Raw genomic sequence first — 144,179 nt, forward strand, 5'->3', positions numbered from 1 at the left:
AACACTATAAAATATATAATTTACTTGAAAAGGTAGAAACTTGGTGTAACAGGGTTATTACACAGAAATTGATCCTGACACTGACTGGTGTTAAGTGTGCATCATGGCGACGGCCTGTGAGAAGGAACTGTTCTTGTTGTGTCTGGTTCAAAGAATTTCTAATAAGGGAAGAAGTTCCACTCTCTCGTTACTTCCGGCTTCTGAACTAGTTGCAGTTCCACCAGAGTTCCATATAAGGGGGTGCTCACAGGCCAGTGCAGAATGAATGGGACTCTATGGAGCTATACCCCTCAAAATCCACTTTTCTCAGGATATCATTTTTTGTCTAGTAATTTGAATGTTGCATTCGAAAGGGGAGGCTAAGAAAATACACACTGCTGGGTGTTAGATTTTTTTAAAGTGGCTTTTTTGTTCTAAAAAGCCGTTTAAAATGTCAATGACGTCATACACATATACGGCCAGAGATACTGCTTTACAGCAAGCTCTGAGTCGCTTCCTTTGTTCTCTCGAAGCATCGACAACACAGCTGACAGGTTAGGCTCTCCCTGTTAATACACGTCCTAGAAAGAGGTTTGCTAATGTTTTAAAGACCACGCCGAAATATTCACTCTGACATTCTGGTTCTGTCTAATGTGAAGTGTGTTGTTATATTAAAGGAAAAAAGCACAGAGGAAATTGTGTGCATGTGTGTGTGTGTGTGTGTGTGTGTGTGTGTGTGTGTGTGTGTGTGAGAGAGAGAGAGAGAGAGAGAGAGAGAGAGAGAGAGAGAGAGAGAGAGAGAGAGAGAGAGAGAGAGAGAGAGAGAGCTACAGAGAGAGAGAGAAAGAGAGAGAGAGAGAGAGAGAGAGCTACAGAGAGAGAGAGAGAGAAAGAGAGAGAGAGCGAGAGAGCCAGAGAGAGAGCCAGAGAGAGAGAGAGAGAGAGAGATCTACAGAGAGAGAGAGAGAGAGAGAGAGAGAGAGAGAGAGAGAGAGAGAGAGAGAGAGAGAGAGAGAGAGAGAGAGAGAGAGAGAGAGAGAGAGAGAGAGAGAGAGAGAGAGAGAGAGAGAGAGAGAGAAAGAGAGAGAGAGAGAGAGCCAGAGAGAGAGAGCGCTACAGAGAGAGAGAGAGAGAGAGAGAGCTACAGAGAGAGAGAGAGAGAAAGTAAACTGAACTTGTTTCTTAAGGGCATTGAGAGTTCCCACAGGATCAAACCGGTTACAGCTGGTGATGTCTAAAATGAGCCTCCTCTCATTGTTCTCTGGAGGAAGCATACTGTATATGAACATATTTGGAAGTTAGTTTCTGTCTCAACCATAGACTGTATATAATATTAACAGTCTATGGTCTCAACTGGATTGTGCTGAGACCATTGTTAGTTAGGTAACTGGGCAATTATCTTTTCTTTGCATTACAGAACCCACCAGCTACAGCTTTGTGTGGGGAATCCCATATTTCTCTGAAACAGTAAGGTCTGTTTTGAGAACTTGTGTTGACTAATCAAAGAAATGAAGCTGTAAAAGATTGTTTTCTTCTCTCTCCAATGGAAAACAGAGTCTCTGCAACTACAAACCAAATTGTACACCGTGATGATTTGAAGCTCCTCAAGTGTAGCCACTTTGAATACTGAAATAGATTTAAGATTTGTGTTGAAAATGACTCAGAGAAAGGATTTAATTAGCTGATATGATAGCTGGTGCACCCCAAAGCTCCCCAACTTAAATGCATCTTGCTTTCCAGAAGTAGGAGGGTACAATAACGGAGTATAGTCTCCTGTGAAAGCAGAATTAGTGTGTATGTGTGTGTGTGTGTGTGTGTGTGTGTGTGTGTGTGTGTGTGTGTGTGTGTGTGTGTGTGTGTGTGAGTAATGTTTTACATAGAAATGAGGAAGTGTGCAGCCTTATTCAGCTTAGGCCTACTGCTTCTACTCTTTAAGAAACCAAGCCCTTATCTTTTTCATTTATTTACTTTTGTCATTTCTTTTATTGAAAGAGAGTTAATAACATAAATAGCAACACATCACAAGCCGTGCCGATTTTGAACAGCTCACCCGGAGACTGAAAGCAGGACACATTCAGAAACCGTATCTCACTCAGAACAGCATGGATGGATTTTTTTCAAAGTTTGTATGTGTGTGGAAGCACCAGAGACACAAAAGAACACCCCAGAAAAAGTGTTTTTTTCATAATATGGGCACTTTAAACGTCTCAAGTTCACTGTGTGTGTGTGTGTGTGTTTGAAAAAATAAGATATGCAGTCATCATGATATATATATATATGTCCAATAATGACTGTGGTTTAATGTATTTCCCTATAGTTTTTATGATACTTAGGTTTTTACATTTGAACTTTTCCACGCTTATGAAATCACTGTACCGTTTGTTCACTGAAGCTCAAGTCACTTACAAGTCCCTCAAATAACTGTAACTACACTTTCCTGATAACAGTGTTTATATAGTTAGACCCTGTGTGAGTGAAAAAAATATGCATAATCATCATGACTCCATTTATTTGGAAAATTTCTACACTTCTGGTCCAAAAGCTACTTTAACTTCACATAATCATATTTACGTAGGCCTACACAAGTATTGCATTAATCTTTTAAATTTTGATTTTATCATGCATTATCTTATAATAACCCTTATAGCCTGTTTCTTGTGCTCCTGTAACATTTGATTATTATCCCCGTGTGGCTCAATACAATGTTATCTTATTTTTCCAGTGCTGTATTTCACACTGTGATTGTGTTCATGTATTAAATTCATTTATTAAGGTTCCACGCGCTAAAAAAGTATGGTTATTACCAATAGTGTGCTGCAAAAGACTTAACAATAAGTGTACTGCAAAGGATAGTTTTAGCAACTGATACAAACCTTCACTGTGATGAACTACTACACCCAATCAACCCTTTACAACTCAAAGTTCGCTTGAGTTAAGATTATAGATTATTCTGCCCACCTCTTCCACCCCCATTTACCCGCCCACCCCGCACATTGCTGGACCTCATTTAGGACAGGTCCCACATATACACACACACACACACACACGCACGCACGCACGCACGCACGCACGCACGCACGCACGCACGCACACACACACACACACACACACACGACAATAAAACAAAAACAAAATAATAAGCAAAGAGGCATTATAAAGAGATTTCTCCTTTTTTAAGTGGCTTCCTCACATTCTCCAAACAGTCCTTTACGATTCACAGAAACTCCACACTGCCCCTAAACTATTACAGTAACTCCAATACTAATGAACCGCACCCTCTCAGCCACTAACATGGCTTGAGTTCAAACAAGCCATGATCAGATCAAGAGAATGTAAGACTGCATTGTGGTAGTGAAAATTAAACTTTGTATGCCAGTTAACTACCCCTTCTACTAATAGTTAACTGGAATAACTGAGCAACTAAAAGCACAAAAGAAAAAAAACACAAGAGTCGAAGAGAGAGGGAAAGCATGCTGATTGTATCTGAATTTGTCTTCCACAAGATGTCAGCAAAGCTTCTTTACACTGAAGTCACACACAATGAGGGTTTTATCAACAAATGAGGCCTTCTGCTTCTTCATGTTTGAACATGACTTATAAGATAAACAATTGTACAAATCAGTGGTTAATACAAACAATTTCAGTATGAGCACACATCCTGACGAGGCATTATACATGTGTACATGTTTAAAAGTGAGGCAGTATGGAGAAATCAAAGCAGCCCACACACAAGTGGACATTTTCCATGTTGGAAAGTTGTTGGTCTGACTCACCAGATGGCTGTGCCCTTGGCTGTTCATCACAGTTTCACATTAGTGTGTTAAACAAGCTAAGCTCAGGAATGTGAGCTTAGCATTTAACATGTGTCAAAAGGGCAAACCTTAAATAACTTATTCTTAAACGTGCAATATGTAACTTTCTGCCTCTAGGGGTCTCTCAACCAAAACCATGGTTTGTAAACACAGACGAAGTTGCGTGGAATTATGGGAGTTGCAGTTTTTATTGTTAAACACATCGCTGGTTAGAATGCATCTGTTCACGGGCGAGTGCACCCATTCAAGTTTATTCACGTTACGTTTAGTAACGTTTATTCATGTCATTCTAAGAAAATAGCTGCATTGTCCTCAATATAATTACGTTCTTATTGATTTGATCTGTATTGGTAGCTAGCTGACCAGTTAGCTAGTGAGCCAGCAAGCTAACATTAGCCAGCAGTGCAGCAGCAGAACATCTCCAAGCTGCCCAGAACGATCTCCCTCTTCACATTTCTGTAATCTTAACTATTTGTTTTGGTGCTTAACCCACCTTTTGTCGGGTTAATTTAGCTAACTGTAAAGACAGCTAAACGCGAAGGGGGGAGAAATTCGGCAGGAAGGAGATTTTTGGCACGAACACCGGTAGCGCTAACGGAGACGCAGCTAACGTTGTGGATGGCTGCTGTTGTGACTGGATGCCTGGCTCTCATATGGCTGTATATATATGTATGTATGTTTCCCGATGCTTCATTAAACTGCCGTTAGCATTGTTAGCATCTGGCACTGAAGTTAAGTGCTGGCCAGATAAGGATTGCTGTAATATTGGGTGGCTGTTGGCTGGCTAGGGGCTAACTAGCCAGCTAACTAGCCCCTAACTAAATTAGCATTAGATTAGTTGTCTATCTATACATCTAACGTTAAAGTTACTAGTGAACTTATTCGTGGGTTAGCCCGGCGCTGCTTTTATCTGTAGTCAAAACAATCATACTAAAAATAACTTGTAACCCTATGATGTTACCCACCAAGCATTAGCATTAACTTTAGCTAGCTACTTGTCAACCAACACACTGTAGTAACGTTACGCTTGATTAATATTGATATGTATCAATAAATAAGGTTTCTGTTGCATTACTGTGTTGCAAAGTGGCATGTAGTTAATCACAAAATGATGCCTTGTGGCAGAAAAAGCAGTATCACGGTTACAAGTATTTTTTACTGTGACATTGTACGATTTACAATTACTCCTGAACATATCATCTGGGTGCCATGTTTTGACAGGAGTTACAAGTAACTAGAGGGTGAAAGGTTATATGACACCACTGACGGGCGACTATTTATGAAACGTGACGTGTCTGAAAATAAAATAACATTTCTCTGGGTTTGCCATTTGGTGGAAACATTTGGGATAGTGTAACTCCAAAAAATATATAACATAGATATGGTCGTTTTTAGACATTTTAATGCAGAAATGTTACATATTGTACCTTTAAGCAGACCTTTTTTAATTACTTTTGTAACCAACCTTGAGTGCCTGGTCATGGTTTTTTTTGACTTTCTTGGTCATAATTCTTCTTCCTTTTTGTAACTTCTTCTTCTACTTCTATTGATGTTGTAATAGTTGTTGGTGTTGTAAGTAAGCATGCCAATCTCATTTTCAGCTGGTGATGATGTAATCACTTTCCTTTGTGTGTGAACAAGCCCGATGTAGCTTTAGCTTTATTACTATGTAGGGGATTTTATGGTGGCTTGTTTGTTTGCATGTTACATGACTTGTTCTGAATTGACGCTTATGAATCATTACTTAGCATAAAGCACTGGAAACTCCATATATATATATATATATATATATATATATATATATATATATATATATATATATATATATATATATATATATATATATATAACCATATATGCTCAGTACCATACCTGCACTAATGAAGAGATGTCAGAGTGAGGGTGCTGCAGCTGTCGATGGAAAAGCTCCCTGAGCTGTTTGGGGTTCAGTGCCTTGCTCAAGAGCACCTTGGCAGTGCCCAGGAGGTGAACTGGCACCTCTCCAACTTGAGCCAACGACGCTCCGGTTCCCAACCCAACTCCCTACAGACTGAGCTACTGCCACCACAAAGCAGGGGAAAGTACACAGGACAACCCACTGTTTGACATTGGAGAAGATTAGTTTAATAAACTCTGTTAAGTTGCTGCTGATTGGCAGTCATGTTGTTAGTCTGTAGGCTACATCTCTGAGCGGTGCTCAGCATTCATCTAAGACCCGTCCTGCAGATCTCTCTCACGTTGCACCATCTCCTCCCTGCTACCTGTCAATCACCTCAAGCTCCGGCCGCGGCTCCAGCTATCTGGCCCTCACCGGCCTCGGCTTACGCATCACCTCGCCTCAGGCAGCAAAACCAATTAGTGTCTGATAGTAAAGCAGAGAACTTCTGAGCTCTGTTTTAATTTCCTTCTCCCTGTGACCACAAAACAATCTCCACCATTGACCCACGGCATCTCTGGTCAAGTGGAAAGATTTTAGAGGGATACAATAATGATTTTGTGCTTCACTGTTCATGAAAAGTGAAAAATAAACCGCCTGCCTAATGCTGTTAAAATTCTGTTTGTATTCCTCTGTGTGTTTGGACGTTGAGGTATTTTAATATTTACTTACTCTTTTTTTTTAGGCGTGGACATATTTACATTACAAATATTTGATTTCCAGCCCTCTTAAACTCCGTCATCGAACACCAAACCTGTTATACTTAACAGAAGCACTGCCAGCACGGTGTTCTGGGCAACATATTTTAAAATTATGAACTTTTGTGATCCGTGCTCAATGTTTCAGGTCTGATTTCAAAGCCATAAACCAACAGTTGACTCTGATTTTCTGAACCACCTTTAGGAAACATCAATCGGTGTATCATGCATTGTTGCTTCGCATAGTTTTGTGTTAAGAGAGAGAGAGAGAGAGAGAGAGAGAGAGAGAGAGAGAGAGAGAGAGAGAGAGAGAGAGAGAGAGAGAGAGAGAGAGAGAGAGAGAGAGAGAGAGAGAGAGGGATAGAGAGAGAGAGAGAGAGAGAGAGAGAGAGAGAGAGAGAGAGAGAGAGAGGGGGAAATACGCTTAATGCCATATGGGATTACAGATTGAATTTGGTTGTAGATCAAAGAGATTTTAGAGGGATACAATAATGATTTTGTGCTTCACTGTTCATGAAAAGTGAAAAATAAACCGCCTGCCTAATGCTGTTAAAATTCTGTTTGTATTCCTCTGTGTGTTTGAACGTTGAGGTATTTTAATATTTACTTACTCTTTTTTTAAGGCATGGACATATTTACATTACAAATATGTTATTTCCAGCCCTCTAAATAGAGATGAAACAAATAAAAACGTCCCTTTTGAATCTGTTCGTTTGTTTTATCTGCATTTATTTGTATCCAAAATGTGCTTTATTGTTTCCTGATGAGTCACTGTGTGTTTTTGAATTTGGCTGACAGAACAAGATTAGCTGCTGTGATTGTTTCCATTGAACAAAACCCAACACGGTTAGTAACAAAACAAAACATCATCCTCTGTCTGAGTCATCTCATCAAAAGTTCCCACTCCTATTGTTATTGGTGAAGCTGGCAATTAAGGCCAATCTATCTCGGTGCTTTGTGGGAGTTTTGTTCACCTGCATCGATCATTTTGTCTTTTCTACCTCTGCATTGCTTTCTGTTTGGCTGGCAGTGTTGGGCAAGTTACTTCCAAAATGTAATACATTATTGATTACTAGTTACTGTCATTTGAGAGTAATTAGTTGTATTACAATATTACTGTCTCTGAATTGTAATGCTTTACATTAGTGCTGTCAAATGATTAAAATATTTAATCGCGATTAATCGCATTAATGTCATAGTTAACACGCAATTAATCACAATTAATCGCACATTTTTATCTATTCTAAATGTCCCTAGATTTCTTTTTGTCCAATTATTTTTCTCATTTTAATACTCTTTTCAACATGGAAAAGTGGATGGGCTTGCTTTGTGCTTTTGCCGGCTGGCTTTGACGAGGGGGCGGGGAATTGGCATCAGCTGTGTGGTATTTCAGACTGGACGTGCTGCGATGATAGCTCAGTTCACAACGACAAAACACACAGATCACTTTGGTCTTGTCAATGGAACCATTTGGCAACTTTTTAAAAGTAAACTTTCCATTCAGAATGTTACTGGCATCCATTTCTGCATCTCCTGCTTGCCATCCACTCAAAACGTGACGTTAGCCTACTACTCTTTGTCCGGCTCGCGAGCCCAAACAAGTGTGTGCGGTGTGCCTGTTGTTTTGTTTCCGGTCTAGCTAGATCCGGTGTGGTGTTGTAGTTTTTCTAACGTTACTAGTTGCTGCAACAGCATGTGAAAAAAACTACAAAGTTTGCTTGGCCAAAAAGAACGTTAATCTCGCGATAAAAAAATTGACGTCGTTAAAATGGGTTTGCGATAACGCCGTTAATAACGCGTTTAACTGACAGCACAGCACTACTTTACACTACTTTTGCGTTACTTTTGAGTTTCTTTCACCAAAATAAAAGCGGAAGTATGACTTGGCAGGTAGCTTGTGAATTTCACCACGGGATCAACAAAGTCTCATCTTTATCCACTATGTACATCATAATTTATTCATATTATTTTGTATACAAGTATATCAGCTTGGACACGCTGTGATATCTGTATCATTTGGACAGCTCCGTGGTCATGAGTGGTAAGGAAAGGATCATGGTTATAGTTTGTGATGATGACGTGATCATTTAGTGAGGGAAGTGAGAGGTCAGGCTCAGTACAATGCAGCATCCCTGCAGTTGAAGGAATTCAAAATCATATTTTAACCAGTTAATACAGTTAATACTGTGCTGGCTTTAACCTATGTAACCTGTGTAATTTTACTCACCATGCAATTTCTTATATCCGCAATTTGTGCAATTCCCTTACTATATGTAATTTATTTCATAATAGGGCACGTACAATACCCTACTATATATATATATATATATATATATATACTATATCAGGGCCTGTACAATATCCTCTCAACCAGTGAATGATTTTTATTTTTATTGTCCTAAAGTACATTGTCTTGTTATATGTTGTCATGTACTGTACTGTCTGTGACAAACTATATGATTAATAATTAATGCATGTGTTTGTTTGCAGCTGTTGTCAGCGCTTCCCCCAAAACAAATTTCCTACGGGACAACATTTTTCTAAACTCTGTTGAAACAGGACCAACCAAAAGCAGGAAATAGACGATGGGTGCCCCGTTGTAAACGAACAGAAAACAGAAAAAAAATTGAACTTGGAGGGCTGACTCATGATCACATAAATACTTGATATTCACTTTTGTTGCACCATTTCACTAATCATGAGAAGATAAAGGCAAATATGTTCAGCAAGGACTTAGTTCAGTTCAGTTGTCCCAGGGCCATCAACAAAAATGGTCTGACAAAATGGCAGAGCAAATTGTGCATGTGGCGTAAAGAGTAAACAAAATATATAATTTTTTTAGGCTGTGACAACTCTACGAACAGAACCTCTGAAAATCTGCAGGGTTCTTTTTTGTTTCCCTTCAGAGACAGTGGTGTAGTCTACAAGACATGCAGGTATACACAGTATACCCACTAAGAAAGCTCCAGGATTTCCATATACCCACTTAAAAATGTCCAATGACACGCAACAACATACTTTCCATTATATTTTTGATATATTTTGAATTGTCATTTGTGTTTTTCTTCTTCACATAGGCTAAATAAAGGTATTTTCACCATAAAGTGGTGCATAAAAGTGTATCCGAATGGAGGAAATGAAGTCGTTGATGCTTCCCTAGGGGGAGGACACCCAGACCCCATCCCCCCCACCCCCCACACCAAAGGCAGTACATTAGACTACACCACTGTTCAGAGAAGACTACAACGAGTAAAAATGTTTTAGGATTTGAATAAATGAAGGATGAGGGAAGCCTTGTCACGGTCTATGGGTTTTCCCTGAATAGGAAATGACTGGTAGCCAATGGAGCATGACAAGAGTGTGTACATTTTATAAAAAAAAATGTTGTGGGAAAATGTGTCTGTTGTGCACTCACCAGTAGTCTAAAGGCCTGGACACATAGAGCCGATAATCGGCCATTGGACAGTCTTGCGAGGTCAGTGACTCGAGTCTGTTCGGTGTGTTCCGTGTCGTTGTCTGTCCGAGGGGCCGTCGTCCTTTATTTTGGCTGATTTGACATGTATAATTGGTGGGGCGGGCACTGCCGGCAGTCGGACTCAAATGACCCATTTGATTGGTAGAGTGCTAACCCGGAAACAGAGAGCGGAATGAGCGTGACTAGAGTCTCTCAAAATCTCACGAAAATCTTTTAAACTGACCTTTGTTGATCTGAAATGAAGACAGATTCAGCAACTGCACGGCCTATTTCTCTCTTAAAATGTTTTCAGAAACACGTTTCGGTGAACTATTTTAGTACAATACGAGATCGTATTCTGAACAAGCCGTCATGACGGTCTGTCTTTGAATTTCCAGAGAAACAAGACCCATGTGACGCGTTCATCCAATCAGCTGCCGGTTTTAATTTTTCGGCGACAATACAGATTAGCGCCGCCTGCTGTTATGGAGACGTATTACGTCTCGTTGCTTTGGTGTGTTCGAGGCACTTTTTTGACCAATTTGGGGAGACTGATCAGTCCAACTGCCTTTTCTGCTGACATTTGGCCGTCGGCTCTGTGTGTCTGGGCCTTTACTAATACGATCTCATTGGTCTGTAGTGGTGTTATGTCAATACATTTCAACGTGAGGCTGAGGATCGCTGTTAGTTAACTTTGTTGAACATTTGATTTTAACCGTCACAGAAAAAATTGCATAGTTAGTCTGATGCTCAGTTCTAAATGCACTCTAAGGTCTGTTATTTCTCCATAACTGACCTAATTTACAGGTAATCATATATCACTGTACAATAAGGAACTTTTGAAATTAAATTAACAAATGGCCCCACCCTGTGTCTAAAAGGAGGTATTGTTTTCTGCTTTTGCAAATGAATATTTAGCTAATGTAAGTTAGAATGAAGATTAGCCTGAATCGATTCTGTGAGCACAGAACTTTTAATTATCTTTCATGCATTCTTGTTAAATTAAATTGAATTTGATCATGAGTGGGCCACCAGCCTTGCTGCCGCTCCGGGTGCCACAACTACAGGTCAGGAACAAAGCTGCCACCAAGTCCTCTTCCCACTGGGAAACTGTTGTTGACGACCTTTTGAGTCTCCACCCTGGGCATCAACTTTGAATATTAACTTAAACTCCGTCATCGAACACCAAACCCGTTATACTTAACAGAAGCACTGCAAGCACGGTGTTCTGGGCAACATATTTTAAAATTATGAACTTTTGTGATCCGTGCTCAATGTTTCAGGTCTGATTTAAAAGCCATAAACCAACAGTTAACTCTGATTTTCTGAACCACCTTTAGGAAACATCAATCGGTGTATCATGCAGTTTTGCTTTGCATAGTTTTGTGTTAAGATTAATTCATGCAAAAGAGAAGCAGACTGAAACTTAGAGAGAGAGAGAGAGAGAGAAGGAAATATGCTTAATGCCATATGAGATTACAGATTGAATTTGGTTGGCATGCACACACGCACCCCCCCCCACACACACACACACACACCCACACAAACACACACACACACACACACACACACACACACACACACACACACACACACACACACACACACACACACACGTAAATGGACAGGACAAGGTGAACAAGGGTTTGCATCATGTCCTCAGCTATGAAACAAAAGGCAGGTGATTTAAAGAGAATCAGGATGCTGAATCACCAACGAGGAATCTCTCTGTGGTGAAATGAAAACACGATAAAAGTAACTTAAAAGAGAAAAAGAGGCAGACAGAAGGTGACAGAGAGAGAGGGAGATCAGAGTTGTCAAGATAGACAAAGGAAAGGAAGAACAAACAAACTTTTCTTCTTTCACCTTAACTGTCTTTCTCCGTCCTTTTCATCCCAGCTCCCTTTTTTCCTGAAATCATGAAAAAGGAGAACGCTGTTTTTTTCTTTTAAAGATGCCAGAAATATATTCTGCAACCTTTCAACCTGAGCTCTTCATTAGATATCTGATGTCAACAGGACTTAAGGTCAAAATATGAAAACACTTTATCACATGGGATCATATTTTGATCAATTTGTAAAATGTGTCAGTCGGATAGGGTTCATCTTTTCTACTGGCTCTCCAGCCTGCAGGATGATAGCTGGCTTGACCCTTGAGCATGTTTATAATTAAAAACAGCACCAGCTTTAATCCCAAATCAGATCAGCAAAATAACTCTGCAAAACACTACTAAAGCAACAACTGCAACCTTGACTCCATAAATAGAAATATGTTGTGTGCTATCTATGTTGCATTATACTGGCCACCTATAGGACTTTAACTATCAAACTAAAATGGAAGGAGCCTCTCTGATTTTCTCAACAAGCATTCATCCGATCGACTTCACACTTGGTGGGTGGATTGCTGAGGACCCAAGGAAGTGCAGTGTTGAGTGTGAGCTCTTTAGATCTACAGGAAATATATATTAGTAGTGTGTTACATACACACTTTGTAGTTTATTACAGAACTGTTACACCTCAGAATTGCATGCTGGGTACAGGTCGCTCTCCGTTGCTCACTACAGTACATTCAAGCACAGCATTAGCTTTGTGTGTCTTTGTGCATGGGTGTATAGTGTCAAGTATTTTTTATTTGTTTATGTAACTGTTTATACATAGCAGGAAATATGTTTTCCATGTCCAAATATTCAAAGACACCCTAGAAACGGGAATTTTTTTTTTTATAAAATGTGGTAAAGGTTGAGCTTCACACAGAGAGGAAATTATCGGTTTCCCCAGAGCCTCCCTAACACCACATTATTCCAAACAAATTATCCGTACACTTATAATATCCCCTCTGGAGGAACAGCCTTCAGCTAATTAATGGGATTTATGGGATGCTGCTGTTTAAGCTTGGTGATGTCTTTACGAAGGATAAGATGGAAACAGATGGAAATCAGCGAGAGAGAAAGAGGACCAGCGATCCATTTATCACCATCAATTACACTCATTTATTTTCAATTAGCCTCTCATACGGTCGGTGTTTAGTTCATTATCGCTGCTGTAAACACTTGGAGCAAAATGCAAGAAATATATGCGCATATTGAAACACATTAACATACAAAAGAAATGCAATTAAGCAAGACAGTCAACAAAAAAGCATATTTTTCAGCTTCTACAGGCACAGCTGCTACCTATACTCTTTCGCCATATCCCATGGGTCTATACGGTACATGCGGAGGAATTTTAGATATTTTTTCGAATGAAAAACCATGTGACGCATTCTAGCTGTCGACCACGGATGAAAATAAGAATGTGAAACAGAGCCATGACTATAATCTAAATGGCAGAATATAAAAAGGGGGCAACAAAAGCAGGTTTCACACTGAGATGGAAAAATGAAACCAGGCAAAAATCAAGACAGATTGACAGAAGCCGCAGAATAAAACAAAGTGAGGATGAAGTAGGTGGAGGATGAAGGCTGTTTTTTTTATCTGAACGTGTAACACAACCAGCATTCTTTCTTCTACTTTTGGCAGGAAAACCACTCTCTCCTCCTCTGCGAAAAGAAGCAGCGCATCAACACGATAACATACTGACAGGATCCAACACACACAGTGCCAAGAATTCATAATAGAGAGAAGGTTCAGAAGTATTTATAATGGAGAGACCAGCAGCTCAACTTCAGCTGAGGACAGGAATTTTAAACAGACACTTCTAGTATCTTAAAGCAACCTCACATGCAAACAGCTGCACAGACATCCTTATACCGACAAACAACTTGTTAAATAGGCCATTCAATCTATTGATTAATCAGCGTATGCATAACCATACTACAATCATATACTTGTTGCTTCTATCAGTAAACATCATTAGTACAAACCAGACATCAATTTTCCTCAGTGTAGTGCCAAAAAACCTCCATATTCACAGGCTAATTCTAAATCACATAACATTCATGCCAATAGAATCCCCCCCAAAGCTAATACAAAACTCAAGAAAATCGAGATTAACAATGGCCGAACCTAACCAAAAGTGTTTTTAACCTCAAAATGTTGATGGTATCTGTAATACATCATAATGCTAAACACGAACAAACCCAGGATAGTAAGTGGTTGCAAAGCTACAGATTAAATATGGTATGTTGGCTAAAGAAAAAAATAAGCATGATTAGAAATATGTAAAAGTGTAAATAGGATAGATGTTCTGTCACTCACTTTGAGACTTTTGTTCTGCAATTGCTTAGTTTATCATCTTGATTGACTGTGACAGAGCAGCAATAACAGAAATGTGCGATGATGTGTGAGTTCTTTGTCCAGCCTCCTTAATGTTGTCTTCAACAGTCTCCACCAGCATCAGAAGCTTGTAGGAAAAACACACTCAGCCCATGTTAACATAAGGCCCTTTATCCCATAACTATGAATCCCCCAACAACAGTGTGCATTCAAAATTGGTGGGGAAATGGCGGAAACAAATAAAGAGTCTACAGTCATGCTAGCGGCTCTGTGTGAGGCTGTACAATCAAATCAGGGACATCAGATGGAAGTTAGCCTTCTAGGCTAACTATATAGATTAGTGGATGGCACTGACAAAACTACAGTATGATCTCAGGCTTTCAGTGCAAATCAGTCACTTTCTTATTGAAACCAGCTTCATGAGCTGCTGTTATAAGTTAAAGCGCAGTTTACTGTGTCCTTTCATTGTTCTTTCGGTGTCACACACACACACAGACACACACACAGACACACACACACACCCACACACACACACACACACACACACACACACACACACACACACACACACACACACACACATGCACACACACACACACACACACACACACACACACACACACACACACACACACACACACACACACACACACACACACACACACACACACACACACACACACACACACATTGATGGATAGATATGCACCTGCTTAAGTTAATTTTACTGTTTAGTGCAGTTGACAGTGGTAATTAAAAACTAATTAGAAAGGAGATCAGAGCAATCAGCCGTGTAACACATGTATGGGGAATCCAGCTTATATTAGTTTCTCATGTTGCCAAGCATGAATGCAAATGTATATACCTTCTTATATTCACTTTTTAAACTTCAGCATACAGTAACAGAGGAGACTAAAGAAGGGAAAAGCGAGTTTAGCTGTTGTTTCAAATGGAATGAAACAAGATATTCTTCTGTAATCTTTGAGGGTTGTATTGCACACACACACACACACACACACACACACACACACACACACACACACACACACACACACACACACACACACACACACACACACACACTGTAAAAACATCAAAACAAAGTGAGTCACTTTTCCCTTCTTTAGTCTCCTCTATTACTGTATGTTGAACTTTAAAACGTGAATATAAGAAGGTATATACATTTGCATTCATGCTTGGAAACAAGGAAAAACTAATTTAAGCTGGATTCCCCATACATGTGTTACACGGCTGATTGCTCTGATCTCCTTTCTAATTAGTTTTTAATTACCACTGTCAACTGCACTAAACAGTAAAATTAACTTAAGCAGGTGCATATCTATCTATCCATCAATGTGTGTATGTGTGTGTCTATCTATCCATCAATATCACACATGCACACACACTGTAGAAAATATCAAAACAAAGTGACAACAGCTGTGGAAAATTAAGAGCTTGTCCAACTGTGTGTACCCACGTATGAGTCATCTGTCTGTGTGTGTGTGTGTGTGTGTGTGTGTGTGTGTGTGTGTGTGTGTGTGGATCTAAGCAAGTGTTTCCATCAGGGATTCATAATGTGTTTGATCCCTTTTCTCTCAGAGGGAAGCGAGGCGTGTGAAAATGATAAAGGATGCGAGGAAGCACTGTAGCCGGCTCAAACACTGCCAGCTTTTGACTGACGGCCGCGGCTGCCAAATCTATTGATCAAATCGATGTATCCGTTCCGAGAGTCAGATCTGAGCCACACAGACTTTACACCAACAGCAGCCTTTAGAGGATCCTTCTGAGTACCAGTATGTCTTGTTGTGAAACTCGACCAACTGCATGTTAAAACAACTAATTGCCTCTCACTGGAACTTTTGTTGCAATTGACTCATGGAGACAACTATGCTCATGTCAGCTATTATCTGCAGTAAACTGTTGCTAATTGCAGCATTCTGTATGGCCGATGCTTTGCTCAAATATACTTGGCTAGTTAACGTCAGGCTGCTCAATTTTATTTGCAGTCGGTGCACCGAAGTGACAGCCCCTGCTCCTGCAGCTGGCATAGACATGCTAGGGAAAATGAAAAGCGCAATCTGATCCTCTCGCTAATTGTAAATAATTGCTAGTAATAAATGCTGGTTTTAATATTTGAGAGAATCTGACAGAGATTAGAATGCCAAAAACAGAATTGTGGCCCTTATGGCACCATATGCTTTGTGATTATCCTGTCACAGCCTCAAAGGTCTTCTAATTGGAGCCATGTGCTCCTTTTTTCAGCAAAGCACTCACACTGATTCACTTCACACATTAATGCACGGGAGATGTCAAGTATGACAGCAGTCTAAGTGCCTGGTCACTCCAGATAGTGGCACCACAATATTCAGTCATGCATGCTTGTGAAATGGCTGGTGCTGGAGGGTTGGCAACGTATTGACTTGTAGCGGGTCATGTTGTTGCTTTTGTTTATTGTAAAGCTAATTCATTTCTAACAGCAAGTTTCAAAGCCTCATTGTTCAGCAGAGAAGGGTTAGATAACATTTGGATATATGAAAACTGTTCCAACGAAAGTCAGCACTGTTGATATGCTTTGCAATTGGTTAAATCCATACATTTTCATAAAAATCAAACCCTGGGTTTAATGCTATTTATGGTATTTCTTTAGGAATACCCATTGCATGCATTTAAATTCCATACACGCCTCCACATAGTATTTTTTATTAGGAGTCACCATTTATGCTTTGGATTGGAAATGCCTACATATATGCACAAGGGATTCACAGGAAACAATGCAGCATGTATTCCAGAAAAGTAAATTATTGCTAAAGGAAAATGTCCTACTGCTGCAGCTTCATATTAAAAGTATACTGTAGCTGGCAAAACACAGTGTGGCTTTTATTATGAAGCATGTACTACACAACACTTAATGTTTCCACTAGTAACCACTGGTTTCAATCCGACAGGATTACAATTTAAACAGTATGACATTAACCAAAAGGGAACTCTATCTGAAAGAACTACATGAAGCGAAACCACTGGCCGCGTCAATTCCATTTAAATCAGCTGATGATGTGTTAGAATTGAGACCATAATGCATTTCTCTGCTGTTAATCTATAATGTTCAGCAACTATTATTGCTTTGTCAATAAATCGCTAAATGCATTACTTCCAGCAGAGCTCTGGAGTTACAAGCAGGTGCAAAACAGAAGTGGTCTATTTAGTTCTGTTTTGGATAAATTATGCTATCCTTCATGAGGAAACAATCTACAAATTTTTCAGTGCCATTTTTTTTAAACCTACAGGGATAAGTATGTGACAGTCAAGATAGATGTTTAGTGGAGTATTCCTTTACATGGAAGAAACCCATTTACCTTTTTTAACCATTTAACATTAGGTAAATTATTTCCTCACTAGAATGCTTCATGTCTGGCATCCATCCATCCATCCATCTTCATCCACTTATCCGGGGTCGGGTCGCGGGGGTAGCAGCTCCAGCAGGGGACCCCAAACTTCCCTTTCCCGGGCCAGATTAACCAGCTCCAACTGGGGGATCCCGAGGCGTTCCCAGGCCAGGTTAGAGATATAATCCCTCCACCTAGTCCTGGGTCTCCCCCGAGGCCTCCTCCCAGCTGGACGTGCCTGGAACACCTCCCTAGGGAGGCGCCCAGGGGGCATCCTTACCAGATGCCCGAAACCACCTCAACTGGCTCCTTTCGACGCAAAGGAGCAGCGGCTCTACTCCGAGCTCCTCACGGATAACTGAGCTTCTCACCCTATCTCTAAGGGAGACGCCAGCTACCCTCCTGAGGAAACCCATTTCGGCCGCTTGTACCCTGGATCTTGTTCTTTCGGTCATGACCCAGCCTTCATGACCATAGGTGAGGGTAGGAACAAAAACTGACCGGTAGATTGAGAGCTTTGCCTTCTGGCTCCAGCTCTCTTTTCAGTCTAACGGTGCGATAAATTGAATGTAATACCGCACCTGCTGTGCCGATTCTCCGACCAATCTCCCGCTCCATTGTCCCCTCACTCGCGAACAAGACCCCAAGGTACTTGAACTCCTTCACTTGGGGTAAGGACTCATTCCCTACCTGGAGAAGGCACTCCATCGGTTTCCTGCTGAGAACCATGGCCTCCCGATTTAGAGGTGCTGATCCTCATCCCAGCCGCTTCACACTCGGCTGCGAACCGATCCAGTGAGTGCTGAAGGTCACAGGCCGATGATGCCATCAGGACCACATCATCTGCAAAAAGCAGCGATGAGATCCCCAGCCCACCGAACTGCAACCCCTCTCCACCCGACTACGCCTCGATATCCTGTCCATAAATACTACAAACAGGATTGGTGACAAAGCGCAGCCCTGGCGGAGGCCAACTCTCACCTGAAACGAGTCCGACTTACTGCCGAGAACCCGGACACAGCTCTCGCTTTGGTCGTACAGAGATCGGATGGCCCTGAGAAGGGACCCCTCACCCCGTACTCCCGCAGCACCTCCCACAGTATCTCCCGGGGCACCCGGTCATACGCCTTCTCCAGATCCACAAAACACATGTAGACTGGTTGGGCATACTCCCAGGCTCCCTCCAGGATCCTTGCGAGTAAAGATCTGGTCCGTTGTTCCACGACCAGGGACGGAATCCGCATTGTTCCTCTTCAACCTGAGATTCGACTATCGACCGAACCCTCCTTTCCAGCACCTTGGAGTAGACTTTACCGGGAGGCTGAGAAGTGTGATACCCCTGTAATTGGCACACCCTCTGGTCCCCCCTTTTTTAAAAAGGGGAACCACCACCCCGGTCTGCCACTCCTTAGGCACCGTCCCAGACTTCCACGCAATGTTGAAGAGGCGTGTCAACCAAGACAACCCCTCCACACCCAGAGCTTTAAGCATTTCTGGACGAATCTCATCAATTCCTGGGGCTTTGCCACTGTGGAGTTGTTTAACTACCTCAGCAACCTCCACCAGGGAAATTGATGCCAATCCCCTCATCCTCCAGCTCTGCCTCTACCATAGAGGCGTATTAGTCGGATTTAGGAGTTCCTCAAAGTGCTCCTTCCACCGCCCTATTACCTCCTCAGTTGAGGTCAACAGCGTCCCATCCTTACTGTACACAGCTTGGATGGTTCCCCCTTCCCCCCTCCTGAGGTGGCGAACGGTTTTCCAGAAAGTACCTTGGTGCCGACCGAAAGTCCTTCTCCATGTCTTCTCCGAACTTCTCCCACACACGCTGCTTTGCCTCTTTCACGGCAGAGGCTGCAGCCCTTCGGGCCCTTCGGTACCTTGCAACTGCCTCCGGAGTCGTCTGGGATAACATATCCCGGAAAGACTCCTTCTTCAGTCGGACGGCTTCCCTGACCACCGGTGTCCACCACGGTGTTCGTGGGTTACTGCCCCTTGAGGCACCTAAGACCCTAAGACCACAGCTCCTCACCGCAGCTTCAGCAATGGAAACTTTGAACATTGTCCACTCGGGTTCAATGCCCCCAGCCTCCACAGGGATGCATGAAAAGCTCCGCCGGAGGTGTGAGTTGAAAGTCTGTCGGACAGGGGCCTCCTCCAGACGTTCCCAAAATATCCGCACTACCCGTTTGGGCTTACCAGGTCTGTCCAGAGTCTTCCCCCACCCCCTGACCCAACTCACCACCAGATGGTGATCGGTTGACAGCTCCGCCCCTCTCTTCACCCGAGTGTCCAAAACATATGGCCTCAGATCAGATGAAACGATTATAAAATCGATCATTGACCTTTGGCCTAGGGTGCTCTGGTACCAAGTACACTTATGAGCATCCCTATGTTCGAACATGGTGTTCGTTATAGACAATCCATGACTAGCACAGAAGTCCAACAACAAACAACCACTCTGGTTTAGATCAGGGAGGCCGTTCCTCCCAATCACGCCTCTCCATGTGTCTCCATCATTACCCACGTGCGCGTTGAAGTCCCCCCAGCAGAACTATGGAGTCCCCGACTGGAGCCCCATGCAGGACTCCACTCAAGGTCTCCAAGAAGGCCGAATACTCTGAACTCTTGTTTGGTGCATATGCAACAGTCAGAGTTTTCCCCCCCACAACCCGCAGGCGTAGGGAGGCGACCCTCTCGTCCACCGGGTTAAACTCCAACGTAGCGGCGCTCAGCCGGGGGCTTGTGAGTATCCCCACACCCGCCCGGCGCCTCACACCCTGGGCAACTCCGGAGAAGAAAAGAGTCCAACCCCTATCCAGGAGTATGGTTCCAGAACCAAGACTGTGCGTAGAGGTAAGCCCCACCAGATCTAACCGGTAGCGCTCCACCTCCCGCACAAGTTCCGGCTCCTTCCCCCACAGAGAGGTGACATTCCACGTCCCCAGAGCCAGCCTCTGCTGCCCGGGTCTGGTCCGTCGAGGCCCCTGACCTTCACTGCCACCCATGTGGCAGCGCACCCGACCCCAGCGGTTCCTCCCACAGGTGGTGGGCCCATGGGATGGAGGGATGTCTGCCACGTAGCTTTTTCGGGCTGTGCCCGACCGGGCTCCGTGGCAAACCCGGCCACCAGACGCTCGCTGACGAGCCCTCCATCTGGGCCTGGCTCCAGACGGGGGCCCCGGGCTTCCTCCGGGCAGGGTCACTTCATCCCTTCCTCGATTTTTCATAGGATTTTTTGAACCATTCTTTGTCTGGCCCCTCACCTGAGACCACTTTGCCTTGGGAGACCCTACCAGGAGCACCAAGCTCCAGACAACACAGCCCTCAGGTTCATAGGGACACACAAACCTCTCCACCACGATAAGGTGATGGTTCCCTGTCTGGCATGTGGCTCTTAATATAATTACAATATTAGTACTCATCCAACCCGTTCTCACTCCGAACTCGTAAAATACGGACGTTTGGACAGTGGCTTTAACATACCAGGGAGAGCAGCAGCTACACAGGGTTTAGAGAGTAGTATGTAAGGATGAAATTCCGCATAGGGATGTTGGTTGGGGTGGTGGATGGGTCAAACACAGGACTTTCACCCAGGAGACCGGGTTCGTGTCCCGCCTGGCACATTTCCTAAAGTTGCTTTCTTCTTTAACCGTCCTGTCGCTTTCTTCTTTAACCGTCCTGTTCTTCTTTAACCATCCTGTTATTCCCGCGTGTCACGGAAGCGTAAGCCCACCCACGACCTTTTCCTAAACCCAACAGTCCCATTATTCCCTCGTGTCACGGAACCCTAAGCCCATCCACGACCTTTTCCTTAACATAACTGCGTCAAAAGGGACGCCAATAGTACCGACCAAGCACGTTTAGTTAAAGCGCGTTATATGACGCTAAAGGAGACTTTTAGCGTCAATAACAACAACAAAGGCACCTGACCAAGCGTCTGTATTTTACAAGATGGGAGTGAGAATCTGTTGACTCATCATATACTTTGATTAGAGATATTTTGATTAAATGTAGGGGATAGCGGAGGGGGATGTGTAATCAGAGACAGGCAAGGAACAGAGTTTCGGATGCTGAGGCTGACACATCAAAAGTCAGATCACGACACCTCTGTTTACATGGAGTCAATGTGACTGTGAGACGGACTGGGCCACGCCATGCAGACAGTGTCAGTGGATTTGACAAAGTAGGAAGCTCTGAGTCGGCAGCCCGCAGGGAGCAGGAAGCCACGGCGGACTGACTGCTGAGTGGGTTTCAGAGAACCAGACACACCTCAAACACTGAAGACTGAACTGAACAGATGCTTGAGTAAAGACTGCATGTTGTGTAGCGATTCAGTACATTTGTCCACCTACACACTAATGAAAACAAAACCATCATTGTTTATCCATACTACACATTGTACTGTAATTATTCTTTGAAACTGAATAGAAATGCTGCATTTATGGTTTATTCTAGTTTTTTAGAATAGTCTGTGCCAATCGTTTAATTTGCCTCTCGGCACACATTCAGCTCATATGAGAGATCCTACGGCTTGTTTTCCTCGCTTCAAAAGAAGACATGCCAATCATTTTGTTTAGTGTGGAAAACAACATTCACAGAGCAAGATCATCCATCACAGCAAACATGAAGTGTCTAATTAGTTTTCCTTCAATTTCATTGCCGTCATCTGACACCAACAGAAGTCCTTACCAGGAAATTAACCTCATATCACTTCAGACACAACCATGTTTTCTTTTTTGTACTTTTTATATCTGTGAGACTCAACAGTTTATAGAAAAATATTTTAAAAAGCGAGTAAATGTGTAGGGAAATTCAGACATCAGCAGGAATTACAAATGTAAACTGGATGTAGAGAGAATCAAACATACGTAGGTGACACTGGTATTTGCATTCAGGGAAACTACTTCACTTTGTACTCTATAATAGTTTCTGGGTGAAGTAGTGAAGTACCTTAAGGCTATTTAAGGCCTTCGAAGAAATAGATATAAAGGAATAATTCAACATGTTACTTTCTTTGTGAGAGTTTGATGAAAAGATTGATACACTCTCACGTTTCTGCACTAAGTATGGTACTGGAGCCAGGAGGTGATTAGCTTAGCATAGCATAAAGACTGGGGAACAGCTAGCCTGGCTCAAATTTGAAAAAATCCACCCTCTAAAGCTTACTAATATATAGTAAGCAATGTTATTCCAATATTTTTTTTGTCAAATTCAGAGAATATCTCCTCACGGTCACCTAGCTCTCTGTTTTCTGTGTGCGCTGAAAATGGCTGTGTAAATGCAAAACAAACAGAAAGGTGTGCAAGAGCCAAAAAACACTATTCCAGCCAATCAGCAACAGGTGGAGCTTGCAAGTAAGTGATGGGGGCGGGGGAAGGCAGCGGCCGGGCCAGGAAACAGGAAACAGGAAGAGTTGGCAAATAAACAGCAAAAGACAAAAAGGACTGAAGAATACAAATTTAAAAAGAAGTTGTATGACCGGGAAAGAAGGAAGAGCTATGTCAACATTGGTGAGGCGTTTCAACCATGGATTCAATGCTGCAGAAACCTCCGTGATTTCAAAGGAAAGAAAACCGATGAGTCGTTATGGACAAGTGAGTAATAACGTTACCTTCACTGTTTCACTGTTTGCTGTATTCAACAGGTCAGTTTAACCCCGTACGTTTGCTATTGTTTGTGATGGCTGCTCCCAACTGGCTGGCTTTACAGCAGTAGCGACAGCTTGGTAATCTACCACCTAAAGTGAGCTAAGATTGACAGAAGTGGTCGCTATGGCAATTTGAGTCCATGAATCTGGGGGGCAGAGATTCTGTAGGGGGGGGTTGTCCTTGTTTGGCAGTTGAGTTCAAATATCAACGATCTTCGCGCAGCATCACTTACTGCACCTTTAAGTGTTAAGTTAAGGCAAGTGAATTAGTGACCAGTGGGGATGACAACACGCCTCAGAGCTCACCTGCCTGACAGGCAAAAAGGAAGGAAGCACTCTGTACATCTTGCACTAGTGCACAACTGTCTAAATATGGTCTCCATCTATATCAACATCAAAATATACAATGATGACAGACAAGATGGGACTTGTGCCTGATGTTTGAATGCATTTCTCATCAACAGGTTCGTATGATATCATATGAAAACTTATGCACAACAATTTGTATTATATCTTACAAAATTACAGCCCAATGGTCACTGTTAGGCCTACGTGACAGTTAAGTTTACAGCCTGTGTTTTTCATATTTTAATACATGCAGAAGTTCATGATAAAATATGTCCCGCAGAAATGCTTGACAACATTCCTGAATCTGCACCAAAAACAAATCACTTGTTTCCTGACCCACAGCTGAACTTTCCAACAAATCTAATTAAAATCTGGTCACACTTTTGAGATATCCTGCCGACTAACAAACAGACAAACAGAAACAATTGGGAGTGTTCTTGGGACCGAAAACAAACCCTCCTCAGAGGAAATAATACATTTTCAGTGTGAAACTGAGAAAATGTTTGATGGGATTTTTTGTCTTTCTACCCAAAAGCAGAGGATATCTGAAAATGTGTTGATTTGCTGACTGAGCCAACAGAGGGTATTGTTTGGCCTTTAGCCTCCTGTGTCCTAACACACTGATTAACAAACATGGCAAAACTCATTTCTAACTAAAAATCTGCCCTTTTTGTTTCCAAATTAAGAAAAGCAATGAAATAACTTTTTTAGCATAATGAAAAGCCCCACTCGTCTCTGGATGAGATGGTTGAGAATAAACAAACCCAATTATGCTCACATGAATTGATTCAGATCTCGTTGTAGCTGCAGGTGCCATCTTTCTGTCGAGAGTGAATTTATTCCAACTAATTAGGATGTTGTTGGGATTTTAGTGAGAAATACATGATATATTTAAATTAGGGTTACTTGTTTGGTGAGAATTGGTGTTATTGCTGAATATAAAATGTGGCCATATGGTAGAGGTAAAAATAAAAAGACAAAAGGCAAGGTAATTCATATGTTGGATTGGATGCATATATGTGCTGGCATGGTTGCACAACAGTTGTCTTTGTCACCATGCAAAGACAATGAAGTCCCTTTCTAAAGAGGCTAATAAAAATAAAGAATTCAACATGCAACAGACTTATCAAATCTTCGCTGACTGCAACTTTTCTGCATCTTATCTCTTGATTCTTGTTTTAAAACTAACCTGTTCACTGATAATAATAAAAAAGCAGCCTCTGCCTCTGATATGCAGAACTTTTATATGTTTTGGAAGCCCTGCAGAGTTGTGTTTGGTAAAAACTCTGGAGATTGGAGTAGAATATAAAGGAAATCAAGCCACAGCATGGCTGAGAGATTGTGTGGGATGGCGGTTGTTGAAGTAACACAATCAGTGTGTTCATGTATTCCGACTTAACTGTGAATGAACAAAAACAACTTCCAGCCAAAGTGTTGCTTTCTTCTCGATGTCCATCCAAAGAGATTCCCCCTGCTTTTCAGCCATCATGCTGGAACGGTTTATTATTTAGATGAGGGGGAAAGACAAGCAAGAATCTCAGATGAGATTAAACTAGGCTGTATGAAGGTTAGCATAGTGCAACAACCCTGGATGAGTTGTATTTACTATCTAATATAAGACAGACAAACTGGCAGGAGATGTGGAAGGAATAGGCCCTTTTCACATGTCATTGCAGGGCAAACACAAGTGAAATTGATCAAATCAAATGAATTATGGTCCAGTTCTATTTAGTGTGTCACAGCCATTTCAGTAAGCCAGCACCTGCATAGCTCATACCAGGGCCCTGGCCCCCCTTAATGGAACAGGGCCATAATTAATGTTATTAGTTACACCTGTTTGCCCTGCAACGACATGTCAAAATGGCTGCTGTGAAAAGGGCCTTTTGAATCACTAGTCTTCTATATGTATTCTACAAAGTATATAAATACTCAAATTCAACTGTTACTGAATTCACAAAGTAACATACGTCGAATTTAACACTAAAAATAACTTTGGATTTGGGTCTAAAGGCAGATACACAAAGAGCAAAGTGCTAACGTGTTCACCCCCCTATCAACCTGACCACACACCTGTGTTGGTGTGCAGAACTTTTTTTTTTTTACAGAAAGGCTTATATTTGCTATCTTACCAAAACATACCATCTCATTCTAAGCACTTTGTCTTTAGTTTATTCCTTCTACGATGCAGATTTTATGATTATATGTACCCCCTGTCAATGTAGTCAAATAATAGCATGACAGTCTCTGCTTGACACCAGCTTATCTCTGTGAGTACCTATAGTAAGAACGTCAAGTATGAGAGGCTAAATGTGCTGACAACTTAAAAAACAAACACCTCACTGTAAAAACAATGTAGTTATTATATATGTTAATATAGAGAAACACTAGGGAAAGACAATAGTGCTGAGTACAGGCAGATGTGTTAACGGCAAAGCAACTACCCATTAGATGAAGCGGGGGAGGAGGAAGATGAGGGAGGTTGACTGTGTGGCAGGGAGAGTAAAGTTTTCCTTTTAACAGTGAGGAGATGACTTTCCTCAGCGGGAAGACACTTCATTTATCCTACAGGACAATGAGGGTCCATACACATGCAGGAAAACTCTGAGGCCATTTTTCTTTCAGGCGTTCTGAGGTGTCAATAAAGACTCAGAGGCTCCTTTGGTTGATTTGCTGGAATCTGTCACTGTCCTGCAGAGTTCAAGGATCGAGATCAACAGTAATCCATCTCTGCCTTGGCTCTCTGGACACTCGGCTCTGACCTTGCGCCATAAACAGCATTACTGATGTATTATAGCAACTGAGACTGAATAATTACACAGAAGAGGAGAGGACCTTTAGCACACAGCCTGGCACGCTCACGGATGGCTATAAATATGGATAGAGAGGTGTGATTTCAACCATCGCAAAACTGATTATATGCTAAGAGATAAACACCGTGTGGGTGGCCATTATGACTGAGCTGGAACACCAGCTCGGGTGATTTCCAAGCAGAGCTGTCACTCTGAACCTCATCTGTGTTTAATGAATATGTACATGGCTGCAAATGTGTTATGTAAAATACGCTTGGTCGCGGCTCTCAGCATCAGATACGACGCAAAAAGCACCCTTCAGTGTGTGTGTACAACACACCGCGGCGCGTGAAGATGCTGTCGTATTGAGAGCGACAATGGTAGCGAGTAGTATGAAAGGCCAAGATTCTGCATAGGGAGTGGTTGGGGTTAGCCTGGCTCCACCCTCCTACGTACTTACGCTCAATTTTCATTTTCCTTCAGTACTACATCTGGGTTCGCGGCACAGCCTTGGGTTTTCTCCAGCCAAATTTTTGGCGGTCCAATCAGCGAACAGAGGCCGTGCGAGTTGTGCCATTCGGTCCGTTGTGGCAACGCTGCCGAATAACCAGAAGTTAAAGCCCGAGCAAGAACAATCTTTGCTGAGTTTTGTTGATGGCCATGATGTTGTGGCCCTCCTCCCCACGGGGTTGGGGAAAAGTTAGATTTTCCAGCTCGCTCCGTTAGTGGTGAAGGAGTTGGCTAAGGCGAAAGGTAGCAATGCTAATGCTAAATATAAGCCTTGTCGTTCTCCCCTCTTGTTGCACATGTGCGTGACATACGGCACGACCAGATATTAGCGATTGGTTATGGCAGATCCAGAGTGGCTCTGGGCAGATCCAATAGTTTTAAACTTCAACAGAGTACCCGCCTTCAAGGAAGTTAACACTTGTCAATGGAGAGTGGCCAGACTCTCTGTACAAATGAAATGTACGCGAGTCTGGTAGGACCAGGCTAGGTCGGGGAGGTAAGAATATCATAAATAGCTGTATTTCTGTCACATGGATGTTAGTCTGTTTTGCCAGACCTTCCTCCACAGCGCTGCGGAGGAGGGTCTGGCTAGTCTACACAGCATTCTGGGATGGGAGAAAAACGTGCTCTGGTTTATTGGCATTTCTTTAAACAAATCACAATCGTCTTGGGTGGCGCTAAACGCACAATGGCGGTGCCTATGCAAAATAGCCTCTGGAAGGAACTTGTTTGGGTGGAACACGTGTACGTTCAAAAGTTGTTTTAGTCGTGCAACAGAAAACTCAGATTGGACAGATAGTCTAGCTAGATGTCTGGATTTACCCTGCAGAGATCTGAGGAGCAGTTAACCATAGTCCTCAGAAATCAACCGGAGTTTAGAATGCCCACACAAACAAAGTGGAAGGTGAGGGACATCCAGCGGAAATTTCCGGCGGCACCGGAGCAATCCCGGAAATGAAACATCGTCGATATAGACTACATGGATTTTAACATGTTAAGTTTTTAATCTGCATCTAGATTTGCATCAAAAAACATGTTTTCTCCTTTTCGGAATTGTAAAATTTCAGATTGATGACCATGAGTTACGGTAACCTTAATTCATCATGTTGTTTTATTCTTGTAGGACTGTTAAGCATTGATATGTGCATGTTCTCTAAAGTTGGTTGCAATTGCATTATGCATGTTCTTTCTAAAATAGACCACACTACAAGAATTTTTAAATCAATAAATATCTGTTTGGGGATTATCAAAATAGTGGTGTTTGGTGTTGAAGTTGGTAAAAAGATGATGGTGTAAAAAATAGAAAATAAGATTAATAATAAATGGATGTGTATATACCCTATACCTGGCACATTGAGGCATTATTGTTAGTATAATTTAATATGTGGTTCGTATTTGTGATATGTTGCTGTTGTGCAGCATGCACCATGGGAAATGTGAGATGAGAGGAAAGATGAGGAGGGAGAGGAGGGGGTTGACAGCCATGCTGTGATATCTGGTGTGGTGTAGGTGGGTAACTATCATTGTCACTGCTTTGAATAAAGTTGAAAAACAAAAGCATCCAGTGACAACTAGAACTGTGAAAAGGTTCCTGTGATTTAGGTGTCATGTGGTCGCACTGTGTCTTTCTCAACTGACATCTGCTGCAGCCGAGAAAAAAAAGAAAAGAAAAAAGTTGTCATGAGCTAAATTTGACTCAGTGGGAGTTTCGCTTCAGTAGTCCAACCTGTGGCCTGCATGCTGCTGACCCCTGACGACTGCACTGTCAGTGTCCAAACGTGGGCGGTCCACATGCTGTCAGCACGGCCTTTTTAGCAGCACCGTCCAGCTGACACAAGGGACAGCGGGATCTTGGCTGTGACACGGCCGGCAGCAGCAGCAGCACACAGCTGAGAAGTCTTTCAAAATCAATGAATGTCACATTGATATTCTCGATGCATTTCCTTGCATGATTATGATGGATGCACCGGCGATACAGAGCCAGAGGTCTGTGCTGTCGTTTATAATCAGGTGGTTTTTGAAGCTGTGTCTGTTTGAGCTGCTGCACTCCAATGGGATCTCTAATCAGTTAGCAGGCGGCTGTCAATTATCCAGATCGCATAGTGTTTGTAGAAGAACACAACATCACAAAAGCTCTTCTCTTCTGTTCATCACTTTTTTATTAAATACAGTTTTAGTTATTTTTAGAGCAACTGTATTGACTGAGCAGGATGTAAAAGAAGGATGTGCAATGCATATGTCCACAAACTTCTTAAAGGAAAGTATAAGTTTTTAGTTTCTTAAGTATCTACTTTTAAAAACCTCCATTTAACACAGGATATGTCTGCGCCCTAATGAGACACTTCCACACTTCCACCGCTCCCTGTTCAGATCCTCCAATCAGGGCCAGGGAGGGTGTCTAACTGCGTGTCAATCACTGCTCATGCACACGCAATAAGCTCGTTCGAGAAGAGCCAGGTCTGCGCAGAATTGATCACCGGCGATTGCCGCCCAATTCATGCCGGTTAGATTTGTGTCCGACTTGATCCCGACTTGCTCTGACGTCATGCACACGTGGGCAACGATAACCTCACGAGATCAAGGCGGCCGCAGTTCTGAGATGCAGGCAGCGCAGTTGCTTTTCACCGACTGCAAGACCCAGGGAGACACAGGGCATGCTGATTGGTTCAGAATCGACTCAACATGATTTTAACTGCTACTGTCTGATTTAAAGGCTTATTCTGTACAAAACACGTGTGGCTGATAGTTATGTTTAGAAGTCAGAGAGACTAAATCCGTTCTGATTACGGATCATCTACAGTCTGTTTATTAACATCAGCAACAGATCACATGTAGAGCATTTTATTAAAACAACTGGAGACTGTGTACAAGCTGATATATGGTACAACATTTTATTAAATCGGAATCGGACCACAGTGTTTCTGTCACTTCCTGTTCAGCCTGAAGGCTGCTGGAATCGGCTGGAAACTGTCCGACTTGACAGCGGATTTTTGTCACCGCCCCCTGCTGCTGACGCCTGCTCTCGTCCACTTTACAGGCGAGGCGCAGTTCATCTCGAACGAGCCTATTCATTCTCACTTGTGGGGGGAGGGGCTTAGGAGACCGTTTGGGCTTTAGCAGAAAGGGGGGAGGGACTGAGAAGTTGTTGATGTTCAAATTCTTTGGCTAAGTCCTGGACCGTCACTCACACACAAACAAAAACTTTAAACCTCTCTCCACGGATAAAGCAAACAAATGTAACCCTAAAACAACACTATTTCATGGAACAAAACTGACTCACATCACAGAAAAGTTTTATTTTACCAAGCAGTTGCCTGCTGTTTTTTTGTGATGCCGCAAAGCAGATTCACAAACCTTCTCAGAGTCTTTGCTGAAAGGTTAAATCCAGAACAGAAACTTGACAACCTGAACTTCTGTCTTACTGATTTTACTCTTCATCTTTTCCTGTATGAATGACCATAAAACACACACGTACATATGTTGACGTGTTACCCATATGTTTGTATGTAGGGCTTGGGGTTGGGCAGGGGATGCAGAATGGTGCACGTGTAATGAAGCAAGACAAGGACAAAACCATAGCATTGTAATCAACGTATCATTGTAATATTATCTGGTAACATTTAATGTTTAATAGTCATATTTACACCACATTTTAGCTGAGTCAGTCTGGGAGTATGCCAATGAAAATGGGCCGCAACCCAGCTTGAATTTGTTGCAGAACTCTATTTAAACATAACACAAGCCTGTTTTTTGCCCTGGTCCCTTTCAGAATCTGTTCCCTCCTGTTTCATTGCCATATAATAACTACAGTTTTTCCTAACAAATGAAACTCACATTTGTGGTGTTAGTTTCCCTATCGCAGTCTAATTTTAATAATCAGAATTATGGCATCACATTGTGACATAATTCAGATTTAGTTGGAAAAACATAATGTTCATATAATTGTCCTCACTTGGAATAACTGAGGTGATGATCTTGACTTATGATCTGAATTGGTGCTGCAGCATGTGTCATTACAACACGTCCTCTTGTTGTTCTCCCTAATGAGGTGTTATTAGAAGCATGTAAATAATACCTGCCGACACCACGCAGTCAGAGTCCGTCTGTGTGTGTGTGTGTGTGTGTGTGTGTGTGTGTGTGTGTGCAAATGGTCCGTGTGTTATCATTTCAGCCCCTAGCGAGGCTAGCCTGTGACAAGAATAAGCACGACTTCTCCAGCACATGAATGCTTCACAAAGCAGCAGAAGGTGAAGTTATCTCCTCTCTGCAGACAGATGCATTTTAATATCCATCAGAAATGTGACACTGTGAAGAATAGACCCATCAATAGCAACTTGGGGCATTATATTTTGTGATGAAAAAGTGGCAAAACAAATCTGGTCACAGCACAGCATTTAAGTGGAAATATGGACTTTGGAGTTTTTCAAACTTCAAAATCCAGTCATTTGCTTAAAGCTGGGGTACGCAGTTTTCTGAAAAAGGCAAAACAAATGCCAGAATTTGAACAAAAATTGTCCTCTGCCTGCAGCTCTCTCCTCTGTCCTAAACCCCTCCCTGGCTGTCAATCCTCTCCTCTCCCTCCAGTAACCTGCTCAAGTGTAAAAGGGATTGGTAAAGGGAAAAAGGTAATTGGAAGGTAGTTTTAGGGTTCTTGGTTGGGTGGGGAGCAACAATAGGCAACCGAGGAGACAGACTACTATGCAGAGTTTAACACGTTTATTTGATAAAACACATAAAAGCATTCAAAAACATCTAAAACACAGATACAGTAAAAGTCTTTGAATAAAAAGGGGGATTGAAATGTCCTTGTGTATAAGGGGTTTCACCGCCAGTCGACTCCCGTGTGCTGTAGTCGCTGCCTGTCCTCCCCAACATTGGCCAGCTCTGCCGTAAGCTAAGGAGAGGAGAGATTTGCGGCAGTAACTTCTCCTTAAAACATAAAATGTTTTAGTTGGAATTGTGTTGGGAACAGAAAGTCCACAGTAACTTCATCTGTCTCAATACCTTTACTCTTCAGAACTACATTGAGAGCTGTAGGCAGGAGAGCCACAGAAAGAAAGGAATATAAAGCAAAAGAAATATAAAAGTAATAATTCATCTGAGTTAAGTTTTTCTTGAAGCTGCAATATAATGAAAGAGAATCATGGTGGGTTAAACGTTTTGAGAACATGAGAAATGTGAACGGATACATTTTGCTTTGCCATACTTCATAAAGGAGGTGCAAAAAACAAAACAAAACGAAAAAACATGAAAGCAACTGGAAATTGAAATAACTAGGCTCTCTCACTCAAAACAGCAAACATTCATTATCCATGTTGGAAAATGTATTTAAATCACCTCGGACCCAACAATCCCATGAAAAATACAGTTCCTCATTTAGTCATTTCAAACATTTCAATAGGACAGAGAAAGGACTGATTGGTAGGAAGTGATCGTTTTAAGATTTACGTCATTAAATATTAACAATTCTACTGACAGTATTGATGTATTATAAATTCAACACGTTCCATGTGCATCTATATACAGTATTTACAAACATAAAACCACAGAAGCAAAAACAAAACAAAAGAAGACAGAACATGAATGTATTAGTTCTGTTTGTGTCTTCCTGTTGAGCCTCTGCTCGGGCTCAGTTTGTAGTGTAAAGCACTGAGGCTTGACAAGGCATCGCTGTCTCTCCTCAGCTCCGAATCTCCATCTAAACCTAAATAACATATTCTTTTTGGTTCTCACTCGGACCGTTCTGTGAGCTGGTCTGGCTGCTGAATGCCAACTCCGGGCTGTCTTCTGGCTTTACTGTTTTTACTTCCTGGCTCTGACACGTCCCTTTCCTCCTGTAGAGGACACGGGCCATTATGGCTAATGCAGACACGGTCACAAAGATCACCACTGCTATCACACCTGCAAAGCAGAGGAAATGGCAAGTTATAGCGGCTCAGCAGCGGTTGTCTCGCATTGCCAGACCTTCCTCCACAGCGCTGCGGAGGAGGATCTGGCTAGTCCACACAGCTTTCCGGGATGGGAAAAAAACGTGCTGTGGTTTATTGGCATTTTTTGTCAATAAACGTCGTTGATATAGACTATAGCAGTGGTAGTCTATATCCTCGACGTTCCACTTCCAGGATTGTTCCGTTGCTGACGGAAATACGCCGGATTTCACTCATTTAGGCCGGATATCCGTTGCCTTGGGCTTCCTTTATGTTTGCATTTTAAACTCCGGTCGATTTATGAGGACTATGGTTAACTGCTCCTCAGATCTCTGCAGGGTAAATCCAGACAGCTAGCTAGACCATCTGTCCAATCTGAGTTTTCTGTTGCACGACTAAAACAACTTTTGAACGTACACGTTCCACCAAAACAAGTTCCTTCCCGAGGCTATTTTGCAGAGGCGCCGTTGCTCCGTCTGGCGCTTAGCACCACCCAAGACAATTGTGATTGGTTTAAAGAAATGTCAATAAACCAGAGCACGTAACTTTCTCCCATCCCGGAATGCTGTGTGGACCAGCCGGACCAGCCAGACCCTCCTCCGCAGCGCTGTGGAGGAAGGTCTGACAAACGAGACTATAGCAGTGGTAACGTGGGCTCTCTTTACTCACGTTATAGGTCTGAAATAATGTTGTTTGAGAGTGGACTAATTAGGGACTAATCAACAGAAAAAAAAGACTTTCTTCACAGTGAAAAAATGATCTACAACATTGGACTGTTAGATACAAATACAAAACAACAACTGATTGCACAAGGATTTACCCCTTAAAGTCAATATTTAGAAGAGGCACGCTGTGTAAGTCTTTAAGCTGTGTAAGTCTTTAAGCTTTACACAGCTGGACACCTTTTCTCAATTCTTAATTCTTTCTCAAAACTGCTCAAGGTCTGGCAACTTTCCTGAGGATCATGAGTGAACGTTGATTCTCTAGTCATGTCAACAATTGTGGATTTGGATAAGCTGGAGGTCTGATTTGGATAGATTAAACGTTGCTGTGTTACAGACATTCCTGTGTAGCGTTGGCTTTAGTTTGGCATGCACCTGCAGCAGCTTTTCCTTCAGGGCTTCTCTGTGTTTTGCTGCATTGATTTTACCTGCTAGTTTAAGAAGTTTCATCTAGAAATGTACATGATTTCATTGACCAAAACGATCTTGAGACAGAGCCCTTGACAATTGTGGTTATCCTAAATTTATGATTTAACGTCATTATTGTACAGTGACAGAAGTTAAAAAAAATTGGTTTAACAATGGCAGTAATGATAACGGTGAGGTGAATTAGAGAGGAAAATGTCTTCAAAATAAAAGCCTCCACCTACAAGAAATGTATGTCAAATTTGTAATATGATATCCTTTTAAAAGGGTTCAACTACCTCAAGCAAGAATAAAAAGTAGTAGTTTATTTTGAAAATTGAGTGTTACTTACACAGACAGCTACAGTGGAGTAGATAGTTGCTGTAAAGTCCCTGCTAAATAATGTATGTTTCATACAGTAGCTAATTTGATAACTGTGAGGTTTATCTGAAGTTTATGCATGTACATGATGACAGTTGTCCCTTACATACTGTATACGTTAGGATATTTTAGCATGCAGGTATTATATTATAATTGAATGCTCTGTGACTTTATAAACCTTTTAAAATTGAACAGATTAAATCTGAAGAACCACATTGTAGATGAAACAATACATTAGGATAAAAAACATTAGGTTAGATTGCTTTCGCTCCATCGTTAGTGGTGCAGTCAGCCCATTTACCCCAGGCTCTCAGAGCAATTTCAGCTAATAGAAGGTCTCTGCAACGGTATTAACAAAAAAACAAAAAAGGAAGTACAGTCGCTGTACTCGGAGTATAAAGTAATTTGTATTCCAATTGGTTTCCTTTGTGGCACGGTCACATGGTTTGAGGGACAACCCAGGGCTTTCATTCAAACTAACTAACTGCTACACAGCATGCACATTTCATGAAAACGCTCCAAACCAATACATATTTCAAAACAAAGGAAAAGTCTACACAAAACTTAAATATACACATTGGAATTTGTAATATAACTCTTGAATTGTATCCATCAACTCACTGTCAGGTCTAACTCTATCTAAACTGAGCTCTTGTACATCATGTCATCTCTGCTTGCTTTGCAGACAGTTTCAGTCTCATGATTGAGGATAATGGCAGTATGACAGTGAAAAACGTTGCTGCTGCAGTACCTCCAATCAGAGCTGAGTCACTCCTGATGGCATTCACCAAAGGCTGACCTCTTCCCACTGATCCAGACTGGCCTGCAGCACAGAAACACAGAAGAAAGATAAAGGACAGCTGGAGATGCAGAAGTGAAGTGAGAAAGGAAAGACAAATGCAGAGGAAGCATCGCACGGGAATACAAAGAGTGATGAGAAGGAAAAAGAAGAAATGGTGAGCAGATGAGAAGAAAAGAAGAAAGAGAGAGGAGCAAGAAGGTCATTTGTGAAGTGAAAAATAGAAATGGAGAAAGGTACTGCAGAGAGATGCTCAACAGAGACATAACAGCAATCATTTACAGTCATATACCATCAGTCTGAGCAGATAAGGCATACTGGATACCACAGCACACCTCCACACAATTCTCTGTATGAGTAACCACAAGGGAAAGATATGGTAAAGGAAACTCTTCCCTGGTCTGCATTAATTTCCTCATCTAGTGACCATTAACCCAGTGTCTTTACATCATTAGACACCCAAAGGTCCCGTTGTAAAGTTTGAGAGGCAGCACCCACACAGAAAGTTTACGCCTACGATAACTTCAATACTGTTTATTAATTTAAACCCCTTGAGAAAGAGGATGCTCTAATTGTAGGAATTTACATTCAATATAGGGCTAGAGTGTCAGTGCGGTCAGCCAAAGGTTTCTAAGGAAACATTATGAAGCCTGGGGATTGGGTTTGCTACTTGCTGACCATTATCCTCTCACTTATTAAATCTAAAATACATGCAACACTTAGAACCTTAGTCCAGGAAACACATCTCCAAACACACCCCTTCTTTAACTACAAATCTCTACATTTGACATTATTTTTGTTAGCCATTCTACAAAGAACAACTTTTAGATTTCCTGTTTCCTTTGTTATCCATGATTTCTGTGTTCGCCATTCATTTATCCACTGTGAAAATCAATGTGCAGAGATTCAAAACACAGAAGAACACACACACACACACACACACACACACACACACACGTGTGGCTTTAGATTTGAGTCTGCATTGTACAATTGAGCACTGCATTTATGCTGATATTGAAAATTAAAACCATTTAGCTGATGAGCTAAATTTGCAAATTGACTTGTTCTACTAACAAAGGATAGTTTTCCTCAAGACCTGCATTAAAAAAAAACATATGCTATAGTCAAAAAAAGAAGAAAAAAATTGTTCAATGTACAGGCAAAACTTTAACTTTTCTCTTATAAGTGTTAAAGTTAAAGTTAAACTGAAGTTTAAATTATTGTCACTTTTTGTGGAAGGAAATATAAAGTGAGTAAATATAAAGTGAGTATGCTTCTGCAGCTGCTGTGCAATAATACATTTTAAAAGAGGATAGAAAACGTTTTTGGACATATTTGAGGGCAAAGAGTCAAAGTTTCCTAGTATCCTCTGTGTCAATGTTTTTCCATTGCAGATATTGATATTTGAGAATTGGGATTGCTGAGAGAAGCACTATGAATTTGTTTCTGTTAAATGATTGGTTGTCTGTCCTTTTACACCTTTTAACATTTGGGAAGTTATGTTATTCCAACTACAGTGTAATAAATCAAATCAGGATTTTTTCCACATATCACACACACTTTTTTACGTAATTATGAAATTACGTAATTAAGTACAGATGGAGCCTAAGGTGGTGAAAATGCCAATAAGGAAAACGACAACAATTTCCTCTGACCTGATAGGTGGTGTGTCGTTTCCGCTGCATAGGGATTGGCTGAAGTGGAGCCACAAATGGACTGGACCAGTGGGCCAGTAACGATGACGGGGCTGGGGACTGGGTGGAGCAGAGCAGCTTTCAGAGGGCTGATGGAGTTAAAGAGGACGGCAGACAGACAGCCTGTGAAACCCAAAGAGGCAAGCCGAGACAGCTCTGGATCCAACTCACCAGAGTCTGGAGAGAAAGAGAAAGATATATCATGTATCACGTGAAATATTTAGTACTACTCTGATTTGACCTCAGAAACCCTGACACATATATCAATTGCTGAATCAAAGTATGCCGATAAAGAAAAGCATAACTTTTTATAGTGGGCTTGCAATGGCAGTGCTACACCTGGGTCAGGGAAGTCCCACAGCCTCTCATCTTTTTAACACCCTATTTCTTAGTCGGTCTCTGAAGGCGCTCTTCAGAAAGAGCATAACTAGGTCATGACAAATAAAATTAAGTAAATTACAGTGAGGCTGTGTCTCTGTTACATGTTTGATCTGTCTGAGGCACACCAGGCAAAAGGAAACAAGAGCAGAGGTATTTTGGTAGAAAAGTCTTTCATGTTTAGAGGTTAAACTGTTCAGGCCGACTCCCTAGCTTAGTCGGATTTCATGTAATGCAGTGGCCAAATAATCAGTATCTGCTTTCATCACCTCCAAACTGTGTTCCAACATTTATTGTGACCTGTGTCACATTTTCTTGGCCATCAGCTCTGTAGACGGCCATATCGGTCTGTTTGTTGTTCCCACCACTTTGGTCCCGACTTCAACATCTCAACAACAAGTGGATAGATTACCGTGAACTTTTCTACAGGATGAATCCTACTGACTTTGGTGATCCCCTGACTTTTGCTTTAGCCACCATGAGGTTGACATTTGTGGTCATGAGTGAAATGTCTCAACAACTATTGGATGAGTTGCCATGGAATTTGCACACATTCATGGTCCCTAATGGATCAATTGTAATAACTTTGATCCCCTGATTTTTCATTTAGCACCTTCATCGGGTCAAAGTTTCAGATTGTTCAATACTTTGTTTTATGACCAAATACCTGTAAAACTAGTCTATATCACAACGTTTAATTTCCGGGATTTTTCAGGTGCCGGCGGAAATTCCACCGGATGTCCGTCACCTTCCGCTTTCTCTGTGTTTGCATTTTAAACTCCGGTCGATTTCTGAGGACTGTGGTTAACTGCTCCTCAGATCTCTGCCGGGTAAATCCAGACAGCTAGCTAGACTATCTGTCCAATCTGAGTTTTCTGTTGCACGACTAAAACAACCTTCGAATGCACATGTTCCACCAAAACAAGTTCCTTTCCGTGGCTATTTTGCAGCGGCACCGTCTTTGTGTGCCGTCACCGTGTTTGTATCAGCCCCTGTACTTTGTGATTAGTGCTAATTAGCTAATGTTATATTGTAGCATGCTGAGCCTAACTGGAGCCTCACAGAGCCGCTAGCATGGCTGTAGACTCTTAGATAGGCGCATGTATTGCTCTCTGCCACACAGTGTCTTTTTGATATTACCAAAGTTGTGTATTGTCAATTATACACATTGTGGCTTTAACGTCGACCAAGTAAGTAGCTTGATAACTTTAACCCTGTGTCATTAAACTGCATTGTCATATAAGGTTTTTTATATGACAGCTAACCGGTTTCAGCTGTCATATCAAAAATGTTATTAGTACTTTACCGTTTGCAGTCATCTTCCTGTTGTTTCCTTTTTAATGAATATTATTTGTTGATGATATGTTTGGCTCACACTGACACAGTTAAGGTATAATTTGATGTTTAATTTGATTTTCTCACGTCATAAACATTATGATCTTTCCTTCTGGTCTACCCGTGTCTTATATCAGGAAACACCAATGATTAATAATTAATACACTTATATTTTGTTCAGTTATTCTCTTAGTTAAAAGAGCCTTGTGCTGTTGCATTACTTGTGTTAACGTGGAAAAATATTTCTAGTTACATTCACTTCTGGTAGGTCTAACCTACCACCTATTAAATTGTGATTTGAATAATGTCTACCTTAGTGCCGGGCATTTATATTTATTTCTATGTTTGTTTTACCTGCTATATCGTCTAGACAACAGCTGTTCCGGGGATCCAACCATCACGATGGAAGTTTCCTTGTCTGATGAGGCAGAACCTCTCTGAAATGAGAGTCTGAGTGCTCTGCAGTTTAAAAGGCCTTGTCTGGGTTTGTGTAGCTGTCTCACTTACCGTGCACTCTGCCAAGGACCAGTGACCTGATGGCATTGAATTCTACATCAGATGTCAGGTTGAAGTCCTCTTTATTGTTCTTGTCAATCTGAAAGAAAATTATGATTTCACTTCAAAATAAGTTCAGGAAAAAAAACACCTCAACATCGCAGGTAGGTAAATACTTTAATCCATACGACTGATTACACAACTTAAAATGTTAGTAATTTGATTTGAAATGTACACGTTTCTGCAGATAAAAATGCTTCGTTTTTGTGATTTTCCCCATTATTGCACACCTTTCTACATCTGAGCAAGGATGCAATATACTAAGATGGGTAGAAATTCTGGTTATTGTACTACAGGGACCTAAGATGAGAATTAGTGAGACAGTGAACTAGAGGTCCATAAGTGGTGTTTGTTTGTGAAAACACAGATGAAGGTACAGCTGTGTATCATCAGCATACAGTCTTTTCACTAATCATTAGGCAAAGATTGTCATTGAATAAAGTGCCACAACATTAGTATAATCTATATAAAAAAAGGCAACTAAGCATTTTATAAGCAGGAGGATCTTGTGTCCAAAGCCAGCAGGCCAAGTCTTATTTTGAAGGTAAGACAAAAAGCACTTTGAGAGGTGTTTCCGAGCTGCTAACCACATGTTTTGGTCCACTGTTTCAACTCAGTCTCTATTATCTGCTGAGTGTTTCCTGCAGCTAGTCACTGCTGTTATCTTGTAGCTTTCCCGCTGGCTGCTGAAGGGTGACTCAGGGTTCAGTACCGACTAAGAAACATATTTCAGTGAGTGTTACCTGCACAGAGACAGCGTCTGCCAGTCGGCTGATGGTGACAGCATGTAGCTGTCCGTTGGCGAGGTTCCTCACTTTGCTTCTCAGGATCTCTGCATCTTTGCTGCTGTCCAGTCTGTATCTCACCTCCAGCATATCTGCACACACAAATCAAACACAGGATCCTAAGATCTTTATAATAAAAAAATTATCAAAACCAACCTTTTATTATTTAAGCATATATTGTGTTACATGAACAAAAAACAATGTTTCTGTAGACAATTATAAAGAATATAAAAAATTCAATTCAATTCGTCTTGGACTTCACGAGGTTCTTGGCACACAGCAGTAATATTAACAAATGATGAACAAAATACCATTAGCCAAGCATGGTTCTTCATTTATACGATCACTTTGAATATTTAAGATTTTAACTTATAAAATAAACATATTTTTGTAAATTGCTAAAAGCCACCCAATTACTTGTAGGAAAAACAGAACACTAAAACGTTCAGTTATTTTCTTTGCTGAATCTGTCCTCGTACCAGTCCCATACTTTAATATACATTTCTTTTAGAGTGTTAATATGTATCAAGGGGGATCTGGATGATCCAGTGCAACAGCAGCTGAATAATAAACCGAAAATGAATTCAATATTTAGAAAATAAGGGCCAAGTACTGACAATAATGGTATACAGAATCAAGTACAGTTATATGATTCTATGCCATTCCCATGCACACAATGTTTGCAGCCTGTATGGATGATAAGACATGCAGTATAGGAAAAGACTGGAAAGCTTAATTTCTATTTTACATTGCAAGCGCATAATAACTAGTGCATATTAAAATATTTTAGAAAGTCAAATGAGCATATCTTGGAAAACAATTGTGAATGCATGTAATCCTGATGCCACAGTGTGATATGACGATAGTCAGATAGTCAGAGAAATAGAGGGAGAGAGAGCAGAAGAGAGGATAAGAGAAAGTTTTCCAAGTTTTCAAATCATGCATTATTTATATTTTTCGGCTTGATAATTACTTTTGACATGTAATGTTTGCCTTTTGTACCACACTTATTAGAGGAAAAGAGATAGAGAAAAGTGAGAGGCAGTTGAACAGTTTTTACACTGTGATGACCACGATTAATAAGTCACAGGAGGTGACTACAGAGCTGATAGACCCAGATTGCACCACTGACATGGAGATAGTCAGCAAGCTTGTAAGTGGTGAAAAGTTGGTGATGGCTGAACTTTTTGCCTTTTCAAAAGTTGTTAGCAGATTTCCACATGCCCTTGTTTTCCTGAAGAAAGAGTTACATCTGGTGGGTGTAAATTGCAGGTTAATTTGTTTCTAACAACTGAGAACTGACCAGTTCTCTAGTTCTCTTAAGTGCTTTTAATTATAATGATACTTAAACATGATTTAAAGGAGAATATGGTTAACATAATCTATAATGTTCAGCTTACACTTTGAAAACTGACAAATGATATCCCTGGAATTTGATTGAGCCGCTAAAAAACCTTGAACAGTCATTTTTTTATGAAAAGAAACAATGTAATTACAATATGTTTTATAAAGTATGATAACCACTTCATATTGGTGCTTTGTTTGTCTTCTGGGTTTGATTATCAATAACACACAATGTAGTATAAAAAGACCAAATCCAACAAGTGTGTTAGTCTGCCTCTCAATACTTTCCAAATTGTCTGTGGCACTCAGTCCCAAACCCATTGATCCTTACTGAAGATGTAGTCCACTGAAAAGTCACAAACATTTTATCACCAAAAGAAACCTGTTCCTGGGAGGGGGGGTTTTAAAGTTTGAACTGCTGGCAACCAGCTTCTTTAAAGCAGCCTATTCACAGCTAATCTAGGTTTATTAGACTTCTTTGGCCTTTACAATTCAAATGACCCTACTTGCCACTTGCCTGGCTTAAATCACAATGATGAAACACTGAAGTGAATGGCAGCGGAGGAGAGGAAAACTGGATGGAAGGAGCCATAAGAAGAGCAAAAAGTGAACAGAAAGGAGTTGGAGCAGACAAAGAGGAGGCGACTGACAGGAAGTCTGCTTTCGGGGGAGAAGAGGGGGTTATGGATGATTCCAACAGCCAAAATGTATCGACTCTGAGCATAAAGCACATTATCCGGCAGTTAAGAGGCTTTACATCATCCGTCTCTACAAAGCATCACAACTAAGTAATACAAACTCAGATAAAATCTAAGTTTTCACACGTCAAAACATGTTTCTTTCATGTAAATTCAAAGGATTTACAGAGCCACTAACACATCATATTGTGTCAATTAAAACCCTAATTGTTTAGGCACCATTTATTATAAATACTGATGCCATACTGGAACACTCAGGGTCGCCCAGTGAAATCCAGTGAACAAAAACAACAGGTTACAAGGGTAAAATAGAGGAAGAAACAAGCGCCTCCATTCAGTGGAGAGGCAGATTAGCCCCATGACAATGCTAAAGGCCAAACCCAATGAGTAGATGCAACATAGATTGCATCAACAGAAATAAATAAGTAAGTATACAGGTAAGTGGATCCAAGTGCTCACCATGCTTGTTGAGCAGCAGAGCCAGGTACTCTCTGTGGTAGGAGCTGACGTAGAGGAGCAGAGCGGGACTCTGGCTGGTTCTGAAGCCCAGGGAGACATTTTCTGCTCTCAGGGTCATGTCAGAGGATATGGAGGAGGGCAGGGCGCTGCTGCTGCTGATGCTCCTGTTCAGCTCATTGGACACCGGCTCCTTGATGGTGTAGCTGACAGCTGTTCCCGACTTGAAGCTGGCTGAAACCTCTGCAGGGAGGGAGATAATGTCCGAAAGTTTAATTACAAAGTAAAGTTACTGCAGTTGTCTTTTTTGTTGCAGTATGGTAAACAGCTGTGCTGTACGTGTGGGATGTGCAATTTTTGAATTTGGCTGTTAAAAGTTTGTTTAAGTTTACAGCTTTATTTTGCTTTGCAGACACAGTATAATTTTCATTTAAATTTGTATAAGTACATAGGCTACTGTATGTCTTTGCTCTGCATCAATTAATCTTGCAGGGGAAAGTACCAGTGAATTATAAACTGTTCAGCACCTTAGCAGCACTAACAAGACCTAATTAGTGAGCTCATGCCACAGGAAAGCAGCTGACAGGTGAAAAGAATAATGCAAAAAATGTGACTGCCAATTATAACACTGTCGTGTATCAGAGTTGTGATTTCCATCGCAGATACAGCCGTGGAGCTCCAACAGAAAACAGCTGGGTATATTAATTATTAAACAAATATGAGGCTGTGATACTGCGATGACGTGATGACGTGTGTAGTCTTACTTGAAGGCAACGATCATATGACTGGATGTCTCCATCAGGACTTTTTTTTTAAGACAATAAGACACATCTGTTGGAAATGTTGAGTAAAAAATCTGTATATAGCTCTTGCTTTTCATTTTAGTATCGTACAATTACAATACAGGTGGTCATCGAACTATAACGACCTGATCCACATTGTAGAAATCATTTAAATATTGAGCCATGGCACTGACAATCTTTTAGATAACAGGAGCCTATCATTTCTGTAGCCTACTCCGAAACAACAGACTCCCAGAACGCCTTTTTCTCGACTCACGTTCCACTCTCCACACCACTGTCTTCGGACAAGAAGTCACGACGTGAGATCAATAATGTTGTCACTTTTAGTAACAATCTGAGCCTGTCAGTAGCACAAAAATAAATAAATCTCGCTATTAGACACAAATGCATGGGGAAATTTGGGTCCAGGTTGAAAAAAAAAAACGGTAGTTACCCTTCAAACAGGCCAAAATATTATTAACTCTGTTGTTTTCTGCACTAAATGACAGTGATTTCACTATGTTCCACATTTTCCAAAGATACCAAATGTGTCAGGCTAAATTTCAGGTAATAATTATTTAATGATGCACAGGAATTAGAAGAGGTGGAAGGGATACAGTATGTATACGATATGGAACAGGATGATTTTTTCAACATTAAATGTCATGAAAGGAAACTAGTTTTTCCTATTTTGAACATAAAGGGTTTAAACGGGTACCTGGGTTTGTTACAGCACACAATATGCTCCCAAAATCCCTATCCTTTCCCCTCTTCAGCTGCTGCTGGGAGATAAGTGACAAACCCTGTGTACCTCTTTCGCAGAAGGCTCCAGTGTAAGCAGATGGGCCACAGTCACAGGAAAAGCTGTTTGGCCTCTCCACACAGCGGCCCTGGTTCTGGCAGAGTGAGCCATAGCTGCTGCAGTGGCCTGGACACCCCGCCTGAACCCCGGGGGTGATCTTCGCTCTCTCCTCCAGGTCCAGGGTGACGCCATTCAGCTGCAGAGAGCGAATGCAACCCCGAAAGCCCTTCTGCCTGGACGCCGTGCCTCCTAAAGACACACACAAAGAATAAACTTGAACATGCTGCAATGCATCTTGTCTGTTCTTTTTATTCTTTTACTCTCCTTAAAAATCCTTGTTTTGTCGATCAACAGTCTAAAACTCAAAAGACATTCAAGTCACAATGATAGAAAACACAGAAATGTGGTAAATGTGGTGGTGTAATCCTCACAATTAAGAAGCTGGAACTGGAGAATGTTTGACATATTTTGCTTGATAAAAGATTCGAAGCAATTCATCTATTATCAAAATCGGTGCAGATACATTTTCTCTCAATACATTATCGATGAAATAACTACCATATACTGTGCTGTGTATTTGAATCACCCTTTTTCCTGCTTTTGACCGCAGAGGGTCTCACACATTGCTTATGCATAGGCTGATGCTTCCAGTGCCAAAACATGGGAGAAAATATGCCTATTCAATAGCTCTACTCAATAGATCTACCGTAAATGACAAGTTATGGCCATTTTCAGAAGAAATGAATGGAAAGCAAATTGTATCATTGTTGTGATCAAATTGGGGAGCGACATACCCTGGAAATCCAGAGTTCTTGCGAGAGCACTCTGGCATTGAGTAATGATGCTCATTAACTATGCCCTTGTAGCGAGCTGCACCAATCACATCGGTGTATCTGATAATAGGCGGGCCAGAAGCGACCTAAACAGATGACGACAGTTTAATCTACCAGTTAGTTCCGCTGGTAGCTAAGCGTATGGGGCTCTGGACACGTCACCCCGTGTATTGTTGTGATTGGGCGTAGTGTTATCCAATTGCGTGCAGTGAGATTTTCAAATGCATGCTTGTTGCCACCCCTTGAGTTGGGCCATTTTCATTACTCGATGCCAGACCCTTAATCTTTCAGATTTGGGTCTGGATTTCCAGGCTAGGAGCGACACTGACCGATACCTGATTTTTTGTTATAAACAGCCGAACATACTCTGCACCACCAGAAACAAAGATGTGTCACCACCCTCATACTGAACTTTTGAAATAATCAGCTGATGAAACATCGTGAAACACAAACTGGCAGGTAAAAATATTCAAGGAGTTGACTTTTTACTGGCTGTCTGTCTGCCAGCTGAGCTGGTTATTATACCATATCTGGAAAGTAGGCGAGCTGTCAATCTGTCTGACAGTGTTCCTGTCCTGCCTGCCTGGCTGACTGTGACAGGAAAATATTTTCCCCTTTTCCAGGGCAGAATTTAAACTAATAAAAATTATTGTTTTCTTGCATTACAACCTCCAACTGTCCTCAGAGTTTAGGCTCTGCTACATTATAATTGTCTCAGAGTACTGGCAACCTCAAGACTGTTACAATGAGATAAACAGCTTTTCAGGACTGCAGAGTTGATAAGGTTCATATCAGGGCCCGGAGTTTTATCAGGAGCTGTCCGGAAAGGACTACCTTAACTAATGGACTGGGTTCAAACACTGTACCAAGGTTACTGCAAGAGAACTGACCACTACAAACTGCTTTTCACTGCATCATCCTGATGATATTTCTATAAATTTGTGAGGATTTTCTCTCAGTCTATTAAGTGTACACGTATAAAGGTATTGCTTCCATAACCTTGGCCTGTATACCTTAAATTGCTAAGCTTTAGGAACAAGGATTGTTAACGGCTGATTGATCTCACTTCAATTTGTCAGTTCCAACGTGGATCAATAAATAGAGACAGCACCGCAATGTGATCCCTGTAGAGTGTGAACTAGGATGGGAAGCAGAGCGTTAGTGTGGAGTTTTCCTGAATGCTTTAGTTTCTGTCACTATCTGCTTAGGATACAGAGTAAAAAAAAGAAAGTTAGTGGAAATGTGTCCAAAACTGCTGATTTGTCTTCCAAATAAAAATCTTATGTATGGACAAAAGTATGGTGTGGATACTGTGTTGTTGTTTTTTCTTTGTTAAGGCAGCTTTGAATTGCATTTCAAGCTGTGACACGCACGCACGCACGCACGCACGCACACACGCACACACACACGCACACACACACGCACACACACACACACACACACACACACACACACACACACACACACACACACACACACAGCGTTTCATTATCTTTGTGGGGACCCGTCATTGACATAATGCATTCCCTAGCCCCTTACCCTAACCTTAACCATCACAACTAAATGCCTAACCTTAACCCTTACCCTCACCCTAACCATAACCTAATTCTAACCCTAAAACCAAGTCTTAACCAAAGTTGTGGGGTCCAGCATTTTGGCCGGACCCCACAAGTATACTGTATTCCTGGTTTTTGGACCACACGAATATAGTTAAACAAGAACACACACACACACACACACACACACACACACACACACACACACACACACACACACACACACACACACACACACCTATAAATAACTGGCTGTTCAGCTGCAGGTGGATGTGCCCATCAGCAGGGGCCTCCTGCGTGGCAGTGGGGAGCTCGTCGAGGCGAAGCGATGCCTCTTTAACGTTACGCTCTGCTCGAATGCGATGCCACCTGTTGTCGTTCAGCGGGGAGCCAGCCTTCACACGAACCTCCAACGGACCGTTACCCACATCAAAGGAGAAGAGGACCTCGGTGGACACTGAGTCAGGAAACGAAGAAAATCACGACTTACTGTTACTGAACATATTCATTCAAGTCCCTTCTTTGCATCCAATTATCTTTTCTTCTGTATCACCCTTCACTTATTGTTGTTCTTCAGGGGTTGGCCTGCGCTCCGCTATCAACACACAGACATAGCTATAGTATGCAGCTCCTGTCCCATGATTCAATTGTTGTTGCTGTTGATCATATCATCCCCTAATTTCTGATCTTGTTTATCTATATTTGTAAAATGTCTGTGGAGATTAATTTATGCATCCAGGTAATTGTAGTTTCCAACATAGCTTTAATTTAAAAACACTGGATTCAAAAATATAAAATACAAGACGTTTCAGTGTTCATCCAAACTGATGAAGGTGTTTGGATGAACACTGAAACGTCTTGTATTTTATATTTTTTCAATCCAGTGTTTTTAAATTAAAGCTTTGTTGAAACTATATTTGTAAAGTAAAACCTACAGTATTTCTTTTTTAAACAGAAAAGGAACAAAAGAAAAAAAAGGAGCTGTACCTTCTAGCCAAGTATTTACATGTCAGAAATTATTACCTACAATGCACATTGCCTTGTTTCGAACAAACGGAATCTATGTGGTTTACTCATAGATTTCGAGACTATAAAGGGCCTTTTATCTCCTCCCTCTAAAGACTCTCTTGTTGCTTGTTTTTCTTATGTTAGGTTTTTACCAAAGACCAGATTTTCCCTGAAGCCCTTATTCCCTTTTACAGTTACACCATCTGCGGAGTGTAGAAGATGAAGTGATTTATGTGGTGCTAGTTGACACATTGACACATGAGCTCTACTGGAACTTAGATAAGAAATATATTTTGACGTAATGTAAATATTTAAGAAATGTATAAGTAAAGGGATGAAAACACAAACGCCGTGTTTCCACTGTACGACTGTACCTACTGTGGTACGACTCTGCTTGACTCAACTCACTCTTTGTTTGGTACCAATACTTTTCTCAGGGTTTCTGCAGGCTTCACCAAGTCAAATTTAAGACTTTGTAAGACCTTTTTAAGACCATTACGAATGAAATGTAAGACCTGTATCACAATGGTCTCATTTGTAGTCGTAAAAACAAATTATATTTGGACTAGCGACAGAAAGAACCACAACAAAAAAAATTCAATGAGCATTAGAGGTAGTGTTACATTGACGTAGGAAAATTAAGACCTGTTTAAAATTATTTAAGACCTAGAACACAATACTTAGCGAATTTAAGACAAGGTTCAAGGCTAAAAATGTTGATTTTGAAATGTTATACTTTTTTATACTTTTTAAGACCCTGTGGAAACCCTGTTTTCTCTTTTTCTTTTCCACTGCAGATGGTGTACTATGCTCAGCTGATCGACACAGCGATGCAGCGTGAGACTGCCGTGACATCATCTTCAACGCATCACTCGCTGAATCCTTTCATCGTCCAAACAGAGGAAGGTCTGCACTTTGTCAATTGTACAGCGTAGTGTACGGTGTAGTTTTGTGGGTCTCACACATTGCTTATGCATTGGCTGATGCTTCCAGTGCCAAAATCTGGGAGAAAATATGCCTATTCAATAGCTCTACTCAATAGATCTACTGTAAATGACAATTTATGGCAATTTTCAGATAAAAATTAACGGAAAGCAAATCGTATCATTGTTGTGATCAAATTGGGGAGCGACACTGACCGATATCTGGTTTTTATTATAAACAGCCGAACATACTCTGCACCTCCAGAAACAAAGATGTGTCACCACCCTCATACTGAACTTTTGAAATAATCAGCTGATGAAACATCGTGAAACACAAACTGGCAGGTAAAAAAATTCAAGGGGTTGACTTTTTACTGGCTGTCTGTCTGCCAGCTGAGCGCCATGCTGGTTGTTCATATCTGGAAAGTGGAAGCGGGAAGTAGGCGAGCTGTCAATCTGTCTGACAGTCTTCCTGTCCTGCCTGGCTGGCTGACTGTGACAGGAAAATATTTTCCCCTTTTCCAGGGCAGAATTTAAACTAATAAAAGTTATTGTTTTTCTTGCATTACAACCTCCAACTGTCCTCAGAGTTTAGGCTCTGCTACATTATAATTGTCTCAGAGTGTTGGCAACCTCAAGACTGTTACAATGAGATAAACAGCTTTTCAGGACTGCAGATTTGATGAGGTTCATATCAGGGCCCGGAGTTTTATCAGGAGCTGTCCGGAAGGGATTACACTTCATCAATTGTACAGCGTAGTGTACGGTGTAGTTTTGTGGGCTGACATCTTTTTAAATCTATGTCGAGTGAATACATAAATTGCAGCTGCTATTAATGGTAGCTTGGCTATTGGTTTTTGCAGAATGTCCCGTGTAGCACTAGTGGCGATTCTCTCAGAAAATGCAGGTATATGCACAGAATAAGTACAATCTGTACTCTCACTGCAGAGGCTGTCCTCTTTTTGTCAGTCCAGAAGCTGCAGCTTCATATATTAGAACATAGCACCATTGGCCAGCTGCAGCCTTAAAACCTGATATCTTGCATAACCTAGTTTCCTGTGTGGATATATTACACAGTATTGTATAGTGATCAGAAAGAGTTACCTGTCTACAATGGTAGATTAGGTTTCTTTGGCATATCCATCAAATGAAACACTTTACCAAGAGCAGTTGTCATAATAGACAGCACGTACTTTGTGTACTACCATAAAATGTTACAGTACGATGATTTCAACACCAATGCACTACAGCGATACACAGAACTATAAACTCTGGTGGTTATAAAGGAAAAGTATTGCAGCGCACTAGAAGAATGCCACAGCAGTGATTTCCCAGAGGAGGGGAAAAGTATGTTTTTTTTTTGGAGGGGTTGAGAAGTTCTGAGGGGGAGATCGAGGCAGGATCATTACCACCAGCTGAGTTCAATCCAGGTGAAATTTAAACTCCGAGGATGATCCTTCCTGCTCAGGTTGTACTTGCATCTAAGCAAAGTCCGGATTAAACATCTTACCCGAAATGTTTTACTTACAGCTGAGTTCAATCCGAATGAAGTCTTTGATGCCCAAGTTTTCCAGGAAGATGCCGGAGGATGAAGTGGTTTTAAACAGGAAGGAGATGTCTGCGCTCAGCTCTCCGTGGAATGTGGGAAAGTGGAGGTACGACGTCTCTTTGTCAAAAAATGCAGCGTTCCAGACATTTTCTGCAAATGAATGAAAAACTATTATCTTCATTATTTTCATGGTCTTCAAATTACAATTGTAGAGCACATGTGTGAGTTTGCAATTCGGCTATTACAATTCCATGCCATTCAAATGTCACTAATGCTTGGCCAGTATTGAACTGAGACATGACACACACATTTAAAAACATGTATAAGGTGACACTGAGGCCTCTGAACTTGACTTACCGTCTCCATGACAACGGAGAGGCCCCACTCTGTAGGCACTTTCTGAACCCGGCCTCTGGACATCACCCAGCACCAGAGATCTGACAGGGAGGGTCTCCTTATGGGTCAGCAGGCCCGAGTCATTAGCCCTGGAAAGTAGGGAAAAGGACAAAGTGGAAGAAGAAAAAGTGGAAGAGGAAGACGCTGAATAAAAGAGGACACCAAAGACTAGAGGGAAAAAAAACCCTACCACGAGCAAAAGAATACGGATCAGAAAGAGAAGAGACAGCATAAGAAGTAGTTTGATTATCATTATCATCTGCCTACCAGTCTATTGGTGTGGTAGCTAACGGTATCCTTTTACATTAAATCAGTCAAACTTTTTAAAGCTGCATAATTCACTATTTTGTTGTTGTAAATAATGCCGTACCATTCATTGCGGTCAGCATCACAGTTGCAGTAGTGTTTGGGGTCCACACAGTTCTCCTGCAGGCCGCAGGAACACTGCTGGCTGCCTGGAGGAGCCCCGCCCCAATAAGTCTGCACCTGTCCTGCACCTGGACCCCCCACCCACCAGCTGAGCAGAGGGCCGTCTGCAACACACAAATACACTCATTATTGTCACGTGTCTGGACACTGCACTACACAGCAAGATTCAAGATTTTTATTTGCCATTTGTGCATACACCAAACAGTCCAGTCACAGAGGAATTATTGTGCAGGCTCTTTGAGTCAAGTAAAAACAGTTAAGGGCAAAGAAAAGCACACCGACTGAAATAGATAATACAAGGTAAATAAATGTAAATAAAATAAGACAAAAAAACTTAGATACTGTACAACAGAGTGCAAGAATATAATAAATGATGAATACTGGAACTGGAGGATACAACTATGGGGGATATTGCATTTGTCACGACAATAAAAAAAAAATATTGCACAGTAGTTCACAGTAGAGTGAATTAGTGAGGATTATTGCACATGCTATCACAGTTAATTGTTCAGTGTTTTAGTGAATATATAGCAGCAGCCATATATTTACTTTTGAGGAGTCCCTCCCCAGTTACTCATGTACATGATATCCTAAAACTTCCATTTTTGTATTGACATTTTTTAAATACTCCCTGTGTTGGTGTCAGAGAATACTATAGAATGTTACCCGGTGTGTTTAGGAGGCGTGACTTCCTGCAGTGGTAAGTCAGTTCCTGTTCGCAGTGCTCCGATTGGCCAATGACGGCCGCCAGCTGCTTCTCCTCAGATGTGTATTCAAAGTGAGCCAAGTGCTGATTCTTTCCCGGCGACGGTCGGACTGTCGTCAGATCTGTGTTATTGTGCTGGATCACCATCCACGTTTTGTCCTCTGGTGGAGAGACAAAAGAAAGAAAGACAGAGAAAAAAAATGTCTGCATTTTACTCAGCATGACTGACAGAAAGGATGAAAAAAGACAAAAAAAAACGTGCCCAAAAAACGATCTAAAAATAAGGAAAAGCTGGACATGAGGGTGTGTTTTGATGCGTGCGTGTTTTGATGTGTGTATCAGCTACCTGTCATGTCGCAGTATATTAGCTGTGGTCTGATGTGTCCGCTGCCATCCACATCAATGTAATAATACCCCGACATGTTGCCTTTGTGTTTGTACGCCTCACAGGACTGCTCGAATATCGCTGAGGAGAGAGAAACACAGCATCACCATCATCATAAACATTCCATTCCCAGTCATTCATATGTTTCGCTACTTTTGTATGCAATTGATTAAAAACAAAACTCTTTTCCTAAGCTTCCTTCCCACAACAGATCCTAAAGGCACAAAAATAATTCCATAAGTACAGGGCACTATGCAACATATGTAATCCATAGTTGTAATGCAGTTTATTTATTCATTTTTAAAGCAGAGGTATTTTTTGTATTTTTTTTATTTCTGCTATCAAACTCAAAGATCTTAATTGCTTTTCTATATATATTATGCTGGCAACCCATGGTGCTCAGAAGGACTTCCAGTTGAGACCCCCACACCACATTAGGGAATCTGGACAGGATTCTTAAAGGTTTCTATGGCTGAGATATATATATATATATATATATATATATATATATATATATATATATATATATATATATATTTCAAGGCTCCAGAGCCTTGAAATAAATTACAATATATAGAAATAAATTACAATATATAGAAATAGTGATGAGTCACAAAGATGTTACATTTTTTTCCAATACAATACAAAAGATATATATATATATATATATATATCTTTTGTATTGTATTGGAAAAAATGTAACATCTTTGTGACTCATCACTATTTCTATATATTGTAATTTATTTCAAGGCTCTGGAGCCTAAAAACTGGATGATGGGCCAAAAAAGTTTGGACATCTTGGCTGTAATTTTTATGTTTTGGCAGATGATTGCCAAAGGAGCACTTTGGTCTTCATAAGAAAACAATAAAACTACATTTGAGCACTTCTTTCGCAAAGTCAAAGAAAAACTCATTTACACTTCAATGATACTAAACAAATACATGTAGTCAAAAAACTACTGCAACATCTTTCTCTAAAGAATCTTCTTCACGGCTGAAACCAGAGTATCTTTTTTACAGTAGTCATTTAATGTTCTTTCTTATTTGCCCCTGTTTTTTTTAAACATTTCAAGCTCTCTTGTTCTGCCTCCCTTGTTCCTTCTCTTCTTCTAAATCTCCCTCTTTTCCCTGTGTTGACTGAGACGCTCACACAATGATGATTGCAGGAAAGAGGTTTGATCTCAGCCTGACCTGCCACAGCAACGTCCATAGGGACCTCTCATTACAGACAACATGTGAGCATACAAGTGCAAACATACACGCACACACACGCACACACACACACGCGCACACACGCGCGCGCACACACACACACACACACACACACACACACACACACACACACACAATGATTGCAGGAAAGAGGTTTGATCTCAGCCCGACCTTCTGCCACAACGTCTGCAGGGACTTTCTCATTACAGACAACATGTGAACATACAAGTGCAAACACACACACACACACAAACACACACACACACACACACACACACACACACACACACACACACACACACAGTGTAGCCTTTAAACAACAGTAACCAACAAAGCCTCTTGCCCTTACAGCTGTGACAGGTGGCTCCGCTGTAGCCGGTGCTGGAGCAGTTACAGTGGAAAGTACTCCATGATTGACTGCAGCTGCCTCCGTGTTCACAGTGACTCGGAGAACACCTAAGTGCCAAAGAGAGACACACATTTAGACTTCTTTACCAAACTCTTCTTTACCTTTCCCAGAAGCATTTTGCAGAGTAACACTGCGTTGTGGTAAAATAACTTCTTATGACTTTTTCACATCCTCACAAGCCAACAACAGGAAGAATGTGTGTGACCGGTACTGGAAAGTAACTAAATATTTTTACTCAAGTACTGTACTTGGGTATTTCCATTTTCTGCTACTTTATAGTTGTACAATACAGAAAGAAATATTGTACTTTTACATTCTTTTAAATACATGTCTTTTAAGTTCCCGGGAACAGTTAGTGACTCGTTTTCCATCACGCAGCAGTGGTTGGTCAGCCAGAGAGGGTATGGCGGAGCTAATGCAACAGAGTCGCTCTTTAACCTACTTGTGTGAAAAGCGGCGTACTGATTTTTGTGGTCTCTCTTTGATAGGTCGAAAGAGAGATCTTCAATATTGTAAATTTAAATACAAATTTAAATGTGTGACTTTTAATTGTAACAGAGTATTTCTACACTGTGGTATTGATAGTTTCACTTAGTAAGTAGTATGTCTGAATACGTCTTTTCTACACTATGGATGCCAAGTACAGTTGTGACAACTTTCTGTTTTGAAAGCGAAGGGGAGGACTCAACACATCAGAAGGGGGAAAGTAAACAAGAAACAGCATGTAGCATTAGCGTTAATCAGAGATCAAGACACTCCCAAAATGATCATATTTGTTAAAAGTGCACAAACTGTAAAACAAAGATTGCAAGTTGTGAACAAAAATACAGTCTAAATGACTAAGGTCTAATTCTGTGCTCTTTATATCAAATTAGTTTTTAATTTGATAAAAAGAGCACAGAATTAGACACACTCTCATCAGGTGTACATTGACATTAAAGTTCAGGTTAGTCTTAGATTTTCATGTAACAAAGTAAAACAATTATGTTAAGGTTAGGGTAAGGTTCTCCAAATGATTAAAAAGCAAAAACGTCCACTAAAAGTTTTCCAGACCTGAACCTAGGTCCCTTAAGATAAAAGTAAATGTACTTGTTTATTCGCCACCCTATAACCTAAAAACCTTTAATTTTTACTGCATTCAATATGAAACTACTGCTTCTTTCTGGCTGTGCCGCCTCATTTATCACAGTAATGAAAGCATATGGCACACATTGCAACAGTACGCCTTTTTTTGATGTGTTTTTAATAGTTTTTGGACGACAACAATAATAACAGTAAATGGCACAAAGGCAAAAGCAATATCAAGCTTTAGCTTGCTAGCCTGTTCTTCATTCATTGCTGGTTTTATCTTTCAAAAAATTGTGTTAATAATAATAAAACCTACTTCTAAATGTTTGGTACATTTGACTGACAAGGAAATTGTAGACAGGAGGAGTAAATCAGAAATGCTTTATACCTACATGTGGGTGAAGCAGTTTGAAGGGTAGTGCTCAGAAATGTATCCCAACACCAATAACGATAGAGGCAAAGGCACTCCAAAATGTCCCTGTCATCTGAAGCATCTTTGTGACAACACTGAATGGAGCAAAGCTCTGTCTGACTTTAACATAAACTGTGGCATCCAAAATACACACTCAGTGGAACATGTTTGAGCAAACTCCGCCGCTGTTAACTTGGACTTTTCCTTGGCAATGTCAGCCCTGTGTCAGGACCATAGCTCAGGACTGAGCTGGGTGGCGGCAAGCTAAACAAGGAGGGGGATACAAAAGACATAGACACAGAAAAACAGTGAGAGGAGAGAGGCAAAATGATGGAGATACTGTAAAGAGAGAGGGAGGGAGAAATCCAGGAAAGGGAATTAAGGTTGAGAGAAGGATCTAAGGAGAGGAACGGGGGAGCAACAAAGGGGATGAAAGTTTGGATTAATGGAACTCAGCAGCGACTGGGTGGAACATATTTGGAAGGGGAAATGAGGTCAGCGTGTCTGCAGAGAGACTGAAAGAGAGCGGGAGAGCAGCATGTATTTTTAATATTTTACTTAGTGGGAAATTCACTGTTAGAAAAAGCCTTACTCAGCAGGCTTGTCAGATGGTAAAGTTTGGTTTTTAGCACCATTTTCTTTCATTTTATATTTACTCCACTACTTTGTCTTTCGAATATATGCATCATAAATTCTGGCAGTCCATTGTTGCCTCGATTATCTGCAAATATGCATACGCACATCGTGCAAAACAAGTGTCTCTTTACTGGGTCCACTGATAAATTCTGTGTGCATATGACCAGGCGAGCAGCGCTTATTTCAGTAAAAAAGTACACTGCAGGTTGGAGGTGAGGGGTTGGAGAAGTGTAAATCGATTTTTCAAGTTGACATTTTATTGAAACAAAAGGTGCTCAGAGAATATTACATATGCCATATACCAGTGGGCTCTAATGATTTGGAAAAAAGGTCTAATGTCATATTCTGAGAGCAATGTATTATTGCTCACACACAACACAACATTAAACTGACACAGTGGAGCTTGACTTGACATTTTCTGCAATACAGACATATTAGAGGCCACGGTCTCTCCAGTACATGATGATACAGAAAGGTCTATAATAATGATTCTGTCTAACTGTGGTAATGGATTTTTCACTGTGCAATATCTGTGTTGGTTCAAAAGAGTTTTAGTACTCAACTTTTATGTATACACATATGGGTCTAATATACTTGTTTGTAAAAGTGTAAAAGTATTGTTATATCCATCTAAAGTGAGGCACCATGATTTTTTTAAGCTAAAACTGCCTTTAATTAATGTTTACATCTAAAACGCACACGTTAATTGCTAACAGATGCACAAACACAGTTCAATTATAATTATAATGCACCAGCAGTTTGTTCAAATGTTTTTAATCTAAATACATTAGGACATTTGGTGTTTCTGACTTGAGTTCAGGAGATTCCATCATAATAGTGCTAACTGTTTTTCATAACACTGATTTTCCCCATGGTATAGTCGGCCTCCAAGAGCATTGGAGTACGAACGTAAAAAGAAAATCAACATAAGCAAGATGATAAGAGTGATGATAATCACCTGGGAACACTTTGAACAGCAGAAGCAGAAAGCAAACCAGGCCAACAAGAAATACTTTTTCAAACCTGCCCATACTCTATCTACTGACTAATAATAACTCTAAAACAATATATCCCAGACTTTTTTCAAACTCAATCACACACTGAGGCACAGAGCCAACCAACTGTGTTGCTGCCTCTCAACAAATAAATCACATTTTGAAGAAACAAAGAAAGCAAAACCCCATTTCAGTTCAGAGAAAGGAAGCTGCGCCCCATAGACAAAACAATAACTGGATTGTTTTCTTAGCGGGAAAACATTAGGACTGGGACACTGTTGTCATAATTCCCTCCATATCCAATCCACTGCTGTCTAACAATCCATGTGTAATACCATTTCACAGGAAACCAGTCACAGAGCCTTCAGAGGGGGATTAACATGGGGTTACAAAGGAACTTTATCGCATCCTCTTTTCTGACAATGCTTTCTAACACACACAATTGGTACATACAAAATGGTATTATACATAGTAAAATGTGCCAGACAAACCTTTCCTGAATAAATAAGGTAAGAACAAATGTAGCATTTAGCTTAACATTTGCTTATGTCAACCTCCCCTGGATAAACATTATCAAACAAATGGTGCTTTTAGGTCTGACCTGTCAATGATGCCACACATGTCGATCTGCAGGTTACTGTAGTTTCCCATCAGCCTCTGCTGCACCATGATCAAGTCCACTGACTGGTTGTCCACAGTCAGCAGACGCATGCAGCCCTGGAAAGCCTTGAAGGGGTTCATACAATCCTGGCTGCTCTCTGCAGCAGGGCAACCTGCACAGGAGAGGAAACAACATCAGATAACACAGAGGAAACCATGACGTCCACCCTGAAGTTTAGGGTTTGTTATTGTTTTTTCTGATACCAGTCCTAAAAGAATACTTTTATAACTGTGCTGGTGTCTAAATGGTGCCTGAACCAATACTTAAAAAAATAAGAGCACAAACTGACAGTCTGCAACATTAAAGAATGGCTTAAATGCGAAGGCCATATAGTCAAAATTAATAATTTATTTAAAATGTAATAACAATAACTTATTTCATCAGTCAATTGAAATAACAATTGTTAACCAACAAAAAGAAGAACCACTACAACTTGAGTTTCTCTAGGTGTACTTGAATGCACCATGAGTTTATGAGGTGCAACTGAATGCACCATGAAGTTCCGTCAGTGTTGTTTTTCCAACATCTCTGACTGGGTGTGTCGAAAAGTGCAGCTAGGCTAAACTGTGTTTTTGAAGTAGATTTAAGCATTTTAACTTTGTCAAAGCCAGCTACTAGCTAACGGTAGGGTAACGTTACCTGCTGCCAAGTGTAATATTAACTAGCGTCATGTACAGGGCACAGAAATGAGGCACCAAAATCTGCAAAATCGCCATTCTGTCCGGTAGATACCGGTCGTATAGGGGTTTTGTTATCCAACCCTACATTTATCCTCAAGTTTAAAAGTCTTCAAAACTGATTACATATGCTTGGAACCTCTGAAGATTGTGTGCTTGTTTATGCATGTGTTCATTTATTTATCCCTCTCTTACCGCCAAAGAAAAGTTGACTTCCCGTGGTAACAAGAAACGGGGGACTGGCGTGAGCAGTGGCTCCTTCCCCTGCGTCCACAGAGACAGTCAGATGTCCTTGTCTTGAGATCAGCTCCACAGAGTGCCACTGACCGTCATTTAGAGCCGAACCTTAGGACACACACACACACACACACACACACACACACACACACACACACACACAGGAATATTATAATATCTACCACGATACACATATATTGACTGTCTTGACTTTATTTTCATGAAGGTTATGATTACAATTTCAGTCATTCACTTATTGATCTGTTGAGGGAAATTCTCTGTAATTGCCTTCAGTCACAGGGAGGTCAGAGGTCAAGCTCAGCAACGAATAAATGCTGTTGAAACTGGTAAGGATTCAGTATCTGGCTCAAACACTCCAATATGGAGGACAGATTTTTTCTAGTCTTCAGGCTTGCTAGCATTGACATTGACATATCATAGTTTTTGCTTCTTATCTGGAAAGGTGTGCACATTTGTTTTTGTCTGCTCTGTGTCTTATAATGAATATATATAGGATATTTTGTATTGTGATCAGTTTCCTGCAAAAGGCCACTGACAGAAACAAAAACCAACCAATCCTTAAAAATAAAAGGCATTCCTGTTCATGCTGGGTTACATTACAAAAAACAAATATTTGGACCATGATGTAACTGCACACAAAACGGGGAAACTTGAGCTGAGTAAATTAATGGAGCGGTTCTCGATATTCAGAACATTAATATAGCAGCAAACAAATATTTGCTATGTAAAGATATAGTGGAGTAATGGCATCCTGAGGAGAGAATAAAGTCACACTCCCTCTGTGTGTGTTGTGATCCAAGCTTCTCTGTTCTTTGTTTTGATAGCCGGTCCGGCCGCGCATGCATGTTAAAAAGAAAGAAGAAAGAAAGAACGTAGAGCCGCGTGGAAGCAATCTCAACCCGCTATTTATTTATTTTTGTATTTTGAGTACAGACCCTTTAAGATTTAAGTTGGAGGTTTGGGATCAGACTGACCTGCACTGAGCTCCAGCGGTGCCCTGCCCGACTTGAGGATCTGTAGATGGAGCCTGGCTCTGCTCAGGTACAGCCAGACAACACCCCCTTGCTTTGGGAGATTAAATGTCAGCAGCAGCCCCGCCTTGTTCCATGTCCGAAACTGAAGCCCCACCGACGTGCCCGTTGATGATAGTTCTGTCACTCCTGGCAACCAGAGGAAGCTCTGGGGACTGGTGAACGTCATGGCAACAAAAACGGGTTCAGCACAAGAAAAGGTAACAATGCCCTGAGATAGATGGAGAAGAGGAGAGGAGAAAATATATGGAGAGAGAGAAATTATTACAGCAAAAGAGGGAAAACACGTTGACGCATGAATTTGAATTCATTTCCAGGGCTGCGTGGCGGCGCACTGATGCACAGAGATCTCATCAGCAAGTCTCCTTAAAGAGCATGAGAGTATTACCATAATGATAATAGCCAGGCTTAGAAAAAGCACCAGGAGATAAAACGGAAGTCGCCAATTGTTACCCAACTGCTTCCAAAGGTCAAAGAAGAAGTATGGGGGAGCAGAAGGGGTGAGAGAGCAAAAAAAGAGAAGAGGAGAGAGCAACAAATAAGGGATTGGGAGCAGTTGGTCATCTCTGTATGCAGGCTCATAGTTTTGAGAAGCAGTAATTACAGTAAATCCACTGCCAGGGCAGCAACAGTGATAAGTTACACCGCAGGTTCCCCACTGGGTTTCTATTTTCAGTGGAGTACGCAACACACAGACAATTGATCGAGTCTAAAAGCTCTTTGTGGGATAGTTAAAAGCGATACACAGTCATGGAGACTGACAGGGAGAGTGCCGCAGAGATTCAGCGGTGTTGTGCATTAGCTTAACACAATCTACAAGTACACACACACACACACACACACACACACACACACACACACACACACACACACACACACACACACACACATCCACACGGACACACACACACACACACACACACAGAGGTACAGGGACATGCCTTCTCATTTACAGTAAAAGGTATGTAAGTGAGGGGACATATATTTTCCCTACTTTTTAAAACTTTAATAAGTGCACTTTAAGATAACATTTTTCAACACTTTTCAACCCTTTTTCTGAGATTCCCTTTTTCTAAAGAGTCAGAGATGCTTATTGTGTACTTAACTTTCCACTTTTATTATCATTTTGTTTATTTTGATCATGATACTGCTCAATGACAGCTTTCCAGCAAACACATACATGTTGAGTATATTTCAAAATATTTTTTTCAGTGATTGATACATCTTTATCTTGTTGGTGCACAACATACATTTTGTAAATATCCTGGTATGTACGCAATAATACACATGTGTCCCTATGTCCCTTTACATGGCCCCAAATAGATCAGATAAACCAGTGGATCCAACTGGAGGCCCCTGTGACATCCATCAAACAACAGTGCATATTGTGTCCAGTGTGTCTACGGAGCGTTTGTGGTAATATACAAACATACACAAACACACTTTTTATAAGCACAATGTAAGCCAGTTTACCTTCACAGTGACCCGCTGGTCTTTCTGTTTAGCGAGGTCTACCAGGTTCACGCCATTGTAAACCAGGTTTTCCAAACAGCCGTGGAAATTTCTGTTTGGCCTGATTGACCTCCGAGAGCCAAGGCCCTGCTCTGCTCCCACACTCATCTGTACGGGGGAAAACATAGAGACAAATATTTAAAAAAAATACAACTTGAGCAAGTGTGAATGTAGTGGTATCCCACACCTACTAAGACAAAAACACACCTGGCTATGGTCCCAGTGGGTGAAAGTTGGTGGGATCTGCACCCAAAGTGTGCTTTTGTCCACGGTGAGGTTGAGGTGAGTGCTGTGATGCTCCACTGCGACGTGGTGCCAGTGTTGGTCGTCTAACAGGCTGCCCAGAGACACCAGATGGTGACTGTCAGGAGAAGAACTTCTGCCTGGAGCGCATGAGGAAGACAAAGATAACGGCGAGGAAGAGGAGAAAGTTGATATCTTGAACTTGTTTCATAATACTAAAGTCTTCAAAAATGTTATTATGCAGATGCTTGAAAACTGGCATTGCTATCAAATATTTGAGGTTCATTCTTACAGTTTTTTTTTCTAATGTATTATTCATAGAAAAAGATCTATTTTCATATCTTTGTATTTTCAAGTTGACTCCTCATGAACTGGCAGTAGCTGCTGTTTTCTGGGTCTCTTAACTGGTACATTAGGGTCACAGTTTTCTGTTGGGCAATCACATCTCAGAACCAGAACCAATTCTATATCTACAACTGAGAATGAACCAGAAAATAGAGGTGATAACACATAATTAACACTAAAAGGAGCGGTAGAAAGGCATAAATAAATGAAAGGGAAGGTTCTCTGCCATGTTGGCAGAGCGCAGTTTCTGCTGAGGGAGTGAGGTGAAGACAGCGCTAAATGCACTCGGCCATTAAATATGAATTAGATATTTTTTGAAAGGAGACAACATTGTCTGTGTGGAAAAAGAAGTCAAGAGAAAGAGAAAGGGAGAAAGAGAAATGGAGACATACAGAGACCAAAACTGAGTCATATGTGTCCAGTCATCAATCATCATTGATCTGTCAGACAGATGGCATAGCAGAGGGAGGGACTAGAGAGTGGGAAGGAGACAGACAGAGAGGGAAATAGTGAAGTGTACTTAATCTTCATTGATCAGCAGACTGATGTTAGTACATGTCAGAGAGAGAGAGAGAGAAACTGGGAAATGAAGGCAAAGTCAGGTGTATTTAGTCATTACTGATACATATATGGATCTTTAATTGCAACCCTGTCTCTGAGAAATGATGCCTATATACCGCCAGTTTGCGGCAGCAAATACATTTAGAAAGAAATGTACTGTAATGCTGGTCCGAGCTTAGGAAATATGCAAATTGTTGATATTGAACGTATCAACAAAATGTTCTCACTGTTTCATACAACATTAGCTCTTGCAATTCGATATCTGCTTGTGGCAACTAAAGCATCGTTAAACTTTGTTACGGTTATGCACTTAAGGCATTTGGTTTTGGTTCCAAGATCTTGGTCCTGGTTTATAGTTAAAAAGTCAAGAGTTACGTGTTTCTTTAATATTTAAACCCCTAAACCACAATTTTTTTGTTTGCTAGGATGCAGTTAATTTATGCAGTGATCAACTCTGGTGAACTTTGATCAATTTCAAACTGTCTTGACAGTGCTAATGTTTGAGGAAACACGAAAATCAAAAGGAGAGAAAGTCCCTACTCATATCCATTTTGCCATGGATGAAACTACACAACTGAGTTAAAGGTCCAATATGTAATATATGTACTGTAATGAATCCAAAAATGACACCAATGCCTCATCAGATATTAAGGAAACATGTTAAGCTGAAATACTATCTTTTCTGACAACAATGCTAATGTCAGTATTTTTTCTTTTTGAAATTTACGTTCCGTGACGGAATTTCTGTTTGTGTTTTGGCCTGTGTGTTGTTATCAGCTGCCCAGTTTGACAGCCAGGCCGGGTTGCCAGATATACCTGTAGAAACGTAAACTCAGCGCGCTACAGCTGTAACGTTATTACAGCCATGAAAGCAGCACACAAGCGAACGGAATCAACGGAGATTGATTCTACATGACATAAAAAACGGCATGTTTCTAACAGTTGCGTTGATGTAACAAACCCCGGGTAAATATTGGAGATCTATTTGAAAGATGGAGACAGCTTAGAGCCCAAAATGACGCGGAGTTGGATAATTTACTCCTGAACAGGTAAGCATTAGCTTTGGGCTAATTTATCACGGCTACAAGGGACGGGCATTTTATGTAATTTAAACATTTGTGTACTCACATTGAATTATATAGCTTGAGTAACCGAGTTGGTTACTCGCAAAAACAATTTTGAGACACAGCCAGTAAAGTGATCCTGACTGCTCCTGGTTAACGACGCCATGCTAACCCTGCTAACTGCTAACGTTACCGGAATAAACAGCTGTTTACAACGTGTACAATGGTGAGTTATTTTAAGTCAAGAGAGGGACGCTTTGAATCGGGAAGAGAGGACCGTGAGTTTGCAGTGTGTTTAGCAATTGTTGCCGCAATTCTAAGCCAATGAAGTGTGTTCAGTCGGGTGGAATAGGACGGCAAGGTAGTGCTATTTTTAGCAGTTCCTATCCTGGCTTGTGGAGAGGACGGCGAGGTTGTCGGGTTTTTAGGTTCCTACTGTAATTCTAAGCTGAAAAAGTGTGCCTGTCAGTTGGGTACAGATCTCCGCGTGAGCACGGGCTTTTATGTCTGTCAATATAGCCAGCATCTAACGTTAGCTACTCCGCTGTCTAACATTGTTGGATGCTGCGGTCTCAGCCTGGCAACCAACGTGAACTTCGAGTCTGGGCAGGAGGGGGCGGGGGAGACGACTCTCTCCAGTATTTTGAATTTGTACTGCAGTATCTATTTTAAACACTAGCTGTCAGTATCACATATTGGACCTTTAAGCCACAGCATGTAATTCAACTATGTCACCGAACCTCTGGTTTTTCATTAAAAACATGAATGAGTCAGCTTCTGGTGTGAGCAGGCACTGAGGTGTCTACCAGTCAAGTACCGCCTGACGTTTGTATTATTTTATTGTATTGTGATAGTATTTCTGTTTTGTCTACTATCCATATTGGTCACATTTGAAAATATTACTGTGGAACTATGAAACTGCTATGGAGCAGTGTTTTTATGAGTGAGTTCCCATTTTGTTTGTGCACGCAGGAGACACCGTCCTACCTATGGTTTCACACTATTCCTCTGATCTAGCAGGGAGGAAGAAGACAATGTGGGTTTCAAAATGTTCAAGACATCCACTTTGCAAATGTCTTAAGAGGAAGGAAATACAAAAGACAATGTGTTTTGGTGAAGGACACCTGTATTGCTTGTTTACCAGAAAACTTCACAGGGCACCTTCAAATGTTTCAGAAGGACAAGGTTATAAAAAAATAAGGTTTTAATAAGGTGCAGAACTTTCTTTTATACCGACAGAGTATAAAGTTGAAACCCTTTTAGGTGTATTTTCTGTCCAGGTTTCCAAGTGGCTTTACCAGCATAGAAGATCCTTCACGGTGATAATGTTTACCCGCAAGAGCCCTCATGTCTTCAGCACTTAAAGAATCCTTTGGGAGTTCCCCTGTGTGATTCTGGAGGTCAATGGTTCACTGAGGTCGTCTTAATTTTCAGTGAGTATCCTCAGGATTCATGTTGCATTCATTAAGCGATTTTTTTAAGGGAACTGTCCTGTTTTTATGACCTGAGAAGCTGCTCAAAGTTCATTAAAGCCTTTTTAACAGTGCAGGTTCCTGCGTTACATCATTCCAGACGTGTTCCCCAAGGCAACATCACCTAATCATCTGCTGTCTGCTTCTGCATTACTGCTCTTCGCTGTGACTCCAAATCTCATTTTGTTGGAAGACATTGATGGCTCTTATCAGATGACAGACTACTGTAATTGTTTCAGAATTTTCATTTTATTTTGTTCAGTTTACATGATTGAGACCAATCAGTCAACACGAGCAACCTCTGAACCTGCTCACAACAAGTGTTCCAGGAGAACATTTCACAAATGTTACGCCTTTGAAGACTTTTTAAGAAGTCTGGTCAAATAAGGAACAAATGAGAAAGTTATTACTACATTGATATTCCACTGCTGTTGTGCCTTTTGAGGGTCTTTATAAGATGCATAAAAAACAAGAGTAAAGTTTTGACTTTCTGTCATTGTACGTGAGTTATATTGTCGAAAAAAAGTGTCTGTGCTGCTAGAATCAAGCAGACGCTGTAATTGTTTCCTTTTACTTTTATGTCTGTGGCTGTCCACAAAATCAGTCAACACAATCAGCAATTTGTAAACGTAGCAACATAGCAATACCTCCAGAAAGAAATGTTTAAATGAGGTTTGTTCGAAGAAGCCATGTTTCAAAAACACTTGTTTCAGATAAATGACTAAACGCAGGACCATTTGAGCCTCTCACAGGCTATGCAGCTAATCAGATTGCCATTGTGAGCCAAATATCCTCTCCGTGTTACAGGAATGAGTCAGCTGTGGGCAGTCAAGTTAAGCCCAGCTGGCTTTCTCTGACATGAGCACGCTGCTTCCTGGATGAAGGCTAAGCTGTTTATTTACAACCCTGTAGGGCTGAACACAGCTAAGACACCTCCCTATCAATCACTGCATATAGAGTAGAATAACATGGTAAGTCAATACTGCAGAATCGAACACGACACACAGCCCACCATTCACTGGGACAGCTGAGTTGACAGACTGTATCCAGAATGCGTCATTGTCTGCGTCCACTCAGCATCTGTTCTTTAGCTATATACAGGGACAACAACTGCATGGCAGGAATCATTTTAACATTTTTTTATAGATAACATTTGATCATTACAGCGTATAAGGGCCCTTGTAAGTAACAAATAAATATATATTTGGAGCCAGGGAAGGGGGTAATATTTCAAGAAATAAATCAGAATTTCTAAACTTGAATATTCTAGATTAAAGTCACAAATTAAGGAGAATACAATTTGAAAAAAATGGTGCTTTCTTTCGCCAGGGAAAGCTGTTAAAATAATGTTCAACAGTCTCAGTTTTGTTTTGAGAATAATCATACCAGTGCTTTTGACACATTTCTGCCTTACAGTCCCTTGAGTCCATTATTGCATGATGGAGGGTCCAACAGTAACTAAACCTCCAGCCCAAGCTGTTTTAATACGACCACAAATCAATCTTCTCTATTTCTACAGCTTCTACCTGGAACTCTGAGCATCACAGGCAGCTCGGTCAGCTCCTTAGGGAAGAATTTGAGCCTTTGACTTCAGGTTATAAGTTAACCACATGGATAAACTCAACAGATATCTTACCTGGTCTGCTCTTTCTGTCATTTTGATGTGTCTTTTATGTACACATACAGTATCTTGGGCTGTACACTGCACCTTTATGCAAAACATTTCCCTATGAGAGCAAATTAGTTTTGGATCTTAAAATGTAGTTTAAACTGATTAGCAATTGCGCTTACACCTGCGCTTACAACCTGCAGTGCGATTGTAGTGGTGTGTGCAGTAAGCTTTGCACCCTGTTGGTTCTTGAACGCACCTTAACTAGACCAAATTAGCTCCACCCAGCCCAAACCCCCTCATTAGCTGAGCTTATATAAAGCACCTGTATCATCACGGCTGCCTCTTGGCTTTGTCTCTGCCTGTTGGTTTTTAGTCTGTGACTTTTAGTTCGGTAGGTAATTGTGTTAAGTCGGTTTATGCTTTTAAGGGGTTCTTAAATACTGAGATGTTTATTTTGCAGCAGTCTGCTGCCTGCCTGACTGTTGGGCCTGAAAGGGATTCCAAGCTCCCCTGCCTGGAGTGGTGTGATGAACTCTCCCTTAGCCTACTGAGTACATTTGAGTGAAGGTATGAGTAACTTAAAGCAGCAAGTCTGGTATGATCACTACCGGAGCTAAATGTTATCACGCACTGCTTTTGAACTTGTCATTTAATGTAATCTTCTGTCTGAATTGAAGGTTGTCAGCTGCTGTTTTGCCTTGGTTTAGTTGTTTGGATTTTAATCATTTTAGTACATCTTTGTTAGTGCCCCAGGACACTCTACCTGTTTAGTTTGCTTGTATTTTAGGTTATCAACTGGTTTATTTTCTTTATTTTGCTCTGCAGTGGAGCTAGTAGCCAGCTTGTGGTGGAGACTAGGCACGTTAGTGTGGTTCCCTTCACAGATTGTAGTGATAACGGTACGGTGACACGATTTGCAGTGAACCAGTTTACAGTGAACCCGTTTGCAGTGACTATCAATTGCAGTGGGCACATGTGGTGGATAAGTTGGTATACCCCTGGCACACACCCTTAGTAGACTGTCTCTCCACAGCTGGCCTCTGCCCACTTTCTTCCCCCTCTCGTGTGTGTGTGTGTGTATTGCAATTTGATTTAAACCTCATTTCTAACCATCCCTTTTACAGGCACTTCTGGTCATAAATTATCCCTTAATATTTCTTTTGTAACCACGTCTCTGTCTTACTTCAGTTAGTGAACCTGTTTAGCCTTTTGTATAACTGGGGTGCTTGTTGAAGTAGAAATAAACCTATCTTGGGGTGAGTCCTGAGGTGGCGTTGTCGGTTAGTTAGACTCGGGTGGCGGCTCCTCCCCTAGCGCCACCCGCCTTGCCGCACAAGGAATTCATGATTTATATCTACTGTAGGCAAGCTTTTTCTTACTTTATAGAAAACAAACCAACTTATGTCCCGTCTTCCTTCTACATCCCAAAAAAATTGCCAGAAGCACGAGATCAGTGAACATTGATTCCCGGTGCTGTATATTTACACTCAAAGTATTCCGGTGGCAGAAAAAACTGATCTTAATTATGAGCCAGTGAGCTTCAGAACTATAAACCATCATTTTGAAGAATGCATAGCGGCGAGGAAATGAGATGCTTTTGGAGAGAGCGCGTACATTTTAATAAGCCGGTGTGTTTATTCAAACTGTTTGGATGGCTCTAGGGAAACGGAGTGGAACTAAATGTCTCCTGTTAAGTGCTGCTGAAAGCTGCTTGCGGCACACAGGGAACAAAACTCATAATGGGGAGTTACAGTGGGGGCCAGACCCGCACACACTGAGCAGGATTTAATGCAGGTAAAGGTTGAAATTAGTTAATTATCTCTGTAAACTTTAAAATAGTTTACAAAGAGGTGCACAATGTCCTGAAATTAGAGGCATGCTATGACATTTTTAGTGCTGCTCATGGGGTGCTGTGCTGTGGTTGACTCCTGAGGTATGTGTAAGAAAAGAGAGAACATCCAAAAAGTACATGTTTTAATTGTGTATGCATGTTTAAAATATAGTAATGTTGCCCTCTCTTCTCTGTTCAATTTTCAGTTTTGAAGAAAAAAAGATTGGCTCATACGGTCCTTAACTGCCAGAAAACTCTCTGACCTCTTGATCATGAGAGCCTTTGGGTAATGTTCAAAACGCACTACATCATCGTAGAAGCATGGCAGTTTCTCTCAGTGCCTGACAAACATGTTTTTTTGTCAGCATTTTAATTTTAGCTGATGATCATGAAAACAAACTCCTCGCTTGATCCAAAACTGCCCCTGCTCTAAACAGTGATCAGGGATTGAGGAATAACCAAACTTGGCACTTACAAACTGAAAATCCAAAATCCATTAGTGTGCAAGAAACAAGTTACAGGCTGACCAAAAAAACACGCAGTGACTGTTTCAGGCCACAATTCAGAAGCAAATCAGAAAGGGCTGCTTCTGACAACTCAGAAACCCATGACACAAATTTCTGTGTAGCAGCAATGCAGAAAAAGATGATGCCGCACAAAGAACCTTGTCAGTCTTCAAAGATGGCAACAATGGCTTACAAAACCATAATAAACACTTTAGGCTTCAATTGTGGCAGTTCGTATAAAGCAAAAACATAAATGTTTTTTTTTTTACGACTGGCAAATTTCCCCCCTCAGTTTATTTTCTGTCAATTTTCAGTCTATTTTCTATTGTGCACTTGCCGGGTGTATTAAGTATTTATTAATGAGTGAGTGATTACTAGTTTGTGCTGCTCTTTGGCTGGTTCAGAGCTAATCAGGATCAGCTTCCAATTCACAGTTGCTTATGAAATGATCATTATTGAATTAGGTAACACTTTATAACCATCATTAATAGATGGTAAATTAACAGTTAATTAATCTTTAGTTAATTGTCATTTTACTATTAAACAATTAAATTATGTTTACTAATTATTAGTAGTGCTGTAAATTAAGTTTATTGTTACACACATTATATCCCTCATACTATATTAGGTATTGGGTAATGATTAAAAAATGGTTGTAAACCTTTTTAAGAAACCATTTTTAAAACCTCTATAAACATTACATCGATAGATGGACCAGATATTCCTAACACTTTGAGGGTTACTAGTTGTTTTGTAAACCGTCTATAAACAGTATCTGGATGGTTATTATAAAGTTGCAACATATAAAATTATAATTTTATATGTTGCAACTTTATAATAACATCCAGCCACTGTTTACAGTTTACAAACCAACTAGTAACCATTGACAAAGTATTAACTATCTAAATAATGTTTATAGATGGTTCACAAAGTATTTAACAAAGTATTATAGTCATCTATTGTAACTTTATAATAACCATCCAGAAACTATTTATAGACAGTTTACAAAACAACTAGTAACCCTCAACAAAGTGTTAGGAATATCTGGTCCATCTATCGATGTAATGTTTATAGATGTTTTAAAAATGGTTTCTTAAAGGTTTACAAAATTTTAATCATTAACTGATACCTAATAATATAGTATGAGGGATATGTGTTACAATAAACTGTTAATTTACAGCACTACTAATAATTAGTAAACATTAATTATAATTGTTTGTTAACAGTACAATTACTGTTTGCTAACAGTTAAATGACAATTAACTAAAGATTAATTAACTATCAATTTACCATCTATTAATGATGGTTATTATAAAGTGTTACCTCGAATTATTCATTAATATACTGTAGTAGCTCATGGTATACTCTAGTAACATATAGTCTACTATATAGCCCTTAAATGAAGGTTGTTCAGGAATTTCTCATTAGTGATTGATTAATTAGATGGTCGTTCCTGATTTGTTTCTCAGTAACTACTCACATTTTCGCATTTGGTCATTTAGTAAGTGGAACCCACATGCAATTGGATCAACTCACTGAATAAATTATCAATTTTAAATGCTGCTGTCCTTTTTGTTGTTTTTCATATTTAATTCAAATCTAAATTTGTAGAGGTCCACTAATTTTGGTTCTTATATCATTCTTTTTGATGTTTACGGAAACAAATACAACGTAAACAAAGTAAGCAAGTGCACCCACCACTTCTTGAAGATGCAAGCTTTCACTATTCTACTACTATCTATAATCTCTTTATATTGGGGTCGAAGTAGCTCAGTCTGTAAGGAGTTGAGTGGGGAACCGCCGGTTCAAGTCCCCATATGGACCAAAGTATGGTGGTGGACTGGTAGCTGGAGAGGTGCCAGTTCACCTCCTGGGCACTGCCAAGGTGCTCTTGAGCAAGGCACTGAACCGCCAACTGCTCGGGGTGCCTGTCCATCGACAGCTGCAGTCCCCTCACTCTGACATCTCTTCATTAGTGCATGTATAGGTACTGAGCATGTGTGTAATTCAGGCCTGTGTGTATAGTGTAATAACAGAGTGAAAACATTGTAATTTCCCTTTTTTAATAAAGTATAAATTATGATTAAAGCAGAACCCACTTGACAACATAAAGTTGACTTAGCTTGTTTAATACAAAACAGCAGCGCTAGCGTCTGACCAACAGAAACCACCTGGCTACAAGTACCTCGTGTGTTCGAGGATTTCAGAGTTGTACCTTGTCGGAGGAGCAGGAGAAGCTTTCCTTTCTCTAACTCTAGGGTGAGGCTGTGCGCGCTCTGTCCCTCTGCGTGAAGGAGTATCCCAGAGTTCTTCAGGGTTTTAAATATCAGAGAGATGCTTTCTTTGGTCATCTGTTTTGGCCTGGGACTCAACCTATAGAGAAGGCTGCTTTGGCCATCGAGGCTCACCACATCTGAGTCTGAAAATCAAAACCACACGTTAGAGGACTTTCAACAATACATACAGTATTATGCCTAGACAAAACAATCCTTGCATACACACAAAGTTGAGTATGTGGAAATGGCTTCATTTTGAGAAAGTGCAGCACTAAAGAGTTTGAGACTCTCAAAACAGTCTTCAGTCACATTTTAGTCTATATCCACGACCCTCCACTTCCAGGATTGCTCCGCTGCCACCGGAAATTCCGTTGTAGGTCCTTTTTTTCGGCCAGATTTCCGTTTTCCTTCCGCTTTCTTTGTGTTGGAATTCTTAACTCCAGTGTTTAATGAAGACTACGGTTAACTGCTCCTCAGATCTCTGCAGGGTAAATCCAGACAGCTAGCGAGACTCTTTGCAATCTGAGTTTTCTGTTGCACGACTAAAACAAATAAAATAAAACTTGGCGCCGGCCAAGACGATTGTGATTGGTTTAAAGAAATGCCAATAAACCAGAGCATGTTTTTCTCCCATCCCGAATTGCTGTGTGGACTAGCCAGACCCTCCTCCACAGCGCTGTGAAGGAAGGTCTGGCAATGCAAGACTACATTTTAGTTAATTACAAACAATTGGAATTTACTCCAGCAACAACAACAACCATTTATATGTACAATCAGGGTGTGATTTTTCCGGGGGGGATGCATGGGATTTCCCCCATTTCTAGTCTATATATCTGCTAAATTATTTTTATCCCCAGTGGGGACAAAATGTATCCCCCTCCTCAAAGTGATCAATGCTACTGCACCAATAGACCATTATATACCTAAAATAGAAGTATTTTAAACTAAGTAAAGCGCTGTAACATGGTTGTATTTAGCCGCTACAGAGCTCCGGGATGCTGGCTACCAGCAGCAGTTGTTTAGCCCCCAATAGGTGACTGTGAGCCGGGTACAGGCACCGCCAGATAATGGTCCTTTCAGGGGCCATGTAGTGGAGTTTAGCCAGAAAAAGTTAGCGTTGTGCGGCGATGACAATTAAGTTTAGGCACCAAAACAACCAGTTAAGTTTAGGAAAAAGATTGTGGTTTGGATTAAGACATTCCTGAGGAACGAACAAGCGTTTTCTAGGTGAAAGTATTTTGTTTTTGCAGCGACGTGAACTCCGCGCTCCTGCTTGAAAGCTCTGTATTTTACATCGAATATTGAAGTGCATATTTAAGTGTGGCACTATATCCATGGTATTGCAAGGGGGATTTAACTCTTGCATGTTTTGTTTTGTTGTGCATGATCAAAAAACATCCTCTGCTTTTTTTACAAATCGCACCCTGTGTACAATACTTATAAAAATTACTCTTTGGCAGAATTGAAACCAACACAGATTTCCATTCAATGAAGCGGAAGATAAATGTAAATAATGGAGATGGATAAACCAAAATAAGCCAACAGTAATGCAACATGTGACAAAGGTATTTTTTTAGATTCTCCTTGAAGAGCTGCAGGGCTGTTTCTCAAACCACATCTATTTAAATCTCTCCTTATCCGTCTCTTTCCTGAGGAGTTGGAAGCGTAATGTTTGTAGACGACAGAAATCCAACTAACTGATTTCATCATAAATCATTTCTCTGCATCTTCAACTGATGAACAAACTACACTTCTTTAAAATGATTCTGATCTCTCATTGATTATCATTAACAATATAAGCCTGTCTCTCTATTGTGTGTACAACAATAAATAATGTACACTGAAGTTTAACAGCACCAAGAAACGGTCCATCCTAGGGGACTACCCTTAATTGTTCCTTTGACTTCACTGAACTGATCCTGTTTTCATGCTTATATGATTCAGTAATAACTATTTCAATAAAAACATGTTTAACAAACTAAATGGAGTTCTGAAAAACAGTTTTAACTTAAATGTTTTCATGTTTAAATTATTGTTTAGTCTTCATCTGTGTTATCTGGGTTGTGTATTAAGAATGACAAAACATCTGTTCATTTTGCATTTTTTCTAATATGTCCAGAGCCATGAACTAAATGTAGGTTTTCCTAAAAGAAAGTAGAGAGATAAGGCATAAACAAAATGTTGTCCTTTACAGAAAAAACTAATTGTTTAACTGTCTGCATATGAGAAGCAGATTATGGACCATAGATCATATCACTCTAAAGAAATTGATAAACTAAGATTGCTTATCATTGCTGTGCTACAAATCTCCCGCCTGAAGTATCGCTATCAAAGCATCAAATTAAAAATGTCAGCTGAGATGCATCAATTTAAGCATCCGGTGTATTTTATTGCTGACAGTGATGCTGGAAACAATACAAACCACGAATCTAAATTATTCAAAAGTCAAAGCCTCAAACTTTTTTTTTCTCTTCCTCTTTACCTTTTGGATGAAACAAGGAAGTGTTGCCTGCATCCTCAAAATTAACTAATCAAAGTCCATTTATTCTAGCTGAGAACAACCATTAAATCAAACTAGACCAACTTGCTTTCTTTACCAACCACTCTATTAAAGAGAATTCATTCTTGTACCAGGGTTACAAAAAAACTTTTAATGTTTCATGCATTGAGTTGTTTTAGTCCCTCATGTTTTGATATTACGTAGTTCATTTTATATTTGTCTGGGTTACAAATGTCACAAGGTTCAATGTCCCTCTTTTACCCATGCAGTGTGTGGTTTTCTCATTTTTCATTGCCTTTGTCCACAGGGTTGGATCAGGTTTTTTTCTTTAACTACATATATGGATTTGCATGACAAGTGTGTGGAAATCCTGTGTGGGGGCAAAGAAGCACTGTATAACTTTTCACACTGGCTTTCCTTCTTACAGACAAATTACTTCTGCCTCCATCTAGTAGCATAATGAAACGTTCTCTGCCAAACAGCAGAGAAGGAAGGAAGAGGCCTTCAATTATTATGATGGCCAGAGCTGTTGTGTCCTCTCCTGCCTCATCTGCCCTCACCTCTTCCCTTCCCATGCCATTTCTGTTTTTTCTTCCGAGTTCTCACTTATCCTGCAGGCGTATACAGTGCTTCTCATGTCGCTTAAATTGCCTCCTCGACTCCTCCACTTGCCTCCCATCCTCGCGTCTTAGTCCCTCCCACCGAGGAGGCACGGCAGAGATGCCAGGAAATCAGATCAAATCAAATGAGACGGCCTTCACCGAGGATGGGACAGAAGAATATCCGGTTCGACCGAGGAGCTATCAAATAAGCGACATGAGAACCACCCAAAGGCTCCCGCTGTTTATCACTCCTGTGGCTCATTTCTAAATCAAGCCTGATCTGCTGCCTGCTTCCCATCTGCTCCTCATCTCCAATTAGTGCCATCTAAATATTGTAGCCCTATGGATACTACATATAAGGTGTGTTTGCATTCATTTTTATATGCGCATCTTTAATTTGCACCTGAAGTTTGACATGCTGAAAGTTTGAAAAACGAACAACAAAAAAAGGTTTTAAGTGGAGGATACAAGAAAAGCCCAAACTGACTGTAAGGACATCCATAGGTCTCAAGTCGGAGTCCAATCCGACCATTGGGGTTCCAGTCCAGGGGGATCAGTCGGACGTAGCGGGCGATCACTGGATGCTGGAGCTTGTGCTGGACCACACTGTCTGCGTTACTGTTACCTGGAAAAGCCTGAAAAAAAAAAACATTGACAACAGCAAATTAGCATATGTTCTGGCTTTCCATCAATGCATCTGTCCATCTTTTGATACACCACAAATTTAACTTTAAAATCTCTCCTTCTGGATGTTTATTGTAGTTAACCTTACGGCTAAATAAGTGAACACATTCTTTTATCTTTTTATTGAAGTTGAAGTGCAATCCCCAAGGCTTCTGTGAGAAGTGAAACGTTGGATTTTCCTCTTAATGAAGGGAATAAAGTGGAGATAGGGCCACGTTCCTGGTAAATGGATTCTCAATCAGGTAGAAAATTAGATTTGAGAAGCATTAGCTGCAGTCTTATGTTTCAGACGCCTTGGTAAACACTTGGTCCATGGAGAATCACATTTATTAACCTCTGCTTTTTCTTTTCAGGTATTCTGCTTCTTTTGACAATGACAACGAAGTAAAATAGTCTTTTGTAAGAAAAACAATACTTTTATTGTCATTGTAAGAGAACACAACGAAATTCCATTGCACCAAGTGCGGACGGATCTCAGTTTTAGTAAAAAAATTGAACAATAAAACTATATGAATAACATTTCCACTTCCATGCACACACCAACACTCACACTATCAGCAGGTACACGGCCAACATATTCTGTAAACATAAATGGATACAATTTATTGCACAATCCCAGTAGGCTGGATGATTTCATGGTAGTGTTCAGTGTAGTGATGGCCTTTGGATAAAAACTGTTCAACAATCTAGTGGTGCGTGTTTTAATTTTTTCGTATTGTTATGGAAACGACAGGTCTGGGTACTCCGCATGTCATTGGTCGTCTGTCAAAAAACATGTTGACGAAGGATGTTTTTTTCAGAAAAGTTGAACTTTTTTTAACTTCAAAAAGACGGCATGAGCTGCAGAAAAAAAGTCGCTGGTGGCGTTTAAAAAAACGCTCACGACTTTTTTGAAAACATGGTTTACTCTATAGGATTATAATGTAAAACAGACGCTGGCAGTTTAAAAGAGTGAACCAAGTGTGGACATAGCCTAAAACAGCCGAGCCTGACAGAAAACAGAGGGCTGACCTCCACAAATGCTGAGGACGTCGAGAACAGCTTCTCATTTAGTTGAGGCATTGAGGCATTTTTTTGAAATATGATCCAAGTAGAGGTAGGAAATCCTTCAAACGGAGACTTTCATTACAGACAGAAAGAAGGAAAGTAAAATGGTTTGAAAAAATCTGAAAGGAAAAAGCCCACAAAAAGCTCTGGTAAAATGGGATTTGTGAGCAAAACGGAGATGATGTCAGAAAGTCACAAATGGCAAAAAGTCACAAAAATACTATAAAAATAGGAGAAATATCATTTTAACCCAATTGTACTTCACTCAAACTATCTAATAGACAAACTCAGATGCATTGTTGATGGATATTTTAACCTCCCAGCATCAGATAAAGCAGCTTACCTTCAGCATGGACTACAAAAGGCCAGTTACATTCACTGCATTGATTCAAATGTTGCTAAACTGTGATCAGTGCACAGTAATATGTGACATATTATTCTATCTGAGCCCCGCCTACTACAACTTTGAAAAGAATAGACAAAAAAACGGATAGTACAAAAAGTCTTTCCTCATTGTAAAACATCATATAAGATACAGGTAACTATTGCATTCAGTCCCATGTACACTTCCCTTTTAACATATGTATATGTTGTGTTTGAACCAATCTCGGAACCCATTGGCTGTCGGTCTGACCGTGATTTAGCCTCTGGGGGCAACGGACAATATTTCAGGGGTTCCGAGCCAGCGGCTCTCTGGGCCAAGACTTCCTTTTCCGTGCTCCGGTCTTTGTTTATAGTCCATGCAACTGAAGACTGCTCAAACGTCAATTCTATTCGGACTACAAACAGAAACCAGAATGCTTCCAATACCAAAATCTTGTCCCGTCGCCTACATATTCTGCATTTATATGCACATATCTGTTTATAAGATTATACATGACTCAGCAGCTGTAAGTTGTATACATCATGTCAAATGAAGAATTGACTCTTTAAACAGAGAACATGTAAATGGTAAGCAGATCTGACTGTACTGTGTCTCTGGGACTAGTTGTTGATTCAACTTGATACCTTCTAACTTAGTTGAATATATTTTTTTTTTTTAACCCACATTTTTGAGGCAGACGAGGAACTCATATTTTTTAAGTTGAACCAATACGATTAAAATGGCATTGCCGGTAAACACAACTGTTCTAACTTTGGCAGAAAGTCTTGTGGTCGTCAATTGCTCCGATTGAGAAAAGAGGTTTACAGGACCTTTGACATTTTCACCTCATTTCCTTAAGAAACAAATAGGGAATGAAAACAAATGGTTCATGCAACTAATTTACTAAAAGTAAATGCATCCCACATGAATTATTCAACCTCCACACCTTCACGTTGTACTCCACTTTAATGTTCACCTACAATTTCTAGTTTTTCTCACTATAAGCTCATAAAGTCCATGTTTGCACTTACATGATGACGCTCATTACCAGAATGGCATCTTCAGCTGTCCTATAGGGAAATCTACGATATACTTCAACTTCCTTTTCCTCCATTAACACTTGGGGTGTTAATGCTATATGTCCTGATTAGCAGAGTACATATTCCTAAAAGCGTCAGCTCTTTCACACCTTTGCAGTGGATGTGAAGAGAGAAAGAGGAGAGAAGATGCGAGAGGAAGGAAAATTAGAGAACAGGAGAGCATTACTCAGCCTCACAAACTCTGGCCCCAAAGCTTAAAATGAAAGGGAGGTCCTGGGGGAATTGTGACTGATGAAGCAGCTCAGCAGTCGACTCTGTTCCCCAAAAGCAACACTAAACTAGGCTGACTAATATGTGGAGCTTTAGAAGGACTTTTGAGACATGCTGTGGATTTATCCTGATTTATGCTGAGTGTGAAATCAACAAGCTTTTAAGCCGCAAAAAGCTTTTCTGTTCCTTCATTGAAGGAGTCTTAGCCTGACATTAGTTTTACCCTCGCTGTGAGAGTCTTACCTCTCATCAACTTTAAATTAAAGCTGTTCGTCACAGCATCACTGTAATTGGGAGAATGTTCTGTTCTATACGCGGAGCTTCGAGGTAATGCTCGACTGCCTCTACCTACTAAAGTGTAATGTGATTAGCAGTGAGTGAAAGAGAGAGACCCTCGGTGAACATTTTAAAAAGGAATTTATAGATTTGGGAAATTTTAATAAACTGGAGAGGTTTCCTTGAGATACAGCATTCATTTTTGGCCAGGCATTCTCCACAGTGGCAGAGGGTTTTCAATTAATTGTGCTGCTCTAATGCAATGCTGTGTCCACGATATTTTCATAGTTCACAGGGTTTAGTTGGCCCATCTGATAACCCTAACTCATCATTTAGCAAAAGGGAACTAAGGGGGACTAATGATGGCTGGTAATGAACAGCACACTCCTGGAAAGGTGGTGTTCATCACCGGTGTAGCTTCAGCTCTTTTAATGAAGCTGTTTAAAAGTTATCTTCTTTAAATGGACTGCATTTATATGGCACTTTTAGTAAAATATTTCTTAACACTCGTTGAACTCGTTAACATGTTTTTTGAACTACTGTATGCACTTTTTTTTTTGTTTTCTGAGAGATTGCTCATTTTTATGAGCAGAGTGTTTAGTTTTTTTTTATTGCTAAACGACAGTGGGCACAACTGGAGACACGTGCAAAACTCTAACTACAGTCTGCACAGCAGCAGTTCATGTGAACCAAACTCTACACACTTATCCCAAATACCACAACACTGTGGATTTAAAGCCCTTTGTTCAAATGCTAACACACTGCTGTCAAAACTGTTAACCACACCTTTAAAACAGATTGGATTTTAGCCTGGTGCATTGATGGTGCACAGATACCAATACGTCCATAAGATGTCTGAGGTTACATACACAGCTATTAAAAACGTGAAAAACACTAGCTTTACTCCTGTAAAACTGCACACTTACTGTTTTTCACAAGGTAATGGAGGTGGAAATAATGAGACACCACATTCATTTGTATTTACATAGAGATGATGCAGGTGCATGGCAAGAGAGGACAGCCAATGTGATGATGAAAACGTGGCCTAATGCTGGTGAGAGGCAGGATTGGTCACACTATTCTTTGTTACTTTTTTCCAGTAATTACATAAATTACTGCAGATAATATAAAAAATATATATCTATTGAAGCAAACTGCTGATTTGCATTCCTTTTTGTTCGCATAAAAAAAACTGGTATGTTATAAAATAAAAAATTTCATGTGAAAATATTTATTGTTAAGTCACTTTTTCCGCCGTTAAACTAGCAAAAGTGGATTCGTACACACCCTAAAAGCACCTACACCAGGCGCTTCACGCTGTGCGCTTAGATCATTAAAATAGGGCCCATCAGTGTGTTCCAAGTGACAGTGTGTGCTGTCTCAATGAGGAGTGTTCAAAGTGTTTCGCTGCACTGAGCCTGTTTTGAGACGTGTGAAGAGTTGTGTTGTTAGGAATGAGTTTTGCAGGTGATGTGAACTGATTAGCTCAGGTGACGGTTGGTAATGCAGACTGTGGTTGGAGTTTTGCACATGTGGGTTCAGTTATGACCACTGTCGTTTACATAATCGAAAAAAACTGTAAAAGCGTACAATAGAATCGGTGTAATACGGTTTTGCGCTACACGTCACGTAACGTAATGACATCAAAGCCTTAGCTTACTGCTGCAAAAAAGTGACTGCTCTAGCTGTTATGGTTTTTATTTTAGATCAATTTAAACAGCATCATGTAAACAATTATCTCCTGCCGGCAAAATGTCAGTTCTCTAAGGGTTAAATAAATAAAATCAGTGATGTCTGGTTTTGGTTTCATCGACCTGCCGTTGTTTACTCACGATGCCTGTCATGGCTCACTGGGACACTTGAATGCGACGGATCCAATGTTAATGTTTTTCCTTCTGTGACTTGTCAAAACTTCTGCAGTGAAAAAGGCCTTTTGTCTCTGCTGGTTCTGTTTTAACTCTATAGTTGCAGACTCACTTTCCTCCGAACACTGATGAGTCAGTTCTACAACTGTTTATTACATTACCTTTTACAGCTGTCATTATAGTTTTATTACAATGCACTCACCCCTATACTGTCTTCCTGTCGATGCTGTTTCCAGTTGTGTCCTGTGTCGCTGAACATCAGCAGGTAGGCCGTCAGCCAATCAGAGCTGCCGTAGCGGCCCTGCGTAGAAACAGCAGTGATTTGTGTACGCCCACCCAGGTCAACCTCCAACCACTGATATCTGTCTGAACTCAGAGGAGACCAACCTCCAGCTCCTGGAAGGAGAGAGAAACACCTTTGTATCAACCAAAGCAAGTGCTGACTTTTATTTCTCTACATAAAAAAAGTATGTAGAGAAATAGTCTGAACAAACACTGATAATGGCATTAATACAGTAGACATTTTTCGCAAGAAAGTTAGTTAAGAGTGCTGGAAAATCAAAGGAGAATAAAATGTGGAAAGATCTACGTGGCTGGATCCTTAGAATAGTATCACTGCATTAACAACAACAAATGTTCAGACATAGGCAATAGAGTTTTCAGTTGTTTTAAGAAGACAAATCATACCTAATTTATTTCAGACACAAACTTCCCCATAGTTTAAAAGCCCTGAGTGCAAATGCTTTATCAACTTATTTCTTTGATGTTTATTCTGGAACACTCAAAAGAGTTTAATCTGTATTTTAAGGACTGTTGTGCATAAAATAAGCTGCAGCCGAGACATTTATGGTAACAGCCTTATACTAAAATGGTTAATTCATAGAATATCTTCATATAATCTGAGAACCAAGGCAGAGGACCATAAGATGAAATCACATTAAATAATTAATATACCAAGAGGTGTGTGTATGTGTGTGTGCTGAGTCATACCAAAGTGACATTTTGCTGCAAGAACACCATATGGACTGATTTTCCTATACTGTATATGCATGCGTTTGTACTTCTACTTTATGAGGAACTTCATGATTTATTTATTTTCTCAGGTGTTTAATAGTTTATGATGCCTCTGTTTTTTTGTATTTTACTTCATTGTTGTTGGTTGTGTTGTTTTTGGTTTTTATCTGCTGTTTTTCTGGAAAGCATTTTGTAACCTTGTTAAGAAAAGTGCTATAGAAATAGTTTATTATTATGACTTAGTGCATTCCCTAGACCCTTACCTGAGGGTGATCAGCATTCTTCATTCATTCCTGTACCTGGCCTATTTTACAATTGTCTTTCCCTGATTCCAACCCAAATTGGGGGCCACTGGTTGTTAATTAATATCAAAAAGTTAAGCACTAAAGCTTAACCCAACTCTTAAGAAGACATAAGTTAGGGACAAAATGTTTCCCACTTTCCAGAAATGGTCCTCACAAAGAGTATATGAAAAAGTCCATCTTAAAACACTTTTGTATTATTATAATACCAATCAGTCATAACAGGCCATAATTTACACTTATATTAGAGGAACTTTCTTCATATTTGAAAAATATGTCTGCTCACTTGTGGGTGACTTTGAAGACAAATCTCTAATTAATAATGACAACCACAGACCGTATCAGTGTCATCCTTTTGTCACTACAGTTCCTTCTGTACTACAGTTCCCTGTGAAGAAAGTTATGTGAAAAAGGAAACTTTTGAGTCTGGGCGTTATGCCAATTGAGCCACTTGCTATCAGTAGAGTTAGAGACTTGGGATCAGTAGAGTTAGAGGTTGTGCAAAAAACCCTTCAGAGAAAATGAAAGGAAAATCATTTTGTGCTTGCTTACGCTTTTGAATCTTCTCCTAAGAAGTCTCAAAATTTCCTCCAGGAAGCTCATTAGATAAATCAGACCCCAATTTCATGTGGCAACACACTGGCTTTGCTTTTCCAGATAAGGATGACTTACTATAGCAATCAATTACAAAGCTGTACCCAAGTATCTGTCTGCCTGGAATAAAATGTAATGTGATGAAATGCCCTCGGTAAATTTTGAACAGATATAAGCTGTTTTGAGATGTGTTGGATCTCATGTCTGGATATCATCTGTTGCAGAAGATGCATAAAAAAGCCATGCTGCAACACGCTTCACCACAAGCAACAGAGTTTCTTTGAATAACACTCTTTAAACTCTTTTCACTTTCAAGCGCTTGAAAAAATATCATTTTGCATGCAGTTGTTAATCAGTAATGATTTGATCGATCAAGTATATATTCATAGACAATAAGAACAACATTTACAACAGTAAGCTTGATAGTATTTGTTTACTTCATAGACATTTGTAATGCACAGGTTGTGGCACTTTTTATTGGTACAAAAGAGTATCATTCTTTGCTTTCAGTGCTTTGTGTAGTTTCATCTAATGTATGTCCCTCTGAAAAGCCTGCAATTTTCTCAGAATTACTAGATTTAATATTTTGAATGCTGTTTGGCCATTTAATAAATAATGAAGTGCTGGAGCAGAGGCAGCAATTTTGATGAATGGTGTTTTAATTCAATTTAAAGGCAATATGATCACAATTGTTATGCAATTATAGCATTCCTCACATTATCCTCATGGCAGTAGGTTTTAGTAATAAAATCAGGCAACCCTGGTGCAGTCTATGTGTCACTTTAAGCCCATTCACTCTTAGTGTCCCAGGTCTGGAGAGCTGTTTATTTCACATACTTACACTAAGAGACAAATAAAAAGATTAGAATCCTACACATAGGGGGTTTCCAGTTACACTTTACTTGAGTAATGCAGTAAAAACAGCCTCCCAATTGTTTAAACAAATCTATCATAATGGGGAAAAGATGTATGTTGTATTTTACAAGCTTTCAATGAGCAATGATTGATCGAGTAGAATTTTGCATTTTTTACCACGTTTGTTAATGGATTAATCCAAAGGTTAACAGTGCAACAAGACTACTACAGAGCAGAGTGATTGTCTTAAACAGGGCTGTGTGTTTCCTCAAAGAGTCTCTGCTCATTTTACTGGTAAATTAACTCTGAATGATGCAGCTCCCCGGAGAATGACTTTGGAGGATGAGGAGGGTTAGCAGCAGCTGGAGGGGGCGAGAACGACCAGGGGGTGTTCATTTATCCAGTGATTTCTACAGGGAACAGCTGGGCGTCTGGAATTAAAGCAGTTTTCATTTTCACATCGATGCATTTTGTTAGCATGTGTTGCTGCATTCAAAACTGAATTTGATTTATTGATCAGTCTAATTTAGTTCTTTACTCTAATTCAATTCAAATCTCTGGCAGAGAATCAATGAGGCACTGTAACCTGCAAGGTGTTATTGTTAGCAAGAAATCATTGACAAGGAATTACAAGAGCTAAGGAGCTAAACCATCACCACTGTGACGCAGAAAGTGAAAGCTCTGTGGCCGCTCTCAAAGCTCATTACGTGTCAGAGAAGTTGGTGTAGTTTGATTGGCTTTAAATATCATATATATATGCACATTTAAAATATGCACAATTTAATAATATCTATAGTAAAAAATACAGTAAAATCAGATGCATTTTTAAGAGACTGTGTACACAATGGAATCTATGCATGAGTCAATACTGTTTTACTAACCTGCCTGGTTAAAGTTCAAATAGTCTCGCCTTGCCAGACCGATGAGAGAAAAACGTGCTCTGGTTTATTGGCATTTTTTTTAAACCAATCACAATCGCCTTGGGCGGCCCTAAGCACCAGACGGAGCAATGGTGCATCTGCAAAATAGCCTCGGGAAGGAACTTGTTTTGGTGGAACGTGTACGTTCAAAGGTTGTTTTAGTCGTGCAACAGAAAACTCAGATTGGACAGATAGTCTAGCTAGCTGTCTGGATTTACCCTGCAGAGATCTGAGAAAAGGTTAACCATAGTCCTCAGAAATCCACCGGAGTTTAAAATGCCAACACAAAGAAAGCAGAAGGTAACGGAGATCCGGCCGAAATGAAAGACATCCGGTGGAATTTCTCATTTTCCAGCATCTTTAGTTTCTTTGTTTGTGCAAGATTTTTTTTTAAATGTCACTGTCCTTCCTTTCAGTTTCCTACTTGTGTCATTACTTCTTTGTCTCTTTGTTTCCCTCTTTTTCTTCCGTGCAGATAAACTAACTTATGATTTGCCATTCAAAAGCATCTGTTCTTCCTTGAGAAGCATCAGATCCTTGTTAATGCAGATCAAACGCAGATCAGACAGAGCAGGATGACTGAAGTGAAGGAACACAGCATGTGTGTTTGCTCACAGCTTTTGCCATCAAACACACCAAAGAAATAGCAACCCGCAGGCTGTGCTTCCTGCAGTCTCCCAGGTGGTGAAAATCATTCAGATCCTCGAAGACAAAGACATCATAGCGCTTCTGTTGCATTCTCGTCTCTGGAGTGTATGTCAGCCAACATTTTTTAAAAGAAAACGTCAAAACAGAGGTGTTTTCTCAAAGCCCCTGTATCAGCACTTTTGTGTCAATTCTTCTGGTGACAAAAGCCAACCTTTAGCAAAGTGTGTGATTTACAGCTGCAATGTAAGTACCTGAAAACAGAGCAGAAAGGAGGCAATGACCACTGTTCTGTCTTGGGCTTTATCTGTCTGTCTGTTTGTCCATCATTCACCCAATGAGGCGTCCGTCAGTTTGTGTGAATCCAACTGAGCCTTGTCTTTGATGTTGTGTGCGGTGTGTCCTGCAGTGAAGTGAATCATTAGGTGAGCAGTGCTGTTGCAACACATCCGAACAGAAACAGAGGGGAGCTTCCTTTCACAGCTTATTTTATCTGCCCAACCGGTGAAAACACTGACGGTAAAAAATAAATGAAAAAATACTGAGAAGAAAAGAGGACAAGATTGCACCAATAATTTATTGATGATAAACTGCTAAATTTTATATGTGAATATGGGGAGTATAGCTGAGGTAGAGATGGAACAGTTGAAAGATCACACTGTGGCCGAGTGGACATGTCACAGGCCTGAGGGAACGCCTGATGTTTCTTATGAACAGTAACATCAACTATTATAATGGCCTACTAATCGTTAATTTACCTTAATTTAGAAAAACCTCAACTTCAGTAGGCTATATTCTATTAAAACAAAACTACCACTGAGGTGTGTTTTATGCATGTGCACAACCTCAGTCTGCACCAGTGAAGTGTACATCTATATTCCATAAATATGAAGGTAAATCTGGAAGAGACCATCTGTAAGTTATGCAACAGAAAAAAATTAACACACAGACGCATCTTTTTGAGGGGGAAAATGACTCCACAACAAACACAGAAACGCAACCCTGACATTCATTTGGATTATTGCCTGCTAATGGCTAACCACCTGTACCGGACACATCCAGCTGACACATGGGAGCTCCCATACAGGAAATATTGTTTGTTTATATATTTTAGTTTTTTAACTGCATGGCAAAATAATAAAGCCAGTAGAGAAGAGCAGTGGGCTGCTGTTGTTAGCCTGCTAGCCTTGCTAGCCCCTGCAGTTCGTGTTAACAATCCTACACTCGCTATTTCCTGTCCCCTTCTGCTTTTGGCCACACCACATGAGTAGACTTCCCCTGGTGGATTTTGGTCTGACTTGAAACCAAACAAACAGATCAACATTTCTCAGTCCAACAGTATGAAGAGAGCCCCCCCACCATAGTGAACATGCTAACCACTAGGGGTGTGAATCTTCACTGGTCTCACGATTCAGTTCGATTACGATAATCCTGTCAATTCGAGTCAACATCACGATATTATTATATATTACTACACATGGTTTTCATTGACAAATTCAAGCAGTCAGACATATATGAAATCCCCTTTTTATTGTATCTGCTCTTTAAAAAGACTACTGAATGTAGCAGAGTCTAAACACAGCAGAGAACAAAAACAAAATAAGCAGCAACCGGAAAATCAACAAGCAACATTAGTAGGCTATAATTGATTATGGTCTGTCACTGCATCGATGCAGTATCGTCAGTTACTAGTTACTTCTTCCAAAAAGTAACTAAATTAGTTATTCAGTTACAAATTATGAAAGTAACTAGTTACTTCAGAAAGTAACTATTGCGTTACTTTCAAGTAAATTTTTAAATGCTCAAATGTGACCCCACCTCCACCTACCCCTCTTTAATGGAACTTAAAATACATGTGCATGTTCAATTGTTTATGATAAATCTGAATATTATAATGAAATGGACACTTAATACAATACATTATTAACAGAAACAATGTACACAAATCTAAACTATTGTAATGTTGCTGTGGGACAAAGTGAGACTAGCCTCCAATCAAATGCCATGTATGTAGATATTATGTTTATATAGTGGATCGATACAAATAACACAACACCTCAACAGGCCACAACTGGGCAAAATTAAATGATGCTTGTTAAGCACTATACCAAAAATAAATAACAAATATATACAGTCTTTGTAGTGCAAATAAAGTAAGTGGCCTGATCTTTATACTCCGTCGTGTGTGTGTGTGTGTGTGTGTGTGTGTGGAGTAGGTGATAGTGCGAGGGAGAAGTGAGAGAGTGACGGCCATTAGCTTTTGAGCGAGTACCGACTCTAGAGTCATAGTGAGAGAAACAAAGTGTCTCCCCTGTTCTTTCTGACCACGCTGGAAAATCTGTAGCAGGAAAAGTTAACCGTCTCCTTGATTTCATAACGCCATACCCATCTCTCTCTCGTTGACTGACTCGCTTGTGTTGTTCGTTGTGTGTCTGACTATGCGTGCTTTCGAACACCCGCCCAACTCTACCTCTGAATGGCTAACCATGACATTTTACTCAACCTCAGCCAATCGTCAGCATTTATGCGCTTGTGTCGTGCACTGCCCACTAACCAAGGAAGAACAGTAAAAAAAAGTATTTGCCTCTCGTCTCAGACTCAGAGATCTAGTTGGTCTGATGAAAAAAACAGCTTCAAATATAGTAACGCGCCGCATTTTTTGGCAGTAACGGTAACGGCGTTATTAAGATGGGAAGAGTAATCAATTAGATTACTCGTTACTGAAAAAAAGTAACGCCGTTATTTAGAACGCCGCTATTCCCATCACTGAGTGTCGTCCGTGATGCATCGATGCAGTGATTCATTTCAATGCCCCTACTAACCACACATACTTATTAACCAAAAAACATCAGCCACCCACGATGATGGTTTGCAATAGTTACCCTTACTCACCTTCTCTCCGGTTCAGCTTAGCAAAGCCTGGCCCATGGCTGCCCGACAACTGTGAGGAGCTTCTGAAGGACGATGGCAGTAGATTGGATACCAGCGGACTGTGACACACCTCTGTGAAACACAGAACAGAAGGAACAGACGGTTTAAAATTGTGACAGAATGTACAGGAAACAAGAAACCACTGACCACTGACCGCTGCAGTCCTTCCTTGAAACCTCAGTGGTCTCACAATAAGAATGCCAAGTGAATGTCTAAGATTTATGGAGCCTAATCACCATTTATTAGGCCTGATAGCAGCCTTGTGTAAACTGTGTTTTGACTATAATTAGACACTGCTGGATAAATAATGCATTAGACTGGTAACGCTGCATGTAACAAAACACACATTTACCTGCTTTTTAAAGGTGCTGTAGGTAGGATTGTGAAGATCCAGGACTTAGCCAAAAAATGTGAACATCGACAACTTCTCAGTCCCTCCCCCCTTTCCGCTAAAGCCAAAAATGGTCTCCTAAGCCCCTCCCCCCACAAGGGAGAATGGATGTGTGTGCATGAGCAGTTAGACATCCCCCCCTGGCCCTGATTGGTGCATCTGATCAGGGAGCTGTGGATTTTTGCAAATCTCACTACAGGCTGTAGGTGGAGCCAGAAGAGCCGGATTGTTTTTTAATGACCTGCTTCATGTAGTTCTAATGGAACATAGGGTCAGTTTCAGCAAATATGACAGAAAGTTAGTTTTATAAGTCTTACCTACTGCAACTTTATCTAACTTATAGATGCGAGTGCATACACTTTAACCCTTGCACCTGACAGTAGATGAACACACACAACGTATTCAGTTTTCTGTTTCATTTTGTATATATTACATTTTAAATTTACATACAAGTGCCAGTTTAAACAACGAAAAAGTTTATGGTCAGCTCATACTTGTAGTTGAGTTTCATTTATGAGCATTGATGTTTGATTTAGTTATTTAAATGAGTTGAATTTTTCTTATACACGGCACTGCAAACTTCTGGTGGAGCTTTCAGCCTCTGTTAATGGATGTTTCCTTTGTCACTGAGAGGCAAATATCTCCGAGAACAGAGACATCTCCTGGAGAGATTATATTAATGAAGGATCTTAAGCTGTCTTTACTTTTTTTAGTCGAGATTTAATCAGACTTGGCCTCACTGCTTTGATATTGGATTCCTGCCTGTTAAAAGAACTTACACAGAAGGTTTGACTTTGGTCTCTCTTTCATGGGACTTTGCTATTATCTGCCTTTTGGTCATTGTTGTGTTGTTTGCACGATGCTACATAATCTGTTACAATACCTTAGCCATGCACGTAAACATTAGGATGATCATGAGTTTAAACTTGATTCATTCAGAAATGTATGAAGGATTAAAAATGTCTCATACCTATTTGTCGTTTAAGAAATATTTGCTAGTAGAGGTGTGACAAGATCTCGTCCCCACGAGATCTCGTGAGATTAAACATGACAACATTTCTCGTCAAGGTAAAAAGTGTCTCGCGAAATCAGTACATAAGTGCAGAGCAGCAGTCTTGAATTTAGCATAGAAGATCCCATGCCCGTTCTCCAAAGTTGACTCCGAGTTTACTTTTACAGAGCGATAGCGGAAGAAAAGAGCTACCTGTAAAACCCAGTGTTAGAATGATACCGCCTCTCTCTCTCTCTCTCTCTCTCTCTCTCTCTCTCTCTCTCTTTCTCTCTCTGTTGGCCGAGACACACATGCGTCTGCAGTGTGCAGTTCACTGTGGCGCTGTCTCGTGCAGACCACTCTCTTTCTCTGTTAAAATGAGTCGGGAAGCGACAGCAAAACCTAACTTTACTTTTAATGATATTAAACAAAGAGAAATGTTCTCCGTTTGTCCTATAATGGTCATAAATTGATACTAGAGTAGCCTACTTCCTTGTTTATTGCTGCAATTAATAAAATGCAGAGGAGGATAAAAGAGCATCTGTCTTCACAAAAATCATCTGTTGAGTGTTTGATGGTAATTTATTTGTGCTTTAGAACGTAATCAATGTGAAATAATAGTAAAATAAGCTTTATTTCGCTCTGTCTACTGTACAATGACAAATTGAAGTAAAAAACATTAGGTCTCAACGGTCTCTGCCAGAAAACGCTTAGTTATGTTGTAACCTTGGTTCTCTGAGTGAAGAGACTCTCCACCATATATGGAATAAGTAACAGTGTAACTGTTCGTTATACAGGAGAGAAGCCAGTTATCTGAGTTTGTGGCAAAACCTTTCAGTGCTCGGTTTTCATTTTGGGACTTTTGATTGAATACAGGGACTATTTTTCCAGTCTTATTTCTTCATTGTAGTTTTCTGTAAAATAATGTTAAAGTCTCGTCTTGTCTCGTGAGCTGGGTGTCTCGTCACACCCCTATTTGCTGGTATTTGAAAGTGTACACGGCATGGACAACCCTAATGACTCTGAAGCTGTGAAAAAGTAAAGAAGTGAATCATAAGCAAAAGTAGCCAAGTGGCATGCCAAGTGTAAAAATAGCCAGTAGCCAAATAAAACTAAACTTGTTGTAAGGACATGAGTAGGGCTGGGTACTGAATTCAATACTTTTTAGGCACCGACCGAATTGCCTCCTTAGTATCAAGTATCGAAAAATGCACCGTCATTCAATACCCAATATCAATACCTAAAGAGTAAATCTCATAAGCGTCAGTGAGCCAATAAGCATGCAGCATGCTTCTACCAAGATCTAATAATGTTTGTGATTGGCTGCTTAGCATTACACATCGTAGAGACACGCAGGGAAAACTCTATGTTACGCACAGAGATGTGGCTCATGTAGGAGCTGAAAAATAAATAAAAAGATTTGTGCCGTAATGTTGTAATTTATTTTTGTTTTAGAAAATTGGTATTGAAAAATCGTTTAGGAACTGGTATCGAAGTCATGGTTTTGGTATCGGTACTGGTATCGGTATTGAACATTTTTGAACAATACACAGCCCTAGACATGAGAAATATATACGTATGTTTGGTGCTGAAATTTGCAAAATCTGTAAAAAAAACGTGTAATGCAGTTGGAGTCTGTAGCGTTGCCTTTAATATCCAGCTCTGAAAGCTCCAAGTCAACATATGTGAACTCTGTGCAAAAGCACACTGTTGGCAGTTGGTACAGGGGAACAACTCTGGATACCATGAATGCCAAGTCAATACTTGAAAGGTTTCTCGTCGCTGTCTTCAGAAAATAACAGTGAGTGAATTCTGAGAAACATCTAATTTTGAGTCTGAATTTGAGGTGTGTGCTTGATTTCAATTGATCAATTTAAGTCCTGAGTCTCCGTGCCTATGACAACTGTTTTGCACCATTTTGTGTTATGAGGTGCCATCTGATCCATATTTATCAGCCTCTAAACATCCAGGTTTTCATTCATCGCCCATTCTTTGGCTTTTGAATTGTATTTTAGCCTTTCATTTTATATCAAATTAGCTGTTGTAGACACTGAATGCAAGACTACATTCAGTAAGGACCGAATGAACTGGGCACACATAACACTCTTCATGTAAACATGACCAAAGTTTCATATTCTCACATCGCTTATTAAAGTAAACAGTGTGAGATCTTGAAAATGTTTGAACATATAGTATATTTTTTGAAATTTACATAATTTGTTCCAGTAACCTTAAAACACCACAGAACCAACATTTGTTTTGTCATGAAGCGCAAATAAAGAGAGAGATAATGCACTCAAATTAAACATCAATTATATTGCAAAAAGATATGAGATGTGGATGGCAGTAGAGTCAGTGTCAGTGTCGGTCAGTGGATGTGTGGGAGAAAAAGATTAATGGACCCAAACAAAGCCTTAGAATCTCTGACAGAGAGACTAGGGTGGCAGCTTTTAGAGTGATAGCAGCATACTGGAGAGCCCCAGGCCTAATGGACATCCCTTTGTACTTTACTGAGGAATGTATTTGAAATTAGTGTACTGTCATTTTTTGGATCATTAATCAATGTCTTCGTAAGTCTCAGGTTTATATAAGTGAGGCAGAAACAGAAATGTTAAATCCAGACAGCTAGCTAGACTATCTGTCCAATCTTAGTTTTCTGTTGCACGTCTAAAACAACCTTTGAACGTACACGTTCCACCAAAAACAAGTTCCTTCCCAAGGCTATTTTGCAGAGGCACCGTCATTGAGTTCGGCGCTTAGCGCCGCCCAAGTGGATTGTGATTGGTTTAAAGAAATGCCAAAAAACCAGAGCTTGTTTTTCTCCCATCCCGAAATGCTGTGTGGACTAGCCAGACCCTCTTCCGAAGCGCTGTGGAGGAAGGTCTGGAAATGCGAGTCTATTGTTTCTCTTACTTGAGGTATTTTGAAGTACAACCTAACATTCACATTTACAGTCTGAAGACGGATTTCAGAGGCACACACAGAGGACTGAGTGTTCTGGTTGCTAAATAAGTGTTTGCTCCATAGCCCTTGGCCTGAACAGAGATATTGTGAATCATTAGTCTGTCCCACCTTGTCAGTTCTCACATTCAAAGCTCTGTGGGTTTGATGAACCTCTCACAGCTCGTAGTACTCTGCACTTCCATAACACGTGTTTAATCATTTTTTATTCAGCAGATTGAGCTTCACCTGGTATCTTCACATCTACCTCTCTCTCCATTAATAGCATCCACTTTGCCACATTGCAGAAATTGCACAGTACCCACAACATTTATGATTAAATCAAGCTGATGAGCATATTTCTCCACTTCAATAACATCGATCAGGAGATTTACAGGTTCACAGCTCTTTAAGGGTACTGGACACTCATCGTTCAGTGCTGCTCGGTGTGCATCTCTCACAATGTCGTTGCCATTAAGCCATGCATCTCTGAGCACAGTAATCACATTAAGGCCCTCAAACATGAACCATAATCCTCCAAATAAATGAGCTTTTTGCAAATCTTACCCGCACAACCTCAATCCACAGTGTCAGAAGAGCCAATGCTGCTTTTCCTTCCAATTACATTGGTATATTTGTTCCAAGAATATGAATAAGGGACTTTTTCTAAAGCTGCTTTTCAATATTAAGTATAAAATAAGTAATGTATACAGTAATGAAATGCATGCCTTTTCCCTGCCACATGATGCACTTATTAAAGTTTAAATGTAATATAAGGATAAAATGAGAAAGAGAGTGAGAGAGCAGCTTAAATAGTGCTTGAAATGTACATTTAAATCACATTTGACATTTTTGGTATTTAGATGTAATTTTTTATCTAGAGTGACATGGAAGCCCTCCTCCTGTGCTCAGAGAAAGACACTAGATAATTTCCAGATATTGCAGTCATCTATTGTAAGAAATAATAGTACATATAGCCTAATACATCTTAAAAGGAATTAAGATCACCCTAGCTGAGTAAGCACTGCCATGTGTGAAAAAAGAACTGAAATAATTAAGTGGATTTTTCCTCCCACTCCTTAAGACTAATCACAGGAAAATATATGTTGATGTTGTGCTGTGATGTTATATGTTAAGTTGAATTTAATTAATTTTTTAGAAAAATAGAGTGGTAGCAGTGTATGAACTTTTTAATTATTTATTTAATAATGGATCAAGAGAAAAACAAAATGCTTTGTGCACCATTTTGACTGAGGATTTTGTTGGCTGAAGAGGATGGGGAATTTATTTGACATGGTGTGATTTGTGGGGCTGTACTTCATCAGATTGGTCTTATGTGTTCTGCTCTGCTCTGACCTGTCTGACTTCCTCCCAGCATGCATCTCTTTTTGAAGCAGAGCCTGTCCGTCAAACAGCTAGTGAGCTGTGAGGATCAGCATATCCTCGGCCTGGAGGCTGAAAAACGTCATAAACACACCTGGCACACTGGTGTTTTTTGTGACTCTATAGCCTTCTGAAGCTTATCCAGTCAGAAAATGTCAGTCAGTAGCTCAATATACTGTTTGTGTAAAATATACAGTGTAAGGTGCGAACACACATCACATATATATATAATGTTGAAGTGTTGTTGTTTGGTTGAATCATGCGTCAGTGTATCCACTTTTTGAATGTGGTGTTGGATTGCATTATGGGAACCCTAGTCTGGCATTGCCAGACCTTCCTCCACAGCGCTGCGGAAGAGGGTCTGGCTAGTCCACACAGCATTCCGGGATGGGCGTACTCTGGTTTATTGGCATTTCTTTAAACCAATCACAATTGTCTTGGACGGCGCTAAGTGCAAAATATCCTCGGGAAGGAAGTTGTTTGGGTGGAACTTGTGTACATTCAAAGGTTGTTTTAGTCGTGCAACATAAAACTCAGATTGGACAGATAGTCTAGCTAGCTGTCTGGATTTACCCTGCAGAGATCTGAGGAGCAGTTAACCATAGTCCTCAGAAATCCACCGGAGTTTAAAATGCCAACACAAAGAAAGCCGAAGGTACCGGACATCCGGCCGAAATGAAAGACATCCGGCGGAATTTCTGGTGGCACTTGAACAATCCCAGAAGCAGAACGTCGTGGATACAGACTATGGGAACCCTAACCCTAACCCAAACCCTTATGCAAAAAGTTGAAAATAAACTGTTAAGCCAAAACTAAATGATTTAACAGAAGTGCATCGAGAACATTAAACAAATTATTTGCAGATTTTAGAAATGTTCCTTTCCATGGTTACAAACACACACAATACATTGTACAAGTTCGTAACACTCAGATACCACACAGAGAAACCAAAGAGCAAGAGTAAAAAAAAAAAAAAAAAAATCATTATGTCCCTCTTGATATGTGCCACACAGATTAAAAATCCACTGGGTTTCTGCTCTGAGCAGAAGCGGTTTGTAGTCTCCTCCACTGGCGGGAGGGCCTGACCGTCTGTACAGTGGAGAATTTTCAGGCTGTGTGTGCGCCATACAGGAAATTGTAAGCAACAACAAAGTTACAAGTCTTTCCTGTTGGTGCTGCTCTTGTGTTCACTGATGCATGTCCTAAGTAACTTGGGACTGGCGAAAAGGTTAGTCTTACTGCAATGAAGAAAACAAAGAAAGCTAGTCGCGAGCTGAAATCCAGATGGCCAGAGCTGGAGGAATGAGTCCACAGATGGGTGCTTGAACAACGTGCTGCTGGGAGAGGCTCGTCAACAGTGCAGTTACGTTACGTTAACATACCGGACACCTACCGTATTCAGCCCCTTGTTCTGTGTGCTATTGTGTAGTTTAATAACTTGCCTTTCCAGATTAAATGTCTGTTCTTGGTCTTGGATTTTGTGAAATAAATTTCTAAATAAATGCGACTTATAGTCCAGTGCGACTAATATATGTTTTTTTCCTCTTCATGACACATTTTTTGAACTGATGCGACTTATACTCCGGAGCGACTTATAGTCCGGAAAATACGGTATATGTGCAGTTGCTTCAGAAACACATTTTTCCTGCTGTTTTCTGACATCAACACATACTTTACAGTTTTGTCTACTCTTTTGAATATCAGAAGAGCGGTGTGCCGCTGCAGATCCTTTTTACTCTCAATTCGCCAGGTTTAACTTTCATCTCATCTACGCAGACAGAAAACTGAAACTCCCACGGCAGCAGTGTTGGAAAGGTTAGAGAATCTGGCTTGTGAAGAGAAAGTTACAGACATTAATCGCTGACCTGGCGGGAACGATACTACTGACACGTGTGCCCTTGAACAAAGCAGTTTAAGACGTTCCCAGTGGAGTGGTGTTGGAATAAAAAGGAACAAAACAATCAAATCATTAGAGGTATGGTGGAAGATCTTATTGTTATTAACTGTTCAATATTCATAAAAAAAAATCATCAAAACACTGAATCCAACTTCATTTGTCTTCAAAATAGCTGGTAGCTACCAGTCAATGATATGAACAAGAACAGTTTTTGTCACTGCAGGTGACTTTCTCTCATTTCATACACTTTTTACTTTTAGTAATTTGGGCAAAGACAAGAAAAAGTCTTCAGGTTCTTACATTTTGCCAAAATCACAGGAAAGAAAAATGTTCACAACCATCATTAAGAAGAAGAAAAAACTGAGACAGCGAGTTGAACAGGCACATGGAGGCAAAAACATTTCAAAAACACTGCAACACTGCATTGCATCAACAGAAGAACTTCTACACAGTGTTTAAGTGAAAACCGCAGTACAGTGAGCACAGCACATCTATACCCATGCTGTTTGGAGTCTGTACAGTGGTGTAGTCTAATGTATTGTAGTGGATATACTGTACTGTATATTGGCCAGAATCTGCCTTTGGGGGAGGGGGGGCCATATCAAAGTGGGGGGTCTGGGTGTCCTCCCCCAGGGAAGTTTTGAGCATCAACGACTTCATTTCCTGTATTCGGATACACTTTTATGCACCAATTTACGGTGGAAATACCTTTATTTAGCTTATGTGAAGAAGAAAAACACAGATGACAATTCAAAATATATCAAAAATATAATGGAAAGTATGTTGTTGTGGGTCACTGGGAATTTTTAAGTGGGTATATGGAAATCTGGAGCTTTCTTAGTGGGTATACTGCGTATACCTGCATATCACATAGACTACACCACTGAATGTGCACTCATTTAGCCTTTACCGGCACTGCAGCACCTAAATTATACATAAACATCAAAGACAGCAGAGTGTGTGTGTGTGTGTGTGTGTGTGTGTGTGTGTGTGTGTGTGTGTGTGTGTGTGTGTGTGTGTGTGTGTGTGTGTGTGTGTGTGTGTGTGTGTGTGTGTGTGTGTGTGTGTGTGTGTGTGTGTGTGTGTGTGTGTGTGTGTGTGTGGTACAGGTCAGCGACACATGGCCGCCTCATTTCACTGGTGCTGCAGTCACACTTCATTATGGCTTCGTGTTACAGGCTCTGGGCCCGAGGAAACGCTAAAACACAATCGCCTGTTGATAAGTTCTGCACTGATAATCAACATCACCTTCTCCTTTGTTACACTATTGATTCCCGAAGCAGGTAGATCAGTGTGCAGACAATGCTACTGATCAGCACTTCTGGAGTTGGCAGGCGTTCAGTGTAACACACAAATACATTTCAGTAGCGGCCCGCTGACACGGGGGACTGAACCCAGACTTTCTCTGTGAAGGAAAGACTCCTAAATGTCACCCTGCTGGCTCTAATTCACATCCAGAGTTCGTCTATTTCGAAGTCCACGGTGCCCTGCGCCCATGGGAACATTTTCTTAAGATGTAAATCTGCTTCACTGATATCCAACTAATATAAATTATTGTACAACTAGTATAAACCCTGAAAGTGGCTGTTTGCAATGAAACACAGTTCATGATAACATTGCAACCCGTTGTCACTCCCAACTTGTCAAATACTGACGTTTGGTCAGTGGCTCTCAGCATCAGATACTGATGCAAAAATCAGCTTTTAGCGTCTGTATGGAACGCACCGGGCGTAGCAGCAGCTCGACCACGGCGCTGTAAGATGATGTAAGATTAAGAGTGACAAAGGTAGAGAGTAGTATGAAAGACAGAAAATCTGCGTAAGAAGCCAGGTGGGGCTATTAGATGGGTCAAACAACACAGGACTTTCACCCAGGAGACTGGGGTTTGTGTCCCGTTCTTGTCCCGCGTGTCACTGAAACGTATAGTTTGTAACCCCACGCATGATCTTTTCCTAAACCTGAAAAGAACAAAAACTGTCCCGTTCTGACGCTAAGAGTCCCAACCAAGCACGTCTAAATATGATGCTAAAAGAGACTTTTTGCGTCATTAACGCCAAAAGCACCTGATGAAGTGTCACTTTTTGAATTACAAATGATGAAACTACTTTAAGAAAAAACCTGATATCTTAATTACTGTATAAATATATATATATATATATATATATATATATATATATATATGCATTCTTCAGGGTGAAGTTTGTGCTATGGTTTGTTTGAGCTCAGCATACCATTTTGTAAATATGCAAAGCATTGATTATGCATATTTCGTGACATTTCCCTCTGTGAAGCAGTGAGAAATTGACATGGATGCAATGAAGGTGGCACAGACCCTTTTCTTGAACTAGTTATGAAGCTAAGTTCAGGTTTTGAAGAAGTATAAGAATATAAAGTTGTTGAAAACGCCTTTCAGCATTTTCAGCACATTTAAGTTAAACTAAATTAGGTTCTACTGTACAACTCAACCCAGAAAGTCAGACTGTGTAACGGAGAATGGTTCGTCATCATTGTTAGATAGATTGACAGATACATTTTTCAAAACTGTAATATGAGAGGGGAACCTTTGATGCTTAATCATCTGAGTGAGTGCATTAGCTTTGACACATTTTATGATCATTAAAAGCAATCTTCTGGTGTTTTCTCCTAAGTGCACTTAGTTTGGATGATGCAGAGAAGGATGAGAATCACAACAAAAAACAATTGAAATATGAGTCATGATGAATATATAAATAAACAAAATACACCAATATCATCAGTCTCTTGGAGCTGCAGCAGGTAAGAGTTTTCTCAACTGTGACCTGTAGATTTTGTCATTGAATCCCTGCTAGCTGCTAGCAGGGCTGCTGTTCTGTAACTCACCCTGACCTGAAGTGCCATAAAAAGGAGGTGAATGTTTCAGAAATACTGGAGGAACTGCAGGAGTGCTTTTCTCATTCTGTGCCATCTTCCATCTCATTAACTGAGTCATTAAATTGCTCACAAGATACATCATCTCTGTTGCATCTTAAAGTTTTGGCTTCGACTCAGCTTTTTCCTGGGGTGTTCAATGTCAGCCACAGTCTCTAATACCAATAACATTTTGTCTGCACTCATATTAACCAAGACACTGCATCTGATGTAATTATCCCTTGTGGGCAGCCTGGAGTGTAAGAGGGAACAGATGGCAGCTTACAGTGTAAAGGAATATGGAGACAGTATGTATGTCTTTTGTTATATTATGCCCAGGACTCCTCCTCCTCAGAAGTAAATTCTGGCAAATAATATATACCATATTGGCTCTGTTAGTCGCAATATTAATCTCACTTTGCCACATAGCTCGACAGAGCTGTGGAGGACGGTCTGGCTAGTTGATCCGTGGTCCGTACGGATCAACACTCACGGTTCGGAATGCATGTGAACCGTGGATCAATTGCCAAGTTTAACCATAATAATAGTGTGAAATACCTTTTTACTGTTGCTGTTACTTAACGTAGGCTGATAAATCTCTCTCAACACAGATTTCAGTGCCACTTAAATGTCTGCGCTCCTCTCTGATGCTACGAAACAGACGTTAGAGGCAACAGAAGCATCGCTGCATGTCACGCTAGTCAACACTACACTACACTTGGCAGCAGGTAACGTTGATGTTAGCCTAATGTTACTGTTAGCTAGTAACTGGATTAAACACGGTTAAAATGCTGACAGCTAAACGGTGTAAAAGTGTGACTGTATTTCACTGTAGAGGATTCCAACACCGGGATGTATAACAGACTGTCCCTAAAACTATGAGCTAAAAGACACAAACTAGCACTAGTCACTGCAACACAGATGTGAATGCTGCGTTTACTTGAAACTGGTAACGTTAAACCTTGTTTAAAGTTATTGTAAAATATCCTTTCCTCATCTGTTTTTGTCATTTAACAGCAATTTCCCGGTGAAAGAAGTTATTATTGTTAAAGTTATTGTTATTGTTGTTACATTTTTAATAAATAATTTAAATTCCCACCCTTTTTTGTGCTGATCCGAAAATGTTTCCAATCCGTGGCTCAAACCCGCTTTATTCAGTCCAAACTAGGACCCACTGCTGTGCAGAGTGACAGAGCAGTGTGACATTAGCAGAGTCTGACAGCACTGTGGACCAACTTCAAGTCATCAGAGCTGATGACAGGGCCATTTGATGAATGAGTGTGTGTTTAGGGACCCAGCGCTCCAGTGTAGTGGGACTGGCCTTCAGCAAATATCAATGGATCACAAACTCAGGTGGATAGACTGCAGCATGGGCGATTTTAGACCCTTTTTAGGGGGGCTCAAGCTTTTGCAAGGCACTGTATCCGTGTCACATTTTCATTAGGGGCTGAGCCCCCCTAAAGATCTGATCCTAGAATTGCCCCTGGACTTACAGGCCTCAGTTTTATCACTTAACTACTTGTCCCTGGGTTAATAAATCTAGATTCCTGACTGACTTGATCAGATCGCATTCATGGCTCCCCCTCTCTGAACGCACATAAATGACACTAAAGAGGAAATACGAGAGGGGGCTCCCGCTCAGCTTCCTCTCACTTTTCTCATCTCCACTGTCACAAACTCAAGCATCCCATGAATCAGTACAGTGGGGCTTTGCAGGGAAATGCACACCACTAATTAGATTATAATTACAAATGTATGTTCCTCTCAAGATATTTTGCACAATGAGAAATATGAAATGCTGATATTCTGTTTGAAATGGGCAGCACAGAGACATTTTCTGTCTGCACCATTTCTAAAACTACACAACAGGACATGTTCCAACAGGAAAGTAATCAGAAATTGGCAAAAACAAATAACATCTGCAATCAAGATTACAGGTTTCCCTGACATTAGCATGTAGCTACATGTAGGGTATGTAATATAAACAATGCAGTAGCCACATATACATGTATACATCTATACCACGTATATTGGAAACATTTGTAGAACGGAACAGTGGGAAATCTCAGGTTTTGGCTCACAATGATTTCTTTGAAATACTTCATATATAATTATTTAATTTATTTGAACATGTGGCCACGCTAAATATAAACATTCAACATTGTATATGACAGAAAATATGGAAAAGCATAATAGGTCTGCTTTAAAACAATGTTTTTTATGTAACTTACATATGTGCCATTAGTTAGGTACGTAAGTTACGTAACAAAAGTAAGTCAGCGTTGACTTGATTTTGATTTTATACGGGACAAGAACAGTGATCTCCTGCGAGAAAGTCCTGTTTGTTTGATACGTGGGACGTTTTAACTGACGTTCTCAACTACAATTCCAAGTTGTTTGAACTACAGAAATCTGTTTAGAATTATCTTAACAAATACAGGTAATGCAACATTGACGAAGCATGTAAATTGCGCTGTTTATTTATTCAGAATGGATCGCAAATCGATCCGAATGCAGAAACGTAAAAACAAACCTTGACCCTAGCTCCCTCAGCCGAATAGTGTGGGTAACAGATCAAGGCAGCAACATAATCAAAGCCCTGGAACCATATAGGAGACTTTCTTGTCTCGATCACCTAATTAATACTGTCCTTCGGCACGGTCTGCATGCTGACGCACTGGCCGTGAACAGTGCTGCAGATGGGGGAGACATGATGTAGCACAGTGCAGGACATACACCCAAAGCTACAGGAGAAGCTGGAGAGGCATATCTTTCTCCCCACCGAATAAGGCTAATAAAGTAATGATTAAAAAAACACAAATGCTTGATGAAGGGCCCGGCCCGGCCCACCCCAGCCCGGCCTGGCCTGGCCCGAGGATAGCGGCAGAAAATATCGGCCCGATTCGGGCTCTGGCTCAAGCAGAGAATCTACACTCTACTGTGGCCTCACAGCAAGAAGGTTCTGGGTTCGAATCCAGGTCGTTCCGGGCCTTTCTGTGTGGAGTTTGTATGTTCTCCCCATGTTTGCGTGGGTCTCCTCCGGGTGCCGGTGGTTTCCCCCACCATCAAAAAACATGTACTAGGTTCTCCAGTCAGTGCCCTTGATCAAGGCACTGGCTCAGATCTGGAGTTGGTCCCCGGGTGCTGTAAATGGCTTCCTACTGCTCCCTTGAGGGATGGGTTAAATGCAGAGAATGAATTCAGCTACATGTATGTGTATGTGACAATAAAGTACCCTTACCTTTACCTTAAATTACTGATGTTTGGTCAGTGGTTCTCAGCGTCAGATACTGACGCCAAAATCTGCCTTTAGCGTCTGTATGGAACGCACCGGGCATAGCAGCAGCTCGACCGCGGCACTGGAAGATGACGTAGTATTAAGAGCGACAACGATAGCGAGTAGTAAAGACTGAAAATCCGCGTAAGGGCGTTGGTTTGGGTGTTAGACGTGTCAAACAACACAGGACTTTCACCCAAGACTGACTGGTTTGTGTCCATCACTGAAGCGTTACATTTTGTAACCCCACCCACATTCTTTTCCTAACCCTAACTAAGTGGCTTTACCCTGCACGTTAAAAAATGACGCCAAATCGGTCCCGACCCAGAGTGTCAAATAGTGACGCCGAGAGTCCCGACTAGACACGAAAGGCACCTGATCAAGCGTTGTTTTTTGACGTGCTGGGAGTGAGAATGTGTTAACAGCGACAGCTGCACATCCAATTGTTGTGGGGCAAACATAATGTAAACAATACATCTAACCATTCATTTCATTCATCATTTAGTCTCTATCTGAAAAACCAAAACCACCAGAATCTACAGCCCAGGATCCATCATCAGTCAAAAATGTGCAGCTCTAAATATCTCTGGGACAAACCACCTGACTCTGACATGACAGAATTCAACACGACCTCTGCCTCTGTCTGCATGCAGCACCAACTGACACATTAGTTTTAACTTGAGAACCTCTATACATTGGTGACTGTGAGTGGTGAGTCATTCGTTATCTGAACACAACATGTGCACACACAAGCACACTATAGGCATTATGTGCACACACACACACGGAAGTGCTGCTTAGCATTCCATTACACATTCTTTCATTATGTTCACACATGGCTATTCGCTCCTTATCTCAGGATGCACACACTCACACAGAAACATGCACAAACCCCGAGCACACAGATACATGTGCGCACACACACAGGTTAGGAGGGCAGCGGTATTATCTGTCATTACGCTGCGATTAGAACACACACTCCACTGACTCCAAATCCGCTGAGAGAAGATCCAAATCTAATGGAGACTTATGCAACCACACTGGAGAGACAGAATAAAAATGATCTTGCGCTCCTTTTTGAGTGTCTAAAGTCTTGTGTGAATTTTCTTTGTAATAAGAAGCAGCCTAGAAGCACACTTTGCCTCATAAAAGCACTCTCCGAATGTCAGCAGTAGGGAGCGCTTCTCCTTACTTATGCATTCGAGTGAGAAGCGGCGGAGGAGACCTGTTTGTGCTTTCAGCTGGACTTGCTAGGCTCACATAATTTGTTATGGACAATTGTGTGGAAAATTGTGCACCTTTGAAGAGCATGTGCAAAAAGCTAGTATGTATGAAAAACAACAAGTCCTCCAAACCATAAAACAATATAGGTCATTGATTCCTAACCTCTAAAACGACCCACATTAGCGTTTCATTAACTAGCAACCCTAGCTGTGGCAGGAAATATGACCCACAGGGGCGTTTTCCGTCCTCAATCTAAACCTCAGAACGTAACTGTCACGGTTTAAACACGTCGTTAACGCTGTGAAACGGTCGCAGTTTGGTTAGGTTTAGGTTACCAAAACTACTAAGTTTAGAAAAAGATTATGGTTTTGGTTCAAATCAATGCATCTGTAATGTTACTTCACTTCCGGTTACACACGTGACACATAACGTGACGTAGTTCCGTCTTTTCCGTCTGTTCCCTCTGTTACCTTGCTGTTTACTTTTATCATCAAATGGAACACAAACCCTGGTCTCCTGTTTAAAAGTCCTGTCTTTGTTTGACCCATCCACCACCCCAACCTCTACCTATTTAGGCGAAAATTTTGCACTACACTACACTCGTCACCGTACTTTCTGGTTTGCTCCCGCAATAATTACTACGGCCACTAGAGAGAGCTGCCACCATAAATGTAAATATGAGTCGTAATTGATAATAATAATAATAATAATTAAAGCTGCAAGCAGCGTTGGAAGAGCCCTCGCGACTCTGCGCGCGTCGGAGTTACTGGCGGATTCTGCTCGTTGCAACCGTGCATGTGCGCGGCACTCAGACACTTCAAATCGTCACCAATGAAAAGGGAACTCCCTGCTGGGTTCAATGATACCTCACACAAGACTCTACGTCATACAGTTCATTAGCTGTGAAAGGGGGCATGGCCAAAGCATAGGGGTCAGGGCAAACCTTTACCAATAAAAAAGGAAGTCTCTGCTGAGTAAGGGTGCGTGGTTAAATTATAGGGGGCGGCTCAGTACAACATGTAGACCACACATTACAGGTTTCATGTAAATCGGATGATGTTTGTCATATAAGGCTGATGTCCTGTTGCCAGCGGGGGGCACTATGACCAAAAGTCAATATTGGCCTGTCTGTGTCTATGCCTCTTGTTGATTGTGTGAAATTTTAAGCAGACATGACAATGTACACTGTAGTTACAGCCACTTTCTCATCTACGCTAAACACTCAAAATGGCTGCCACGCCCACACCGTTTGATGAAAAGTTTTTTTTTTTTTTTTTATAACTTTTCATCTTTAAGGTGTTGAGATGGTACAGACCAAATTTGAAGTCCATCGGATGAAATCTCTAGGAGGAGTTTGTTAAAGTATAGCACCTTGACTTTTAGGCCTACTTCCTGTTGCTACTAGGGGGTGCTATGGCTTTGAGTCAATTTTGTCTGGTAAATGTCCTTAAGGTTAAGAGTCTAATGAATCATGAAAAGTTTCGGGTTTTTAGGGTTTAGGGTATGGCTCCAATGACGTTTTTTGTACGTCTTGATATGCTACATATGTGTACCAAGTTGCGTGAGTCAATGTTAAACGTAATGCAGGGGCTCAATTTTTTTTACTTTGTAGGGGGCGCTAGCGAGCCATTTATGTGCGCCTGTTCCTGAAACCTTTAAAATACGTAAATTTGGTGAGTTTTTGAATATGTTAAGCCTCTCAAAAAGGCAATTCATTTGCCAGGAAAATAATAATAATTCCTTCAGTTTCAGGTGCTAATAATTTATACTTTATTAATCCTGCAAGGAAAATTATTATTATACTGCCTGAATAGTACCTATATATTATACATGCACTAATGGAGAGATGTCAGAGGAAAGGCCCCGAGCAGTTGGGGGTACGGTGCCTTGCTCAAGAGCACTTTGGCAGTGCCCAGGAGGTGAACTGGCACCTCTCCAACTACCACCATACCTTGATCCATATGGGGACTTGAACCAGCAACCCTCCGGTTCCTAACCCAACTCCCTACTGACTTAGCTACTGCCACCCCAATGATGGATGAAGAAACTGCTTACGTATGTGGCCGTTTTCCTTCTCGTTTAGAAGGAAGACTGTGGTTGGAGAGGAAGTACACTATTAATTTACTACAGAAGAAGAAGACTTCCAAAAATGCTATTATCACATACATATTCTACCTTCACAGATGTTTACACACATGTTATACCTCTCCTCCATCCACCTGCTCCGCTCAGAGCTTCTGCTGGGTTTCTTGCTCAGTAGCTGCTTAGCTCTGCTGTTCCATAACCATCAATAAAGAGCATTTTTATGCCGCATATCATTTATTTCCCGAGCTTGGAGGTTTTGGACAAATACCACCATTTGGTTGGTGACACCTTGTCTTGAACAGCTGTGTCGACCAATCACAAAATAAAGGATTAGCAACACAGAATATGTAAAGTGGTAACGTGCATTTAAGTACAGTCCATTTAGTTCATTTATCTTATTTTAGGCATTGAACTTAGAGACCTTCCCAAAGTAACTAATGCTGAAATGTTCTTAAATTGATGATGTAACATAGTTCAGCAGTTGCTTATAATTAAATCAGGTGAATTATTTCCTCAACTGTGTCATTCAGTTCAATGATGTATTGCCAGGCAACATATATCTGCAGGAAAAGATTTCAGTGAATGAGATGCAGTAACTGTTTCTACTTTAGACTGTAGTGAAAGGTTACAGACTTCCCCATCCACACCCAATGGGCCTCTTAGCTCTCTGACTCTACCTCTCTGCAAGTCTGTCTATTGCAGAGAAATATTTTCTTTCTTTTTTTGTGATACATTTTTTTATTAGCACCTTCAGACATACAAAACAAATTCCACAATGTGTGACAGGTAATTTCAGATGGTGCACAGAACAAAGAAACACAAATTGAACAAGAACAAGGACCCTCTCCCACCCCCCACCCTCTGCGGTCTCATGAAAACAAAACAAACAAGCAGAAATCACACCTTGCCTAATCACTCTCCTCTAGTTCTTGTGGGGCTGAGGTCATTAAGTCTGATATTTGTATATATATATATATATATATATATATATATATATATATATATATATATATATATATATATATATATATATATATATATATCATTTTCTTGGTTGCAGTTGAGCTGGCTAGCCAAATTTTCCTCTGTCTCCCAAGCAGGTGTAATTTAGAGTCGTCATTAAGTAACAAAACAATCAGGACAGTAGGAACTCAACATCCTATCACAATCAGATATTATTGATGTTGTTTTATTTCAAAACTGCACCTGTTCACACTCACAGAATATGTGCAGGAAAGTTCCAGTTTGTTCATCAAACGCAGCTCACGCAAACTCCAGCCCACAATTACCCCTCCTGTCTAAAGTCACAGGTACGTTGAAACAGGTCTAGTGAACTTCTAATGCTAAACATGAACGGTGTTACAAAAACCCTAGAACTAGGACTCAACCAGCTATCAAATTCTGAAATAAGCTATGTAAAAAACACACCAACCTGGTTGGAGTGATAAACATAGATTATAAACTAGACAGTCAGCATTTATCATGTTTTTTCAGTCTGGTTAACTGTTAACAAACATAAATTATAAACTGGACGGTCAGCATCCATGATGTTTTTTCAGTCTGGTTAAATGTTTTTTTAAAGCTTGACTCCAAAACTTACTTACAGTGTCCTCGAGACAAATTTAGCAAGGCTAAAAGGCCCCGGGGTGGAGCGGGCCATGTTGATGTCGCATCGTCTTCCACATCCAGCTCCCAACAAAAAAAACGTCCACATCTGTGGCTGCAGTGCAGGCGAACTCTCTCCCTCCGTGGGTCACTCTCAGGGTGGCCGAGTAGCTGAGCAGATCCGGGGTGCCCCTAGCATGTATCTTGTGTTATGCTCCTTCAAGCTCCTGATGCCGCTGGGTCGCGAATGCGCTGCAGTCAGGTTGCATCAGATCACGCACCGTAGTTCCCTCTGTCTCAAGATCTGCACTGATGTGTTGCAGCAAGGCATTCATTTCCGTTAGCGCTCCCTTTATTGCGTTGTAAACCCCTGATTCAAGCACACTTAGTTGTTTTTCCAAGACCTGAGCAATCAAGTCCTTCATGTTCGGGAATGCGCTAGCATCGTTGCTATGTTAGCCACAGCTCTGTTAGCCGCCGCCATGTTTGCAGATTTTTAAACACTTTCTTAAAGTGCTCATATTATGCTTTTTGGCTTTTTCTCTTTCCTTTATTGTGTTATATATATTTCTGTGCATGTTATAGGTTTACAAAGTGAAAAAGCGCAAAGGCCACCCCAAAGGGATTTACCATCTCCGACAGAAAACACTGTTCACAAACTGCTCCAAACAACTATATTGTAGTCCAGCCTTTACTTCCATGATAAACGTGCATCACTTTGTAACACGTTATAATGCTCGCCTAGCTGCTAGAGTGGCACGCCCTCATACTCTGCTTCTGACTGGCTAGTAGTCCTTACCTAGGTACTGCACATGTGCGATTCCCAACAAAGATGGAACAGAAGTGAGATGTCTCACTCTGTAGCTAAAACAGAGAGCTCAACACACAGGGTGAAAAGAGGAGCTGCGGAAATGTGCAGTACAATAAAAATACCGGTATGGTGTTTTTTTTTTTTTTTTTTTATTAAACCATGTAAAGCTATTCTGATATAACCTCTAAATACAATCATGAACCTGAAAATGAGCATAATATGAGCACTTTAAAGCTATATTGTGCGTAGTTTCTGCCGCCCCCATGAGGAATCCTGAGTAATGACAACAAAACTGTTGCTGCATGCGTCCACATGATACAAGCCGTGTTGCTAATATTAAAAAAACATGATGAACTCTTCAGAAGAGGTAATTATCTTCACTCGAGTTTCTGTCACCGGACGACACAATCTTCTGAACATAGTCATACTGAGAAATACAGAGAGTTGTGTGGAGCTGATAGTCTTAATTAGCTTTGTATCAACTCATTTGACAATGGCTTGAATGTAACGGACGTTCATTAATATCAAAAAGTTATGCACTAAAGCTTTAAGGTAGAGTACATTTAAGGCAAAAAGGTTTCACAGCAACAGTGTTGTTTATTAGCATTATTGACTTGACGATTGCTTTACCAAATGCTGGGAGTTGTTGCCCACCTTTTGAAATTTCAGGATGATCCCAATCCCCAGCCCCTCCCACACCTGCATTGACTACATGACTTTGCTTTGCCTGAAATTGCCTCCTCCCCAACTAGTTTCTGTTGAATGTCTGCTCTATTTATCTAGTGTCGATGTCTCTATTGTGATTTCTTGATTCAAAACAAAGTTATCAGCAAGGGCTTTTTTTAAACTCAATTGTCCAAAAAAATATCAACATTTGACAATTGTGTAAAATACATTTAATCGTTTATTTACATCCCATTCCAACGTTTTCCAAATGATTGCATTCTACAAAATCTGTGCATGGCAACTACGGTAAAGGTCAGGGAAAGATCATGGTTATGATTATTTAAATAGCTAAAGTTAATTACATGTCTGTGACGGGACACATGAAAGTCAGACACTCACAGGGCACAGTACTTCCTGCAATGGCACTGAATGTTAGTGTTGGGCGTAAATTGTGAGGAGCTTATGTATCCAATATCAGGTAACTAGGTTGAGTATACCCTGACAGGATTTACGTATTGTCCAAAACTCTTTGTTGCTACCCATAATAAGCATGTTTGTCTGTTTAACAACAGGACAAAAGACACATTGGCGAGTCCAAGCGATGTTTGACAACACTCAAAAAATTTCATTTTAGACATTTATTTACTATTTTGTTCATATATAACACTACTTGTGTGAACCCAAGACTTTTGTAAATTAATTTCAAGCACCAAAACAACTGAGTGAAGGTTTATTTTCACAAGAGATTTGAGAAATTAAAAAAATGGAACTTCAACTTTTCAGCTTTAAGGCCAAATTATCTCTTTACACCTTGCTCTGACACAAATGTGGACCCCACTTTACAGATAGCTGAGTGTGTTCTGGACATTTTGATATGAAACACATGGGGATCAGATTATATACAAATACCCTTAAAAGGTGAATTTAAAAAGATATCTTAAAATGCCCTTGGACCTCAGAGGGTTAATTTGATGCAACTCTGGATCCGGAGTTATCACTTTTAAACATTTTCTTTTGTTGAACTAAAATATTTAGAGCAGTGTTGGTGGTTTGTGGTGTTCTCTGTTAGACATTTTGTTTCTTTATGAAGAAAACAAGGCTGCTCATGGCAGACTTGTCAGCCATCAGAGAGCTCCAACATCATGTCACAGAAAGGTCTCTCTAGCGACTCCACCCACTGCCTTTCCTAAATAGGTCCACAGCAGCTTCAGTGCTGAGCCGAGCAGGGCCTCTGTGCCCGGCTGCAGAAACAGAAACATCTGCCCTACCACGACGGTTTTACCTCCTTTGTTCACTCTGACAAATAGCTTGAGTTAAACCTTGCCGGTGGCACTGGCTCAGCACTAACACAAAGTCAAATAAAATGTAGAGAGAGGTCTGGATCGGAGATTATAAAGTGGATAATGTACTGCATGTTTGCTCTCTGAGAAAGGGTAAAATGGGTTTCAAGCAGTACTTATTGATTTGAGAGGGACAGTCACATTTTCTTTTTCTTTTGGTTATCGTTTCTGATAACATCACTCTGCTGAGTTAAACCCATTTCCTTCAAGGAAAAGAAATCTCTTTATCTCCTTTATTTTACTCTTTCAAAGCCCATAATGTCATGGTGTTCCTTGCCAGCAGCTGTTGTCTGTCAAGGGGAATATAAACCTGACGTGTTAATATTTACCATTTATCAATCTGTCCCCACTCCGCCTACACTGAATCCCTTAATGGTATTTGATTTCCTCAAATGTTTGAAAAATCTTATTTGCCCAGGCACATTGACTCAGAATACATTCTAATATAACATCAGATCAACATTTACCCTCTGACACCCGCTTTATTAGACTGTGTTAGCATACTTGTTATATTGCTAGTGTTTGGCACATGCAAACAGCTCCTACTGTATGTAAAATGATCTGTTGACATTTCCATCAGCACAGTGTATGATCAGGATCCCAAATAGATCATAAATTATGTTCTGCGTTTTTATGTCCCAGGCTTTTTGAGACAGCTTTACTTTTTTCAAAATCGCAACAACTCAGATTTTAGTCATACAGCTTGTATTCCATGCTGTGCCAAATCACAATTCTCTGTTTCTCAATTCTCAAGTTTAATATGCAGAGAAATAAGACACAAATGTGAAATGGTTTGAAACTGTAAAAGGAGAGATCATTTTTTATTACTATTTTGAACTGCATGAAAAGCAAACTTCCTGAGGGCTCGTGAAATATTCCACCACAAAAATTAAGTTGACAGAGAAAAAGATTAAGATTACAGGGAAAAAAAATCACATTTTTGGTCTAAAGTTTGCTTTTAACAGCGGCGAAGCAGAGACAACAGTCTTTCTCCTCTTCCTGGTAGTTTTCTTCTCTATAAACAACACTAAATGCATTTTGATCCATAAAACCAAACCAAACCCTCTGAGAAGAAATAAATCATGAATAATTCAATTACAAAAACCTCCTCTAATAAGAATGATGCCCTGATTCACATTCATGCAGCCATATTTCAAAGTGTGACCGCGGACCTCTAGAGCCTGTCCACTGGAGCGGGTGAGGCTTGAGTGCCTTGCTCAAGGGCAGCTGTTTAATATGCTGAGAGAGAAGAAAGTGTTTCTTATTCACCTTCTGCACCCACATGCTTTCTACACCGACTCCCACTGCCCCATTGAAGAGCGGTGCATGGAAATATGTGCATAAAATGTATGAAAAGAAATCAATAAAAAGATATCGCTGTGCATTTTAGAAATCCCTAAATGCAGATGCCTTTCAGAAAGACTCATCAAGTTTTTACAAAGAGGGAGAAAATACCTGTATGATCTCAATAACTCCAACAAACAATTTTTTTTCATTTGAGATGAATGTAAAATGATCTTTACTGTCACCCAAAATGAAAATCTCACTGCACTCACCTCCTCTTGTTGCCCCATGTGAAGTGAAAAGTATCAGGGTGACCTGCGTAATAATTCCCCAGACTTTTTTACTCCAGAGATCCATGATGAAGTGGAAGGATGCTGCAGAAAAGCCCACCGGGTGAAGGAGGGAGACAGTCTGCCTCGCCTCTCCTCTTTACTCCACTTCTCCTTCACACTCTCACACTTTCCAGATCCCTGCTAAATTTTGCGCTTTTGCGTCTGCAGTGCTCAGCAACATCCGCCTGGCTCCACAGCAGTGGAGGCGAGAGGCTACTTTCTGTTCGGCTGCACTCTGCAGAGTGAGGGGAAGGGAGAGAGTGAGGGAGAGAGAGACACAGGGAGGGAGAGAGAGAGAGAGCTTTCACTACTGTCACAGCTCCAGTGAAAGGTACTTAAGTCATTAAAAGGACTTGGAAGACCCTGCGCTCTACCAAAGTCCTTCAGCAGAAAACTCACTGCAGGCTACACTATTCTGCTCCGACAATGTTTGGGAAAGAGTCGTCTTGTGTCCTATTAAGCTCCGGGCTGCTGCTCACAGGCTGTCATCATGTAATGCAGCAGTTCAGGTCAGCTGGTTACGGAAAAGATTCCCAGCACAATGCCTCAGTCACTGCAAATCAATTGAAAGTATCCCACTGAGAGAGGATACAGGAATTAAAATGACTATTCAAAATCTAATTATAGGTTTTATCAGTTTATATTTTACCCCTTCCTGGGAAATAGATCTAGTGAAAATGGCTGTTTTTCTTTCTTTTATTTACGTTCAGGTTAGGGTTCAGTAAAACTGAGATTAAAATCTATATTTTAAGACCTGACCAAACATCTGAATAAAACAATGGTATGGCAATGATTACTAACAGAAAACGTAATCAGGCTAAGACACTGTCGCAGCGTATAAACAATATGCATTTACGGTGAGCAAACAAGTTATTTTCGAAAACTGGATACAAATTGGAAACACAACCATTCACCAAGAGTGTTATTTTCCAAGTCCTTTAAAGTTGACTTAAATAATAACCCATGAAAATTATAGGTTCTTCTGTACCTTGGTCCAAGTGGAAAGTACAGTGTATTTAAAGAGTAACTTAACACCCTTTCAAAATCCTGTTTTTGCTGACATCCAGTGGTTTCACTTCTCACCTTGCTGCTGTGCTGTAGATATCACGAGGCGGGTGTGGTTACAGGTGCAGCAGAGCACACTTCTTAAAGTTTTTTTACGATTGCTATGACACTTTTTTCAATACTTTTAACAACTTTCCTAAACTCTTAACAAAGTTAGCACAACATCTGTCTGTGTAGGCTATACAATTAATACATTTCTTGCTGCTTTGACACATAATGCATACAGTAAACACAAATTTAAAATGCTTGAACTTCTTTTACACACAAGCTCCACCAAGACCAAAACAATGGATCTTTACTGACCAATTTGCAAATGCTTTCACTCTGTATGTCAGAACAGATAACATCATGTTCTTAACCTAACATATAGGCTAAAGTCAAAGTGAACAGCTGTTCATAATGTAAATTGAAACACAAATATATCCCCTGGATTTTGTTCCATTGCTACTGAGAAACAGCTGATTGAAGCTATGCAAATAGATCAGTCACAGCTGATTGACATCTAGGAAACACACTCAGGTGTCGAGGTTCTTTCAATCGCATGACCATATGTTACTGTAATACATACAGTAAAAGAGGACCTATTCGGGCTGATTTTGTGTGGAAAAGGAACAATAAAGATGAACACAAGGTAAGTAAGAAAAATTGCTGCACGAGTGAGAGGAAGACAATTACCAGGACAATTCTGTCTCTGTCTTTTTTTCATACAGTAAACCATACATTCTATAAAGCTACTCTGAGATGGGTCATTCATTTTTTTTATTGAATTTCTGCAGCAAAAGAAACAAAATGCATGCATTTACTAAACCCAACAAAACAAAAATGTAGAGAGACTTCAAGAGAAACTGCAGTGTAAAACACAATCTATGATCAATACAATATACTATTGTCTATTATTATTGTATAAGGGCAGACCTGACACATAAAATAATGTAGTTTCTGTAATTCCATGTGATGTTAGTGTTTTGTATGACATTGTGTTAGTGTTAGTGTTTTGGAAGAATGATTGCATTGTTTTGGAAGAATGATTGCGGAAAAAACTGTAATCTACAGTAGCGTTGACAATCTTTATTCCCTTAGACAAAGTTACCTGAGTAGAAACCTTTTTGAAATGTTAACAATTCATCCAAATGTAGGCACAAATGAGATAAAAGACCTGATTAACGTACCATACGCTCAGTATCACTTTTCTCACACAGATGCACGAAACACGTGTTTCTATCTGCTTCTCTGTTTCCTCGCTTTCTAAAATGTTTAAAACAAAAACTCCAGTTCCAGTACGACGCAGGCAACATAGGTCGGTATCTCTGCTCCCTCTCTACACACGAGCCTGCCTTATTCACATGCCGCCCGACTCTCTGACATCCCTGTGTGGGTCATCATGGAAGATAAAACAACCACAGTGACGTGTTTCAGGAATATTAATATTAACTGTGACAATACTGATAAAGACTGCAGCATAATCTCTTTCTTCACTCTACAGAACTGACATACAGTATTGTGTGTGAAAACCCAATTTGGACAGAGAAATTACTTCTCTCACCTACCTATTGTGGTGGTTTTCAAATGATAATTATTATCACTAGAGAGTGATTGTGTCAGATGTACAAAAAACTACTATCCTTTTTAACATGTCATCAGTCCTCTCATCCATGTCTTTTTGTTTAATCACAAAGGCTGGAAGTGGTGACAAAAAAACTTTTGGAAAGTTTCTTTCTCTAAAAATACAGACTTTATCAAAGAAATTCACCTCTTAATGCGCTGCCAAGCAAATAGCATCTCAGTGCTCCTGTGCTATTTGCTATTTAAATGAGGTACTATGCAACATTTGGCGCAAAACTGGCCCCTTTTTATGCAAAACCTTGTTGCAAAAACAGTCCAGTTCACAAAGATAACCACACACAGTTACAGTGAAATTATTTGCATTTTCAGAGAGTCGGTGGTAACTGATGCGCATTGATAAGGCTTTAAATCATACCATCTTCTTTTACAGTCTGAAGGTGTGCGTTAGAAAACACCAACAGCACTCGGAAACTGGGATATTACAGTTTTTCTTGATTGCTTTGACACAGCAGACAACTCAAACTCCACATTTTTCAAAACAGTTAACACACAGGCTGAAACAGTGGCACTCATGGTCAAAATGACACATTTTGTTTGCAAAAGGCTCTAATCGTGCCAAAACATTTCAAATATGCAACAAAAGAAAATTTTGCCTTCAAACAACACAACTTGCAAACAAGTGTCTGAGCTCTTCCCATCAACCATTACACAGTGGACAACAAAATACTAAATACAGCACTCAATATGAACCAGTGCACCACTGCTTGTCACTGTAGCCTATTACTGTACGTAGCTTCATGCCAGTGACATTTGTTGACAAATCTGCCTTCTTGCAAAGAATTGGATCCAGAATTCAATTCAATTCAATTTCAATTCAATTTTATTTATAGTATCAAATCATAATAAGAGTTATCTCGAGACACTTTACAGACAGAGTAGGTCTAGACCACACTCTATAATTTACAAAGCCCCAACAATTCCAGTAATTCCCCCAAGAGCAAGCATTAGCAGTGGCTATTGTGACAGTGGCGAGGAGAAACTCCCTTTTAGGAAGAAACCTCGGCCAGACCCATGCTTTTGGTAGGCGGTGTCTGACGGTGCTGGTTGGGTTTATGATGAGCAGTGGCGTAATAGTCACAATAGAGATAATGGAACAGTGACTACAATGGTAGTCGTAGTAGTTCATGTCATAGCCGGGCACAGCAGGGCGTTACGGGATGTAGCGTGGCACAGCAGAGCATGGGTGGACGCAGTGAACGCGGCAGGACGTCGCAGGACGTAGCCGGACACTGCAGGAAATCGCAGAGCGTAGCAGGGTGTAGCCGGTCCACAGCGACAGCTGCACCCAAGACCCAGATCTTGGTGTCACCCTAATCCAAGGCGATGTTCTGGGCGAAGAAGAAACATAAGGACTCCGGGGAGTAAACTCCCCAGAGTAACAAGCATTTCTCGGACATGGATGCAAATAAAAGAAAACAAAGGAATCAGAAATGCTTTGATGCAAATTTTATTGATTCCATTGATCTTTATTTTGAAACTGTGGCTGAAAACTGAAATACTGTAAATATTACACACAATACAGGTAAACCAACATAAAATATATTAGAGTATTAGAAATTAAGAAAATAAAAATAAAATCTATTACAGTAAAGTATAAACATCTATTACTGTAGAGTATAAGAAATAGCCACTATTGATACTCAGTCTCTTCTATCTTGACGATGGGGCCACATGGCCTAACCCTGCAGACTGATCTATGGGGCCACATGACCTAACCCTGCAGACTGATCTATGGGGCCACATGGTCCTAACCCTGTAGACTGATCTATGGGGCCACATGACCTAACCCTGCAGACTGATCTATGGGGCCACATGACCTAACCCTGCAGACTGATCTATGGGGCCACATGGCCTAACCCTGCAGACTGATCTATGGGGCCACATGGCCTAACCCTGCAGACTGATCTATGGGGCCACATGGCCTAACCCTGCAGACTGATCTATGGGGCCACATGACCTAACCCTGCAGACTGATCTATGGGGCCACATGGCCTAACCCTGCAGACTGATCTATGGGACCACATGGCCTAACCCTGCAGACTGATCTATGGGGCCACATGGCCTAAACCTGCAGACTGATCTATGGGGCCACATGGCCTAACCCTGCAGACTGATTGCTAAATAGAAGATTTGTGTGAAGGAGTGTCAAACAGGTGCTTCAGTGATTTCATACTGATGTAGGTAGTTTCTAATAGTTAGGAACAGATGGTTTCTGTTTGGTTACCATAGCTAAAACAATGGAGTTTGGACTGCTTGAATGACATCCGTGTTAACTGTTCTGCAAAAGGGTGGGGAAAATGTGTCAATCCAATGAAAAAGGGTTAACACATTTGCAAGAGATGTCTTCTGCTCTGCTAAGACAGTGATGATTAAAACCGAGTGGATCCAAGTTTCTTTAAGCAGGTCAAAGCAATCAAGAAAAACTGTAAATCCCAATAACGGTTTCTCTCCGACACGTTTAAATTCTTTAAAAAAAAGTTTTGAGTCTCTAAGGTGAATTCCCTCCCCAGTAGGGAATACTTTAGGGAGACCAGCACCCACAGCTCCAATATGACTCACAGATGCATCTGTTTGCAAGATAACATCATTTTCCATCAAAATCTGGATTGTAGACACATTTGGCTGGATTGATCGTCTGGCATGCATTGAGCAGATGCTCCAGGACTTCCTTCAAGTGTCCTACATGCTCCTCCCAGGTGGCGCTGTAAACAACAGTATCTTCAAGATATGCACATACTAAATCAGAAAGCTGGCAGAGTATCTGGTCCATCAGCATTTGAAAGGTTGTGGGTGCACTGTGCAACCCAAATGAAAAAATCAATGAAACCAAAACCAGAATGGAGTGTTTCTCATGATATTCAGATGTTGCTGAAAGTTTAAAGTCTGTTTGACCTTTACAGTTTTTCACGATCGCTATGACAATTTTTTCAATACTTTTAACAACTTTCCTAAACTCTTAACGCACCAACACACCTACAACACACAATTGGCAAAACAGTTAATTTCATGCTCAAAATCACACATTGTAAACTAAACTCCAACACTGATTTTCAAAATACAATAATTCACTAACACAATACACTGTGTTTAACAAAACAATGCAAACATGTCTCAAAATCCAATAATTCTTCCAAAACACTAACACATGTTCTCTCCCAACAGGAACATTTAGTCAATCGTAGCACAATGTCATACAAAACACTAACATCAGATGGAATTACAGAAACTGCATTATTTCATGTGTCAGGTCTGCCCTTATACAATAGACAATAGTGATTGTATTGACCATAGATTGTGTTTTGCACTGCAGTTTCTCTTGAAGTCTCTCTACATTTTTGTTTTGTTGGGTTTAGTAAATGCATGCATTTTTTTTTTTTTTACTGTAAAGATTATTTTTATATATTAATATTTGTTGCTGCCTTTATTTGACAGGACAGCTAGTTGAGATAGGGGGGGGGGGGAGAGAGAGGGGGAAGACGTGCAGGAAATCGTCATAAGTCTGATTTGAACCCTGGACCTCTGCGTTGAGGCATAAACCTCCAAGTATATGTGCGCCTGCTCTACCCACTGAACCAACCCGGCCACCATTTTGTTTCTTTTGCTGCAGAGATTCGATACAAAAAATGAATGACCCATCTCAGAGTAGCTTTATAGAATGTGCAGTTTATGAAAAAAAGGAGACAGAGACAGAATTGTCCTGGTACTCCTCTTCCTCTCCCTCGTGAAGGCATTTTTTTTATTTTCTGTGTTCATCTACAGTATATTGTTCAAGTAGGACCTCTTTCTGTATTTACTACCATATGTACCATACTAACACCTGAGTGTGTTTCCTAGAAGGGAATCAGATGTGATTGATCTATTTGCATAACTTCAATCGGCTGTTTCTCAATAAATGCATATATAAAATGCAGGGAATATATTTGTGTTTCAATTTACAATATGAACAGCTGTTCACTTTGACTTTAGCCTATAAGTTAGGTTAAGAACATGATGTTATCTGTTCTGACATACAGAGTGAAAGCATTTGTAAATTTGGCAATACAAATTCATTGTTTTGGTCTTGGTGGAGCTTGTGTGTAAAAGAAGTTCAAGCATTTTAAATTTGTGTAACTGTATGCATTTTGTGTCAAAGCAACAAGAAATGTATTAATTGTATAGCCTACACAGACGGATGTTATGCTAACTGTGTTAAGAGTTTAGGAAAGTTGTTAAAAGTATTGAACAAATTGTCATAGCAATTGTAAAAAACTGTAATATCCAAGGTGGCAGTGAATATTTGGACTGAAGAGATTCACTCAGTATTTGCAACTAATCTGAGTCATTGTCTAAAAGGGGTGATAGAATGATTATATAGGTTATTTCACACTGTTCCTTAAGGTCTCCTAATAGGGTATGTAACATTGGTTGTGCTGAAAATGGCCCGATTGCTATTCTATTCCTTAACTACCCTGTGAATATCGCTCTATTTGGAACAAGAGCTTTTCTTCCAAATATGGTATGCTCATGAATATTTAGATGAGCTGCGCGCTGATTGGTTGAGCGAACCACATACATATACATTGGAGACGAGACAGCAGGTCTCATATTTCAGACACTGCAAAGTTATACATTGTTTGTCTGCTATTTCGTTATTAAATTCACTTCTGAGACTTTTCTTTGCGAGAAATCAACTATATAAAGCTCAAATATGGGCCGTTTTACGAAAATGTATGGCTAATTGCAAATTTGGTAAGACGTGTCGGAATTCAGGAGCTCCACACAGTCTGACGAGAAAGCAGCCTGCTGGGCTCCATACCCAGTGAAAGTCACAGTTTCTGGGTTACTGGACTACTGGCTGCCGGCATAACTATTGTATATTTACAGTTTGAATTTCGTCACGGCATGTATATCACAGCTACCCTAAGGTCTTACAAAGCTAACACTTTTGTCTGATTTCAATTTAAGGCATTTTTGTGAATTTGAGGGGTCTCGTTAGGAGGAGCTGCTAGCTAGGCTATGTGTCCCATTCAATCCTATGGGAAAAGATCGCCGCTACACTTTCGGCATAATAGTATATTTACACTTTGAATTTCGTCACGGCATGTATATCACAGCTACCCTAAGGTCTTACAAAGCTTAGCTAACACTTTTGTCCGATTTCAATTTAATGCATTTTTGTGAATTTCAGAGGTCTCGTTAGGAGGAGGTAAGCTAGCTCTTATTGATAGCGCTCCATCCAGCTCACTCGCGGACAAGAGGTGTTTATTTCCCTGATCGTTTGTTTAAATAACTCAACACACATATCCATTATAAGATTAACCTGGAACCTGTGGTAAGAGATTGCGGGCGTAACAAGCTCACTGACCGCGCTCTCACTCACACACACCGGCCATTTAGCAGGAAGAGGGGAGGGAGAGCAGCTACTGCAGGCCCTGGAGCTCCGTCAGGGCAGCGGCGTTTGGTAGTCCAGTAACCCAGAAACGGTGACTGCGCGGGTATGGAGCACCGCGGACTGCCGGCTGTGACGGAGCTCCATCTAGCTCACAGCGGGCCGCAGTGGCGGCGCCAGAGATGTTCTTTTGCTGGTGCTTTGGGGTTGCTGAACATTTCAGTGAGGGTGCTCTGAAATTTTGAGTTTCCCTTGACACAAATAGGCTAACGTTACACACACTCGCGCAGATGTCCACCCACCTCCGCCGCGGTTTACTAAACGAGCGAAGGAGAGAGATTTATTTAAAGTTGCCGATACAACAGCACCATAGAACTCTGATTAGCCCACCAAACATATTTCAAATACCAGCCAACAAGCCGGGTTCAAACAATCATTACTGAAGCTCTCATACAGTGGCTCAGAAGATTAATGCAGCAGGCCAAATACACCACCCATAGCCAAGCACACACATAAACACACACACGCATGTATCCTTACACAGTTTTCACACTTGCACGTATGGTCAAAATAATGTAGTCATATCTGTAGTGACTTAATATATCTAAATAAGCCACTGAGGGCGAGCGCGTTTTATGGGCTAAAAATAAACCGATGTCCAGTGCACTGTATAACTTTAGATTCGGTGATCCATTTATTCACATTTCTGTAAAACACATGTTCACTGTAATGCTCTTCTACAAGACAGAGATAAGAATAAAGTTCTTGCTTGGACCCCTATCAGCTGACTCACCCACTGTGGCCTGGCTGTGCGATCCCCTGGTCTAATGTCATGTACAGCAGGGTGACGTTATAAGCATCCCCAGCAGCAATCACAGCCGTGGTCAGATCACCTTCCTCCGGCTGCTTTTCTTCGTCCCGGTTGGTGACAAGTTCACCATATCTCTCAGTCTCATTTATAGATTTTGATAAAGTCTTCACACCTTGACGTTTAGGGAGTAAAAAACTACCCATTGCTAGCGTTAGACTCTCTTCTCTAATCCTAAGGGCTCCAAATATTGAGCTCTTCTTCTTTGTGAATACGTTACTGCGGAAGTAAGGTCAAAAGTTCAATGTGTGCTGCACCCTTTGGCCGAACATGATCACCTGTGTGTTTTAGCCTAAAAATAATCGGTTTTATTAATGATGTGAAGGAAGACAGGCCGGGCGACAAGGCAGCAACCCAGGCAGCATCGGCCGCTGAATTTCGACACACAGTCGGACAAAATTTGCAATTAGCCATCAATTTTCGTAAAACAGCCCATATTTGACCTCTACATAGTTGATTTCTCGCATAAAAAAGTCTCGGAAGTGAATTTAGTGATGAAATAGCAGATAAACAATGTATACAATTTCTGAGATCTGCACGACCTATTCAGAAGACTACCTGATCTCAGATCAGTGGTGTAGCATGTAAATGTTGGGGCGTGACAAAGCTAGAGACTAGAGCCAAATAAGGTACAGCCACATAGTTGACGTCAACTATGAGCTCAACTATGAGATTTGCCCGTTTTCAAAGGCAGTTTCAAATTGTGATATTTGCAGAGGAAAGAGGTGTCAATGGGATTTTGAGGTTCTATGTTTGTCCTATTTACCCACTAAACTGTAGTTATTCAACTATGACAAGGTAAAATCGGTTTAGCATTCTATTAGCCTTTTAAATACTGATGTGGAACTGAAACCATCCAGTGGACTCGGTTTCCATGGTAGTGGCAGTGGCATTCTGTTTGTTGGTAAGTCGGTCGGTCGGTCCAACACATGAAATGCCTGAACAACTATTGGATGAATAGCCATTACATTTGGTACCAATATTCTTAGTCCCCAGAGGATGTATACTAATGGCGTTGGTGATCCTCTGACTTTTCCATATTGTGTTTTTTATTGAAATATCTCAACAAATATTGCATTAAAGCTTTAGTGCATATGTTTTTGATATTAATGAACGTCCGTTACATTCAAGCCATTGCCAACTGAGTTGCTACAAAGCTAATTAAGACTATCAGCTCCACAAAACTCTCTCTGTATTTCTCAGTATGGCTATGTTCAGAAGATTGTGTCGTCCGGCGACTTTCTCGAGTGAAGATAATTAACTCTTCTGAAGAGTTCATCATTTTCATCAGTTTTTTTAATCCTTCGTTTTTTAATAATAATTTTTTGTTGTCATTACTTAGAATTCCTCATGGGGGAGACAGAAACTACGCACTATAACTTTAATTGCCATGAAATTTGGTACAAAAAGTCATGTTTCTCAGAGGATTAATTAAAGTAATAACTGATCCCCTGACCTTTATGATGCTGATGTTAGCATGTAGCTCAAAGCACCACTGTGCCTTAGTACAACTTCACAAAGCTGTGAGTAATGTCTGGTGCACTTATGCAGTGACAGACGCACTTAAAACTACATGACATATTCCCACAATTCCCAATGTTGCTATAACACCGATAAAATATAGAGATATTGTAATTTTTTAACATTTTTACTGCAAGTTTTCCACAAAAATGGTCAAGCTGGAAGATAGCTTATAGAGTCACATTGTGACAACATCCTGGCTAGCTAACTGCACAGAAGGACATGTTTGTGTGCTCACTGTGCCAATCCCATCCTGAGAGACCTACATTCATTTTTGCACATACTGGAGTATATTACATAATATAATTATATAGAAGTTCTTAAACACACATACACATTTTTACAGCTGCCTACCGATTTTTTAAATATTTCTTCAATTACGCTCAACGTTTTGGAAAAGCCACTATGAATTCAGTCAATTTGGGTCACAATCACACAAAAGTCTCGGGGATTGATACAAAACGCTTTCTTAGACGTATGAAATTGAGAATCTCAATATAGATTTGGGTACACAACAGACTTCTGCAGGAGATTTAAACGTCATTAATAATGTAACTTTTATTGTAAATAAGCACCTTTGCATTTTTTTTTTCAGTTTATTTTGAATTAACATATACTGTGAAAACTAAAACAGCTGATGAACTAATTTGGTTTGTTTTAAATGTAATAACTGACTTTTCTTTGACATTGTGGTGTTTTATGGTAAATTGCTTGTTTTGCTTCGACTTTGTCACTTTGCTTTGCAGCTGTATTTAAATCCCTCCACAGCCTCCTGCCAGGTCTTGTTTTGTATAACTCATTTTTATTTTGCATACCAAATGAAGCCTGCCAATGACTGATGCACTCCCACGCTACTTTATATTCACAACACCTGCTGAGAGCTGTGTGGGGATTTTGGCTTCGGCCAGCAAGCTGTTCGGCCAAAACACAAAAGACTCTTAGAGTTTGTTTAAGAGGTGAGAAGGGAATTTTTAAACTTGATGAAATGAGGGAAAAAACTCATTTAAAGATTCGCTCTCCATCCCTTGTAAATGTAGAAGCATTTTGTGGGTCATGAGGGTCTGAAACAAATCCTTTGTCTGGTTATATTTGTGAGAGAAGGTGATTCTGCTGTTGGCTGTAAATTGTCAATTGTTAATTTGGGCTACAGGTGCATCTCTCTTCTCTCTTTAGAACAAATCAAGATCATATTTTACTGGTTCCATTAATACTATAACATACGCTAAACCTTCGGCAGAACCTGCAGTACGAACCCTCCTCCCACCAAGGCTGAACGTGGGTTGGACTCTACTAAACCATAAAGATAGTCATGACATTTAATGTTATTGATGTTTATTGACATTTATAAACATTTAATTTACTGTTCTAAAAAAACGAACATGAAGAGAGACAGAGGGACAGAATCATAGGAGAGAATGAGCATAAATTATCAAGAGAGAGAACTATTGGGTGTTTCTTTCATGTCATGTAATTCATTCCGAGCAGCAATGTGTATGGAACTATATTCTCTCTACACAGTGACAACCAAGCGTGTAACACAGCTTTCTAATATGAAAGGGGTGGACTGGTTGAGTAGTGCAGGGTAGGAGTTAGTTATTGTTTTCTGCATAGACAATATTAGTGAATTTAGAGTGGTGGAACATATTTCTGCCAAGCCAGTGGGCAGTTTAAAGTGCTATTGTACCAGAAAAAAAGAAAAAGAGAGATGCCAGCTTTTGTTTGAATTTGAGTCGTGATTTTTTTATTCATTATTCTGCTACTGTTTATAATGATAATACACTAATGATGATAATGATGATGATCAACATGTCTTTGTCACTCTGTTACAAATAAATTAGATGCTCAGTTACCTTGAATACAGTCTTGCTTTGCCAGACCTTCCTCCACAGTGCTGCGGAGGAGGGTCTGGCTAGTCCACACAGCATTCCAGGATGGGAGAAAAACGTGCTCTGGTTTATTGGCGTTTCTTTAAAACCAATCACAATCGCTAAGTGCCGGACGGTGCCACAGTGCCGCTGCAAAATAGCATCTGGAAGGAACTTGCTTTGGTGGAACACGTGTACGTTCAAAAGTTGTTTTAGTCGTGCAACAGAAAACTCAGATTGGACAGATAGTCTAGCTAGCTGTCTGGATTTACCCTGCAGAGATCTGAGGAGCAGTTAACCATAGTCCTCAGAAATCAACCAGAGTTTAGAATGCCAACACAATCCTGTTGATCCTGCAACATACAGACCGACTTGCTTGCAAGGATTCTCTGCTATGTTTATTGGGCTGCCTGAAGCATTTCCCTCCTAGAAAACTGCATCTTCATGCAGTTTAGAAGTAGGACCGTTATTTATTTATTTTTTTTACAATTAATAGCACAGCTCTCTCTCCGAAACAGTATGATAAACAACAGAGCTCCTCTACATAAAGAGATTCTGTGCAGCTCTGCGTGGTGCTGCTCATTTCACAGCAGTGGCTTCGTTTCCATTATCGACTCCAGTCTGTTTTCCATTATTGACCAGAAGAAATGGTTGTTTTCTTTGTGCCACAGCTGACCTCCAAACAGTTACCTTGGATACTATCTCCTCATGAATAATGTTTAGAAACATCAATGAAAGTCTCCCGCTCTCTAACGTTTGAAAAAACCCTGAAAACTCTGAACATGGTTACTACAAGAATTCTTTGTTTGTAAAGTTAAGTGTAGAGTAGAAGTTAGTGTTGTAGTTTAGTTTCTCCCTCAACCTTGAAAATGAAAGGAAAACGCTTGTACGCATTTTAGGTTACAAAAACAGACAGCAGAGTTGTGGGTTGGGTAAAGTTGATGAAAACACAGTGAATCCCTGGAGATTTAAGCTGCGGCTGAATTGCATCTGTGTCTTTTGAGGCTGCTGCCAGTGGAGAAGCTGCTATCTCTGTATCTCTGCGGTTTTCAAGCATTGATGGCCTTGTTAAAAAAAATCCCTAAATGATTTACTCCTCATGCGCTTCCCCGGATCAGTGGATGAAGCTCTGCTGGTTATTTCTTGGTTTCAGCTGCTGACTGAAGGTGACCAGACATGTTCAGTTAAAGTTCCCAAACTTTGCAACTCTCTGTCCACTGGGATCAGGCAAACAGCATCTTTTAACGTCTTAAAATCTTTTATTTACAGTGCTGCTCTCATTATTTTATAACAAAACTTTTGAAACTGTGAAACTGTGAAACTGAACGTGTCTTTGTCCCACGAGATTTCCATGTCTCACGGAGTCAAGCCTTCAGAGGAAGCCGGACATAATCCCTAACCATCATGCAATGCACTCAGCGAGACGGCGATCAAAATCTGTCGTCAATCTGGCAGAATTTAGTGGGAGAGGCAGAATGTGACACTCGTATGCAACCAAATCTCATCAAAATGATCCTGTGTATCACCTCTTTAATAAACTGAACAGTATTGTATGCATTATAGTTGCATCAAATTTGAACTGAGCTTTCTGCAAGAATGTTCATGTAGTGGCCAATCAATATGTAGATATCATGTACATGACTTTCAGTTGGGTAAAACTTAGTCTTGCATTGCCAGACCTTCCTCAACAGCGCTGCGGAGGAAGGTCTGGCTAGTCTCCGTGATGGGAGAAAAACGTGCTCTGGTTCATTGGCATTTCACAATCATCTTGGGACTCTATGACGGTGCCTTTGCAAAATAGCCTGAGGAAGGAACTTGTTGTTGGGTTGTTTAAGTCGTGCAACAGAAAACTCAGATTGGACAGATAGTCTAGCTAGCTGTCTGGATTTACCCTGCAGAGATCTGAGGAGCAGTTAACCATAGTCCTCATAAATCAACCGAAGTTTAGTATGCCAACACAAAGAAAGCCGAAGGTGATGGACATCCGGGTGAAAATTAGGGACGTTCGGCAGACTTTCCGGCGGCATCAGAACAATCCTGGAAATGAAACGTCGTTGATATAGACTAGGTAAAACTGGACGCAGAACCAGCTAATCATGCTGACTAATGCCATGAACAACAGTGGACTGTGACAGTTTGTAACATCAACTCAACAAAACCTCTTGAATTGATTCTAAAAGCTGTGACTCTCACTAACTGACTGCATGACTGGCTGTCGTACTACTGACAGACTCTTACATTTCCCTCCAGACAAACGACTGGCTTTGACCTCGGTGGGCAGTGGGGTGAATGAATGTGTGTCCTTTGTTGTTCTGGGAGCGTTTAGGCTGAGCTGAGCTTTTTTCACTGTGCTGCGGGGTATTGACAGGGTTGTGAAGCGTGATATTAGGTGCAGGTCTTCTCAGCGGGACGCCCCAGAGCCTTAACGATCTGGAAGCATCGCTGACCTGTCGGCAGTGACTGACAGGAGTCACTCAACTGGAAGAAAACGTTGCTTTTGGCCACAACAGGGGGAGAGTAAGAGGGTAAATCTGCTGTCAGAACACAGATTACTGAACAACATGGGACACACCACATACACAACCACACACACAGCACTCAGTGTCCCTTTTTGCTCATAATGAAATGAGATGAGTCAACCTGCTTCAAATAACCCAAATAATCTTTATTGAAGATTTAGCGTGACATGATGATTAAAATGCTGTTTCAAGCTTTGTTGAGTATATGATTTATCTCGTTTATCTGCTTTAGATTTAGTTTCACGTGAACTACATTATTAAAATGAAAAATGAAAAGGTATGACTGAATTTGATTTAACTAGATCCAGCTTTGATTTGAGCTGTCGTTATGCAGATAGATGAGTGTCTTCATAATGCCAAATCAGATGCTGAGATAATGAGGAGGTTTGGTGGTAGGAAACACCAGAAAACATAAAGTGATAAAGTGCCCTACATGCTAGAAACCTTTCTGTGGGCTCCACCGCATGCAGCTGGTGCCATTTTTTTCGCCCTCTCAAACAGCCTGATTGAACTTCAACTTTACCATAACCATTTCTGAAGGGACATTTGCAGCCAGACAAAACATAAAATGCACCCACACTTGAACATAAGATACATAATAACACATAATGAAATAAACAGAGCATGAATATAGAATACATCATTAAAAACCTACCACACAAGCTTGCATAAAATACTAAGTCAGTCAGTTCTTATACCTGGTAATATTGTCCACGATGAAGCAGTATTTAGGGTTGCATTCAAGTTTTGTATGTTATAGAAACTGATAATTGAATGCATTAGTTTTTCAGTTAAAAGATACAGAAAGTAAAAGTATCACCAGCCGTCTTTTACTTTCTGTATCGTTGTGTTTTGTTTTGTTTTTTGCACAAATTGATACCTAGAGTAAAATTTGCAGACAAAATGTAATCAAAGTCTGCTTGGTATGTATGAGACTGATTTGCTGTTTTACAAACACATATATTTACAATTTGGAAGTCTACCTTTGAGCCAGGGAAATCCAGACTGCCTTCAGCAGCACATAGCTTCAAAACACTCGCATTCTCATACTCTTACAGTCCAGCTCAAGGGCAATAACAAACTGCTATTTCCTCTTTCTCTGCTGCCGTGTGTCAGCGTCACATTCTTGTTAACATCTTGTCGAACAGAGGTGATCATGTTCCACAAACACCAGTGAAATTGGTTTAAAGATTGATATCGCTCTGTCTGACCTGTATCTCTGTTAACAGCATTACATTCAGTCAGTAAATCAGTCACAGTGGTGACCTCTGACCTCTGCAGTGGTTTTGTTCTCTGTATAATCATTCGATGAATCTGACCTAATAGATTTCTTTTCCTTTCCTTCTCATTGTCTGATACAGCAGCACCATAAATATCCCACATCTCTGCCTGCCTGTTATTTCATTTCTCTGTGAGTTTCTGCACCAAATTTATGAAGGCGGTGAAAATCTGTCTGCAGTTGCTCTGCTGATTTTTCCGTACAGCGCGTATCTCTGCCGCCCGGCTCAGGACGCTGTAATCGGGAACAGGCAAATTTATAACAGAGACAAAGATAACCTCTCGCTCTCCAACCCAGTCACCATCCATATCCAGCCTGACTATTCTCTCTCTGTCTGCCTCAATTCTTTGTTGTCGCTCTCTGTTTCTTGGTTGTTGCCTCAATGTCCTTCTTGTCTGTCACCAGCACCTGTTTCCTCTCAGTCTGTTTCATCTCCTGCTGACAGGAGCAGCGTTAATCTCAGCAAAAGTGATATCTTCTCAAATGGAAGGTAAAACACAGCAGAGCTTTCTTTTTGTAACCTTTGTTCTCAGGTTGTGATAATAAACTGTAACTCCCGTATAACTGTAAATGACAAGATCTGAATGTAAGATTGCCAAACTGATGCTCAGCTGTACTCTTTCCATGAAGCACTAGATTAAACACCTTAAATTGCTTCCTCTCAGTCAACACATTTCAAGTTTTCCGCATGTTGATCCTCTAAAAAGCTGCACAGCTTCTTGAAGCACACTTCTGCCTCCGAGCCCAGCGTTTATAGAGCTCTGAATGTGTCCTCTGCAAGCAGATCCATCTCAATCACTTGAAGATGTGCAATTTAATCACTCGGCTGTTTGAAATGCCTACTGCTGGCAGTTTATTGTAGTAAACTGGCAGAATATGGAGGTGACGAATTAATGCAGAGCCTAACGACTATACAGGATGGTAATGGAGCTCTTTGTGCATCAGTGGCTTCAGGTTCACAGGGTTAATGGGGTATTACTCGTTTCAAACCGCGATGGCACGTAATCGGCTATAGAGTGCTGAGAGTGGAACACGAAGTTGGAGAAGAGAAGAAGACAGGAAAAGAGAAGAAACAGGAAGACATAATCATTCTTTGTGATGATGTATTAAAAGTTGTCCTTTTCTTCTTCCTTCTGTCCATCGCTCTTTTGACCACTGAAACTCCGGTGGATTCATGAGGACTATGGTTAACTGCTCCTCAGATCTCTGCAGGGTAAATCCAGACAGCTAGCTAGACTATCTGTCCAATCTGAGTTTACTGTTGCACGACTAAAACATGTGCACATGTTCCACCAAAACAAGTTCCTTCCCGAGGCTATTTTGCAGAGGCCGCGGGGCTCCGTCCGGCGCTTAACGTTTTTCTCCCATCCCAGAATTCTGTGTGGACTAGCCACACCCTCCTCCGCAGCGCTGTGGAGGAAGGTCTGGCAATGCGAGACTAGTAGTTCACTAATAAGGGTATTCATATTTTAAAAGTTATTAAATATTAGGCATTATCAAAGCGCTACTTCATTAGGGTCAAATATAATAATATAGTGGTTATACACCTATGGTTTCCCACTGACTGCTCAGACAGCTTCAGTCCACAGACTTCTTCATGTTGTCACTATAGGAACACATTTCAGTTTGTGTATAATCCCAATCACCACTGACTGTATGTTTAGACTGCTAATAGTTAATGCTGTTGATCCTCTGTTGCTGTACCTGAAGGCAGTGAGATAATGATGTGTTTGTGTTGGTCAGAATACTTACAGACCTCGCCTGTAAAATATTACAGATTATTAATGAACTTTTAACAAACTCAGACACAGTTGAACAAGAGCTGCAACTACAAGACACAGCGATAAAATGTTAAGGAGCTCTCTCTCATATTAAATCATTTATTACATACATTGCAGCTTGGTGTTATAGTCACAGAAGTATCTCCAGCTTGATGTTACAGTCACAGACGTATCTCCATGTTGTAGAGCAGGAGCCGGGACCTCACAGCAGCGTTGTGACCAAGTCCTCTTTGCTCAAGTCCCAAGTTAGTCTCAAGTAATTTGGTCCAAGTCTCCAGCAAGTCTCGAGTTATTATTTTTTTAGGCAAGTCAAGTCAAGTCACAGGTTATGTCAAGTAAAATGAAGTTGAGTCCTTAGTTTAGGCAAGTCAAGTTCCAAATAATTTTTTTACACCCAAGATAAAGCCCTATTACCTGTAGTATCTGGTCTTTATAAGGAGAAAAAAAACAGGTATTAGTAGCCCAACTAATGAAATGATTAGCTAGTTTGTATAACTAGTACAAAATGTATGATAATGCATTTAATATGTATTATAATTATTGATATTCAGTGAAATGAAGAATCAAAACAACAAATGATTACTTATTTATTTCATATTCCCTCCCAATCACTTTCAAAACAGTGAAATTCTTTGCGCCTGAGTAGCTCACCTGCTGGAGCATGCGCCCTTTGCTGCATGTCATTCCCCCTCTCTCTCCCCTTTCATGTCTTCATCTGTCCTATGAAAATAAAGGCCTAAAATGCCCCCCAAAAAAAAGAAAAATACTGACAGCCAGACTACAACATTCTACAACTTGGTCAACAAAAATGATTACTCGTGGCACAGATGCAGCCATTGTGGCGGTCTGGTCCGGCTAACGAGGCTTCATCAGGGTTATTCATGTTACACGTTGTCATAGCAAGGAGTTTGACTGACAGCCAGTCATCCAATCATGACAATCACATACCGGGGAGCCTTTTGAGTCGTCCAATCATGATTCAGAGTTTGCGCTGCTGCCGCTGCATAGCATACTTGATAGTTAGACAGAAAAGTGACACCATTAAATTATATTATTTTATATTTAACAGCTAACATTCAAACATATGAAAACACCACCAACAAGTCATCCGAGTCATCATGCCTCAAGTCAAGTCTTGAGTCATTAACTTAAAAGTCCAAGTCAAGTCCCAAGTCATGAAAATGTCGACTCAAGTCCAAGTCTCCAGTCCACATCTCTGCCTCACAGTGCTCTGTACCCGGCTCACAGTCACCTTTTGTCGGCTAAATTTAACGCCTGTTGTTTGGTTATTTTGCCGAGTTCCAAGAAAGAAAGAAAAAAGATGTTAATGTATTTAAACTGAAACTGTCGAGGCAGATCTGATTTCTACCTGCAGGAAAGATTAGTGTAAAACTCAACATCCAAACCTTGAGCTACCTCTACCCTTTCATTCTTTCATTAGACTGCACTGCTCAGTATTTTTGTTCCGTGGCTTGAATTTAAACATATGGCAGCGTTGTACTTCACACTGTCTGTTGTTTTTTGCCAACAGTTGCACTGAAGGTCATCATGTGGGCAATTTTTCATCTGTGCTGACATGAATTCTAGCTGCCTGCCTCTATATCTGTCTCTCTCTGTGTCTCTTTGGAAGAAGAGGACGATTGATCAGACAACTTAACTTTTCCTTTTGTCTGCGGGGACAAGGAGGTCTGCAGAAAAGAAGTCTTTATTTTTGTTGAAGTGAGACAGTGACACATTTTACTGCATTTTTATTGCAAGACTTTTGAGTGGTTGGATTGTGGTTTTGGTGCTTATGATTACAACTGGTAGAGGCCATGTTTAGACTGGAAACTCTCCAGGGAAGCTTTTATCATCTGTATTTTTATGTGAATATTTATTTTGATTTTGATGTTAAAGTTATTTTCACATTATGAAAATAGGAGAAATGCTCGGTGAAGCTGCAGATTACTTCCAAATGGAATAGCTTATCCCAGTTTGCCTTATTGCTTTTTGCACCTGGATGCATGTCCTGTGAGTATGTGTGTGTGTGTGTGTGTGTGTGTGTGTGTGTGTGTGTGTGTGTGTGTGTGTGTGTGTGTGTGTGTGTGTGTTTGTGTGTCTGTATGTGTATCTGTGTGTGTAGTCATGTCCTTTAATTAGTTTTCCTCTAGTTGGACTTTTACACTAATTACAACGCTCAACTGTTCTGCCAAAAAGCAACATGTACTTGAAACACTTAGGAAACAAGAGACAAACACAAACGACTGAAATTTGGTGTCGACATTAAAGTATCAAATCATCAACAAACAGCTAAAATTGGGTCCTTCATGTCCATTTAATGATAATCAAGTAGTGACAAAGCCCAGGCAGATGAAAGGACTGCATTCAGTCCGAGCCATGCAGCGAGCAGCCTGTCTAATGTATTCCTGTCCCTTTGTAAATTTGTCATTTGTTGCATTTCAGTTTGTCGCTTGCAAACACTGATAAGGGAAATGGGAAAGGGAGGCTTGGATCTCCTCCAAGTTGTTAAAAATGATTTTCCCCTCTTGTCGTCCTTCATTTTGGAAGGTCTCACACACTCTAAAAAATTGGAGCTTCATCACAGGTTCTTTAAGGGACCATAGTGGTGTTTGGATGTTTAAGACCCTTAACTACAAACAATGCATACTGCTGAGCCTTTTTCTAAAGCATACTAAACGTTTTGGAATAATTACTCAGGCAGTCTGTTTGTTTTTTCATTATGTTCAGTATAAAATATATTTTACAGAAAATTGACACTTGTTTAGTATTTTTGTTATAGTGAGTGGGAACTGCTTTGAAATTCAAAAGCACTGCATCTGGGACTAACATTTAGAAAATAAATAATACACATGCATGAAAGTCATGAAAGGAATCATTTGGGTTTAGTAGTATCTTACATTGTTATTGTTGGTAGTTGATTTCTAATGTCAGGCTGTCCTTGAACACAACACACAAGGAGAATTACCCAAAAGGTCCCTTCTGGTAAACGTGATAACAAAACTTTGTACATGTAGCGTAGAATGAAAATAGTATTTACTTTGTTTGATTATATGACAAGCAAGCTTCAAAAGAAGGTTGATTTTGAAATCATTGCACCATCACAGTCACTTAAGAGTGAAGTTTCTAGGATTTCCTTCTGGTTTGCAATCAGTGGAAAAAACAACCCCTCTAAATGTTCTTCAAAGCCTTTTTACTTTCAGAGTGCAGCGGCTCTTCACTGCCATTTGGTATTCTGTTTATGACTGTGGAAACAGAGACTGTATCATTTTGGCTGCTCTGCACAATCAAAGCCGATCCAAGCGCTTTGATTACATTTTAAAAACAAAACTTACACTTTTTATCAAGCTGGCGAACGAGTCGCCCTGCCCCATTGTGATTTAGCTTCTATTGTTTGTTCAAAGGAATCTGTGATTGGGGAGTTAGTCATCAGCTTTACACACACAGCCACACAGCCACATACACACACACACACACACACACACACACACACACACTCACATACACACACACACACACACACACACACACTCGGGCAAAGCCATTGATAAGGAACATAGACACACAAACACATGAGTGGGAAGGGATGATGTGTGAGAAAGATAGAGATCTGGACAGACTAGGGAGCCTTAAGTCCTGTTTGTACTGCAGAGAGATGCTGAGGTACTGAGTACTGATTGATGGGACTATCACCATGGTAACCACAGGGCAAAATGGAGGGAAAAAGAAAACCAGAGAAAGACAGGCAGAGGGAGCATGCCTCATTTTCAAGTGTAACACACACACATACTGTACACACTCACACACACTTCACCAATCAGTAGTCGGAGCAGCCATCTGCACTACTCCATTAGTGGACTATGAAATGGAAGTTAACAGAATCGTACCATGACATATGGCCAGTAAAGGCCAACTATGATAAGACTGTGCTTAATCACAATGCTGCTGAAATTACTCAGTCAAACTGAACTACGTCAAAACACTGCCTGACTCGCTCCCATTTGTGCACCGTATCTGCACTAATTTGCTCCTTTCTTCTGTGCGTATTTCAATCAGAGATAGATAAAAAATGGGAATAATTTAACAGTAGCAGAATCATGAACCAGCTGCAGCAGGGTCATCAAGCCAGAATGAAGAAATTGTTTTACATTAAGATAATAAATAATTTGGCTTTTTTATAAATTGCATGGCCTGGGGCTTTGTCTGTGTACAGCTGTGTCATACAAGCACGTGTTTATTAGAGGTAGGAGCTGCTCAGAAACACATATTTCCTCCCTGCTTTCTTCAGCTACTCTGCTGCTTTTTGCTGCGTGTCACTTCACTTCACGCTTCAGGCCTGATGCTGTTTCAAGGACAGCTCATCAAATGAGTGACAGGAGGGAGTTAACTGGACTGAACTGGAGTCACGCATTCAAAACTAGGGGGTGGCACAAAGTGGCTTTAATCATATTAATGTGCTTCATTCCTCCCTGTGGAAGATATCTCTTTATACTTGTCCTCCACCAGGATGTTTAAAAGGTCATGGTCAGCAGGAGAACAGCACCACTGGAGCTGCGAGATGTTCAGTGTCTTCTTGAAAGACACCACAGCAGTATGAACACTTCCTAAAAGTACAGTATAGGGCTCGAGACTCCGTACTCAGCAAATCTCTGTGCTGTCTTTTGTCCTCTGCTGGCCTACAGCTGAATCTGTTGGACTTTGAGATTTGTTTCAAATATTTTTATTATGAAGCTTCATTTCAAAAACCAAGTTACAAAATTGTTATTACAGTGTTTTTTATTTAAACAAGAGGCCCTAATCCCTACCCACAACAACCAACTCTGGACTGCGATCAGGATTCGGCTTGTCCTGCAAGATAAGATATCAAAGGTGTCCAAATGTTCTCAAAGTCTTTTAGTTTGTCCTTAAGGATGAACCGGATCCTCTCAAGGTGGAGTGTGTCCACTTGTGTGTTGGGACTTTCTTTTTCCAGAATAAGAGGATACACTTCTCTGCAGTGAGAATTCCATATGCCAAGAAGCGCCGTTGAGACAGTGTCAGTTTCTTTGCTTCATTGGATATCCCTAATATTACTAAAACTGGATCTAGGACAATTTGAATATTTAACACATTGAAACTAAAGATATCACTCCAGTAACCTTGTATCTTGCAACAAAGAACATAACCATGAAGTAAATTACCAACATGTGTGTCACATTTTTCACACAGAGGAGAGCTGTGAGGAAAGATTTGATGTAGTCTTTCTTTGGAATAATGTAGCCTATGTTGGATTTTAAACTGTATTAGACAATGACATGCGTTTATGGAGCACATGTGGATATATGCTAAACTCTCGTCCCATAGGTCATTTTGTATGTATGCTTTGGACTTTGAGATTTGATTCTCAATAGATAAAATAATAGTGCACAATGCAGAACTTCATCATTTATTCATTCATCACAACTCTGTTTGTCATTTAATAATTAAGTCTGCACTGGTGTGATTATTTAACACTCACTGGCCAGTATGTCAATGGAAATGGACTGTATTTATATAGCACTTTTCTAGTCTTAACGACTACTCAAAGCGCTTTTACATAGTCCAGGAACCATTCATACACTGTATAGGCTGCCATACCAAGTTGCCACCTGCTCATCAGATAAATATTCACAACTCAGGGTTCAGTGTCTTGCCCAAGGACACTTCGACATGGGACTGCAGGGCCAGGGATCGAACCACCAACCTTCTGATTGGCAGGCATCCTCTCTACCACAGAGCCACATAAGACTTGCAGAGTGATTCTGATTTGAACCAGCACATCGGACTCATTTTGTTAGCATCTAATTGGCTGGTTAGTTTCAACTGCAGCTAAGCAGTGTTGTAGTACTCGTGATCGGTCTTGGTCTCAAGATCAGATAAGGATCGGATAAGAAGAACTCGGGAGCTGCAAATACAACCAATAACCTGACTCATATCTAAATTGGAATTTGTTACCGTAAACCCCACTTTCCCCACTCCCTTTACACACACTCCCAAGAAAGTGAATGCGGGAGACAGGACAAGTTCTCGCTGTCTTACAGTTTTTTTCCTATTGCTAAACGACAGTGGGCACAACTGGAGCCACATGTGGAAAACTCTAACTACAGTCTGCACAGCAGCAGTTCATGTGAACCAAACTCTAATTCGTTTTTCATTGCTTGAACACAGTTTTCAAAACTCTACACACTTATACCATGACTTTAACCACAACGTGCACAACACTGTGGATTTACAGCGCTGTGGATTGACAGCATGGCTGTCAAAACTGTTAACCACACATTCAAAACAGAATAGATTTCAGTCTGGTGCATTTCAAACTCTGCTGATTGCAATTTTAGCTGAAAGCCTAAGCAGGTATCTTGTTTTAGACTAGTAAGTGAACATATACAATATTTATATAGAGAAAGCTCAGAAAGCCTTTTTTTTTTTTTTATACAAACACCAAATAAGAATGAAACAATTATACACTGTACCGTTCGAGAGAACCAGTAAACGGGTAAAAGAGCAAAGATACCAATATGTCCAGGTAAGATGTCTGAGTCTGATTTTCATTCCTTCTTGTTTACCTTACGTAAATATTGGTATATTATTAAATCTATATATTTTCTTTCAAGAAACTATTGAGTAGTGTGAAGTCACTGAAATTGTTCTAGAGCTTAGATCGGGCCCAAAAAATCAAGCCTGACCCTACCCCAGCCCGTGCCCAATTTCAACCTGACAATTTTTTAATATGTATGCCGTTATAACTGATGTTCTCAACTACAATTTCGAGTTGTTTGAACTACAGAAATCTGTTTATAATTATCTTAATAAATACAGGTAGGCCTAATGCAACAAGGACGAAGCATGTAACAACTGTGCTGTTTGTTTATTCAGAATGGAATGGATCGCAAATGGATCCGAATGAAGAAACGTAAAAAACAAACTCGACCCTAGCTCCCTCAGCCGAATAGTGTGGGTAACAGATCAAGGCAGCAACATACTCAAAGCCCTGGAACCATGTAGGAGACTTTCTTGTCTCGATCACCTAATTAATACTGTCCTTCGGCACGGTCTGCATGCTGACGCACTGGCCGTGAACAGTGCTGCAGATGGGGGAGACACAATGTAGCACAGTTTACCTCACACTCAAGTCAGTGCAGGACATACACCCAAAGCTACGGGAGAAGCTGGAGAGGCATCGCTTGCTCCCCACCGAATAAGGCTAATAAAGTAATGATTAAAAAAAACACAAATGCTTGATCAAGGGCCCGGCCCGGCACGGCCCGAGGATAGCGGTGGAAAATATGGGGTCGGGTCCTGTTCGGGCTCGGGCTCGGGCAGAGAATCGAAACTCTAAATTGTTCAAAGTAAAGATGAAAAGTTTGTAATTTGTGTATTGGTGTTTGATGCTGGTGTTTTTACTCTCAGTGTGTTCTGAGTGACAGGTTGTGTTATCTAGATGAGGATTGTTCATAGTGTTTGGCTGCACTGAGTCTGTTTTGGGATGTGTGAAGAGTTGTGTTGCTTGGAATGAGTTTTTCAGGTGATGTGAACGGTTTAGCCTAGGTGTGCAGACTGTAGTTTGAGATGTGGCTTCAGTTGTGCCCACTGTCGTTTAGTAATCGAAAAAAAAACTGTAACACAAATCTGGTCTTGGTCTTGACTCGGTCTCAATCCCTCAAAGTCTCGGTCTTCTCTCGGTCTTGTACACTCTGGTCTTGGTGATGACTTAATGAGACAAAAGTAAGTTCATTCATCTCTCAGAAACACTATTGGCGTGTGAGTCCATTTTTAGTGAAAGTCCAAGTTTTAGTGAGACCTTTACCACATGTTCAGCCTTCAGTCCTCTTCGGGTGAATGTCTGCAACTTCGTCCTGTTCTATCTTTCTCCATCACTTCCGCTTTCCCAAACTGTCAAAATCACTCACAATTACGACATGTACATATATGAGCAATGATCTTTCAGCCCGCATTCCTCGAGTCAATCGCTCCCTGCATGCTGTTCTTTAAATATCATTGCAATTCTGTCATTCTGTCTATTTAGACCTATTGTACTGTACCACCATGACCTCCATGATGTCCAGGGAGACTCAACTGAAATCATCAATTTACTCAGCCACCACTATCGTCTAGAAACCCGTGGAGTCTAATCGCCAAAACTCTGTTGCTATGTCAGTAACCTTTGCTAGTTCACTGTCATTTACTTACAAATGTAATGTCATAATTTAATTCATAGGGTTTGTTTTGATGTGTTTTTCTTCATGTTTTAGATCATCTTTCTTCTCACACCCACACACACACACACACACACACACACACACACACACACACACACACACACACCACACACCAAATTATCTAAATTAGCTCACAGATAAACTCTTGAAGAGTCAAAAAAAAAACTAATTGCTTTACAAGAAGGCATTAAAACAAACATACAAATGATAATCATGATATAATCATTTCCTTATTCTACTATGATCACATTGGGAGCAGCTGGCTGATCGTGTTTGACAGCTGCCGCCTCTCTACCTCACTGAGCCCTGGAGATCTGATGCCGTTTAATTAATGATTTGATAATTGTTGATGTGTTCAGAGGAGCGCAGGCATGAAATACGACAATGAGAGGGAGCAGCGCTATGCAGGAATTCTTTCCACCTGGTTCTCCATATGCTCTGTGTCTTGTTGTATATTTCCGTTTGCCGTTTTCTGTCTCTGTCCTGCTTTCTCTGTGTTCCATCTGTCTCACTGTTTCACTCAGTGTACCCTTCTGCTCCCTCACTTTGTAACACGCACACACACACACACACACACACACACACACACACAAACAAATCTCTAGTGGCTGGAGGCACGAAAATGCGTAAGAAATGTGTTACGAGCTTTGCAGACACTTTACTGTAGTAACTAAAGGATGTGGGGAGAACAGTTATTTTGTCTCATTAAAAAGCAGCAGTGCTTCCACTTGTATCAGGACAGTGTCAACAGAGTGTCAGCGATACTATCTGTGAGTCAACATGGATGAATAAACTGCACTGCACAGTCAGATGATTGCCAACTGTGGGGCTGCGTCGATTGTATCGGACCTTATCAGTAAGTGTTAAAGACGAGGAATGTGTGGCTTTTAACTGTTGGAGGTGATAACAGTGTCTGACTGAGGCCTGGAGCATGCAGACGTTGTAATATCACACATAGTAGAATAGTAGATTAGAATAGAATAGTTTAAGTTGATCTTCTCACTCTTGGCAAAATCACCAACACATAGTTACACGATGCATGAAAAGACCTTCATTACAATATAAACACACAATAGGATAAGTATGAAGGTCCACTCTTGCATAATGCATAGTTGGTGGTTGAGATATGCTTTTGTTTAGGTTTGTAGCACAAATTGTGGCTTTCATTGGTGCTGATGGTGCTGATTTGGGGAGATATCTTTACTTAAAGTACATTGCAATCTTTTTAGCCCTGTTATGGCTCTATGTCAGTTTGTCTGTCGGGCCCACACTTTGGTGCAGACTGATATCTAGATTGCCATGACATTTTGTACATACATTCATGGTGCTTAGATGATTAATTATCATGACTTGACATGAGGTTGACAACTATTGGATGGATTATTGTATAATTTGGTTCAGACAGACATGGCCCACTCTGAATGAATTGTAAATGTGTCATGAGCCATGATATATTCAATATTATGTCCAAATCATCTTATATCAGACCTTATCAGTGTGCAGGTGTGGAGTGTTAAAGACAACAATGTGTGGCTTTCACTGTTGGAGGTGAAAACAGTGATATCACACATAGTTAGAACAGTTTAAATTGATCTTCTCACACTTTAGGTGATCAAATCGCTAACACATAGTTACATGAAGCACGAAGTTATTCAATACATGAAGTAAAAATAAATTCCCATGTATGGCTGTAGAGTTGGAGTTGAGATGGTTGATGAAAACCAAACATGTTGTGTTTCTTAAATTATTATAACTAGAAGTACATTTAAGGGTATTTTAGTCTGTTTAATTTGTAACATTTGCAAATCACATTTCTCTTGGAAATGTTCTTCAGCCATTCAATATTGTGTCCAAATCATCTTGGAAGTGCACAAGAACAGACGAGACTCATGCCATAATAATTGTATTTTTTCACATTAGCTGCTCGGATCCTACGATAGGCCAACCTGATCTCACAGAATTCCGTGAAATGAACACGGCCCCTTAAGTTAAGGAAAAGGTGGTGGGTGGACTTACGTTTCCATGACACGCGGGACAACAACGGGACGGTTGGGTTTAAGAAAAGAAGAACGGGATGGTTGGGTTTTGGAAAACAATAAACGGTTGGGTTTAGGAAAACAATAACTGGACACGGGACAACAACGGGATGGTTTGGTTTAGGAAAAGAAGAACGGACGGTTACGGTTGGATTTAGGAAAAGAAGAACGGACCGTTACGGTTGGGTTTAGGAAACATGACACGCGGGACATGATCTCCGGTCTCCTGGGTGAAAATCCACCACCCCAACCAACCTCCCTACGCGGATTTTTGGGCTTTAACTTGAGTGTTAAATTACAATGCTACCAAATATATGTTTGATGAAAGTATGAAGCCAAATAAAATGCACTGAAATACCAGGACAAGTATGCATAAGAAACATTGCTGCAATACGCAGCGTAAATATAAACAGCCAGGTGTGCTGCTGAGCGGAAGAGGGGGAAGAAACAGTTATTGCAGCGATATAACAACAAGAGGAAAAGAAAAACATTTCTCTCCAGGTCAGGATAATAAGTTATTTAAATGTTTGCAGCATGTAAATATGCATCGCTCATCCTTGAACTAACAGGACAGCCCACAGAGAGACTCTCTTTTCAGTGCTGGCTTGGTTTCCTCATTATATTCAATATTTCATATTCTATTCAATTATACTATATATGCATTGGAACGGGTTCACTGTTGCATGTTTCCAGCTTAGCATTTGTTTAGTGGCTGAGAGCCAGGTACCGGGCTTACGTTTCATACAGTATGGATTAAGACGATGACACATATAGGCTTGCACACTCTTCCACACACATGTAGTACACACATACTGTACAAACCTAAACCATCCTCATTGTCTAAGTGTCAGCCTGGTTGCTTGACACTTTGCCCTTGTCTGCCTCTGTGTGTTTGGCTAGCAGTGAGTGAAGAGCAGCCATCTGTTTGTGAGGAGAGCTCGTCCTAAAATTAAGGATTCCCAGTTCTCAATTTCATTTTTCCTTTTGTTTCAGGAAACTCAGCATATAAATGTGATCAAAAGAGCCAGAGCGTCCACATTGTCCCTGTTTTGATTGCTTCTGTTTCAAGTTCAGGCTAGATAATGTGCTCATATACTCGGTCTGGCAAGAACTCCCGAGTGGGACGTTTTGTTGAACCAATTAGCTAAGCCAATAGTGTCAAACTCATTTTAGTTTATGGGTCACATACATTATACATTATACATTTGTTAAACCACTCCAGCAATTTGACAGTTTCTCATCTGGCTGAAGTTGACAAAAGCCTGTCGCTTTTAGGGGCATACAATTTCTGCAGCCTTCAGCATGTCTTTACAAACTCAGCCTCAGAGTACGGCTTTGATGCTGATACTATTTCGTTAGCAATAAGGTAGCTCTGTTTCACAGCTTCATCGCTAATCTCTCCGCTACGACTAAAAATAGGCTGCCGTTTCCTTAAACCTGCCAACAACTGATTGATCTTTTCTGTTTTCAGTTTTTGGTTTGAGCAGTCTGATAGCAGAGGTGGAAAGTAACGAAATACATTTACTCACGTTACTGTACTGAGTAGTTTTGTTGTGTATTTTGTAATTTTCAAGTAGTTTTTATATTTCGCTACGTTACAAATCCCATCCGTTACTGAGTAAAAAAAAAAACTTAGACTAACGAAAACCGAAAGGAAGAAAAAAAATCACGCCCAGAACAACTACACCAGACCTGGGCATTCTTCTTTTTTTGTGCGAACGTATGCAGCTTCTTCTTCTCTGGTTGTAAGTCGCAATTAAAAAGAAGTAGAAGAAGAACTGCAATGTGTCGGACCCCTGTGTCGGCGAGCTGCGAACTGAGCATGGACTCGAATGAGCTGTTATCCCTCAAAAATGTCAGCTCATGGGAAAGAAAGAAAGGTCGATACAGAGTGGCGAGTTTTTAACCAAACATGGACTTCTAAGTATTTATTTACTGAAGTCAAAGGTAAAGCCGTGTGCTTAGTTTGCGGAGAAGAGATTGCTGTGTTAAAGGGTTATGATTTGAATCACCACAACAATACTAAACACGCAAAGAAATACAACAACTTGACTGACGCAGAGCGGGCACGGACATCTGAAGCTTTGCTAGTTAAGCTGAATGTTATGAATGCTATGTTGTTATTACATGTGTATACATTTGTACATTTGTATAGATTTTTCTTTAATTAAAAACAAAATAGTTTTGGATTCATGACCCATTGTCCTATTTTCACTACATGGGAGAGATGCCCCCGCCCCGTTTTACAGTTTTTTTTAATGTAACTAAGTAACTTGAGTAATATCTCATCAAAGTATTGGTACTTTTACTTGAGTACAATATTTTAGTACTTTTTCCACCTCTGTCTGATAGTGGCGACGAATATTCCTTGAGCACTGAAAGGTGCTGTAAAGTCAGCACGCCGGCTTCCCATTTACCTCTGAAGAAATGGCAGCTGGCGGATAGCCGCTACTGGGATGCGTCTATTGACCTGCACACTGTGTCCTGCTTCACTCACATAAAATGAGTTGCATTATTTATATAACAGAACAAGAAGAGAGCTGCAGTAGCAAACTAGAGGTGACACCCTATATCCAGGAGGGAATAGAGATATGTATACAAACGTACTTAACCATGGTTTAATTGTTTACAGTAATTGCACCAATCTATCACAACACACATATTGGTGTTAAAATGGCACATTTAGAAACACTTGATGTTCAATAGCCAAAAAAATAGGATTTTATCCATTTGATCAGTGGCTGAGATAAACGTCATCTCTGCTTAGCCTCCTTCCACAGCCACAGGAGGGTCTTCATCTGAGGCTCAGGAGGAAATTAGGATGCTTATATGCAAAATAATTATCCAGTCCCACCTCATTATGATGATGCTCCGACAATAACAGCATAAGGTCACGATTGGTGTAAAAAGACCGAGCACATCTTGATTTCTGTTAAATCTTCTCATTATTTTTTTAAATGTGTGCATACAGTTACAGAGGGAAAGTTGACCTGAATGGAGCAGCTGTGCTGAGTTTGTTTACAGAAACATCAGCCTGACAGCGCACCGCCTGCTGCGTCCTGCATTAGACACATTTTGGCATCCTCTGCTGTCAACTAGTCACCGTAAACAAAAGCTTGCATTAAGGTGTTGTGAAAGGACATCAACTTAAAAACAAATTACTTGCATACTGTTTTTGTATATTTCATCTTATATACAGACGGTGACAGCCTGTGAAATCTTTTCTGATCTAAGTAAATAAGTTTTTGAAGAATTCTGTGTTGTTGATGTCCCTAAATAATGTCCCACAACCAGATAATGCTAGAATATTCAACACAAGTAAAAACAAGTTGCATGCCAAGACATATAATACATTTATTTAGTTTACATTTCTACTGAATCTAATCAGTAATTAAAAGGAATGTGTCATGTTACAAATTACTGTTAAGGGCAAAACTATTTGCTGAAACCGTTGGTTTTTCTTTTCATACTTGAATAATTTGACTAAATTGAACTGGAGTCAATGAGCAGAATCTAAAGATGGGAAGACAGCATGCACAATCAATGTTATATAGCACATGCTGGAGAAACAAAGCATGCAAATAGCATTCATTTCACTGAATCTTAAAGCACTCATATTATGCTCATTTTCAGGTTCATAATTATATTTAGAGGTTAACCAGAATAGCTTTACATGGTTTAATTTTCAGGAAACACCACATTTTTGTTGTTCTGCACATTGCTGCAGCTCCTCTTTTCACCCTGTGTGTTGAGCTCTCTGTTTTAGCTACAGAGTGAGGCATCGCGCTTCTGTACCATCTTTGTTGGGAGTCGCACATGTGCAGTAAGTACTGCTAGCTAGTCAGAAGCAGAGTATGAGGGCGTGCCACGCTAGCAGCTAGGTGAGCATTATAACGTGTGTTACAAAGTGACGCACGTTCGTCACTGAAGTAGAGCTGTTTGGAGCAGTTTGTGAACAGTGTTTTCTCTGGAAGATGGTAAGTCCCTTTGGGGTGGACTTTGGGCTTTTTCACTTTGTAAACCTATAACGTGCACAAAAAGATATATAACACAATAAAGGAAAGGGGAAAAGCCAAAAAGCATAATATGAGCACTTAAAAACTGTGTTAGATTTTCTCAGTGAGGAAGCTGTTGCTAGCTGGAGTGCTGGAGTTTAATGGAGGACCTTGTTGTTGCACCCTAGGAACGCCACACGCTCCTGTTTGCTGAACCTTTGAAACACTGTGTATATTATTCAGTATTTAAGTGCCACTGTGGCTTCATTAGCTGCTGTTAATTTCCCAAATTATAGTTTTAACAGGCCCTCTATTGTACTTTGCAGAAGTGCCGGGTTTTGTCTTAACATCTAGCCCTCGGCCTGAACAGTTACTCAATAAAAGGTTATTGTGCTTCGGGTCATTGAAAACCTTTAACAGGGCCCTTAGAAGTAATTATTAATTCTTTATTCTGAGCAGCTTAAAGTCACAAAGGCATGAAGCAGCTTTGTACTCTGCACTAAGCCTGAGCTATCTGAATGGAAGCTATTCTGTCCCGAGGATGTTTCTGCTTAAATCCCACTGATGAAGGTGCATTTTATTATAAAAGGATTTAAAGCCCACAAGGAGCAGAGGAGGCAGCCACAAGGACTCTGAGGTGAGATTGTGGTTCTGTGTGCGAAAGCGTTTAAGAATTGTTTGTCAGTGACTGTTTCCAGAACAGGATGTACGAGGATGAAACTCCATGTTATATTAGAGTTGATGCGTGAAAGTGCTTCTGAAATGCGTGATGAACAAGTTCACTTTTAAGACTCCATATCTTTTCCTGCTTCAGTGTGCACATCTCATGTCTCATTATCATCAGTCTCAGATGTTCCTCTGATCATCTGCATCAGCCAGGCAACAGAGAGATAGACGGAGGAGAACATTTTACTTCACAAACTCCTTTTCTGTTTTTTTTTGTCTTGAGTTTTTGTAAACTAATAATTTCCTACAACCATTCAATCGAGTCAGGCTGAGTTGTGTGTGTGTACAATAAGCCTAGTTGATATGTACAAATCCCATCCACACATGCACTGTTTAGAAAAATCTCTGTTCACATTTAAACGCAAAAACCCAATTGAAGCGCTTTTAACAGCATGCCAAGCCAACAGGCGATATAACCCCAGTTGTGCAAACCAATCAGAAGCTTTACGACAAGCTGTTACCGCCTCCATTCCACAATACAATGGAAGAGTAGCTGTACATTTAATGTGTATACATGTAAAAAGTCCTGCTAGCAAGCATGTTAGTGCCAGCTCTATTTTGGCCACGTCTGCCGTTGCAAGAAATGTCGCGTCATTTGTGACGCCTCACAAAGGAGATAATGGCGCACACTCTGACATCACACGACACTTCTAAAAGTCTTCACCCTAGCCGGAGTTTTCCAAAAGCTTACAGTGCTGAGTGAGTGAGTATGTGTGTGGAAAAAAGGCCAAAGTGCAAAGAAAAAGCTACGTTTAAAAAAAACTAAAACATTTATGTGTGGACAAGGTCTAAGTTACAGTTGATCTCTTTTCTTAATTAGACAATATACAGCTACACTATTAGCTCTGTGAGGCTGTACTTAGGCACGAGCTAAATGCTAATGTCAATAGCTTCATCGAATGCACATAAATAATACATAGGTGTACAACATACTCTGCAACTGAGAATCATCATTTTAATTTTGTACTTATTCTCAAGGTAAAATGCCCACATTATTAGACATTTTATTGTATTTCATATTCTCACACATCAAAAAGCTGTTGTTTCTTAAGACATTGTTCCACTCTGTTTATAAAGGGGTCCTTTTGTGGTGAGAACAACTCTGAATATGCATTCATGAAAATGATGGAAATGAGCCCATAAGATTTGCTGAATGTGCTGCTAATCAGTCCCTTAAAGAGTAAAACCTCTAAACGGTACAAATCTAGGCACTGCAAATATTGTTCTTATAACCTGAGTTTCCCCCACATTTTTGCATTGAAATTTTTTTGAAATCACATTTTATTATTACAAAATAAATTCCCTGAGTCTTTGCAAAGGAAAATTAAATGAGCTTTAGCTAAATTACACACGCACACACACACACACACACACACACACACACACACACACACACACACAGCATTCAAAGCAGCACAGGGTGCCAGGAGCGCCCTGCCTGGCAGCAGCAGTGTGGTAAAGCAGAACCAGCTAATCAGTCCTAACCCAATCTGCTCTAAAATAGCTTCACTTCAGCAGCGCTGCCTATCCTCAAAGCTGCTAACATGCCTTACATTGGAGCAAATTGGTTTTTCCAGCCTGATTAATCTCACCTTGCTTGTGATTGGTGGTGTTGATTGACTGCTCAGTGATTTCCCAGACTGATTCTGGTGGAGGTGATTGCCAGGGCCTGTTGTGTTTGCAGAGACTTCATCTGAACACAGATTTGTAAAGGGGAGCAAGTATAATACATGTCTTTACTTCCAAAGAAAGGAAAACAGATTACCAATTTACTGAATGTTTTTCTCAGCAGACAACCCACCTCCACCATTTGTCGTGTTTTTTATTTCTATAACGCAAAACACCCTGATGATCAATAACTGGTGGATAGTGGGCTG

The 144,179-nt window shown here is 40.5% G+C and overlaps 1 protein-coding gene and 1 long non-coding RNA gene across 4 annotated transcripts; one reads left to right on the forward strand and one right to left on the reverse strand.

The window, feature by feature from the left end:
* Positions 1-22,876: 22,876 nt before the first annotated feature.
* Positions 22,877-38,722, forward strand: LOC144532372 (uncharacterized). Of its 2 annotated transcripts, XR_013503341.1 has the most exons (3): positions 22,877-23,072; positions 34,893-35,242; positions 36,669-38,722. It is a non-coding gene; the product is annotated as an uncharacterized LOC144532372 (long non-coding RNA). The 2 variants fall into 2 exon arrangements; XR_013503340.1 differs by having other exon boundaries at positions 34,893-38,722.
* On the reverse strand, positions 31,474-109,606 carry LOC144532371 (contactin-associated protein-like 4). 2 transcript variants are annotated; one of them, XM_078273088.1, is made up of 24 exons: positions 109,363-109,606; positions 86,272-86,382; positions 79,252-79,445; positions 73,991-74,138; positions 70,341-70,544; positions 60,699-60,874; positions 60,453-60,599; positions 58,923-59,190; positions 57,886-58,035; positions 56,954-57,125; positions 53,182-53,288; positions 51,582-51,701; positions 51,196-51,396; positions 50,471-50,633; positions 50,062-50,189; positions 49,684-49,854; positions 46,463-46,681; positions 43,845-44,084; positions 42,255-42,494; positions 39,712-39,845; positions 38,921-39,008; positions 36,662-36,877; positions 34,959-35,030; positions 31,474-32,673 (listed from the first exon to the last, which is right to left on the reverse strand). In XM_078273088.1, exons 1-24 carry the CDS (start codon positions 109,445-109,447, stop codon positions 32,477-32,479), a joined length of 3,951 nt encoding a protein of 1,316 aa, XP_078129214.1. In that variant the 5' UTR covers positions 109,448-109,606; the 3' UTR covers positions 31,474-32,476. The 2 variants fall into 2 exon arrangements, with proteins under 2 accessions (XP_078129214.1, XP_078129215.1); XM_078273089.1 differs by lacking the exons at positions 79,252-79,445; positions 86,272-86,382; positions 109,363-109,606 and adding an exon at positions 79,017-79,241.
* Positions 109,607-144,179: the final 34,573 nt, after the last annotated feature.

This window comes from Sander vitreus, chromosome 17, assembly GCF_031162955.1.
Source record: "Sander vitreus isolate 19-12246 chromosome 17, sanVit1, whole genome shotgun sequence".
Taxonomy (NCBI): Eukaryota; Metazoa; Chordata; class Actinopteri; order Perciformes; family Percidae; genus Sander; species Sander vitreus.

Excerpts from the sequence above, each read along its gene's own strand:
- LOC144532371 (XM_078273088.1), bottom strand. The coding sequence starts at position 109,447 with ATGGATCTCTGGAGTAAAAAAGTCTGGGGAATTATTACGCAGGTCACC. Across the intron at positions 59,191-60,452 it reads ACCAGCGGGTCACTGTGAAG|GGCATTGTTACCTTTTCTTG; the intron begins GTAAACTGGCTT and ends CATCTATCTCAG. Across the intron at positions 44,085-46,462 it reads GAACAGCCAGTTATTTATAG|GAGGCACGGCGTCCAGGCAG; the intron begins GTGTGTGTGTGT and ends GTGTGTCTTTAG.